The sequence below is a fragment of the Pipistrellus hanaki genome (assembly GCF_964339955.1).
Source record: "Pipistrellus hanaki genome assembly, chromosome: 5".
Lineage (NCBI taxonomy): Eukaryota > Metazoa > Chordata > Mammalia > Chiroptera > Vespertilionidae > Pipistrellus > Pipistrellus hanaki.
The window spans coordinates 65,562,994-65,707,172 of NC_140507.1; the positions used below are offsets into that span (position 1 = coordinate 65,562,994).

General features: G+C 36.9%; 2 protein-coding genes across 14 annotated transcripts; one reads left to right on the forward strand and one right to left on the reverse strand.

The window, feature by feature from the left end:
• Positions 1-11,894: 11,894 nt before the first annotated feature.
• On the reverse strand, positions 11,895-57,078 carry FBXO8 (F-box protein 8). Of its 2 annotated transcripts, none has more exons than XM_084884627.1 (6): positions 56,821-57,078; positions 40,770-41,106; positions 37,629-37,755; positions 21,776-21,894; positions 15,703-15,899; positions 11,895-14,184 (listed from the first exon to the last, which is right to left on the reverse strand). In XM_084884627.1, exons 2-6 carry the CDS (start codon positions 41,096-41,098, stop codon positions 13,997-13,999), a joined length of 960 nt encoding a protein of 319 aa, XP_084740753.1. In that variant the 5' UTR covers positions 41,099-41,106; positions 56,821-57,078; the 3' UTR covers positions 11,895-13,996. The 2 variants fall into 2 exon arrangements, with proteins under 2 accessions (XP_084740753.1, XP_084740754.1); XM_084884628.1 differs by lacking the exon at positions 56,821-57,078 and adding an exon at positions 53,151-53,169.
• A 150-nt stretch (positions 57,079-57,228) lies between these two features.
• CEP44 (centrosomal protein 44) lies at positions 57,229-80,355 on the forward strand. 12 transcript variants are annotated; one of them, XM_084884621.1, is made up of 12 exons: positions 57,229-57,354; positions 58,760-58,831; positions 63,469-63,607; positions 67,609-67,756; positions 70,479-70,625; positions 71,011-71,133; positions 72,225-72,395; positions 73,548-73,754; positions 74,500-74,578; positions 78,366-78,505; positions 78,764-78,801; positions 79,455-80,352. In XM_084884621.1, the coding sequence occupies exons 3-12, from the start codon at positions 63,519-63,521 to the stop codon at positions 79,501-79,503; spliced, it is 1,191 nt and encodes a 396-aa protein (XP_084740747.1). In that variant the 5' UTR covers positions 57,229-57,354; positions 58,760-58,831; positions 63,469-63,518; the 3' UTR covers positions 79,504-80,352. The 12 variants fall into 12 exon arrangements, with proteins under 12 accessions (XP_084740747.1, XP_084740743.1, XP_084740751.1 ...); XM_084884626.1 differs by lacking the exon at positions 57,229-57,354 and adding an exon at positions 57,363-57,655 and having other exon boundaries at positions 63,469-63,575; positions 79,455-80,354; XM_084884615.1 differs by lacking the exon at positions 57,229-57,354 and adding an exon at positions 57,363-57,655.
• The last annotated feature ends 63,824 nt before the right edge of the window (positions 80,356-144,179 follow it).

Sequence of the window (144,179 nt, forward strand, 5' to 3'; positions counted from 1 at the left end):
GAGTAAGATAAATGTTATCTATTATTTTGATGTTATTAATTATTGCCAATGAAATATTCCTACGATCTTTCCAGAGATTTCTGAGACTCACTTCCTTGTCATATTGACCAAACTACAAAATGAGAGTTCTAACTTACAGAATCTATTTCCAAGATGCTGAAAGATCATTTCCTGCCAGGGCCAGAACGCTGCTGTGCAGTGTGGCACAAATATCCCTGGCTTACCAGTATGGTTTTTATCATAGATGCCAATTGGAAAATAATTTAGAGATGCTTTTGATTGGAAACAAATTTTGACCCTTTGCTGCATTTACATTTCCACTGCAAAGTGTTTAAACTTTTATTATTGCATTTATCACATTGTATTATAGTCATGGGTAGGGCGACCATACTTCCTAGTTTATGCCTGTTGTCTTGAAGTACCATCTGGTTTAGCATTTTAGCACTTTCAGAAGTGTCCTGGTGTAGACAATAAACTCTGTAGTCCCCCAAGTTATGGGGCAGGTGCTTGGCTGGAGAGGCTCAGGACCACTGGGGTGGTCCCAAGTCCCCTGTGGGCCTTTGTGAGGAATTGGTGAGTCTGGTTACTCTGAGCTGTCTGGCTGATTTGCATGCAGAGAAGGGCTCTGAGGGGAAATGTAGGCCCTGAAAGCTAAAGGCAGAGTCAGTGGAGGAAAGTCAGGAGGGCCTCAAAGACGATGGCTAGGCCCTGAAAGAGAGGATTCCTCTTCCCATTTCTGGTGAGAAAACATGTGTCTGAACAGGGAGACTTACAGAGAACAGCACCACTTTGGCTCATGTAGAGCTCGTAGTTGTAATAAGTATATTAGGGGATAGCATCCTGGTCAAGGCAATGGGATATATCCCAGAAGATGCTTTGCAACCCTAAACCTCAGTGAGGTTGCAGTTGTGAAGACAACTAAACCAGAGTGCCTTAAGGACTCAGACATATTCAGGTGGGAGGCGAGGGCTGATTCACATGTATCTTAATCAGTGCAAGGTTCAATTTGGTTTGGTATAATTTTAGTTTTGGGCACTTCGATTATGGAGTCAATTACAGTCTACCCATTTGAAAAATATTGGATAAGTAGGATGCCTCAAGTCCTGGCAAGAGGATTCTTTTCTAAACAGAGAGTTATTATGAAAAATTCTTTAAATTGAAACACAGTATATTTTTATATCTAAGGCATGTTATTAAAGGACTTTAAGATTTTTTTGAATATTTGGTTTGAGAACCCTTGCTAATCAATCTGTGAATTCAACAAATACTTACTTAGACTTCTCTATTTGAAGTGCACTGTGCTATTTGAAGTGATCATGACATTGTCAATATACATAGCTATTCCGGCGGTTTATTCTATCATTTTACACTGAAGACTCTACCAAAATGTTAGCTTTTATTGCCAAACTCTGCTCTATACTACATTTTCTAACTGACTGACTAACTAACTGCTGAATATCACGTGATTGTCCTATTTGTACTTTAAATTTAACTGACCAGAGGGGAATTCATTCTCTCCCACTCAAATCCTCTCTCTTGTCACTTTATTCCCACCCCAAGCAAACTTGTCCTTCACTTGTGTTCCCTCTCTCTATAATGGCACCTTCTTCAGACTATTTAGAGTAATTTTTAACTCTTTAATGTCCAACAGCCAGTACTTTGCCAGGACGGATTATCTCCAAAATGGGCCTCACATCTTCCTTCTATCATTTCCACTCCCAACGCTAACGTTCAAGATTTCGATCATTTTTCACTTACATAATCACAGTAGCCTCTTCAGTGATTTCCTTATATTACATTCACTTGCATTTCTACTTTATATTTTAGATTGGCTTTAGAAAGATCTTCCTGAATCACAGGTCAGAAACAATGCCTTTCTCCAGGACAGTCTCCAATTGCCTATAAAAATAAAGTACCAACTCTCCCTGTTGGCAGGTTCTTGCTCTCACCTATATTTTTCAGTCCTTTTTCCCACTAAATGATTGCTATGACCTTACCCTTGAACTCCAGAAGATCAGTCACTATTCTATGACCCTCATCCACCTTTCTGCTTCCATGCCTTTGATCAGGCTATTCTCCCACCAAGTAATACCCCTATTAAAATAACATTCATCCTTTCACAGTCAGCTAGCCAGTATTAGTTGCTCATTCTCTTATTTCTAAAACACTGTTTAAAAAGATCTTTTAACACATTTTCTTCTGCTTTTCATTAAGGTTAGCGATATACAAAATGTACTTGTGGCTCTGCCTCTCTTAAGCTCTAGAGGTGGTCATGTGACCAAGACACATCCCTTCTCCAGACCTTCCCTATGTTGTGGTGATATAGAGAGAGCATTATAGAACTGTATGTGATCATGGTTGCCTTCCTCCCACTGAAGCCCTTGACGACAGGGAGCAGTTTTCTTTATTTTTGTCGTTTTCACAGCACCTAGTTAATTCTTTCCTTGCATAAAATGAGCCTTTTTATTATTTTTTTAAATTATTATTTTTTAATATGGAACACTTCACAAATTTGGGTGTCATCCTTGTGCAGGGCCGTGCTAAAATCTGTATCATTCCAATTTTAGTATATGTGCTGCCCAAGCAAGTACAAAATGAGCCATCTTTCAATGTTTGTTTGCATATTTTAAAAAATATATTTTTATTTAATTTTTAAATTTTTATTTTTTAGAAAGAAAAAGAGGGAGAGGGAGAGGGAGAAAGAGAGGAACACCTGTGAAAGAGAAATATCAATTGGCTGCCTCCTGCATGCTTCCTACTGGGGATCAGAGCCCCCAACATGGGCATGTGTCCTGACCGAGAATTGAATCTGTGATCTCTTGAGGCATAGATTGATGCTCAAACACTGAATCAAACCTGCCAGTCTGAATATTTAAATTAAAACTTCGCCATAATGAAAAATACTGCTCTAAATTCAGGTCATGTTATTTGGTGGCTATCATGACTTGATTATGTAAGAAGTGAGATTTTTTCCTTAAACGGTGAGAAAAGCACTAAATTCATCAAAGTGATTTTAGGAGACCAGGCCATGCTTATAATGTGATGGGCTATATAAAGGCTTTAAATGCATCAATGTAATAATAATTGAAAATATTAGAAACATTCTGAGTCAATGAAAATGGGAGGCAACTGGTGAGGGGCCAAGCAAACATTGTTCAACTTAACAGTATAAAATAAAGAGAAACACGGAAGCAAATACTGGCAAAACTTGCTAAAAAGTGACATTAGCTATCACATTTTAAATATGCAAAGTCATCTCTATTGAGACAGATGCATTTGGTTCTTTCAGTCTGAGACAAAACATAGCATTTGATTCAGCCAACTTCCCCTGCTTTGATTTCAAAATCATTAGTCAACTTTCTGTTGGCTGCTGAAGAGAGAGAATGAATTATTGCTGTAACATTTCCTTTATTTCTGGATTTTAAAAAAAATCAATGCTTTGAAAAATACATTTGCTTTAAGTGTGTATTGGCAAAACCAGGTTTCTGAGACCAATAAGACCCAGAACCAACACAACTTCAACACTTCAGCATTCAATAAATGCTCCCCTAGGACAGCTGTTAGAGGGCCTCGGAGTTCACCTAATCCCGTGGTTGGCAAACTGCGGCTCTTTGGCCCCTTGAATGTGGCTCTTCTACAAAATACCATGGCTTGGGCGAGTCTATTTCGAAGAAGTGGTGTTAGAAGAAGTTTAAGTCTAAAAAATTTGGCTCTCAAAAGAAATTTCAATTGTTATACCATTGATATTTGGCTCTGTTGACTAATGAGTTTGCTGACCACTGACCTAATCCAACAGAAGCTGAGCCTCATTCAAGAATTTTTTCCTCTTGCTTATTAATGACGATGGCCATAATCTTCGTTAGACGGCATTTTGGAAAATACTATGTATTGTTTTCTTTGTTCCCAGGTTAAGGGACAGAAATCTCCAAAGTGAAATAAAATTAACGGTGAATACTTTCATGAACACAATTTCATTATTATTATTTTTTTCTTTTTTGAGTGGGAGATCCGTATTGCAGCACCTAAATTGTAATCATGTTAAAATTCATACACATTGAAAACAGTCTACATAATTTCTCAGAATTTTAGGAATACAATATACTATTTGAAGGCTTCAGGACTGAAAATGACATTGGCTTTGGAAGAAACTCACAGCAGGGCTATGTCCTTGGGGACAGTTGTGCTGGCATATCCACAGCTGCTTAGTTCTCCTCCTTTTGTTCTCCTCTCAGTAAGAGCAGCAGCTCTGGTCAACTTTTCTAGGCCCCTTCACTTCTCTGTGCTCTCTCAGGCTGCTAATCATATCTTTGATTATTTTTAAATGTTAAGTACACGAGTAAGTAAAAAGGAGGTATATTAAATCAGCTCAGAAACTTATAGCTTAATCTGAAAATTGATTATAAAAGTAGGTCATGCTAAATGGTTCAAAATGCCTTTTCCAAAGTGAAAAAATGGTTTCATTTTTTTAAGAAAAGCTTCATCTTAATTCTTTAAGAAAAAACAAAACAAAACAAAAAAATAAAAACAAAAACAAAAAAAAGGAACAGAAAGTAATTTGAGATCCTAAAGTTACTTTGTTTAATTTTAAAAATAAATTAAGGGAGGAGGGACTTGGTAAAGATTTTGTCTTTAGTCCCCTTTGGAAAAACATCAACAACTTAAATATTTCAAAAGTGGTTAACCACTTGTAAAGAGGCGGAACACACTATACTAGGGATGTGTGTCCCCCAAACCTACATATTTCTGACTCAGACTTTTAAGCTGTCAATATCCCAAAGACAATGCCATTGACATGTACCTGGCACTAGTCCTGCCAGCTAATTTTCCCCCTGGAGAGTGGTTTGGGGCGACAGAGTGGCGTCCGGGTTCCCCAGGTTGCTGCACTGACAAACTGCAGTGGTAGTCAAGTCAAGGAGCCTGACAAAATCTCATTAATCATTCTAAATTAAACCCAACCTTCCTGTCCAACCATGCCAAGAAGAAAGCCATTCTTTTCTTTTTAACAAATGAAAATTTCCTCGGCAAAGATTTGGTATCTTTCTCCCGTGGGCCTTTAATTCGATTAGACAAAAATAAAATAAAGCAATCCACTCTTCTGAGCCTGCAAACAAAACATTTGTCCAGATACGATTTAACAGATCAACCAAGTGTCTTTTAAAAAGAAAACAAATTTTGAATAAAAATACATGGAAACGTTTTGAGGGGAAACTCTACTAGTTAAATTAAGGACACCATTTACCTTTGTGAATTTATTTTATTCTACCTAAAACACGTGATCCTTACTAATAGCTGAAAGAAGAAATAAGAAAAAAAATTCATTATCCATAATATTTTGGCACATTTTATTCTAATCTCTTCTTTCTAGTCATAGTTTGTGCTGTTTTACATAGTAATTGTAATACGTGTCTATGTGTATAATTTAATATCCTTTTAAATATTTACCAGATTTTATACTGTTTTCCCATATTCTTTATAAATATCAAGGCTTCATAGTAATACATCATGAGGATGTATTTTGCTGTACTTCATCAGTGCTTAGCATAGTGTCTGGTACATAGTATGTTCTCAAGCACAGAAAAACAGACTCCAGTTAGGACAAGTTATTATTTTAAGTATTAAGGCTTCTGAACAAGTTTACTCTCGTTGAACACCATATTAATAATGTAAAAAATGTAAAATATTCATTTAGAGAAGTAACAAGATCAATGATTTAAATTCTTCAAATTAAAAACAAAAACAAAAACAAACAAACAAAAACAGCCCTGGCTGGTGTGGCTCAGTTGGTTGAGTGTTGTCCCATGCACCGAAAGGTTGCTGGCTCAATTCCCAGTCAGGGCAATGTTCAGGCTGCAGATTCGATCCCTGATTGAGGTGCAACCGATCAATGTTTCTCTCTCCCTCTCCCTTCCTCTCTCCCCAAAACCAATAAAAACTTACAACATTAAAGCAGTCACTTATCCAAATATTAAAGTTAGAATCCTAGAGATGAACTTACATCTAGAATAATACGCAGATTAAATCTGTATTAATATTTAAAAAAATAACGAATGTATTCTGAATTGTGACTTTGTACACCTGAAAGATCTGGGTGTATTTTTTTAAAAATGCAAATAGTAAAGCACTTTTTGATATGCTTCAGTAGAAACTAAATCAAGGCTGAAATAATTCAGTTGCATTTACTGAGAAACTGCCCGTGGCCAAGGAATGCGTTAGGTTCTGGGGGAGACAGAATGACAAGATTTCCACCTGCAAGAATGAGGAAAGTTGCACTGGAGGGAAAAGCATCTGAGAAGACTTGGAAGGACAAATAGGTAAATCTCGTGGAGGGGATGCAAGTTGTCCAGATGGGAAAGCAGATCCAATGAGATCAGAGTGTTAGTTTTAACAGAGAGTAATAGGGAATATCCTGTTGATAAATTTGGAGGACTGAAACTTTTAAAGCATTTTTCCATTTACCTTTCCTTTTCTTAAAAAAAAAAAAATCTGTATCTTAGAAAATATAGGTGTCGGTTATGTCTAGGGTAGATATACTAGCAGTATCCAGTGGTATGGTGTGTTCTGAGCTTGGAAGAGCACAGCCCTTGGTAGGGAAAGAAGGTGTAGACAGGACTGAATTGCAGCAGAGCTCAGACTACACACTGAGTACGGGAATAGTTGGTCAGAGACAATATAAAAGCCGCTAGCACTTCCGTGACTTCCTACCCTCAAAGAACTCAAGTGGAAAAGGTAGATTTCAAAAAAGCTGGAGTGTAGATGGGAAAACACACACACACACACACACACACACACACACACACACACACACACAAAAACACCTAGTTTCTTGGGCTGCATCATGTGCAAAGCTCAACATCCTTCCTGAAACCCCCCTTCCCTAGTTCTTGGGATACTATTCTTCTCTGGTCTGTCTCCAGCTTTATTTTATGTATTTACTAACACCTCTGCTCATGAATCCATACACCAGGAGGTCGCTGCCTCCATCCTGTAGCTGTCTGTCCCCTTCCCCTCTCCCTCATAGCTTGCTGCCCTGCCCCCTCCTGTAGCTCTCCGCTGCCCCACCCTCCTGCAGATCCCTGATCTGGTTGTTATGCCCTGAGGCCTAATGGATAATTAGCATATTCCTCTCTTATTATATAGGATTAATTAATTAATTAATTTATTTATTTATTTTCTTTATTGATTAAGGTATTACATTTGTGTCCTTATCCCCACATTGCCTCCTCTCCACTCATACATACCCTCACCACCCTGGTGTCTGTGTCCATTGGTTAGGCTTATGTGCATGCATACAAGCCCTTTGGTTGATCTCTCCCCCTTATCCTCACCCTCCCCTACCTTCCCTCTGAGGTTTGATGGTCTGATCAATGCTTCTCTGTCTCTGGATCTGATTTTGCTCATCAGTTTATATTGTTCATTATATTCCACAAGTGAGTGAGATCATTTGATATTTATCTTTCTGTGGCTTATTTCACTTAGTATAATGGTCTCCAGTTCCATCCATGGTGTTGCAAATAGTAAAAGTTTTTTTTTTTTACAGCAGTGTAGTATTCCACTGTGTAGATGTACCACAGTTTTTTAATCCACTCATCTGCTGATGGGCACTTAGGCTGTTTCCAAATCTTAGCTATGGTAAATTGTGATGAACATAGGAGTGCATATATCCTTTCTGATTGATGTTTCTAGTTTCTTGGGATATATTCTTAGAAGTGGGATCACTGGGTCAAATGGGAGTTCCATTTTCAGTTTTTTTGAGGAAACTCCATACTGTTCTCCACAGTGGCTGCACCAGTCTGCATTCCCATCTATAGAGCACGAGGGTTCCATTTTCTCGGCATCCTCTCCAGCACTTGTCATTTGTTGTCTTGTTGATGATAGACATTCTGACAGGTGTGAGATGGTACCACATTATCATTTTGATTTGCATCTCTCAGATAATTAGTGATTTTGAGCATGTTTTCATATGTCTCTTGGGCTTCCTTCTGTCTTCTTTAAAGAAGTATTTAGGTTTGTAGCCCCCCCCTTTTTTTTTGATTGGGTAGTTTTTCTCCCTTTTGCTAAGTTGTATGAATTTCCTGTAAATGTTGGAGATTAAACCTTTATCAGTGATAACATTGGCCAATATGTTCTTCCATGCAGTGGGCTCTCTTGTGGTTTTGTTGATGGCTTCTTTTGCTGTGCAGAAGCTTTTTATTTTGATGTAGTCCCATTTGTTTATTTTCTCTTTAGTTTCCATTGCCCAGGAGCAGTGTCAGTGAAGATATTGCTTTGGCATATATCTGAGATTTTGCTGCCTGTGGATTAATTTTTTTTATGGTTTCACGTCTTATGTTTAAGTCCTTTATCCATTTTGAGTTTATTTTTGTGTATGGTGTACGTTGGTGGTCTAGTTTTATTATTTATTTTTTTTTGCATGCATCTGTCCAATTTTCCCAACATCACTTATTGAAGAGACTGTCTTGACTCAATTGTCTGTCTCCAGTTTTAATAAATCCTCTTTTCCTGACTTCTTTTTCTCTATCAAAACTTAAAATGCTGTATTTTCCAAGTATCTCTTTTAACTCAACAGCGGTCACCAACCTTTCAGACCTCACGGACCATCAGTGGTCCATGGACCACCAGTTGGAGACTGTTGCCCTAGAAGAGTTGTTTTTTCCTATGCTTCACTTCATATAACTTTATAGGATACCCTAATCTTACATGTTCAGCCCCAATTATTTTTGAACTCATCTTATTCTCCAATTGCAGTCAAGCAATGTTCTATTGATACTTTCAAATTAAAAAATTGGGATACTTACCTTTTCCATTTCTCCATTGGTTGCTTCCTAGCACTTACTTTGATAATAAGACAGATAATCCTATATAATAAGAGCCTAATATGCAAAGTATCCCCTAGACCAGGAGTTTGCCTGGGAGTTTGCTCACTATGGTGGGCATCAGCTACACCATGCTGACAGTGGGTGGCAGTGGAGGTGCTGCCACCTCATGGGCTCTGATGAGAGCGGACCGCGATGGGATGGTGGAGCAGGTGAGCCGGTGGTGCCAGGTCAAGGCAGGTGCGAGCGGGACCTGATCGCCCCACTGATCACCCTGCAGACAGCGACCAGCAGCAGCACTGCCACCTGGCTCCCAGGTGCTGAGGGAGCAGGTCTGGGCTGATGACTCAGGTGGAGGAGGGGCGGGGCCTGGGGTTCCAGATGCTGCCCAGGGCCCAGAGGTCTGCTGGGACCTGCCATTCCATGCCAGATGTTGTGTTTCGATTGCCAGCCAAGCTTAGGCACCACACCCATGCGGGAATTTCATGCACCAGCCTCTAGTCTTTGATAATAAGACAATCAGATCCTCATGTTAGAAAACTGTCTAAAATCACTAAATCTAACATTTTCGGTGTTATTAAAATTTTGTTTTTCATTTATCCTCTCCAATTCCTCTGCACTTGCCTAGTTTGGTTGGGAGCAATCCTTGACCTCTTAAGAATACCATATTCTGATAATGGAGTTGGAGATGTAGGTTAGAATATAATTATAATAATATATTTACAAAGTGCTACAGTTCACAAAGAAGCAATTAATACCAGTGGTAGTATGATAAAGACAGTCTTTGATAGCTCTGAGGAAGAAAATATACTTGGAGTGTATCTTCGACTATGAGAAGTTTAGATACAGAAGGGAGAGAAGGATATCACAGAAAGAACAGCGTATAAAAGGTGAAGATAGACCAGACACTACAGCGAAGGAGATGAGGCTTTAATGAAAAGCTGAGGCTAGATTATGAAGGGTCTTATATGCCATGCTAAGGGGGCTTTATTTAATTTGGTAGAGAGAAGGGAGGCATTAAAAGCCTTTAAATAATGGTATCAGAAGTTTGTACTTTAGAAAGACAAGTTTGTTGTATCTGAAGGAAGTTCCAGTAGTCCCAACTTTAGGGGATATGCCTCCCCAGCAGGCATCTGGAAACTGGGACACTATCTGTATGTCACAATGACTGAGGGATGCCACTGGCATCTGGTAGGAAAAACCCAAGCATGTCATGGCCTACACGCGTGAAGCAGTCTCCTACAATGAACAGCCTTCCCCAAAAGCCAGTGCAGTGGGTCCTCCACTGTGAAACAATGAATTGATAATTTAGCAAATGTTTAGTAAAAACTTAAGGTTTTTCATAGACAGGACTTTTAAAAAATTCTACTCACCTAATGTTAAAAATAACCAAGAGCAAATCCTTATTAGTATAGGAAGTAGTAAAAATACTGTCCAATTGGAGAGGGTTCCTTTTCAAGTAATGGCCAGATAAAGTTGGTCTTTCTGATCACAAACTCAGTACAAAAAATGTCAACTACCTCAAAGTAATGGAAAGCCAGCTAAAATAGGCTGATGGCCCTAGCCAGTTTGGCTCAGTGGACTGAGCTTGGGCCAGTGGACTGAAGGGTCCCGGATTCAGTTATGGTCAAGGGCACATACCTTGTGCAGGCTTGATCCCGTGCCTGTGGGAGGCAACCAATCAATGTATCTCTCTCACATAGATTACATCGATGTTTCTCTCTGCTTTCTGTCTCTCCTCCTCCTGGTCTTCCCCCCCCCCCAAAAAAAAGGCAATGGAATATTCAGGTGAGGATTAACACAACAAAAATAAATTAATTCTTAATTAAAATAGGCTGATGCAACAGAGAACACTTGGAAGAAAATAGCAGTGAGTGATTTTCCCAATACTTACAGCTCTCAGCTTGAGGGCAGTCCCCATTCTGTACCATAGGAGTCTATAGCTTTTCTGACTTGAAGGACCATAGAACAGAGTTGGGGCATTGGCTGCTGCCAAAAAAATGAAGGAAGAAATAATGGCAAGGAAAAAACCATAGAAAAAGCCTAAAGTCCATGTATAAACTCTGCCCCAAACTCTTGGCTGGTCTCTGAAGCATGCATACACAGGAGAGATTCCAAGTACAGCAGCTAGGTTAAAGAACTAAAATGAGATTTGAGCGGCCACCAACTGCAAGGGAGCAAGAACTTACAACAGAAATTCAGCCAAACTAACTGCCAACATATTTAAAAAGCAGTCTTCGGAGAAACATATCAGAATCCAGGGTTTCTGCATTTTATTCACCATGTCCAGGATAAAAATCTAAATTACTAAACCTATGAAGAAACAGGAAAATATAATCTATTCCTAAAAGAAAAGACAATCAAGGAAGACTGTCACTGAGATGATCTCGATATTGAAATAAACAGAGAAAGATATTAAAGCAGCTATTATAACTATGCTTAAGATTGTAAGAGAAAATGTGCTTGTAATGAATGAAAAGGTAGGAAATAGCACAGAAGTATAAATTATAAAAACCAAATGAAATTTCTGGAACTAAATAATGTAGTAATTGAAAGAATAAAAGCTCACTGAATGGGCTTAAAATAATGATTATCAGAGAGTAAGTAAACTGGAATATAGCTCAAGAGAAACAATCCAATTGGGGGGGGGGGGCAGTCTACAGAACACCACAAATATGTGAGACATCGAAAGGCCTAGCATATGTATAAAGAAGGAAAGAGAAAATTAGGCTAAAAACCTATTTTACAAAAGAAAGCAATGAGAGAAAAATGACATTATGATGCACAGGGGGAAAACAACTTAAGTACTACTGACTTCTTATTGGAAACAAAGGGGGTGGGCAGAACAATCAAACAGTCTTTAAAGTGCCAAAGAGTGTGGGAGAGGGGAAGTGTTGACACAGAAATATATTCAGCAAAAGTATTTTTCAAAAAGAAAAACAAAATAAAGACATTTTTATATACAAAAGAAAATGATGACACTTAACTGCCAGAAGGCCTGAAATATAACAGACATTAAAGTTAGTCAGGTTGAAATGAGCGATACTACTGAAGAGAAAGGAATAAGAGCATTGGAAATGATGGTGTGGGTAAAAATAAGAGTATTTTTTCTTAATTTATTTAAAATATATATGACTGTACAAAGCAAATTATAAACTCCACAATAAAATGATATAACATGCTATTTGTAAGACATGACAACTATAAAATAACAGGGTAATGAGGTAAACATGCCTATATGGTTACAAAGTTTGTGTGTGTAGTGGTACAATAGTAACTGTAAATAGGCTTTGTAGAGTTACATCTTATGATAGGTTTGTTTTACATAGGTGTGTGCATTTGGGAAGACTCATTAATTTGTATATTTAAGATTTATGCATTTTGTTAAATGTCAATTTTACCTAAAAGGAAAAAAAAATCCTAAAAAATTGATTTTTAGTGAATGATACTCAAGTTGAAATCTTCAAAAATGAAATGTACTGATGTCTGAAACTTATTATGACCTGTACCCAAAACATTAATAAGACAGACTGATTGATGGACAGAGACCGATAACTATGTGGTGAAGTGAATGCAGTAAAATCTAAATTGCAGAATCTAGGTAGGAGTACACAGAAAGACAGAAGGAGATAAATAGAGAGGGCAAAGTGCCATGCACTGGAAAATAGAAACAATAATAAATGTTAACACTACTCGTTTAAAAATTTCATATGATAGTTTCGAAGTTAACTAATTAGTTCTGAAGTTAAAGATTAGTATTGTTTTGTCATGGAATTCAAAATTATGTACCTGTGAAACTTAAGGTATTTGCTTCACAATCTTAGAAAATGCTTACTTATTACCAGTTGAAAACTCTCTTTGACTTTCACAAGTTGACTACCTTATGATTCATCTTTGAAAATTCTTAGTCCATCATTCAGTTTTAATATTGACTCAGGGCCAAATCTGGAAGAAAAATCTGATTCCACACCTCTAATTAGGAGTTTCTACTCCTCCAGTTCTTTCCCCATAATCTAGCGGCTTTGTCCATCACACAATGTATTATTCCAAAGCTGATGTTTTTCACTTAGAGGTATTTCTAGGGAACTTTTGACTTACTATACAAATATACTATTCTTTAGCATTCCAATGTTCAGTGTTTTAATTACCAAATAATTGTTAATTAAGATATACTTCATACATTTGCTCTCCATTAAGCAGTATTTCTCTTCTCATTACCCAACCATGTAACATTTGTGAAGGCAGAGCCCATGTCTAGGTTTCATGAGTACCTACCACAGAGCTTAACATGTGGAAGACCCTTGGACATATTTACTCAATGAAAGAATAAAGAATATTTACTATCATTCACAATATCCCTTTCTCAACTGATACTGAAGAGAAATCAACATTAGGACAATAGTAAAGTTTGACTAATTACTTCAAATATAAGTTATAATAATATTTTGTTCTTATATATGCAAATCTTCTTTAAAAAAAAAAACAACAAAAGACGTATTTTGCTATCCTAAATGGTTTAAAGGTTATAGTGACTTGACTAACTCAGAAGTTTCAAAAATTAAAAGTCAAGTGATAAATTTATATTATAAAAATAAGTGCCTATTTTGCATACTAACAAATCAATACTCTTTTCAAAGTTCAAAGGGAAGAGAAGCTGTACTGATTTGTATCAAAGTAAGATTCAATTTTTATAAAGACTAATAATCTCATATCAGAATCAAATAATTTCAGAACTCAGTTTTGAGAGAAAAAGGAAAGGTTTTAGTTAAAATCTTTACAATAAAATAATTATGATTATAAATCTCTAGTTAAATATGTACACATTACATGGTATTTTAAAAAAGAATGGAAGTGAATAAAGTTTTTCAGGCAAATCTAATACACAAATATACCATCTTTTAGAGTATAATGTCAGTTTAACATTCTTCAACAGCTGTGTCAGACAATGGCTCTGCTTGTGCAAAACATGATAAGCAAAATTAAGAAAAATTCTGCAAAATTCTTTAGTTCCTCAAGAAAATGACTAAAAAATAAAATAGAAAAGAAAACAAGATTGTACACTCAAGCTTGATTGTGTACAGAGGTTAGAAAGACTGGCACTAATGTAACCCCCATATCTGCTAAATAAGTCCTTGGGTAGCTTTAGTTTGAAGTTAAAAGTTAAAGTTCCAGCAACTGTGCTTTTATGCAGCCACATGGCCAATAAGGTAGATGTTGTCATAAAGGTGCCCTACAAAATCTTCACTAATATTTTGAGCAGCCCGACGAGTATTTCGAATAAATTCTCGTTTTGACATTTTATTCTTCACATGAGGGCTAGTGAGGTCAATGGAAAGTAGAATCAAAGAGTAGCACAGTACATAGACAGCATCTGGAAGGAAAAAGAAGCATTTCAAAATGTGGTTCCAAAGGCATTATATCATGCAAAAATGTTCATAATTTCAAGAGATCAAGATTCGATTCTAACTATAGCATTACCAAGTCATCCCAGCTTGCCTGGGCCTTTTCCAATTTTAGCATTGAAAATTCTGTGTCCTGGGCAAACAGGTATGGTTGCTTATCCTAACAGAATACCAATTCAGCACTTTCTTCAATTCAAAAGAACTTCAGAATAGTTTAAGATTTAATCGAGAACTCTAAATTTTAAAATTTCATAATTGGATTTATTTTCATCTTGCTTTCAAATTGATATTTCCATTCAACTCACCATAAAATATTTGTACTGTCAGTATATTTATCTTCCCATTAAAAAGAAGTCACATATCTATTGATATTTACATATGCTTTTATAAAACTGTAATTTGAAAGCATCTTTAATGACAAAAAATGTATTAACTTAGTACTAGAAAATAAAATTTAAACAACTTATAAGATTAGTAAAATAATATTATTTGAGATAGGCATTTTAAGGGTCTATAGAATTTACATATTAATCTCAAAAGTAAATATTTAGGGAAGATGGCTAAAGCTGAGCACATGCAACAAAAACTTTTCTTCTTTATATATATCCTTAGGGCAATAGTTGATATTTACTATTAAAATAGTAACAAAGTTCATGATGCTTGCTACTACTACTTGCTACTACTGTGGTGTTTATATTTCAGAATCATGCAGTCTTAACAAAGCTAATTAGCCGAGACTGGTTTGGCTCAGCGGTAGAGCGTAGGTCTGCGGACTGAAAGGTCCCGGGTTCGATTCTAGTCAAGGGCATGTACATTGGTTGCGGGCACATCCCCGGTGGGGGATGTGCAAGAGGCAGCTGGTTGATGTTTCTCTCTCATCGACGTTTCTAGCTCTCTATCTCTCTCCCTTCCTCTCTGCAAAAAAAAAATCAATAAAATATATATTTTTTAAAAAAGCTAATTAAACATTATGTCTTACAAGAGAATGTTCAACAAATTTCATATGACAGGTATTTTGTAATCTCTTCTTAGTAAGGTAAGCACAATAAAACTTTTGATATGAAGAGATAAGTAAAGCTATATCGCATGAAAAAATATCTAAGTGACTCAGGCTATATTATGCACACACAAAAATAATGAACACTAGTTGTATTAAAACATTTTATTAGAAAAATCCTAGGTGTTACCTATGTAATATGTAAATTATTAAAGGACAAATAATTTCTCAAGGTTTTAATTAGACTTGTAAAAAAACCAATGCTTAAATAAGAATAATTTTTTAAAAATGTATATAACTAAGTGTAATTTTCCTCCTAAGACAACATATTAAATAAATGTAAATGATAGCTATGGCAAACTAAAGTAGTCACTGCTATGAGCAGCAAAATAAGTATTTGTAATTTTTCCCTATCGTGAGAAAAATGTCTCATAAACTACAGTTTTTACCTGAAAGAGGGAGTGGGAGAAAGAATTCACTATATTCTTACCAGGACTAAGGCCAAGTTCTCTCATTAAGTCAGGGTTACAAGCACAGAATCTGTGTGAGAACTTTGTTATAAGAGTTTCAAGATATTCCCCACGCTCTTCAGGGGCATGGATATGACGAAAAAATTCTCTCAGTGCATTGGGCAAGAACTGATTTCTAAAATTATGCAGTGTTACAAGGTCATCCAAGACATCTCTCCTAAAAGAAAAAGATAGAGCTTTAGTTACCTTTTCTCTATTAATCATAATTTTTTAAATAAAAATAATTTATTATTGAGTACCAGATCAGCGAATCCTATAAAGTACCTATAATTCTTAAAATTAAAAAACTGTGATTATTTAAGGAATTAAATGATTTAAAAATATATTTATTTACATATAAATATATGTAATTATATTTATATGTAAATAGAATAACAAAACAAGGAAAACCTAGTATTTTTAATTATAAAATGAAAAATAAAATTTTAATATTATAAAGAGCAGTTACTTTTCAAGTGCCTTCTTAGCTAAGTCCAAATAAACAACATAATTCTTTAATTTTTAATTATGAAAATAAAGAGTATTCACCTTCCATATCAATGTATATCTCCGGAGCTAATAACTGTTTATACACACTTTTTTTTTTTTTTTTTTAAATAAATTTTTATTGTTCATATTATTACAAGTGTTCCTTTCCCCCCCCTTCCCACCCCACCCTCTGCCCTTTCCCCACTCCCCATTGTCCTCATCCATAGGTGCACAGTTTATGTTCAGTCTCTTCCCACATTCCCCTCTCCCCTTTTCCCCAAGAATCATCAGTTCACTCCCCTTCCATACCTCTGATTCTATTATATTCAACAGTTAATATTGTTCATCAGATTTTTTTTTTAATTTCCTTGGTTTTTAGATTCACTTGTTGATAGTTACGTATTTGTTGTTCATAATTTTTATCTTTATTTACTTTCTCTTCTGAAAGAACCCCCTTCAGCAATTCATATAATTCTGGTTTGGTGGTGATGAACTCCTTTAGCTTTTTTTTATTAGTGAAGCTCTTTATCTGACCTTCGATTCTGAGTGATAGCTTTGCTGGGTAGAGTATTTTTGGCTGTAGGTTCTTGCTATTCATCACCTTGAATATTTCTTGCCATTCCCGTCTGGCCTGCATGGTTTCTGTTGAGAAATCAGCTGACAATCGTATAGGTGCTCCTTTATAGGTAACCACCTGCTTAGCTCTTGCTGCTTTTAATATTCTCTCTTTGTCCTTTGCTCTTGGAATTTTAATTATGATTTGTCTTGGTGTGGTCCTCTTTGGATTCCTCTTATTTGGAGTTCTGTGTGCTTCCTGGACTTGTAAGTCCAATTCTTTCCCCAGGTGGGGGAAGTTTTCTGTCACTATTTCTTTCAGTATGTTTTCGATATCTTGCTCTCTCTCATCTTCTGGGACCCCCATGATTCTGATGTTGGATCGTTTGAAGTTGTCCCAGAGGTTTCTTACATCATCTTCAATTTTCTGGATTCTCTTGCCTTCTAGCTTCTGCAGAGGAGTGTCTTCTGGCTCTTTATGTTCCAAATCTTTGACTTGATTCTTGCGATCTTCTATTCTGTTTTTAGGACTCTGTAGAATATTTTTTATTTCAGACAATGTATTCTTTATTTCTTGTTGATCCCTTAGCATTTCTTGTTGATCCCTTTTCATATCCTCATAGGTCTCATTTATTTTATCGGCCTTTTCTAGGAGTCTCTTGAAAAACCCTATAAGTGTGGTTTTGAACTCTATATCCAGTCGCTTTTTGTCCTCCATTTCTTTCGTTTGTGATCTATTTGGTTTAGGCATTTTCGCAGGCAGCTTTTCTGATGGGGCGGAGTTTCAGGGTGGAGCCTACAGCCTTGGCTTCCGTGAGCCCCGCCCTATGGGACTCCTGAGACTCAGGGTCCTTCAGTACTTGTTGCAAGCGCCTCTGAGAGAAAGGTGCCCTCGATTTTCGCCTGCTACCAAACAGTGTAAGCTCTCCCGCAATGGGCCCGAAACTGGGGTTCAGTTCAGTTGGAAGTGGAGTTGGAGGTGGCGTTCAGAGCAGTCAGGAGCCTGTCTCCTTCCCGCCAAGGCAGTCCTACGGCACAACCGGCCGGCCCTTCTCTGCGCGCTGTGTGCGCGCCTCTGGGATCTCCTTTCGCTGCTTCCCCGAGTACCGCCTTACAGCCCAGCTCCCTCTGGATGAGCCTGGGTCCCCAGGGTCTGGCCTAGAACGGGGGTTCAGAGCAGTTGGGGGCCCAGCACAGTCCGAGTGTTTATCTCCTTCCCGCTAGGGAACGCCAGCCAGGCACTCGGCCTCCCTCCTCTCCGGCTCTGTACTCTCCGCGCGCGCCGTACCTTGGGCTTTTACAGCTCCTCCGCGCTTCCTTCTGGCTTTCTCCTTGCTTCTCGTTGTAGAATTTCCAGTCAGTTGACTTTCCTGTAGTTCTGGGTAATGTCCATTTTATATTTTAGTTGTATTTTATTGAAATTGTTGCGTGCGGCTGCGTCTAGGTGCCTACCCGAGCAGCCATCTTGGATTCTCCAATCAAGATTATTCTATACACACTTTTTAAAATGTCTACATATACTGTCTATTGCTCTAGAATTTTATTTTGCTTATTTTACATAATATATTGTGAACAGCTTTCTGTCTTAAATTTTTTGTTATTGTTGTTGATTTTAGAAAGGAGAGAGAGAGAGAGAGAGAAAGAGAGAGAGAAACATTAAGTTGTTGCTCCATTTATTTATGTATTCACTGGTTGATTCTTATATGTACCCTGACCAGAATCAAACTCACAACCTTGGTATATTGGGACAATGTTTTAACCAACTTATCTACCTAGCCAGGGCTCTGTCTTTATACATAAATCTAACTCTCCTTTTTAATGGCTTCACAGTATCCCATCTTATGAATGTAACAATTCTAATGATATATATTTAGGGCATTTACAATTATATAAATATATATACACTGAGTGGCCAGATTATTATGATCTCTGAATGCATAATAACCTGGCCACTCAGTGTATATCCTATATAATAAAAGGCTAATATGCAAATTGTCCCCTCAACCAGAAGTTTGACCAGTAGGCAGGCTAGCCAATAGGCCAGGCTGGCAGGACCCCACCCATGCACAAATTCAGGCACTAGGCCTCTAAAACACACACACACACACACACACACACACTGAGTAGCCAGATTATTATGCGTTTAGAGATCATAATAACCTGGCCACTCAGTGTATGTGGTGTGTGTGTGTGTGTGTATGTGTGGGGGGGTGCTTATATAATTACTAGAGGCCATGCATGGTGGGGTCCTTCGGCCTGCCCAGTGATTGAGGCCTACAGGGGGGCCAGCCAGCTGGAGGTAGGGATCCTGGGAGGTTGGTCAGTTGGCCCCCCAATCAGGGCCTATCAGGTAAGCCAGCTGTCCAGGGGAAGGGACCATGGGAGGTTGGTCAGCCAGGGGGAGGAGCCACGGGAGGTTGGCTGGCTTGGGGGTGGGGGTGCGTGGAAGGTTAGCTGTGGTAGCGCACTGATCACCAGGGGCAGCTCCTGCATTGAGTGTCTGCTCCCTGGTGGTCAGTGTGCGTCATAGCTACTGGTTGACCAGTCATTCTGGTTGTTCAGTTGTAATGGTCGCTTAGGTATATATATATCCATATATATTCAATACTATTCTAATAAATAGACAAATTAAAAATGCTTCAATCCTTACTCAATTAAACCATGATTATATGATCACTAGTGGCCTGGTGTACAAATTTCATTCCATGCATGGGGGGTGTCCCTCAGCCCGGCCTGCACACCCTCCAATCTGGGACTCCTTGGGGGATGTCTGACTACCGGTTTAGGCCTGCTCTCTGATTGAGCCTTAACCGGCAGTCGGACATCCCTCTCGTAACCTAGGACTGCTGTCTCCTAACCACTCACCTGCCTGCAGGCCTGCTCACCCCTATCTGCCCCTCCCTGCCAGCTTGATCACCCCCAACTGCCCTCCCCTCCTGGCCCGATCGCCCCTAACCACCTCTGCCTCAGCCCTGCCACCAGGCTTTGTCTGGAAGGAAGTCTGGAAGATCTCCTGGTCTAATTAGCATATTATCTTTTATTAGTATAGATAATTTTTAATATCTACCAGTTACTTATGGCAGGGATAGGCAAATATGGCTACTGCCTGGTTTTATAAATAAAGTTTTATTAGAACACAGCTACACTCATTTGTTTGTGTACTGTGTATATCTACTTTCATGACACAATGGTGGAGTTATAAGTAGCTGTGACAGACATCATATGATCTGTCAAACTTAAAATATTTACAAAAAGATCAGGTTCTTTAGAGAAAAAGCTGCTGATCCGTAGGTACCTAGCATTTAAAGTTGAAGAGAGTTAATGACACTTGTTTAATGTAAGAGATTTCTTTCAATGATCAGTACTTTAATTAAACTATTCAGACAAAGATTATATTTTAATCAACTGCATAATCCCACTTTCTAGCAAAGTTTCTAGAATATGATAAATGCAAATTTCTGTTAAAAATACTGAGAAATAAAAAAATACTCTGAAAATTACAATAAAAAGGTAAATACACTTTGAACCATTCATTAGATTAGTATGAGACTTTTAATTTAAAAAAATGGTAGAGCAGTGATATTACATTTAATGTCAACCCAGCATTGTTTTTTCAAATAGCATGTTCTTTTCTTTTTATTGATTTTTTACAGTGAGGAAGGGAGAAGGTTAGAGAGTTAGAAACATCACTGAGAGAGAATCATCAATCAGCTGCCTCTTGCACACCCCCTACTGGGGATGTGCCCACAACCAAGGTACATGCCCTTGACTGGAATCAAACCTGGGACCCTTCAGTCCGCAGGCTGACCATCTATCCACTGAGCCAAACTGGTCAGGACTCATTTCAGTACTTTTTATGTCCACTGATAACCATAATTTAAAGCAGTGGTTGCCAACCTTTCAGATCTCCCAGACCACCAGTGACTGACGGCCACTGCTCCAAACGTTTCCTTCAACCTGCTGTTGACAACTTTCAGAACCTCAGACCACCAGTGGTCCACGGACCACCGTTTGGCAACTGCTGATTTAGAACACAAATTAATGACTATTAAGTCAGAGCAGCTATTCAGCATTATTTCTGTGTATAACATACTGTTAAATGACACATTTTCAGGATTTTCAAGTTGTCCATGACATTTCTGTGCAGTATTGATCTGAAATACATCTATTTCTTATCACTAGGATTTGTGAGTTTATAATTACAATGTCTATTTGATTTTCATATTGGCAATTTTAGAGTTCAGAACTTTTAGTTACCTAAACACTTAGGTTCTATGGCTAGTTATTAAAAAAATAAAAAAGAACTGCAGCAATTCAAAAATACTTGGTTTTGCCAAAACTGGTTTGGCTCAATGGATAGAACGTCGGCTTGAGGACTAAAGGGTCCTGGGTTGGATTCCGGTCAAGGGCATGTTCCTTGGTTGCGGGCATATCCCCAGTAGGGAGTGTGCAAGAGGCAGCTGATCGATGACTCTCTCTCATCGATGTTTCTAACTCTCTCTCTCCCTTCCTCTCTGTACAAAATCAATAAAATTTATTAAAAAAAACAAACAAAAAACAAAAATACTTGGTTTTGGTTTACTATTACAAAGATGATGGGCTACCATTTTGCATGTATGAGTGGGATTATTTTTTGTTGTTGCTTTCTTTATAGGCAAGTTAAAACTCAAAAAGATATGACTTGTAAATTATAAAAATATTTTCCCTATCTTTACGCTATTATTTTTAAATATTTTTATTGATTTCAGAGAGGAAGGAAGAGGGAGAAAGATAAGAAACATCAATGATGAAAGAGAATCATTGATGGATTGCCTCCTGCACACTTGGGGATCGAGCCTGCAACCTGGGCATGTACCTTGACCAGGGAATTGAATCATGACCTCCTGGTTCATAGGTAAATGCTTAATCATTAAGCCATGTTGGCCAGGCTTGTCGTATATTTTTTAAAGAAAAACAACTCATAAAAAATATTACTGAATTAATTTCTGATGAAAACTAATTTTTTTTTACCTTTCATCAAGATAGATTCTCAGCTTTTTCCAATTTAGTGTTCTTGTACAGAAGATAAACTTTGCTATTTCCTTTGGTGAATCGTCTAGGATACCCTTGGACATAAAGTAGTTCACTCCCTAAGGCAGAAATACAAATCTCATAAATAAAATCAGTCTTTAGTTATAAATTTAACAATTAGGCAATAGCAGAACAATAGCTATAAATTCTTTCTAACATTAATAGACTTTGTATAGCTTTAACATGCAAAATACAAGCTAGAACTTGAACTTAAACTATTACTGTGGCTGACAGTTTACATGCAATGAAAAGTAGGAAATTCAAAGTTAAGACTCCTAAAGAAATCCTAATTAAATTTTCTAGCTCATGTCAATTAAAACTAACTATACAGAAATGCAGCCTAAATTAGAGGAGGGTATTGAAGAGGGGAGGGAAAAACTACTATACAGACTTCAAAATAAGCATTATCACAAACACTTTTGCTGTCTAACAAAAAACACACACAATGATTTCTTAAAACTTAGATACATGTTCTAACACACTTTTCAAGGAAATAGATTCTTGAGAAGATTCTCCAAATAAAAGACTAACAACTTGATTCTGGAAAGAAAATAAATTATTTAACTTAAAGCAAAGTGGGCACAATTCCCGGGCAGTTTTGGGTTGTTCACTTTGGCTTTAAGCATTGCTATATTCTTCAAGAATTTAGCTCCAATACACACTCATGCAAAACATAAAACAAAGCAATTTATGTTTTCATAGGATTTATCTTTGAATTTCCTTTTCTCTGCATGCAAAGTTTTCCAGAGAAGCATTACCCATAATTTTGTATCTACTTTATAGGTTTAAAACAATGACAAAACATCAACATAAAATCAAACGCTAAAACCAATCAATGTTCTCTCATGTATATGGAATTCACATTCAAATAATTGCCTTATGTGGATTTGAATGTGCAATTATTGAAATAAAAGGCAGGTGTGTTTATTTCAACTCACAGTTATTCAGATACTTGCATTACCACGAATGCTTATGTCTGGATAATAGCACATTATGTGTTGTTAATTGACAGAGAAAATGACATAGTATATACACCCAACATATTGTTTTTACACATAAATGCCTTCAGCAATTCTTTCCTTTATAAACACATATTGCTCAGAAATATTAGACAAATTAAGAAATTGAAAATTGTAAGATTTTTATAAAAGACTCTTAAAACCCTCTCATAAAAATATTTGTAACTTGGTACCAGGAAGTAATGCTTTGAAAGGTTATAATTATTAATAAATTATAATTCAAAGATAAGGTTTTTATATAAAACTAATTGTATGAGGCATCAGATAATACCCTAATGAGTATTTTAATAGTATAAAAACAATCCTAAAGCACTGATTTAAAAAATGTATATAAAGAACAGAATGTGATGTCATGAAATTTTATCAACTCAATTGTAAGATGTATTTCAGACTGCAGCCTGGATACAAGGCTAGAGAATGTCACATGATCAAGATGGAAAGCCAATAATTTGAATAATTTGTTTGGAATGAAGCTTTCAGAAATTGTCTGAGGGGGCAGGACTAGAGTAACAATAATGCTTGTTCCATCCTTTCCTCCATTAGTTTGAATAACCGAGAGTTGACTGTATATTAATTGATTCACCCAGCAAAAATTGTCAGCATTTTAAATAAAATTCCTACATTTAAGAGAATAACAATATATCAGAAGTGCTTAATTTTAATCCAAGTGATTCAAAGATAAAATGTCAATTAAATATTATTTAATAGGTTATTTATTCATACCTACTTATAAATCAATAGCCAAGACATATAAAACTAATTCTAATTTACTTAAAAATTTATATAAAATATAAAAAACACTAATGATTCATTAAATAGTACATAAATCTCTAATTACATGATAAATACCATTTTAATATCATTTGATGCTCCTTAGTTATAAATTAACCCTTTGCACTCCGAACCATTCTGGACATTGGCTACCAGCTACTCGACGCTACTTTGCGGCGGACATGTGCGTTGAATTAACTCAATTCCCCGTAATCACTAATAAACTGCAATGTCCCCCCTTAGAGGGGACATCGCGTGATATGCTAGAATTCCGATGTCCCCTGAGAGGGGACAGCGGAGTGCAAAGGGTTAACATTGTTATCTACCTCAAGTTTCCTATCTAATAAAAGAGTAATATGTGAAATTGATTGTACCTCAGTCACGCCCACCAGCCAATCAGGAGCAAGTATGCAAATTAACCCACTAAGATGGCTGCAGCCATGCAAAGAGCAGGAGGGAGGCTTGGGTTTCCCTGGCGATGGAGGAAGCCAAGCTTTCCACCTGCCCTTGCTGGCCCAGGTCTCCACTCAATGCTACAAAGTTTCAATGATAGAAGATAAATAAATCCCAACAAAAATGGAGCTGAAGAGAGTAGGAGACTAGGGTTGCCCCGGAGATGGAGGATACCAAGTTTCTGCAGCTCTGGCCTGCCTTGGCTCTGCTTAAGGCTACAAAGTTTCAATTATAAAAGATAAATAAACCCAACAGCAATGTCTGCCACCATGGAGTGAGCAGAAGGCTTGGCTCCACTCCAGGCTACAAAGTTTCAATTATATAAGATAAATAAACCCCAGATACCAGGGCCTCCACTTGGGTGGCCGGAAGGCATGGCTGGCCTGCAAACTACCGCAGGCCCCTACCAGGCTGCCCCACACCCCAAGAGAATACCCACCCTGATCTGGGACACCCTTCTGGGCAAACAGGCTGGCCCCCACCCATGCACCAGGCCTCTATCCTAGTGGCTGGCAAACTGTGGCTCCTGAGCTGCAGTTTGTCAACCACTCTATCCTATCTAATAAAAGAGTAAAATGCAGATTGACCATCACTCCAACACACAAGATGGCTGCCCCCATGTGGACACAAGATGGCCACCACAAGACAGCCAGCAGGGGAGGGCATTTGGGGGCAATCAAACCTGCAGGGGAGGGCAGTTGCGGTTGACCAGGCTGGCAGGGGAGGGAAGTTGGGGGCGACTGGGCCTGCAGGGAAGGGCAATTAGGGTGGACCCAGGCCTGCAGGGGAGAGCAGTTGGGGGGGGGGGGGGGAGGTGAGTACCAGGCCCTAGGGGAGGGCAGTTAGGGATGACTAGGTCGGACATCCCTCGAGGGGTCCCAGATTGGAGAGGGTGCAGGCTGGGCTGAGGGCTAGCCCCCCTGCCCATGCACGAATTTCATGCACTGGGCCTCTAGTGTATTATAAAAATACACTGTTAGTCATTTCCTTTTTTATGGATTACATGTTTTGAGACTTTAATATCTAACCTAACTTGCCCAGGCTTGAACATGTGCAAAAACAATATCAATAGAAATGCAAAGGACATCTTTTAAAAAAACATGAAAAAGAAACTCATATGCTACAAATCCAGAGGATAAGTGAAAGTTAAAGACAAAAATAACTGATGTTTCTGGCTTAGATGCAGAGAGAAATGACTGACAGAAAAAAATAACTGATAGTAAAAATCCCATAGGTTTTAGAGGGCATTGAGTTGGAACAGTGATGTGGTTGGTATTAGAAATGTTGATAGATACAACTAGAAAGGTACTGTAGGCAGTTGGCAATTTAATAATATATAAAGAAAATAAATAGGGTTGAAGGTACAGACTAAGGATTTTCAATAAGAAGACTCATTAAGAGAACAAGTAATGAAGAGAGCAGGAATAGAATAACGCCACAGAGGGTAAGGGTCTTGGACGTGAAAAGTATATAATGCAATGATATACTCTGTTTCCCTGAAAATAAGACAGTGTCTTATATTAATTTTTTCTCCCAAAGTTACACTAGGTCTTATTTTCAGGGGATGTCTTATCTTTCCATGCGCTAGGTCTTATTTTCGGAGGATGTCTTATTTTCGGGGAAACACGGTAGTATAGTAAGAGGAGCACAGTGTTAAGAAGGACCAAATTTTGGCTCTTCCACTTAATGATTATGTTAACACTTAAAGATTCATATAAAAATGGGCCTTCCTTCCCCTGGCTGCTGGCAACATCTTGGCTCCAGCTGGAGTTGTCTTTCTGCCTTTCCAAGCAGCCCAGAGGCCTGGAGCAGCCTGGAGCGGTGCGGAATGCCTCCGTTGTTGCCATGGTGACAACACAAGGATCCCGCCCTGCCCCCAGCGCTCAGCACCTGTGTATGCAAACTAACCTGCCAGCTTTGTTGGGTTAATTTGCAAACTCACTCCTGATTGGCTGGTGGGCATCACGAAGATACGGTCAATTTGCATCTTACTCTTTTATTAGTGTGGATAAACAGTTTACTCAGGAGCCTTGGTTTCCTAATCAATAAAAATTAAAAGGCTATTGTGAGAATATGGAAGTGCCTCACATAGAACATGGCTAGTTTCTTTTGCCTTTTAGATAGCCCAAGGAGACAAAAATGGGAAAGAGGGCATGGATTTGGTGACTGAGAGAAAATAAAGTAGTGACTTTCAAGATCTCTTTTAAAAAAGTAATGGGGACTTCTGAAGTCCAAGTAGAAAGCTTAGATGCAGAGAGAGTATAGTATTCCACTAAAATTTATTATGCAAATGTAGCACAAAGAATTATATAATAAAATTAGGGTAATGAGCTGTTTTGAAGTCATTTGTTAGGTGGCAAAAAACAAATAATTCAAGAAAACAAACAAGTCACTAAAACTATCATTAAGAAGTAATTTAGAATGAAGAAAAGATGTGTTGGAGCTAGTCACCTATATAATGCATCTCTCCATTTTCTTCTCACCGTGAGAATGACTTCCCACATAGTAATTCATGTTTTAAGATATATCTACTTTTTTTTCTTCTATTACATACATACTCCTTATGTTCTCTCACCTTTTAAAAAAGCCAATTTAAAAAAATCAAATTACTATATCCACAGTTGTGTTTCACAAGCAAATTTACCGTATATATGTTCAGAACTAAAAATATATATTTAGGAACAGAGAGAATTCTAAAACACTAGGCATGCAAAGCCAAATAGGAAAATATTGACTTTTGTGGTAAACTTATAACTATTATTAAAAATAAAAGTATTAATTTAAAAATAGTACTGTTAGAAATTAAAATACTGGCTATCAGCACAAGCACTTGGCAGGAACACTGTGTAACAGTTGGTCAATAAAGGAAACCATTAATAAAACAACACTGTAGCATAGCAGGGAGTACCCTTAATTTATTTTCCTAAAAGACAGCTTAGGATATACAATTAGATTTAGCTAGTTTTGTTCAAATCTGCCATTGTATACAATATGAAAAACCAGTACCTTGGCTATTACATTTTAGGCAATAAACCTGTACTTAGAGCATTACATAATAAAAAAAGCAAAATGGACAGTGTATTTAATTTTCTTTTACAAAAAAACCTGAAGACTTTAAAAATAATAATCCTAAAATCTATAAATTTTATACAAATTTATAAAATAAAAACAGTTCAATCTAGATTTCAAATGTGTTTTTTTTTTCCAATATGACACTAATATATTAACATTTAAGTATACATTTTAACCATGGTGAAATAAAAAAAAAATTGAAATGCAATATTTTCACATCAAATGCAATGATATAAAAATTGGGAAAGACAATATATGTTATGAAAACTTAAAAAAAATAATTAGCACATCAGAGGACAGCCCTCTATAGGTCAAATAGTATTCCCATTGTCTTGTTTGAAAATAACAGCATCGATAATTAAGATGACTTCTAATACCATTTCTTCTTTTTCATAGTGGTTTCAGAATTACTAAGAAAAATGTTAAATCAATTAATTTTTATTCAGTCCAGCAGTTCTCATTTCCCCTATTTAATCATATAGCACATTCTATCGTTAAGGGGGATGGGGGTGGGGGACCACATAGAATTTGCATAGGTAAAATTTACCTAGGGATATGTATTCTGCAAATAAATATCAACATCTTGCTTTAGAGTTGAAGTAAAATAAATGCAGAAGATTACAATATGGGCAAGTTTAAGACTAGGTATCTGTTTTTCGTCCTGTCATTCCAGTTCATTCTACTCACTAACTTGCCTTGTTTTCTCCCTTCTGTAAGTTTCCATGCCATATCCTATGTGTAACACTGACCCTAGCACATACTTTAGAAATGTCACACAATGCTTTTACTCATGGTAATCCAACCTACTCCTACATATAATTATTGCTATTCTCAATTCAGGCACTAGATTCAAAGTTAACAGTAAAAACTATGCCAAAGTTTTTAAAGTGGTCTTATGTAGAAAGATTGGTTTAAAGGAGTAATTTTTCCTCTTACTGAGGTACCCATAATTAGGCTACTCACTGCAAGGCTCTGTGTGACTTCTGACTCAAAGGAAAGGAGGCACTGGAAATTGGAAAATAAATGTAAATACAATTTTGATGTTAGTTTGAAAATCTGAGCTGCAGATTAAGTTTTGTTTCTTCCCTAGGAAGAAGAGAGAGCACACCCTGTCCATACTCCCCCAATTTTAATAGAGAAGTGACAGTGTGGAGAGAAAAGAGAGTGCCAATATCCCGTAGCCAATTCCTGAAATTAGTCAGAACGTCACATTTTATCTGGAGGATAAGGAAGGTCAGACTATTCAGTTTTCAGTACGGAACATGGAATGAAATCAGTTTATTTATGTAATTGTTTGAATTGACAAAATTTCATCTTTCAAGAACAACTTATGACTTTTCAGTATATTAATAAAATGCACAATGCTCAGAAATTGCCTAAAACAGTAACACATACACCCTAAATTATTTGTAGCCAGAAGAAGTTAATAGGAAATCTCATATTAAGGAGGAATAGTTCAAAGAAAATTAAAAGAAAAATGGGAAATCCCCTCTAAGAGAGTCCAGGGAAAATGGAAGAAAGGTGGATCGACCTTTCTAATTCTTTTTCACAGGAGAGAAAACAATGGCATTAGACATAATACAGGAACCTCAGTATCTAAGGTTTTAGATAACAACCAAAAAGTCATTAATTAGTCTTAATAGCTTCAAACAGAAAAAGAGCCACATCTGTGAGTTTTAATAGTCTCCAAAAGAGTCACACCCATGACTGGGATAGAACAATAAGATAAATATGAAATTACTTCCTAATTGATAAATTACTACTAACAATTAAATATAGCAATCATTATATTGACAAAGTTGTTGGTAGTTGAGATAAGCTTCTTGAAAATGTTCCTTTTATCTCTAAGATGTCTGAAAATTAACAAAAGAAAACATTTTTATAAAACTCGAGATATAACTCTATTAGGTGAAGGCATGATTAATAACAAGTCAAACTAATGAGAAAATGACACAATTGAACACCAATGTTAGCTAATTTAAAAACTGCATTTGCAATGTGCATCTGTATTGATTTAAATGACTAACTCTACAATTTTATCATGTTACCCACAGTCTAAGATGTACACTTATATAAATATTTAACAGCTCTTAAACAATTTCAAAATAGCATTAAAAAACAACAAATATTAATAGTAGAAAAGAATGGAAGCAAGTTGGGAACTAAGTGGTAGTTCACTGCCAGCACATGAATGTACTTATTCATGTAATTAAAGTATCTGTTCATCCAAGACACGTTTACTTTGAACATAATTTTGGACCCTCAATTACTGCTTAAAATGTCCTCAAAGAGACTAAACTAAGTAGCACCACTGAAACAAAAAATAACTACGTAATATTTGCAAAAAACTGCTTATCAGATGTCAGGAAATGAAAAGAACGGCAAAGAGTATCACCATCGAAAGCTAGGAGATATTGGTGTGACCAATGCACATACTTCATGAAGGACCAGCATCAGGTGTCAATATTTATCTACTAGATAAAAAAGCTCCCAAAAAGGAAAAAAACAAAACAAAACAAAACCAGAGCCTTGAGCTGTGCCTGACTCTTGGTAGTATAAGTTGTAGTTGGACCTGTAGTATAAATTTAAAGCTACATTCTGGTGAGCACTCAGAAGTACTAAGCTCTTAGTATTATAGCACTAAACATAATTATTTTATTTAATCTTCAGAACGCCATAATGATATAGGAACTATTATTTCTCCATTTTACAGATGGTGAAACTGAAGCACAAAGAGTTTAAATAATTTGCCCTAAGTGAAAGTCATATAACTAGTAAGTGGAGAGATAATAGATATTTGTTGAATGAATATGAATATATATCTGTAAAAGATTCCAGATGACCTTTAAGAAAATCTGTAAATTTAAGGGCTATCTAATTCAACTAAGGGGAAAAAAAGAAAAACAATTAACAACAATAAAAACCTATAAATTATACCAAAAATCTAGTATGCTATGAAATTATAAACTCTCAAAGTTCTGAATCACCAGTCCAAATAATAAAAACCAATATATCATTTTGACAATACAGTTAACTGCTAATGACCAAAATTGGTTCACAAGGATCTAAAACTTTGATTATTAGGAAGGAATCTCTAAACATTATAATAACATATAGGAAAATCATATAATCTTATGAATAAGTGTACACTACAATTGGTGTGCTAAAAAGTCACATTTAATGTAGCGTTTCCCTCAAACCCCCATATTTCAAAAGCTACAATTAAATTGAAGGATGCTGTATAATTGTGACATCCAAGAATTGAGAAAATAATTTTCTTTTAGATTTTTTGTTACAAAATTTATATTCTGGAATGACATCTATTGTGATGTTGGTAGTGGCAATTGCCATATTTAGGAAAAGTCATAGGAGGGACAACTACCTTGGACACTAAAGCTGAGAACAAAAATCTAGAAACTGATGTCAATGAGAATGAGATATTCTGATGTCAAGTTTCATTAAAACAGTGGTCACATGAGATAATAAAGAACATTTCAGAGGTCTCACAGTGGTCAGATAGGATATGAAAGGAAATAAAAGGCAAATAAAATTGTATTTGAAATGTACTCAAAATATTAATACAATATTGCAAATGTCTAGATATATCTAACTTGTTAACAAAATTCAAACAAAGTAAAAAATATTGCTCATTTTAGCACTTCACACTTTAAAATTTGTAATATAGGTCCTGTGGTGTTAAAATATTCTAATTTGATTCTTTCCTTTAGTTCAAAGTCCTGGATTACCCCACACATTCCACACTAAATGAGGTAACGAGTTAGTATCTCCCAACGTATAATGAAGAAGACAAAAGAAAAATTCATCAAGTGTTTCAACTGAAGAATAAACTATGGAGAACTACAGGCTTAAATCTCTTTTTCAATTAGAACACATGTGTCAAACACAAGGCCCGAGGGCCAAATCCAGCCCGCCAGGCCTTGCAATGTGGCCCGCACCGCGCTGCCATCACTGCACTCCGCTGTCAGTTTATGACATTGTCAGTTTATGACTGTTCAGTAAACCATTCGGCCTGCGATTTAGGCTGGATTTTAGATTTTGGCCCCTTCTCTGATTGAGTTCGACACCCCTAAATTAGAATATGGCTATAAAACAGCCTGGGAAATCTGATTCTCATTTAAGCTTCTAAAAAGACGAAGTCTACAAACATTCTTCAGTGAATTGATCCTAAACCACATGTCAGAATGACTCAAGAGTTGAGAGAGGGTGGCCATGATATATCATGGTCAGGGCAGAGCGTAGAATAAAGTTAAATAAAGAATAAAATAAATCTTTATACTAAATAGACATAGGATAAAGTTACTTTCTTACATAAAATCAACATATATAAATTAGATTAAAAGAAGTAGATAGATATACACATAAATACCAATACACATCATGCTGTCCTTGAAATTGTAAATGGTCTGCAGTTTAGTATGACTTGACTAGTTGTAACCAGATTGAAAGTATTAACTTATCTAGATAGAGGATAATATTTAGTCCCTGAGAGGCACAGTTTTTCACTTTGACTCTCATATCCAAGGGAAGGGACATTGCCAATGAACTTGTGCATTTTGGCTCTTCTGGGTAAGCAATTCTTAGGGAGCAGAAGCTATATTTGGTGAAGGACTCTTTTCACTGTCAATTAGCTCCTTTTGCTCTGGTCAAATTCTCATCAGCAAATCTGGGGATAAAATTAATTTGCTAATGAGAAACAGCATGCTTATTTTTATAAAAATGTGTCTGGGATTACATATCAGACTCTTGCAAGTTTAGGCAATAGCAGTAATAGTGATGAGGATGAGGATTAGGCAGTACTCAGATGTGTTTGACTACAAACAACAGGAATCTCAATTCAAAAAAAGTAAAGGAATTTATTGCCTTGCATAAAAAGAAATTGCAAACTAATATGTTTCCAGGATTGTTAGGCTCACTCATAGTATCATGGACCTCCATTCTTTCTTTCTAATGTGCCATTCTCAGCATGTTGTTCACACCTTCATGGCTGCTGTTGTTCCTATCATTACATCCTCATACACCAATGCCCAGAGTGTGCATGTACATATGTGTACACACACATACACTTCTCTTTGTCTCTTTTTAAAACCTAAAAAAAATCTTTCTTTACACCATCTTCTTCAATCTCACAGGTCAGAATGGATTAAATGGATGTCATGAAGCTAAGGGGAATAGAATTAACATAATTAGCTTGGAATAATCTATATTTGACTTCTGAGGCTGGGGCTGGTTTATAGTGAGAGTCGAAATGATGGGATTTCACTGCTGCCTATATAAGGGTACCGTGCTTTCTTTTTAGAAATGACTTTTATTATAGGATATAGTGGTATTAGAAGGAACTCTAAGATATCTCCTGACTTCTGCCTCTTGTTTTCCCCACAGTGTGCCTGCCGGTAACTATTCCCTCTGGTAATTAGGCCTAATCACCTCAACCACAGCATCATTACCTACCCTCACAGCCTTTTTGTTTGTTTGGTTTGGTTTTGGCTTGTTTGCTCAGAGGCAGAAGGACCTAATATGGCCAGAAGGTAGTTTCAGCAACCAATTGGAATTGTACCTCTGTTGCAATATTTCCCCCTTTGGGTATTAAGGCCTCTAAAAAAGCAGAGTCCAGAAATAAGGGAAGCAGAATTACAAATTTTCCAAGTGGCTCTACTAGTAAAAAATAGTGCTGCAGATGCCTGGATGCCTGCCCAAAGGCCATTTCACTCTTCATTGCTTCTAGCAACTCAGTCACAGTTACTAAATCATGTTAAGTTTAGTCAGTCATGTAATCCTTTCTATTCTGTTCTCTGTTGTTCTAGGGGTGTACATTTAATTCAGTTGTGTTCATAAGAAATGAGCATAAGTACAGTGGGGGCTCCTGAAAAAGACCCCCTTTCGCCAATAAGCAGAAGGAATTTGAGAAGTTTTTTGACTGCCTTCTTTGTGCTGAAGGTATTTTCACATGAGAATGAGATACTTTGAGCAGTGGTAGCCATCTTGTTATCAAGAAAGGGCAAAAGTCAACACACTGAGAGTCCGGAAATAACTCTGGGATACCCATCTCTGGGTGTCATTTGAAGTAAATAAATGTATATGGCTTAAGACATTATTAGTTAGATTCTCTAGTACTTCAAGCCCCAGACACCCTAGCTGGAAAAGTGGGTACTGCAGGTAGATCATAAAATGTGACATAGGCTGAGTAGACAAACAAATTGAAGAGCACTGGGGATAAATTATTCCTAAATCTATTTTCATTTATAACATAAGCTAAGAATTTAGGAAGTTTAGTTTGTCTTTCGTTCTTTATGCTATCAGACACTGTGCAAAGTATATCTTTAACTTACTACCAAAGAATACATGCTATCTGTAAATTCTGATACCAAATCAAGATTTTCTAGCAATAAAAACAAAAGTTCTTTTTCATCACTGTTACTATCCTATGAAGTAGTGATAATGAAAAAAATCAGTAAGATTTAATTTCAGAGATATTACTCATAAGAATTGAATATAAATGCTTGTTTTCTTTCCTTTAGTGGAGAACTCCTACAATTTCCTAATTATATTTTAGCTGTTCCAACAACAAACATTATATGTTATCTTAAAAATAATTATCTTATGCATTTCCATCTAAAACATATGCACAGGTCAAATTTAAAATATTTCTCATAACAGGTTCTACCCAAGATCAATTTAACAAAATGCATAAAACTGTATGCATGTGGGTCTTTTTGAATAAACACAGAAAAAAAAAAGTGCTTATATAGTTAAAAATAAAGACTTCTCTTAGCTGACCACAATGAGGATATTATGTTTAAAAACTTTTAAAGAACATACTTAGACAAAAATAAACCTATAATAAAGTTTCAAAAACCATGTTCACTATCATTTTTTCAGACTAAATTTAAAAATAACTAGGTCAAGAAAATGTTCAATTCTAAATGGAGCACGAAGAATATAGCTGACTGGATGATAAGTAAAATTACTTTATTACAATATTTCTAGTGGGATAAAATCAACACACGGAACTGGTACATGCAGGGGAAATACAGCCTAATGTAACAGATGGTTTGTAGCACATTCCTTTACTAGAATGTGGTCACCTGCCACAAAGTACACAAGCTCATGCACAAGATCAAGACTTTACATACAGCTGAGATCACAATGGCATGCATACAACAACAGCGTGCTAGATAAATCGTACCACGGACTGTGCAGATCTTCGCCCCCACCCCAGTTGCTGTGGAGTTTGGTTACCCATATCCGTGACATGAACGATGTCCTTTGGAGAATCTTGTTCCCTGTGGCTGTAAGTATTCTTATTTTGATAATATTTTAATGATGCTTGCTATCAAATGTTAAGTAGAGAACTAGAAATTATGGAAAAGTAGACTATCCTTTTTTTTTTTTTACAATACTGAACAATTATATACATCTTATCTCAAGTACTTACAATAAACACCACTTACATTTAAATATACCATCAAAACTAATTTATTTCTTAGGCTTAAATTAAGCCAAAATAACATATCTGATGACAGTGCTCCAGTGAGGAGATAAGGGGGGGTGGGGGGGAACCCTCCAAAAAGCACTAATTTTTAGCTCTCAAAACACGTGGCAAAAGTCTTCTAAGTATGACTAATGACTCATACAGAGAAATTTTACATAAAAAATCCATTCGGATATCCCTTTCAGTTAGGTGATTTCAATTCTGAAGGCCTGACTTGGAAAAACAAGCAAATTGCCATTAATTATTTATATTGATTAATGAAAGAAAATATGGACTATAGTGATTAAAATACTTCCCCTCATTTCTCTGCACCTAGAAGTACATTTCAATATCCTTCTTTGCCTATTAATATCCTAAGTACATTCAGATAAAGGCAGAATTCTATTTTGCTATTAGGCAACACATGCTAAGTTACTAATGCTCATAAAAGCACAGAATCAGAATTCCGGGACCACAGGTCACTGTGAATGGTTCAGCTCTATGCCTTTTGGCAGCACTATGTGCCCCTTTCAGAACAGGGAGTTCAATGCTTCTGGAATGCTCCAGGATATCTTTAAATCAGGCCAGGGAGTGGGGGGAAGGGGGGGGGGAAGAAAATACAGCCAACTCTCAATAACAAAGGGAGGTAGGATGGATAAGTAATTCGGAAGACCTAAGAATCTTTCTTTAATTAGTATCTTCAATCCCTCTCTTAGCAAACATTTGACTTAAAACTTTAAAAATTTTTGTGAGATAAAAAAAATAAGACTTAATTTTGTCTCTTTTCTCTGCCCCCTCCCACTTCCAAACACTTTGGGGAGGTATAACAAAACTCTATAATCTAACATGTAGCTGCAAAGATAGGGATTATATTTTGACATCTAGTTTTTCCAAGTTAGATATTTAAAAATATCCATCACATTCTAGTATATAAGGGCCTATCTATATTTTCATCTTTGCATAAAAAGAATGGCTTTATAATTTGTTTAAAAAAATTGGTACTCCTTCAGTAAGAAATAACTACCACAATCAGTATCAATAGCTACATTCAACTTTTCTGACTTTTATAAATCTATAACTCAGTACTTACCAAGTTACATTTTCTTATAATGTAACATTTGCAAGTGATATTAATTAAAGATGACAGTTTTATCCAACATCAGCATAAGTCATGACAGGAGTCAGCATGCCTTAAGAAACTGGACATAATAAGACTGGGGCATGTAATAGCCTCCTTTTCCTGATTCTTATGTATATGAGTGAAACACTACATTATTCTGCTTCAGTTCTCCTCCATTAATCACCATTCAATTAACTCAAGAGACTGATGTGAAATATATCTTACTATAAAGTTCATCATATGAACTGTTTTAGTTAGCATCAAGTAATGCCTAATTCTAATAAACAAAAATAATGAAGTCCTGAAACCATGCCATTCTTCAAAAAATATAATGTGGTCAGTTAAATCTCTTATACAGAGTAGGTATTAATAGTAAAGATCAAAAAGGAGACATGCTAACTGTTGCTATATATTTAGATAGAACTTGAATTTGATAAAAAACAAAGTAAAATAAGTGTATTTTATAATAATAACATCAGAAAATAATTGCAACAAAATGACAAGTTATAAAAACTAAATTTATAATAGTTTATCTACTCATTTGCCTTCTAAAAATGATTAATTTATAAAAACCAATACTGGTTTCAAATATGTAATTTGAACTCTAATTTATTATAAATCATCCTACTTTCATACAAAGTACCAGTTTGCCACTTATTAAAAATAAAAACTCTTTACACAGTGGTAAAAAGAGAGGATAAATATTGTAATTTAAATATTTATACCAGACTTTGTTATATTTGTGGGGATAAAACAACTTATAATGTGTAAGTATCGGCAAACCTTTGTAGTGGTGTTATGTTTTATTTTTCATTCATGTACCAAAAAAAAAACAAACAAAGAAAATTATATGTAACAAGCAAAAATTAATTTAACTTTAAAAATATGGTGTCATTTGCATTATATGAATATTATAAAATTAGGATTTCTGTTTAATATTTAAATATTTTGCATGGGAGAAGCATTTCTCTAATTACAACAAAGCAAAAGTTAAGATATTTAAAAAAACATTTGTGTGATTTAAATAGCCTTTAATACCTTTACAACAAATAAGAGGAAAAAGTTGGGTTTTAAAAATTAGGTAAATTAAAATAATTGCCAGTTAAGTTTTTCCACAAAAAATAATACACCTAGAACTAGTAGTTCTGAGTGCTCTATAATTGCTATTAGATTTTTAAGATAAATCTAGTATATATTTAAATATCTATCTAAAAATTTTAACCTTTTCAGGATATATTAAAATGAGAATGAGGAGGGGAGGGCAAATCAGTGAAATAATTTTCTTTCGATCATTCCTATGTATTATGTTAAGAAAAAGTTAATTAACTATTAAGCAGTTATTCTTGCTTCTCCCACTCTCCATTTTTCCTGGGTTTATTGTCTTTAAAAAAATTAAGTTATGAATACAAAATTATTCAATTTTATAACAATCTAAAAGCAGTTTCTATTTCAAATGAAATTAGATTGTTAAAGGCATTATTTAAAAAAAAAAACCTTTTGATGTGTTGAAAACTAGAACAATGTATTTTATGATTATCTTTGATAAAAGTAGCATTGTTATTGAATATAAACAAAGCAAGAAGAAAATGTGGTAAATAAACTTCAATGAACATATTTTATGTGCTCCAATATCTCAATCAGGTCCAGTAGAGGACTGCATGTGTCATGGAAGTTGCCTTATAATGTGAGCAGGCAGAGATTAGGACGTGACATGGTAAGGTAAAAACAGCAGTAAGTCAAATACTGGGTTTTGCAGTGATTGAAAAGGCACGTGCAGTGACTTGTGATTTTACTTGCAAGTTTATTGGAAAAATGCAACAAGAAAGTAATAAAGTTCAACTATTACAAATATTCAAGTTCTTCACTTACCTCATCAGGATTGGCATTAAAGGTGAGGCTGCCTTCATCCAGCTGCATATATAATTTTCTAAAAGAAAATCCTATAGGTGGGTTCTTATTGTATATGGAACAGTGACCCCAAGTGGATTTACACAACCTATAAAAGATAAAATAAAAAAGAAAACATTGCCATATTTAATTTCCCAAGTTAAATGTGTATAAACATGATAAAATAGTAACATGAAATGATATAAAAATAGATTTTATAGCTCTAAAGTTTAAAATTTTTAATTTTATGCTTTTAAAATTTGTTTACTAGAGTATAATAGACAAATGCCTTCAATTTAACAATTCTGGCAGCACATAATAAATGTGGGTAATAAAGATCAATAATATTCCTAAGCACTATCTGAAGCAAATATAAACTAATAATAATGATAGCTAACACTCAAGTGCTTACTAAATACCAAGCACTAATTAAAACATTGTTACAGTATTAACTTGCTTATTAATCTTTACAGGAATCCTATGATGTTGGTGCTATAGGTAAGAAACAGATGCAGTAAAAAAGTTGTCCAAGGTTGCATAGCAAATTTGTGTAGAGAGAGGATTTGAACTCAAGGAGTCTTATTCCAGAGCATGCAATCTTAACCAAGAGCTAAACAGGATTAAGTAAAATATGTGCTGTATTGGGACATAAAACTGAATGGGGCAGGGAGAGATGGGAAGGAGAAATTGCTGGGCAGAGGGACAACATTTTTAAACTATATATATATATATATATATATATATATATATATATATATATATATATTCACAGGCAAATTATACATTAAAATTGTTTGTAATTTCAATACATGCATCAAAAGCTGTGACATAAAGCATCACTATTTTTAAAATACTGCTTCAAAACACTGGCTCTTTACTATCACAGAGATAAATGATTGTTTAAAAATTCATTAAAACCCAAATGCTAACAGCTTATATTTCAAAACACACTATTTCTGCAGATTGAGATAGTTGTGTCCAACTCTGTACAGAGCCAATAGCTAAGGTTTTATCTTATTACATTGCCAGAAATTCTGACTATATACCACAGATCATAAAATATAAACTCATTATTCCAGAGACATGGAGAATATTGAAATTAATACATTTTGATATATTTTTTTTAAGTAACTATCTCAAAATGACCTTATTTTTGTGTGTTCAAAAATACCTACTTGTATACAACATACAGATAATGCATTATAGAATTATATAACTATAACCTATATTGTTTTATTAACCAATGTTGCCCCAATAAATTCAATTAAAAAATCATCAACAACAACAACAAAAATCTACTTGTAGAAAGTGAAACATTAAAGTAGTTTCACTTTCTAATATTCACTATCGATTTAGGGCTCAAACTTCCTTCTTTTCACATACAAACACAATGTACAGAAAAACAAGAAAAAGCTACTATCTCAGCCTATAACACCAAAAATTGTGAAGATAGTGGTATACCTAATCTAATATGAGACTATCTTCTTAATAGTTAATTATATCCTTGCATTATTTTTATAAAATAAATAATTTTAATACAGTTTAAATAAGCTTAGTAACTTGTTTAGGAAATTACCATTATTTTAGTAGCTTCTTTAATCTATTCCCATAGATTTTGTCTTTTATTACTCAACTACAGAACCTCCCAACCTTAGTAAGTATTCAGCACATCCAAAGTTAAAATAAAAACTAAGCCATCCTTTAATTTAAAACAGAAGCAATTTATCACTAAGAAAAAAAATTCAAGCATCATAAAAATAGGCATAATTATGTGGTAAACAAAAAGGAAGAATTTCTTTAAACAATGAGCAATCCAGATTTAAATCACAAAAGAAAACTACTTTCTGGTTGAGTTCATTCAGATGAGCTTAGTTATAAACTTTTTTTTCAAAGATAAGAACATAAGTTTGCTGGGAGTACTAAAATGTAGAAAAGAGATTATAAATAAATAAAATGGTCAAGTTTTAAAGTACTTTCATTTCCTCTTATACCAAATCATTAAAATTAATAAATATAATTTGTTTTAAACATTACTAATTAATGTAAGTTTTACTTACTTCCACAGTACCTTCACTATGATAAAATAATGAGAACAACAAGATGATACTGATGATTTATATCTATTTAGAGGTAAAAAATTATCTATATAATTAGTACTGTAATTCTGTTGCATCTGGAAGCCTGTGTGAGGAATGTCATTGTTGGTAATACATTTTGACTAAAGATGGGCTATTTAGATAATTTATTAATTCTCTCAATTAGGTTTTCATTTAGAAATTCAAGTCTCATAAAGACTTGTTTTTAGATATGTTTTATATCATTATGAAGTCCCTTTTAAAAATAATGAAACAAATTTTGGTAAAGAATGCTAGAAAAACCAATGATTCTCCTATGTTTGATAATATTTTCACAACTCTAGTATATGTACTTTTTTTTTAAGGATTAATGTAGCTTCCCTAGAGTAGATTCTATTCCACCAAACATTCTTAGATTTATAGCTTAAATTTAAACTGGTATAATAGCTGTTAAAATTTCTATAATCTACATTCAGTTCAGCAGGTAGATGATCTCTTTGCTTTCTAATATTTGCCTACTTCATTGATTACATGTGGTTAAAAAAAAATTAAAAGTAGATGAAATATTCATTAAAGTTTATGCTAATAAGCACCTCTGACAAAAAGAAATATATGAATAAACAAACACAGCCATACTCCATCTGTAATCAATGGAAACAATGAGATTTGAAGAATATTTACTGATTTTTAAGTATACTTGTTCTTTATAAGGGAAGCACAAACTACACCAGGGGTGTGAACACTTAATTTTGGATTATACATTTTCACTTAACAACTTGAACTTTTAGAATAAACTGACAATTTTTGACTTAAAATAAATTGATGCATCTTGATTGGTAACCTCTCTTCTATATCTGTAACTCGTTTTCTTTTATACTGCCCTTCTTTTCCTAATATCAAATTTGACTATGAGGATAACTCTATCTTGATTTTCCAGGTTTTAATAAAGAACAACTCCGGTTGAAAGAAACATTTCATAATACAAATATAACTAGCACAAAAAGAACAATTAAGGTGATTATGTTTGGAGATATTGGAGTTGACTTACCCTTGCCACAGAAGTTCATCATTAGCAAGGTCCTGCCAAACACATGAAGCTAAGCAGAGGTCGGTTGCATTCAGGTAGGACAAGATGGTAAAGCTTAGCTCAGGAGGCAACATTTCCAAATTAATGAATCCTTCTTGTTCTTTAGATTTCCTCGCCTTTAAGAGATGATATATATCAATGCCTCCTTGGACTTGTTTACGATGACTGCCATTAGAAATGCTGCTGGCAGCCATCCTCCTGCTCTGCTCTCTGCTGAGGTAGCCTTGTTCACTGTAGCCTTCCTGCTGTAGCTGCTGGTTTCTGGCCACTCTCCACAGCCCCTGACCCATCTGCAAGCCTGGGAGAAAGCCAAAATGTAAAAAGGTTACATTAAAAAGGGAACCTGCGTTTCCCAATGGTACAACAACTCTTGACATGAAGCATTCGTTTATCGGAATTAACATTCCTCATGAAAGCATATTAAGAAGTAATATATTACCAAGAATAGCTGGTACATCGTCCGTTGAAAACAAGGGCAGAGAAAGTTTCAGACATGTTTGGTTTGATTATCACCTTTATCCCAGTTTGCTAACTACTTTTAAAGTCCACAGGTGACATAATAATTTTTCACATGGTGAGATTTAATAGTTACTGGTATCCTAAAGACTCTTACAAATTATAATTATGTGGACTTATGGGCCAGTATTAAATAGAGCTCTGATCAGAGCGCAGGACTTGAGTTAAAAGGCCTCTAGACCCTGCTTTTTATCACAACTCAGGCTAAGCTAAGCTAGCCCCTTTTAACCAAACTCCCAGATGCATAACAGCTGTGAAACAGGCTTTTAGTTTAATTCTTGCCAGTCTACATTTATGTTGTAGACTGTAATAAAATGTAACATAGGCCCTGAAGTCTAATTCAGAAACCTTATAAATTAGACACCTAGAACTCCACGATAAATAGCTCAATAATGACTATTTGGTTTTGCTGTTGCTTTAAGTAAAAATAATAATGTAGACCAATTTTCCAGTTCTTCTCCCTATAGGCCTATGGATTCCTCAGAGATAACTGGGAAAAGGCAGACAAGAGTGTGCTCGTCTTCTCCACTCCACCCACTGACCTCCAACCAGAGCAGTTCCACATTTATCTGTTGCAAGTATTGGACTTCATCATATATAAACATTTAGAAAATTAATGACCCGAACTTTAAATTTGATCTTAGCTTTAAAATAAGTAACTTTTCCTAGGCAAATAAATTCATTAAGAAAAATGAAGTCAGAAAGAGCTCTTAACTAATATAAGTAATTATTTTCATGATCTCTTTTCCTAACAAAATACTCCTTTTTTTTAAATATATATTTTATTGATTTTTTTACAGAGAGGAAGGGAGAGAGATAGAGAGCCAGAAACATCGATGAGAGAGAAACATCGACCAGCTGCCTCCTGCACATCCCCCACCGGGGATGTGCCCACAACCAACGTATATGCCCCTGACCGGAATCGAACCTGGGACCTTTCAGTCCGCAGACCAACGCTCTACCACTGAGCCAAACCGGCTTCGGCATAACAAAATACTCTTGTTTTACAAACCCAAGTTGATTACTAACATGGATGCAAGTTTGAAAATTGATTTAAAAAAACAAACATTTTATTAATTTTTTTAAAGAGAGAAAGGGAGAGGGATAGAAAGCTAGAAACATCCATAAGAGAGAAAAATTGGATCAGCTGCTTCCTGCACACCCCCTACTGAGGATGTGCCACAATCAAGGTACATGCCCTTGACCCCAATCGACCCTGGTACCCTTCAATCCACAGGCAGATACTCCATCTACTGAGCCAAACCAGTTAGGGCAAAATTTGATTTTTGTATAAAATCATTAAACTAAATTTCATAGCATAACCAGACCTTAAAATATGGGTTTGTTTTAATTAGCTGTTTACAATAAGGACTAAGAAAAGTAACAGAAACAAAACCAAGAAACAAAATCCATGGGTGGCCAGAACTTCTGAAAATTATCAGGAACAATTTGAAAATTAAGTACGATTTCAAAAGATGTCAAATATATTATCTTTTTCAATATCTATAAAGACATGATCCACATGTACATTTACTGAATTATTGGCTATTATTTGGATAATAGCCATTATAACAGATCACCTAATGATGAAAACAAACAAAAAAAAAAGAGTCCAGCATAATTTTTCATTCTTCCTCCTTACAGTGAACTGCTTAGACTTACAGGAGCTAAGTTATTAAGAGATGGGGGCAGACAGAGAAGAAACATATTAATGATTTTAAAATGTGGGGAAATTTGTTTTTGCACAGAAACCACAAAAAATAATCTTTCCTCCTACAACACAAAGCACAGGAATTGTAGTAGTTCCTCTGTTCAAGATTAAGCTCTAGTAATTACATTGTTATTTTTATTGTAGAATCTTAAGATAAAAAAGACTAGCCACTGACTTGGAGAAAATCTTTGCAAAACACTTATCTGATAAGGGACTGGTATCCAAAATATATAAAGAACTCTTAAAAGTCAACAATAAAAAACACACAATTAACCCATTTAAAAATGAGCAAAATATTTCGAGGCACCTTATCAAAAAAAGATATACAGATAGCAAATACGCATATGAAAAGAGGCTCAACATCACATGTTATTAGGCAATCACAAAACAAAACAACAATGAGATAATTATTACTACACATCTACAAGAATGAAATCCAAAATACTGACAACACCAAATGCTGGCAAGAATGTGGGAATGCAAAATGGTACAGTCACTGTAGAAGATAATATGGTTGTTTCTTAGAAAACTAAACATGCTTTTACCATATAATCCAGCATTCATGCTCCTTGGTATTTAACCAAATAAGCTGAAAGCTTATATCCATACAAAAACTTGCACATGGATATTTATAGCAGTTCTAGTCATAATTACCAGAACTTGTAAGGCATCAAGATGTCCTTCAGTAGGTGAATGGATAAACTATGGTACATCCAATGGAATATTTAGTACAAAAAAAGAAATGAGCTATCAAGCCATAAAATGACATGTATGAAACTTAAATGCATATAACCAAGTGAAAGAAACAAATCTGAAGAGTCATATGTAATATGACTTTAATTATGACATCCTGGAAAAGATAAAACAAAAATAAAGTAACACAGAAAAATACAGAATATCAACATAAATTTGTAAGGAATTTCAAGTGTGCCCAATGGATAATTTAATTTTGATACATATTGAACATTTTGAGAACATTATAAAGAAAGGCATTATTTTCATCAAGGCTATACCTGCGTTAACCTCAGCAAAAAAAATGTCTAGAAATCAAACTGATTGCTAAAGCTCATGTAGCCTGTAATAAAATGTAAATTTTAGATACTTAAACTTATTTGTCTTTTTAGGTTAGCACAACTAAAGGTAAAAAAATAAACATGGTAACTATGGTATTTGGATTCTCCAGGTTTAAGGCATTTAGTATCAATTTCTGTGTATTTCCCCTACAGCATCTTTCCAGTGGCATATGGTTGAGCAGCTGTTGTTACTCTCAGGGATGTTGCTAGGAAACACAGACTCAGGGAGATTTCCCTAGGCTCTGGACTTTAATGGGAATCGCTAAAATTGAGCGCTGAATGTGATTCAGAAAGCATCCGGCAGGTAGAAAGAGGTAAAACCAACAGCTGGTTCTTAAATCGAAAGTAAAAAAAAAAAAAAAAAAAAAAAAAAACTTGATGGGGAGAGGGGAAGTTTTAGGCTCATGTACACATAATTCAGACAAAGAAAATGGCATTTTTCTATTCTCCTACTGTTAAATAATACTGCAAATTGCCCTTTTGGGACTCCATTTTTCTTTTAAAGCAGTTGTTGATACTGGGCAAGAACACAGTACAATAAACCATTTGAGAAAGATTAATATCACAAGTTTATCCGACAGAGAAAGGAAAGGGTGTTTATAGTGTTCCACCCCACTCCCAATCTTCCTCAGGGTGACAGGGATGTGCAATGTGAATGGAAATGTCAGAAAAGTCATAAAACTCTCAAAAAGACATGGTATCCATTGCAGACGTTGTGAAGCAAGTCATGGAGGGAGGGGGGTGTGGACTCTAAAGTCCAACAGAGGAGTTTAAGCCCTCCCTCCACTGGTTATTACTTATAGGACTTTGGGAAATTTACTTGATTATTCTAAACCTTAGTTTCTTCGTATATAATGTGGAAAATAACACTTATAGCCTAAAAGGCTGTTGTAGTAGATGAGACAAGGCATATAAAGTTTCATTCCACAGCTAATAACCACTAAGATGGTACCACTTCGTTTTGACAAAATAATATTTTCACAAAGCAAAAATGATTAGTACTTTGGTAAAAAATATTTAATGATGCTTAATTGTCCCATGTTCTGTACACCAAATAAACTCATTTGTTCATGTTGACACTTGCATAGCATGGTAAGGTTTATTTACATAATTTTTCATCCCCTATCTGATATTTTAGACATGGTTATTTGTTCCCTTTATAAAAGCAATTTTTTTTACATCAATGACTACATTAAAAAAAAACAACAACAACCAAAACCTAAAAAACAAAATCCTTCTTATGATTCACAAAATGTTTTTAAACTTCAGCCTGCCTTATGGTGGTGTCAATAGAAATGGCATGAAACAGGTGCTATGTTATCATGAGTAAGATTCAACATTTGGCTCTAAAAGAGAGAGAAAATATGATAGTTTCATGCTGAGTTCTTGCATGATTTCAAACTCCTAAAATCTGTCATTTGTGTCAATTACTTGATCAAAAAAATTAAGCTGCATAGCTGAATCACTGAGGAGGCAAAGAGTTTCAAACTAAATAAAGTTAAACACAAAAAGAAGTTTTTGTATTTGAAATAAATTGGTATACAGATGGATTTTGTGATGAAATCACTGCTGATTATTTGTTCATTCAAAACAGAGATATTTATTTTTTTAAAACAATACTCTTATAAGAACACTAGAGGCCCAGTGCATGAAGTTTCATGTACTGGGGGATAGGGGTCCCTCAGCCTGGCCTGCACTATCTCACAGTCTGGGACCCCTTGGGGAATGACTGATTGCTGGCTTAGGCCTGCTCCCAGACCCCCTCACTCCTTACCACCCGCCTGTAGTGGAGGCGAGGCAGGCTCCCCCCACTGCGGCTGTGCTCACCAGCTGTGAGCCCAGCCTGTGGGAGCACATTGACCACCAGGGGGCAGCTCCTGCTTTGAGCGTCTGCCCACTGGGGTCAGTGTGTATCACAACTACCAGTGGTTCAGCTGTTGAGTCAGTTTGCATATTAGGGTTTTATTATATAGGATAGTCTATTCCATTGGTCGGCAAACTCATTAAACAGATCCAAATATCAATAGTATAATGATTGAAATTTCTTTTGAGAGACAATTTTTTTTAACTTAAACTTCTTTTAACACCACTTCTTCAAAATAGACTCACCTAGGCCGTGGTATTTTGTGTAAAAGCCACACTCAAGGGGCCAAAGAGCCACATGTGGCTCACTAGCCGACCACTGGTCTATTCCATGTTAAAATAAAAAACCAGTCAATGCTTATAGTTCTGTAAAATCACTGCAAACATGGAATTGCAAATAATGAACCACTGCTCCTAATAAGAAATGCAGGGTTAGGTTCCTGTGAGCCTTTGGACATGACGTTTTTTTGCCAGCTGATCAATACACAATTTTGTTTTGTGTCTTTCTACTGATTCACTACCACAGAACTTACCAATCATGAAAGAAGCTTATTTAACCGATATTTTCTCTGTAAAGCATAATCACAGCCTCTTAAACTTAGGAACACTAGACAGCTCTTCAGCATTACAATTGGGGGGCCATTTTAAATCACAAAATCATCAACAAACGGCACAAATGGGAAAACTGTGGCACTATATTAACCACAAAAAAGATTTGTTTACAACATGAGAACTAAAGAAGGCAGAGCATTTGTTGCCTTATTCAAACTTAGCTGGAAATGTGTGTCTCCATGGATGCAAATTTTTGCAGCTCTGCAAATGTCCAAGAATGACTGGAAAAGTGTCAAGAAAATTGATTTGGGGATAAAAATATTTATTGAGTAGACAAATTCACTAATACAAAATCTACAAAGAATGAGAACTGTAAATTAATACTACTCTAGATGGCCCATGCATTTTTCTTCCAGATGTGAATATATTTTGTTAAAGTTTATCATCTTCAGATCTATGAAATTTTAAGGATCTTCAAAATGAAATAAAAAATATTTCTAAATGTGGAAATAGTATTTCATTATTATCTGATAGAAATAAGCAAAAAAATTTCATAATGACTTAGGTTACAGAAGAGAAATTATGTTAACAAAAATCCTCTAGAAGATATCAAAGTTTGAAGTTTTTCTTTTCAGAGGACAAAATAAGCTCTGTGGTGAGGAAAAAAATTCAAGGTAATTAGGACACATATATTTTCTTATTTTTCAGACTTGACAATAAAATATAGCCTTATAAACTAAGATTTAGATATTCTTTAGTAAGTTTAAATTCTTCATTGAGCATGGTTAACCCAAATATAATAAACCTGGAACTCCCTTTTAAACTGGATGAAGTATCAAATAAAGCAATGGCTGCCGAAACCAGTTTGGCTCCGTGGTAGAGCGTCGGCCTGCGGACTGAAAGGTCCTGGGTTTGATTCCGGTCAAGGGCATGTACCTTGGTTGCGGGTGCATCCCCGATGGGGAGTGTGCAAGAGGCAGCTGGTCGATGTTTCTCTCTCATCGATGTTTCTAGCTCTCTATCTCTCTCCCTTCCTCTCTGTAAAAAATCAATAAAGTATATATATATATAAAAAAAAACCACACAAATAAAGGCAAATAAATATTATTCAGGAGTTTATATTTTCCTGGAATTATGCAAACATGGCTATCAATTTAACTAATCTTGACTGTTTTAATACAGTGGTCAAACAATGCTCCCTCTGTCTCAAAGCTATTTTATATTGCTTGGTTTAAAGGTCAAATATTCGTGCTCAATTCTGTACTACTCACAAATGCACTCCATGAGTGGACAGGAGATCCAAAAACCTGGCACTGAAGGCTATTGAACAGGGATTGGTAACCAAATTAAGTGACCTTGAATACTCAGTGGTTCTATGGATAAATGTATCATTATCAGTTAAATGACAGAAGAGTATTTTATTTTCATTTAGTTAAATTTTATATTTTGGTACTATCATATCTTAAACTTCAAATTTAACTTTCAGTTCCTAAAATCCTATGTGCCATGGCCCAGTAGCTAGAATGACACAAATGGATATTAACATGATTTTAGGACTAATTCCAGAATTTTTCCAAAAATAAAGTCTTTGGAAAATATTTACCAAGAAGAGTGCATACCGCTTCTTAAAGATGCATTATGGAGCAAACAGCCTCTATCACCTTTAAAGGATCTGTGGTACCTGTCAACATTTTAGGCATGTTACATGTAGGGTTATTATACTTCATTGATAATTTTCCTTCTAAAACAGCTCTTTTGTTATTACATAACTTAATCTTAATATTCTAAGCTCTAAAATCATTTCAATTCATTCATAGTTTTAGAAATAGGTTTTAAACCAGAATTGAGATAAATAAATGGTAGGATACAATCTCATACATGATTTATGACATAAGGCAGAGATTTTCAACTGGTGTGCCACAAGAATTTTTAAAACATGCAACACCTGACTATTCAGTCAGGGGTGCTGACCTCTTTTCCCTTGGATTGCCAAATGTAAAAAATGACAACAGCCAATAAACAATAGTTGTGTGGTGTGAATGAATGAAAATCATACCTTTTTCTTCTTTTTTTATCAGATCGGCAAAAATGTATTTTTTGGTATGCTGCAGAATTTTAGTAGTTTATGTGTGCCATGAGATGAAAACAGTTGAAAGTGGCTGGCATAAGATATCAATTGGTCATCAGATAAAAGAAAAAATATTCTCACTTTTGAAAAAAGTCTTTTATGGTCAAATTTTGTCTTGATAGAAATATAAGACTGATTCCCTAGCTGGTTTGGCTCAGTGGATACAGCATAAGTCTATGGACTAAAGGATCCTGGGTTTGATTCTGGTCAAGGGCACATGCCCGAGTTGTGGGCTCAATCCCAGTAGGGGACCTGCAGGAGGCAGCTGATCAATGATTCTCTCTCATAATTGATGTTTCTATCTCTCTCTCTGCCTCTGCCTTTCTCTATGAAATCAATAAAAATACATGTATTTAAAAATATATTAAGATTAAGCACAGCCCTAACCAGTTTGGCTCAGTGGATAGAGCGTCGGCCTGCAGATTGAAGGGTCCCAGGTTAGATTCCGTTCAAGAGCATGTACCTTGATTTCAGGCACATCCCCAGTAGGGGTGTGCAGGAGGCAGCTGATCAATGCGTCTCTCTCATTGATATTTCTCACTTTTCCTCTCCCTTTCTCTCTGTAAAAAAATCAATAAAATATATTTTTTAAAAAGATTGAGCACATATAATTATCACCTTTCCCTTCAATTAAAATGAGAGAAAAGGAATAAAAATTGTAAAAACTAAACCTATGAGAGAAAGGAAAACAGGACGTTAAGTGGACATGAAATTTCAACAGATTTCTGTAACATGAGAGTGGAAGGGGAGTGCTTACTAATGGACCCATGAAGAGGAAAGAAGAGAAAAGTCTGGAAGAGCAGAGAGAGAAGTACATTACAGAACCCTCAAGAGGCTTTTAGGGGTCCAAAACACAGTATAAAGATTGGAGTAATTCGGAGCAAAATTGGGAAAAAAACAGGATTAACATCTCTGGGTCGCTGTTTCCTTCCTCACACAATAATGAGGGGGGGAAATCCCCCTTTACAATTATTTTTGTGAAAATTAAATGTGTGCACATGGAACAATAGACCACAATTTAGCCACCAACACACATACATCGTGTGTCTAGAATGCTTATGCATCTATTTCAACCCCTTTCCTTACCTAGGTAAAGTGAAGAGGCAGGTGGTTTCACTAAAGAAATTGAATGACTTTGGAGGAAAGACTCCCCTCCTCTCCTACTCGCATTTACAAGTGGCCCAACATAACGGCTAACAGACCAGAGCACGGGCAACCCATGCAGATGCATCATTCTATGGATCAGCTTCTTATTGTCTTATTCAAGTGCAGCGGAGATACTCACACAACAATCACCGGGTTCATTTTTCCTGATTTCACCCAGTGACTCTTCAATAAGTTAAATTTAATCTTAATCTAATAGTCATAGTTATAAAATCATATACTTTACATGTGACATATTTTGAGAGTTTGAGTAGAGTAAGAATCCACTGAAATTCTGCTATATAGAATATGATAGGAAGGAACATCTTTCTCCCAACTTGCCCCTTTCCAATCCACTTGGGATCCCCCCCCACTTCACCCTCTAAGGGTTACCAAGAAACTCTTTCTTAAGTAAGGATTATGAATGTCCAAAGCTTTTATTCCTAACCACCAAACCACATTCTCAGAGTGTTAGAGCCCACAGATGGCAAAGGCAATCCACCATCTGTTTCTCCATCACTGGCTCGCATCTTTTACCTCTGTCACTGCTTGTTAGCTCCATTCTCTTTCCCAGCTGTGCTTCTCTCTCAGACTACTGTTCTTGTGGAAAGCACATAGGCTTTGATGTGAAAACAAGTCTGGCTCCAACTCCAACATAGAATCGATGAGCCTGTAGTCTGTGGTCCTCATTTGCCTCATCAGTAAAATAATGGATAATTCTTACCCAATGGATACTTAGAGAACCTACCCACAGTAGATAGTTTACAATAAGAGATAGTTTTTGTAGCCACCCCTCATGCCCTTTTAAATGATAACACTTATTTTGTTTTGTTTTTCCATTTCAGAGTATACTCTATTATTTTGCACTTAATTACCCGAGTAGTCATATCCTGGTTCTAAATTTCATTAATTTAGGATTTGTGAAATTTGGAGAGATTCCATTTACCTTTGATAGGAGAAGAAAATCACAGCTAGTGAATATATAAAGTAGAAGTTAAATTTGCTTAGATTGATATATAAACACAAAGTTTAGCATATAAGGCCAGTGATAACAAAGATACCGTTTTGGTGTTAAGTACTAACATAATATTTAATCGTTATTGATGTGTTAATGTCTGATAGAGAAATAGGTAGAAATTTTCTTGATACTGTTACTATGAAGGGTGAATTTTAAATTGGAGCTCCAATTATGCCATATAGTGTGTGACTGTAAATTCTTCAAACAAGATTTCTGAGCTTCTATTTCTCATAAAAGAGGGGAATTCACTCCTATCTATTTTATAAGGTTGCTAATGAGCCTTAACCAACATAACATATATAAAAGCCTCTTTTAATTGGTAAAGCTGTATGAGGTCCTACTGCATTTTCTTTTTTTCTAATGCAAACATCTGAGAAACAGCTATACTTATTTTTTTTTCTCCTTTTACACAATTTTGGATGTAGTTTTTTCTTTGTTTAAAAAAGTTTTAGTCTAAATGAATTTGTTGCAAACAGCATAAAGGAACTTCTACCTAGAAGGCAGTATACATTAGATTAATTACCAACAACTACATATCAGTTAGTTTTTAAGAACAATAATACTTTTCTACGACTTATAGCAGATGGCTGTATTTCTAAAAGGGATGGTGTTTTGGACTGACTGCATTTGTAATGTCTTGCCTTTTTTTAAAAAGGCAGAGTAGCCGAAACCGGTTTGGCTCAATGGATAGAGCATCGGCTTGGGGACTGAAAGGTCCCGGGTTCGATTCCGGTCAAGGGCATGTACCTTGGTTGCGGGCATATCCCCAGTAGGGGGTGTGCAAGAGGCAGCTGATCGATGACTCTCTCATCGATGTTTCTAACTTTCTATCTCTCTCCCTTCCTCTCTGTAAAAAAATAATAATAATAAATAAAAATTAAAATAAATAAAACAGGCAGAGTATTTCTACAAAAGAATAAGATAGAAATTATTTATTAATAGTGGTTGGAATATATAATAGAAAGCCTATTTTTAAAATATTAAGCAGCTTTAGTCAAAACATGTCCTTGTGACAGTTAGAGATCAAATAAAGCACTTTTCTATAAGAAAAGGCTAACTGAACTAAGGCTTTTAGTAATTCCATAACACTAAGCATTCCAATGGCACATGCTGTGGAGACAACTATAAGTAATAAAGAATGGTTTATACCCTATGCAGGTAGAGAATACACAATGGCAGATGGGAAAAATATAAAGGAGGCTGGAGGTCTTAAAAAAGCATTCTGCTTTAAATACTTTTGTTTGAAGCAAAACCATTCCGTAAGTCTCTTCCTGAGCAAACAATGTTAAATTACTGGTTTGCAATTGACATGAAAAATCTCATTTAAATACTCATTATAAATGGTTAGTTTTCTTTTGCTATTTCTTAAGTGTCTATATGGTGGAATTCATAAATAAGAAATTTCCTACCTCAGAGATAGAGATCTAAAGGATGTACCAAAAGAGTAATCTCTCCAATGTAATGTATATTAAGATTTAAAGATGAGGAATGTTCACTTATTTGTATCTTTTTGACAATTTTCATATTTTTCTAGCAGAAAGAAGTGACAACTATATTTTTGTTTTTAAAAATCTGTAAGTGATATTATGATGTTACTCAATGTCATAGGAACATAGGAGATTCTGTGAGAAAATATTTTCTATGAGACATTGAGAATCAATTTGGCAGTCCAGTATTTACTACTCCACTTCCAAAAGAACAGACCACCAAAGTAGTTTAGAAAAGAGTGAGTAGAGAATTAAAAAAAAAAAAAAAAAAAAAAAAAGGAAAGGAAAGAAAAAAACCTGATAACCAATCACACCTCTAAAATTGAAAGGCAACAACTGTAAAGAAATGAAGGAAGGGTCTGTCCACAAGGAGGTCTTTCTAAGGAGAAAAGGGAAATAGCTAAGTACTGAGAGGTCACAGGGTACATTAAACACATAAAAAAAAACCCCACTCATTAAATTTAAAGATCTGGTCCTGCAAGAGCAGTTTTTGTTCCTAAAAGGCATACCAGTTGTACTTGTTTTAATTCACAAAGATTTACAATATTACTTTGTTTTCTGGAGGTTTTTTCCTGTTCTTTAATTTGATTCTGTAATGAGTGTTACCAAATGGCATCTAAACAAATGTAAAAATTAAGACGTGTCATTTAAATGTAACCAAAAAGCTGAGAACTGTGTGCCTATTTAATTTCTTCGGCTTCTTTTTCAAAAAATGTTCCATTGTCTGTTTTAACTTTTAAATAAATTTATCATATTCCTCACCAGCATTATTTTTAATTACAATGGCTCTTACTTAAACTACACTATTTACTCAACCCAATTATAATCAGCAGCTGCATATCCCAACTCACCTCCTCAGGACATACCACACTCCATGCCCACCAACCACACTGGCCACTCCTATGAGTTGTGGAATTAAAAACAAAACAAAGACTGTAACTCTTACTGAATTACTTTTATACAAACCAAACAATGTGTTAAAGTAAAATAAATATCAAAAGAAGCCCCAAGTAGGGGAAAAATCAGAAATGAGCTGAGAAACATCTAATAATAAAGATTCCGACACAAAACATGGTTCTGATTCAGGCTCCTTCTTTAACTAGTTGTGGGTACTGAGCAAGTCACTTAAGTTTCAAAGTCTCAGTTTCCTCACCTGTAATACAAGGGTTTTGAACTTGATGATCCCTAAGGTCTCTTTTAGCTATAAAATTCTATGATTCTATAAAAATAAAATGAGAAAACATTCTTTTAGAAGGTAAAATGAAGAGGTGATGGAGACAGATGTATGTATGTGTGAGTGTATTTAGCATCTGCCCTGCCCATCTCTCTTTTCCACGTTCATGACTTCTACAAATTACTATTCAGCATGAGCAGATAAGGGTTTGTTCTCCAAGCATGACTCACTTGCTAAAATCTCACTCCTTCTTTCAATCAGTTTATGAAATCCTGTACAACCTATTCTTGAAGAATATGCAAATTGCTGATTACAGAGCTAAACTCCCTAAATCTTCTGCATAAATTTGAAACCACAAATATCTTTTCTCATCTCTATATCACAAAAGTATTTGCGCCAAATATGATGTAATCTTACTCAAGTCAGGACATTTTAGTTTTAGTGTAGAATCTATGTCAATAATTTGTCAGAATTACAAAATGATGAGAAAAAAATAAAGAAATGGGGAACATAATTTTTTAGAAGTAGATGTATGATATTAAAGTTATTTTAAGTAAAATACTTCAATGAAAAAGTATCATGGGTTAGATGTATATATTTCACAGACTCTCAATATTAATTATTTTCATGCATTATCACAGGCCAAGCAAGGCATTAGTCTGTTTCCAAATTTGAATCAAGGTATAGAAAAAAACAGTTGGCTAATCAAAGAACTATAAAATCATAAATCTGAATGACTAATTTCAATGTACTATGATTAAAAAAGGTCATCTCTTGGTAATTCAATGTTTCAGTTTCCACAAAACAACAAACACACAAAGCATTCCCTATTAAACTGATCATACATAATAAATTACAATTCATGTTTTAGCTTATCTAGAAGTTATTACCTTAAGATATTTTATGGGTGAAAGTACATCAACTGTGTTACTTTTGTAAGCATCTGTTTAAAATTTTGCAGCCATCTAAGGGCCCCAAATTACTAAACTGAAGTATGTTAACCTGATAGGGAGCCCCAATTTAAAAGCCAAATTTACAATCTGAGAATTGACACAATCAGGATGGTATTAAGCCCCTGAGGGATAAGAGATAAACCTGAGTAATACTTTACTCGCAGATAAGGATTTACAACATCTTTCAAACTTGGAAGAAGCATAGACATTTTTACAGTGGATCACAGCCAAAACAGTGTCACAAGAAAACCTGAAGTCTATACCTTTCATTTCTGATAAACTTATATGGTTCACTGACAAAAGCTGTGCTGGTAATGTACATCCAGGTAATGCCGGAAAAGGTGGTACCTGCCACCTCATAGTGCTTAAAAGCAGACATACAAGATACAGGTAGTTCCACTCTAGGACATACCTCCCCCCATCCCTTTTTGTTCTCATACCACCATAAAGACTGCCACTGATCTGCGATCTTTCCAAGCCAGAAGGCTTTCCTCTACCCTTTCCTAACTTCCTTCGTCCTCAAAAGCTAACGTTGCTCATGTTTGGTTTGATACAATTTCAACCATATAAAAAGGCAATGAGTAAGGAATACATAATCACCAGCTGTGATATGCTCTGCACACAGAGACCTTAAAAAACACACGCATTCCTCAGACACACATCATTCCTCAGGCAGTTTCCCAAGCAAAATAATAAGCCTCTCTTCAAATAATTATTAGAGAAAGATGGAGGGGGGGGGGGGGAGAGAGACAAAAACAAACAAAACCTTTTTCAAGAAAGATAAGGCTTGTATAAGTTTGTTTATTTCTTTAGAGTCTGACCTCATTTCTACTCAGTTATTCCTATCTATTAACTCCTAAAATTTATCAGGCAGGGTATCTGTTAGGCAGCCTCTAAGATGGCCCCCAAAGATCCTGGCATCCTGGGACTTAAGCCCCTGTGTAATCCTCTCCAGGTAGATTTGGGGTTGGATTATTTACTCACTTCCAACAAACAACATGGCAGTAGTGATGGGAAAAAACTTCTGAGATTAGGTTATAAAAGACTGTAGAGAGTCTTTGGGACTCTATTAGATTGAAGCCAGCTGCTATACCATGAGGCAGCCCAATGTGGCGGAAAACTAGGCCTGCCAATAACAAGGTGAGTGCACTAGGAAGTGGATCCTTCTACCCCTCGATGGACTCTTCAGGTGACAGCTCAGCCCCCATTTCCAGCCTGACCACAACTGCATGGAAGACCATGAGTCAGAGGTGCTCTGCTAAGCTTTTCATGAATTTCTGACCCACAGAAACTGATATAAGTCCTTGTTATTTTAAGCAGCTAAATTTGGGAGCAATTTGTTACTCAGCAATGAATAACTAATAAAGTATCTAATTAGACAAATGGTCAAGTTAACGATAAAAATGGGAAGTTTCTCACTCAACCTGAAAAAAACAGGAAAAAATGTATTCTTCATTCTGCTCGATTTTGCAAACCATTTTCTTACATGGGGGCAGAAGGGGGGCTTCTACCTCAGAAATAAGGTCACCAAACACCAAACATGAAAAGAGGGAGAAGAAAAACTGAAATGGAAAACATAAATTAGCTCCACCTTGCAGTAGTAAACATCATGATATACCGATTTAGACAGAAACACCGGGAATCCTTTAAAATCTAAATTCCACTTGTTAAAACAAGCACACTCCATTGCTAAATCACCAACAAATCACCTGAACAAAACATAAACAGAGCCTAAAAATAAAACAATGAAAACCTTAAATGGCTGAGGATTAGGAAGCATTTATGTTATTTCATCCAATTAATAATATTTAATCGAGCATCCACATACAAGAAACCAAAGCCCAGTTACAGAGAAACAAAAAAAGGACACACAAAGAATCTTTAAAATCTATAACCAAAGTTCGATAACTGAAGCAACTGGCAATCTATCGTGACTATAACTGGGTTTGCATACATATTACTGAAAAGTATGTAAAAGAACCTAAAACTGTGCACCAAAATAAATAAATAAATAGATACAAAAATAACAACGGAAACAAAACCTACTTTGCTTGAAAAGCAACACTTGGGTTAGAAGAGGATAATCATTGCCCCTTCTCATTTATTTCAGAATGGGTCACTACGTAGGGTCCCAAGCGGACCTCAATGGCCTAGAAAACCCAAGGAACACACCTATTCTCCCGCCTGCTGACACCGCCTTATTCCTCCCTTTAATAAGCCGTCACCGCTGTCACTCAAGAAGCTTTGCGCCGTCATTGGTCCCAAAGTCTTGCTGGTTGGCAAGTTTCTACTAACTAGCGAGCACCAGTTATCTTCATTTCCGAGGAGAAGAGTGGGGGTGTATGGGGGGGGAGAAGAAGCAAGAGCTCTGAAATACTAGGCGGATGCTTGTACCTGAGCGACCTGCGATCCCCACCGCCGCCGCGACGAATCGGCCTCTCGACGGGGGCTTCTAGCCAAAAAAAGAAAAGAGCTCAGCCGGGAACTGGTGCCCAGGCCATGGAGAAGCCGGCTCCGATGTCACTGGCTCACGCCGGTAAGGGTGAAGGCGGCGAGAACGCCAGAAACAGCAGCACCGGCTTCCTCCAAACGGAGCGCCCCTCAAGCTGCAGCAGCGAGGGCTGCCGACAGCCTGAGGTTTGACGTTTCCTATTGTTGCCGGAAGTGACGTGTGCGGCCTGAGGCGGAAAGCAAAAGCATCTTTGTCTCCGCTGTGTACGATTCGTTACAGGGTCCCCGTTTCTCACTTCGCCTCCGGAGCTACTCTGGGCATCCAAAACGGGGGCCAATTTCTCCTCTGCAGCTTAAGATCGGACTGGCTATGGAGAAGGCTCTCAGCAGCGTCAGCGTTCTCGGGGGGACTGGACGAACCCTGTGTGGAATCTGCAGCGAGGAATCGCCGAGCGCGGGAAGCCTGCAGCTCGGAAGGTCCGCTGCGCAGCGTGGCGGGCTTTGACCCGCTGTTGCAGATACAAACGGTCGGCGCGAGAAGCGCACCCCGGGCGCGGGGCTGCGGCTGCCGGGATTTGTTGCTGGAGGCTGGTCTCCAGGGCTATCTCCGGTTGCATAGGACGCTCACCCCCGCCCCCCCTTTCTTTTCGGAGTCCGCTTCTTTGCTCCGTGGCTGCTGGGTAAGCACCAAGGAGCTGGCGAGGCTGCATCTTAGACTGGGCTGAGGTCGCCTCTCTGGATGCCTTTACCGAAGCCCCGGGTGGGAGCGAATGGCCAGGTCTGTCCTTTCGTCTTTTCATACTTTTATAAACCTAGTGGAGGGGAAGAACCGTGGCAGCACACCCTCTGAGATGAGGTTGTGATTTACGGTAGGGAAGTGATAGACGGATCCCTCCCCTTGGAGCCTCCTTGGGAATACTGGCTAGAAGGGAGAGATGAAAGTAGTGGGTGAGTTCCTTCCTTGCAATTCCCTTGTGTTTCAACATTTTATCATTTTCCCAGGAGACTATTGATTTTCCCCTCACTATGAAAAAAAAAATCAATCTTGACGTTTTGATTCCGGAATTAGGTCTGTATTAATCTGTTTTTCCAAAGTTGTCCAAACCTTTCAACAGGACAGTCCTACTGAGCTCTGTCTATACTTGTCCCTTACTTCCTTTGTTCCACCTTCCACCCCCATTTTCTCAACGTTTTCTTTCCCAGCCCTTTCTTCCCTATCTCTTAGAATAGCATAATAGCATTCCCCTAAATCTTTTGTGAAAAGTTTTATAAACTTAGCTTTTCCTCATTCTACTCCTCTATTTTGGATGCACGGTTTTTAGATAATATCTAGCAATATGAGCAATGTCATAAACCTAAGTCATCAAGCACAATCGCTATAGTCAGTGTACTGTAGTTACTTCATTTTGATTAAAAAAAAAAAAGTCACTGAGTTTAATGGCATTCCATTGGGAGGCATCCTTGCATGACCTCCAACAGCCATGATCTCTCGCTACACTGAAAATTGGGTTCAGTTGGGCAGATCTGACTTTCGGAGAGAGCTCTCTGGAGGAAGCTAAGGAAGCAATATTGAGATCATCTTAATGGTTGAATCTGTGCTACAAGCTGAGTAATATCTTCTTTTACTTTTCTCTGATACGGGTAATAAAGTGTAAATGTTATTTTTTTTTAAGTTATGTTGTTTTTCATCTCTGAAAGTATTATGTTAAAATGTGCATAAGTTAGAGATCAACTTCTTTTAATATCTTAATTTTTAATTTTGAGGTAAAGGCTTTCATGAAAATATAGAGCAGTAACTATAATTGTTTCTATAATTTCACATTTAGTATCCCTTTATTTATATATATATATATTTTTTATCACTTATCTCCTTCACCTACAGATTCAAGCTGTACTAGTATCTTACTCTTCTTCAAAATATTTATTCCGCTGTGTTCCAGGGACATACTTTATGGTAAAAAAAATTCCATTACCAGAGGTAGAAATAATGAGACATTGATATATGTTCCAGAGCTACAGAGAAAACAAAGATGGGATAGATATCATGAAGTGTTAAATGAAATTACATGTACTAGAAAGATGGAATATACAGGATTAAAGGAAGTCTGTGGGAGAAATACAGTTTATATTGAAGTTATAGAATGTCTGAGGGGAAAAGGTGCTCCAAGAAGAATTGTGTTAAAATAGATATGTCTGGAACTTAACCTCAGACCTTCTATAATGGCCAATGACAATTACAGCCAGCTTAGTTCCCGCCTCATCTTTTCCTGGGAAGTAAAGGCTGGTCATGTTCTGGAGAAGTCAGCTCTCTTCTTCCATTTATCTGTTGATCCCCAATCATCTTAAATAATGTTAAAAAAAAGATTTGCCTTATTGGCCAGTGTTTTGTATAATGTGATTTGAGGATTACTTTCTTTCTTTTCTAGTTATGTCCCCTTTGAAAGGTCCTGAAATTCCTCCTGCCTAAAAATGTAAATGCTTATTTGAAGTAATTGATTGGCTGAAAAATAGTGATAAAATACATGCAGGAGTGTATAAAAATATAGTCAATAACCTGTTCTTTGCCATATTGATAAAGGAGAGGAGACTTGGATCAGGAAGGTACTGTGCTCCTAAAATAGAGAAAAGGTTCAGAATGGAATGCCTAGCAGCTTTAAACTAGAAAGTTTACTAAATTTAGGATTGTGCACATTGTTAGCCTTATTGCCTCTGGTTAGAGAGAAGGTACGTAGAGAGATGATTTGTATCCTGGACAACTGCTGGAGATTGACTGGGGGAAAGATCATGCTAACTCTACTTCACCTGATTTATGAATTGTTCTGTTTTGTTTTTAATGTCAATGGCTTCACTTTAAAGAAGCTTCATTCCCAGAGGATTCATTGCTCAAGGTGTTGTTATGTATTATTTTCCTTCTACGAAGTGTCCATGGACAGTTACAAGTAGACATTTTTAAGTGTGTTATTGTGCTTTGCCTTAGTGGTTGACCAGACTTATAGGTTAGGTAAACTATATCTCTTTCGTCTCTTTTTAGCAAAGGTTCTTAACTATTTTTTATAAAAATATATTTATCTTATGACCTTCTTAGGGAATAACCTTTTCTTTGGAGAATCTAACAAAAACCCTACCACATGAGCCATTTAAAAATATAATCCCATGGTATTATTTTCTTTGGGATTTTAAAAGAGTGAACCATTTTATTTAAAATGTCAAATACTTTTCATGTGTTTTGCTGCACACAAATATATAAATATTCTGTTATGTATATTTTTTGGAGTATGTCACCTTTACTAGTAGTAGCCTATATTGCCAAGTAACACTAATACACTCTTTCACAGAATTCTATAGATTTCAGATTTTTAAATTTACTTTGTAATTAATTTCCTAATAATTAACTGTGTTGAGTGTCTTTTCACATGTTTAGCTTTCCGTCAAATTTCTGTTCAGGCCTCGTTCCCATTTTTCTATTGAGTTATCTTTCTTTTCTTATTATTTTGTAGGAATTTCTTTACATACTCTAGATATGAATCTTTCTGTTAGTTACATATATGACAGCATCATCTCCCACTCAGTGGCTTATCTTTCTACTCTCTTAAAGGTGTTCTTTTGATGAACAGAAGTTACTCATTTTAATGTGTTTCATTTTATTAATCATAAGATAAATTCTTCTATACTCGAAGTTCATAAAGATTATTCTCTTATGTGATCTCCAGAAAATCTGGTTGTCTTATATTTTATATTTAGATCTTCAACAAACCTGAAATTAATTTGTGAAGGATGTGAGGTACCCTTTACATCAGGGGTTCAAGTTTTATTTATTCCATCTGGATATTCAGTTGACAAAGTTACATTTATGGATAAAGACCATTCTTTGTCCAGGGCTACTCAGCATCAAGTTTGTCATAAATTTAGTGTCAGTGGTCTGTTTCTGGACTGTATTCTGTTTCATTGTTCTATTTGTACATCTTTTCACTTATTCCAAATTTAACTTTAGACTTAATCTTGATATCTAATCATTAATTTTTATCTTGATAGTTGTCCTTTATCTTTTGCATTTCTATATATATTTTAGACTCAGCATGTGAATTTCTACCTATGAAAAACTGCAGGGATTTTTTGGGGGGAGGGGGAGGAAATGCATTGAATCTATGGATCAATATTCGGTATATTGAGTTTTCCAATCCTTGATCAAGGTGTATATCTCTTCTGTTTAGGGCTACTTTAATATATCTCACTAGAGATTCATGAGTTTTTCATTTGATGTCTTTCTTACATATATTCTCCAGATTTATTCACATGTTTGTGATTATTTATTGAGGCTATCATGAGTTATTTATAGATATATAATTTTTAAACACCTTTTAATTATTTGGAAAATACAATTGGCCTAGCATCCTTGTTAAATTCACTTATTTCTTTTTTTTTCATATACAGTTATGTTGTCTGTGAATAGTGACATTTTTATTTCTTCCTTTTTAGTCTTTATGCCTTTTACTTCTTTCTCTTGTATGTTTGTACTGTCTACCACCTCTAGTACAATGTTGAATAGAAATGAAGAGGCTAGATAAGCTTGCCTCATTCCCAATCTCAGGAAGAAGTTTTTAGTATTTCACTATTATGATGTATGATATTTACAAGAGATTTCTGAAGATGATCTTTATCAAATGCAGTCAGTTCTCTTCTATTTCTAGTGTCATAAGAATTATATAATAAGTTGGTATTGAATTTTAGCAAATGCCTCTTTTGCATGTCTTAAAATTATGATTTTTCCTTTATTTGTTAATGTATTGAATTATACTGATTGATTTGTTTTGTTTTATACCTTGGATAATGTCATGCTAATTTATTAATTTTATTGTTCAAACTGTGTTAAATTTGACCATTGGGAGCTATTTCATCTGGCTTTTATGCCCTTTTGAGGTACCCCTATCAATGTTGGATTTGTTTGTTTTGTGTGTAGCTTTTACTTTCTGGAACTACATAATGCTTCAGGTTCCTTTTGCATATTTCCTGCCCCAGTTCTACATTTGGTCTTTTCTCCAGGGAGTCCTGGTTCCTTTTATTGGAGAATAGCATTACACACCAAGATCTGGATGCCATGTGTGCTCTTTGCTACTGGGGTGTCGTTGCTTTTAGTCACTTTCAGCCGGCAGAGAGCAGAAATCAATGTGTATACACTAAGCTGTATATATCTACATATCTATAAATAATTCAATATGCAACTATCTGTAACTGTATTAAGCTAAACATAAATTCATACTGATGTCTCTAACTAATCCATTAGGCATGGCTTATTCTTGTCTCCTCCCCTTGCTTATCTGTAAATTCTCACTCCAGCATTGAAAGAACGTAGCTGCTACTATTGTCATTGACTTAACTTAATTGTTCAATTCAAGTATTAGAATTTATTTATTGTTTCATATATATATGAAACAATCTAGAGCAGCGTTTTTCAACCGCTGTTCCGCGGCACACTAGTGTGCCGCGAGATGTTGCCTGGTGTGCCGTAGGTGCAGATAAGACAAGAATTTTATAATTTTTCACTATTTTGTTTACTTAATATTTCATAATAAAGTAATTATAAAATACTTTCTTTGTGTTTATTTGATTCCTATTCAAGAGAATTACTTTATATATAGTCAATATAGGCACAGAGTTAAATTTTTTAACATTTTCTAATGGTGGTGTGCCTCGTGATTTTTTTCATGAAACAAGTGGGCCTTTGCCCAAAAAAAGGTTGAAAAACACTGATCTAGAGGACAGTTAAAGCCAGGGGAACAGAGAACTAATTGCCCAGTTGAACAAGTTATGTGTCAGAGACAGGAAGGGAAGTAAAAAGCTAGGATTTAGCAGCTCTTTATATAAACTTTCATATAATCATCCTTATTTCAACCCCCCCTTGGCCTTACCATTTGCAGAACTGTAAGGGGCCTCTCATTTCTGAACCTATGTTGCTGCTGTTGGTTTTCTCCTAAATAGACAGGTGGGATTGGCCAGTCTGTGCTGCTAGGTTGGCTGATACTCATCCATCTGCTTTCCATCTTCCAAAATTTTGTTGATATCTCTTCTGTCATGGAATCCCTATATTTCTATTTGTCCTGGTGAGGATATATGGTTTTTAATCACTTGTTTTTTAACCAAATCATCTTATTGGCAACTGGGTGAGGTCAGAGCTCTAGGAATTAGGACTAAGTCTGTGCTAATTCTTTCTCCATTTTTGACTGATTTTTTTTTAAATATGTATCCTTCATAATTATCCAAAATAGTCCTTGATGGATACTATTTCAGATTGATATGTCTTCTCAAATGGTACTTCGTTGTTCAAAATAAAGTATCTGGGAGAGTATCATATATGAGACACATTTCAAGAACATGAATATAAAGCAAACTTTTTTTATAAGGAAAAATATTGGGGGGAAAACACACCTTATATTCAGGAATATCAGGTAAATACCAGGCAATACTAGACCAGTAGGGAAGTATTGTTAGGGGAGAAGTAGCTAAGCAAAGGTAAGTATGGAGATGTGAACAAAATAAGATAGAGAAGCTTCAAAAATACACAGCCTTAATTGTTCTATAAATTTTTACTTTTAGGTGAAATATTAGATTATTTCAAAAGCTGGAGCTGAATGTAATGTTAAATAATGGCAACAGGCGACTTGAAGAGAAGCTTACGGAACCTAGAACAAGTGCTTCGCTCGGTAAATTATCCTCAAGAAGTGGATTGTGTAGGGTAAGCTAGGATATAAAGCGTATTTGTAGTCTTTTTGGTAATGATTTGATATAATATTTGACATGGGGGAGAAGTAAGGACACCGATTTTATCTGGGCACTTTAAAAGTTTTTCTTGAAATGATTAAAATATTTTAGAAAGCGGGGAATTACAGGAGTTTATTTCTAAGTATGAATTTTAAGAAGTCCAACTTGAGATTTACGTCACCTTTTAGAAGTATAATAGTAGCAAAGCTTTAGCAGGCTTAGCTCAGTAGATAGAGCATCAGCCTGTGGACTGAAGGGTCGCAGGTTTGATTCTGGTCAAGGGCATATGCCTGGGTTGTGGGCTTGATCCCCAGTGCAGGGCATGCAGGAGGCAGTTGATCAATGATTCTCTCTCATCATTGATGTTTCTATCAATCTCTCCCTCTCCTTTCCTCTCTGAAATCAATAAAAATATATTTTGAACCCTAGCCTGTTTGGCTCGGTGAGCTCAATCCCTAGTCGGGGGCATGCGGGAGGCAACCAGTCAATGGTTCTCTCTCATCATTGATGTTTCTATCTCTTTCTCCCTCTTCCTTCTTCTATGAAATCAATAAAAGTATATTTATTTTTTAGGTAGCAGCAAAATAGACATCCATCTATGGCTCCTCTCTGAAATCAATAAAAAGATATTTAAAATATATATGTATATTAAAAAAAAAAGTAGTGGCAAAATATATTACTTCCATATATGGTATGGTCTCTGAACAACTTTTAAACTCGTAGAAATGTAATGAATTCATTAGTTATATGACTTACCACCCGCTCACATCCAAGTTGGATAATATTTATTTATGATTTGGAAGATTCTACTTGATAGATTTCTTATGACCACTTATACCTTGCCTGAAGATTATTAAGCTAACTAATATAACAGACCCTACATTGGACATTTTGTGTTAATTTCCACTTTTCCAATATGACTGACTTGCTTTTGTAGGTTGTAGCAAAGCAACATACATTTCTTCTGCTAGAGGCCTAATGCAGAAAGATTTGTGCAAGAATGGGCCTTCCTTCCCCTGGCTGCTGGCACTGCCTTTGCTCCCGCCGGAGCCACCTTTCCTCCTTCCCACGCTGCCCAGAGGCCTAGAGGGGCTGGGGCAGCTCCGAATGCCCCCTGCCCCTCGGTGCCTTCCTATGCAAATTAACCCACCAGCTTTGTTGGGTTAATTTTGCATACTCACTCCTGATTGGCTGGTGGGTTTTGCAAAGGTACGGTCAATTTGCATCTTATTCTTTTATTAGTGTAGATATTCATGCCAATCTAATATGGTATTCCTGTCACCTTCTATCCTCTACTACATTTTTTCTTACCTGGGATATTCATTGATATTTCCCCCTCTGGGAAGTAAGTTGATATCTAGTACATAGTTTTTATTGTTTTTTTTTGTAAAATATTTTTTGTTGAAGTTTAGAGAGAAACATCAATGTGAAAGTGAAACATTGAGAATGTGCTTCCTGCACACTCCTTACTGGGAAATGAGCCTGCAATGTGAGCATGTGCCCTGTCTATTAATTAAAAAGGCAGCCTTTGGGTGCATGGGACAATACCCTACCTACTGAGCTACACCAGCCAGGGCTAGTACTTAATTTTGTTCAGTCAGTGTAGTTTCCTGTATATAGAATGGTGCCTGGCACATATTAGAAGCTATTTAAATATTTATTCAATGAGTGTCAAACGTAACTCCAGATTAGGTACATTGTCAAGTAGTAGAGTGAGTCTTGGCTAAACCAACTACTAAGTAGAATTCTGGAATAATGGGCTTTACATATAAAAATAGAAGTTCTGTATGTATACTAGGGAGAGTTAACACTAAGAGATGGCTGCAAATGAAAGGATAGTAAGGAGAGCAAGGAGAAAGTTGAACTCTAATGACTGTTGTCACAGGTATTATATATGAGAAACGGAACGTATTCCATAGTATGCTTCCACAGCATACACCAATAGGTTGGTTATTCAAAAGAGGGAAATCTCTACTGTCTTGTCTTGCCAGGACTTAATCAGTATGAATAGCCAAGTTTTCTTCTTACCACCTTAATCATCAACATTTTTAAAATTTTATTTTAATATATTTTTATTAATTTCAGAGAGGAAGGGAAAGAAACATCAATGATGAGAGGGAATTACTGATTGGCTGCCTCCTGCACAACCCCTACTGGGGATAAAGCTCCCAACCCAGGCATGTGCCCTTGACAGGAATTGATCCTGGGGTCCTTTAGTCCATAGGCCCACACTCCATCCATTCAGCCGAACCAGCTAGGGCTAACATCAATATTTTAAAAGACATTTTGTATAGGAATAATTTAAAAAGATACCGATTATATCCCTTTCTTCTGCGTACACTGCTTATACGTTTGATTTTCTTATTGACCAAGAATGTCATTAAAAACAATCATTTTTAGATTATTTCATGATATAGTAACATCTGCAGGGTCTATTGAGATAGTTAATACTATTTGCTGCTGTTTCAGATTACTACCTCACATACACAGCCAGCCACAGATATACATATTTCGGTTCTTTCCACTTTTTCCCATTTTAAAATTTTTTTCTTGTGATTTGCTGTTTTTTGTTTTGATGTGCCAGTTTATAATACCTGTTCTTACTGTTTCTAATCAAAGTTCTTAATCCATAGATAACCAAGATTTTTGAGGTTGTTTTATATGAGATGATAAATGCAGACCTGGCTGTCTTCTACTCATAACATGCATAAAATGGGACAGATTTTTGCTGTTCAAAAGCATTTTTTGTGTGTGTCTTTTTTAAACTGTTGTATAAATAAAAAAGGTTGCCAGAGCAATTTTCTCATGGGTAAAATATTATATCCATAAACATAAAAGAGAAACAATTTATATTTATCCTAAAAAACAAATTGTAATGCTATGATCATTACTTGCTCTCTGCCTTATTAAAAATATTGGAGTGGGAATAGGGAGATTTATGTACATCTTGAATTTTGTGGAAAACAAATGTTTTACATAAGTGCATTATTACTTCAATTGAACATATATAACTGGGTAATTGAACTGGCCTCTCCTGTGCTTTGTTGTGGGAGAATCTGTGAAACTACTTCACATGGAGAAAATGAGATTCATATGTGTAGACAATTAGACAAGAGTACAAGACAGGCATGAGGTATCAGATACTGAATAGCCAGGGAATCATTCTGGGAAAGAGAAATATGGATCAGAACATTGAGGATGGCTTCATGAAAAGCTTGGTATCTGACAAATGAGGTATGGAGAATGAATAACAGGCAGAGAAAAGTGGGATACCTTTCTGGAGGAATTAGCATAAACAGATAAAGTACGGATTTCAAATGGGCCTAATACAAGAGAAGATACTGATCAGACTAGTTATAGTTTCCTCATCTATAACTTAGAATTCATAATGTTTTACCTTTGCAGTTTGTGATAAGAAGCATAAGAGGTAAGGTAACAAGTGCTTACAAGAGCATATAGTGTACCTCTGTAAGGTGGTACATTTGTTTACACTGGGACCGGCCTCTTTTGCGCTGCACAGAGCATGGGACCCACAGGCCTCACAGCGCTGAGCAGCCACGAGGCCCTGCATCCGCTGTACACACAGCCATCTTGTGACAACGTTGCACGAGGGAGTGATGCAACCTAGGCTTTTAACATATAGGATTGCTTTAGAAGTCATCGGTGGTTTTTTTTCCAGATTAATGTTTTTATAATTTTTTAATATATATGCAGCATATATGTGTACCAAATGTACTAGATTTTCTATTGGTATTAAAAAGCTATTGTAATTATTTGAGCAAATGAGTAATATAATTTCATAGTAATTGACTAGACTAATTTAGTGTTAAGGATAGAATATAAAAAGTCTTATGCATCACTTTATTATGGCTATAGTGTTGTTATAAATTATTGACAATAATTCTTGTATTGCCCCAATTTTCTAACTTTGTGGACTTATACTCATTAAAAACCTTTTTTTTTCCCCCCCAACAGTTTGGTTAAGGGAGATTTAGCAGCGTCTTTACCCATCATCAGCTATTCTCTTACCTCATATTCTCCTTATGTAGCAGAACTTCTGATGGAATCCAATGTAGAACTCATAGCAAAGAATGACTTGCGCTTTATAGATACTGTCTATAAGGTATGTTTAAGTTTATGAAATAACTAGAGGTCCAGTGCACGAAATTCGTGTTGGGGTATGGGGTATCCCTCAACCCAGCCTGCACCCTCTCCAATCTGGGACCTCTTGGGGGATGTCCAACTGCTGGTTTAGGCCCAATCCCAGAGGACATCCCTCTCACTATCCGGGACTGCTGGCTTCTAACTGCTTGCCTGCCTGATTGCTCCTAACTGCTTCTGCTTGCCAATCTGATCACCCCTAACCATTCCCCTGCCAACCTGATTGATGTCTAACTGCTTCCCTGCCGACCTGATCACCCTCAATTGCCCTCCCTTGCTGGCCTGATTGCCCACAACTGCCCCCCCACCCCTCTTGCTGGCTTGATCACCCACAACTGCCCCCCTGCCAACCTGATCGCCTCCAATTGCCCTCTCCTGCCGACCTGATCACTCACAACTGTCCTCCCCTGCCACGACCCGCCTCCTCTGCTCGAAGTGGCAGACACTGGGACCGGCCTCCTTTGCGCTGCACAGAGCCATGGGACCCACAGGCCTCACAGTGCTGAGCAGCCACCAGGCCCTGCATCCGCTGTACACACAGCCATCTTGTGACAACGTTGCACGAGGGAGTGATGCAACCTAGGCTTTTAACGTATAGGATTGTTTTAGAAGTCATCGGTGGTTGTTTTTTTTTCAGATTAATGTTTTTATAATTTCATAATTTATATGCAGTATGTATAGTTGACAGTGTTTTCATATGCATTTACCTCATTTAAATGAAATCCCTATTGCAATCAATATGTAATTGAAGTTTGCTTTATGTTTCATACTCTATTAAATATGACAACTGGAAACTATTTGTCATTGGTATCATTTGCCATTTTTTACAACAAAATTTGGTATGCTGGCAGAAGCTAGAAAGAAGTGTGGCTTTATTGAGTAAAGTTTGTGGTATATAGAATTATAAGTTAATCTAGCTATAATTTGTAGAGCTTGATTGAGTTTTCATGTTCCTTGTATACTAGGACCATGTCTTATATCTACCCTAGTATTTACACGTGTATTATGTATTATGCACTTAATCTCATACTTTGTTCTTTAAACACCCTACTTATAATCATTAGTTTTTGCTTAAGTACAATACTCTAGTTTTTTTAAACTTTTTTAGAAAAGATAAAACCCATTTATCAAATCAAATTTTTCTTTTTTAAGTAGTAAGTTGCACATGATGAAATAGGAGCTTTCATGTGTAGATTCTCTGTTTAATCTTTCCTTTCTTTGTCTTTCACCCAGAAAACTTCTTTGGAAGCCTAAGAGGCACTTCCAAGTAATATTAGGGTTTAAGAGTAGGTTTTGGAAATTACTGGTCTGGCCTATTGCTCTCATTTTACAAATGAGAAATTGAAACTCAGAGGCCTACTGACTTGTCTAAAAAATCATATACTGGAAGAAGTATAAACACATAAATCTATGGTTTCTGACTTATCTGGTAAGGAGTATTTCTAGTAACTATTAGGATCATCCTATACAATAAAGAGGTAATGTGCAAATTGACCCTCACGCCATCACAAGATGGCTGAACCCACAGCAGAGGCAGGGTTCCTGTAACACAAGATGGCTTGTGCCCAAAGTGGAGGCGGGGTTCCTGTAATGAGCCGTAATGAGCCTTAACAAGCCATCTGCAGGGACCTGAGGCTTCATGGTGCTGGGCCAGGGCGGGGACCTCAGGCCACAACCCCTGCCTGGTGGGGCTTGATGGGGGCCTCAGGCCGCGCCCTCTACCTGGCAGGGCTTGATGGTGGACCTCAAAGTGCACACACACCCCCCCCCCCCCACACACACACACACACACACACCCCGCCCCAGTGCCTGGCCAGGGGACCTCAGGCTGTTCCCCCGCCCAGTGGGGCTAGACAGGGGACCTTAGGCCATGCCCCTGATCCAGTGGGGCTTGACCTCAGGTGCACCCCCCCCACCCTGGTGCTGGGCTGGGGGACCTCAGGCCACGCCCCCAGCCCCATTTGCCTGACCAGGAACTTGAGGTTGTGCCAGGGAACATGAGGCTGTGCGCCTCACCCTGAGGGCTTGACCTGGGACCTGTGGCTGCACCCCACCACCCAGTGAGGTTTGACGGGCGACCTGAGGCTGCACGCTCTGCCCAGCACTGGGCTGGGGGATCTGAGGCTGTGTCACCTTCCTGGTGCCAGGCTAGGGAACTTGAGGTTGTGACCCCTGCCTAGCAGGGCTTGATAGGGCTGGGGCCGACTGGGTCTGGATCTCGCCCATTGGGGTTGGGGCCGGCCAGTTCTAGGTCTTGTGCAATTTCAAGGCGTGTGTGGGTGGGTGGGACTTGACTCTGGGTCCCATGGCACACCCCAGACTCTGACAGGAGGAAGATTTTCATATACATTTTACTAAATTTTTCATCTCTGACACTTCTATTTTAGAGTAAGGGCAAATAGCAATATTAAAATATTTCCTCTAATTAATTCCCTTTTAATATGCACGAATTTCGTGCACCAGGCAGGCCACTAGTTGGGTATATTTTTCCATCTCTCTGGACAGCCATCTATTTTTGGTACATCCTTAGATACCTGTTTCTACCTACATATCTCTGCTGCCTGGTCATAAATCTCTTTCTACCTTTTAAATAAAAGGCCACCCTAACCAGGTGACCATTTATTATTTTAGATTTTTTAAAGAGATTGTTCCCAATATTTTGTTGATCTATTCTCTCTTCATAGCTTCTTCGTGATCAATTTAATTATAAACCAATCTTGACGAAAAAGCAGTTTCTCCAATGTGGATTTGCAGAATGGAAAATTCAAATTATCTGTGATATTTTGAATTGTGTGATAAAAAAGCACAAGGAGTTGAGTTGTCTTGATAAGGTAATTTTTTTTACATATTTTAACTTATGCTCAGTGGCAAGTATTTTAATGTATAAAATCAATACCCTAGATAGCAAATTAATACATAGCATAATTACTGCATTATTCACAGATTTGTGTAACCATATAATACCTGGTGTTTGCTTTAAATACTAGTCACTTGTATTTGCACATTTGCAACTTGGAGGTACTGATCCTAAACTAACAGTTTAAACAGTACATTTTCATCACTTCTTAGTTTTCAAAATATATGGAATTTAGACTCATTATTTGACAATCATATTTTACATATAAAATTTAAATGATAATAGAATTTAAGAATACTAGAACATGTTTTTACACAAAACTTTTTACATCTTAATACTTTTTTTTCCCTTTTTTTTAGACTCCATCACTACAAAGAAAGAAAGTCAATTGTGCTAAGTTAGAACCTAGTTCAAGCAGCGAGAGGTCATCTGCAGAACCTGTTGGCATTGATATTACTGGCAGGTTCACAACTTCAGGGAAGGTCAGAAAATACAGCTACCTACCTACCTAATCCAATGTACAAGGCTCCCTTTTTTTTTTTTTTTTTTTTTTTTTTCTAGCTAGCACCTGGTTAAAACATTCCAGTTAGATATTAGACCATAAGGGTTTTATAGCAATGCATATCATGTGATCTGGGAAATATTCCAAAAGTTAAGAGAGTAGAAGTGTAGAATGGAACAAACTTTATATTTCTAATTTCTATTTCTGACTTGTTTCCTAGATAGAATAGCAATAATTTAAGAAGGTTATATTATGTGCTCATTTATAGTTACTCCTAATTATGTCTTTAGTCTTCCTACAACAACATGGGAACCTAAATAGAGCATGCCATTAGTTATAAGTTATGTGCTTTCATTTCCCTGCACTCATATTTCTCTATCAGGAATGTGAAGTATCCAATGATTGTTAGTTCCTAAATCTATACTCTGGTTTTGGGTTAGTGTTTTGAATATCTTCTCTTTGTTGATATCTTTCCTGCCCTTATCTGCTCAGCACCTGTGGCTGAATAAGTCTTACTCTCAGGACTTTCCCTTTGTCACTATTTAGCTTGAATCATTAGCTGAACGTCTGATATTTTGTGGTTTGTCTAATTTAAAAAAATTGTGACAAGTCTTATTCACAGAGTCAATTCTTGATTATTTGCATGATTTATGTGGTAACCTGTTTTATGATGAAATTGTTTTTAAAGTAATTTTCAAATACAACTCATTCTCAGTTTCAGCAATTTATCAACTCTTTGCTCATCTTGTTTCATCTTTATTATAACCAGTTTTCCCAACATCTTTCTCCAAAACCTGAAACAGTTTGAAACAAATGCTGACATCGTTGAAGAAATATTTCAATATTCTAATATATAAGAAGGCTTTAAAATATCATAACCACAATTTTATCACCACTCATAAAATATTAATAGCTTAATTAATGTTTTATGTCCACATTATATGTGGCAATTTATATTATAAATCTTAAAGGGAAGATAAGATATTCTTTTGCAAAGTGACTGTGTGTGTGTGTAAAATAATTGTGTGAGGGAAACATGGAAGCTGCTCTGACATAGCTTTTTCTGAGCAGAAGAAAGCTGTGGTGATCCGTCACCTCTACAATGAAGATGGTGTGAGCATTTCTGACAGTACGTCAAGTGCAATGACAGATGTGAATGAAGCATTTGCTGTGAGTGACTTAAAGGATACTGAAATACAGACTCCTGAAGTAAAGGTCCCTGAAATCGAGTCTGAGCAACAAGTAAGAATTTGGGATGTTTTTAGCAGATGCCAATATTTCTTATTCCAATGTACATGATTACTTCAGCATCTAAACTTTGGAATATCTCTGGACTTTTGAATTATTAATCATGGCACATTATCCTTGTTGCCATTACTTAAGAATCAGTAAGCCTTACTGAATATAACTTGACATTATTTACTGCATGTTTTTATGTGTTATGGGTAATGCAGAGATGATAAAGACATGGTATGTCTCTTCAAGGAATTTAGTTTAATGAGATATAGAGATATATTGCTTTGTACAATGAAGATTCTCTATCACCTGTTCCCTATATTGATGAATGGAAAAAACTGATGCACTGCTGCCTTTTCATTTTCTGTTTTTTTTGCCCTTCGTGTCTTTTTCTCTTTTCTCTAAGAGTACCTTTTCTATTACAGTATTGCCACAGATCCTAGTATAGTGTCTAATCTCTACTGCTTCTGCTAAAACTCTTTTTTCTGTCTTCTGTGTCTTGTGATGTGTCTACGTCTGTATACAGTTGGCATTTATAAAACTACCAGATGGCCATTAGGCTTATTTCCCATTTATAGCAAACTAAATACTTTCAATGCACTGCCATTTCTTGGTCATTTCCTCTTAGCTTTGTGCTGGGTGCTGTGTTGTTACAAGAAGCTTGTTAGTGACAGTAATATTATACTACCCACTGTTGTTCAAAAGAGCCTTATGAAAAGTAACTTATTTAATCCTCACAAGAACCATATGAAGTAGGAATTTTTTTAAATAAGTAAATTGAAGCATCAAGATCATACATGTTAGACTGTCCAAGTAGTCTGCCTCCAAAGGTAGCAGTCTTAACTCTCAAGCTCTGTTGCCTATTGTAACTATTGAAATAACACAATGGGTCCAGACAGCCTGACTCAGTGTTTGAGCATCAGCCTATGAACCAGGAGGTCAAGGTTTGAGTCTCAGTCAGGACACATGCCTGGACTCGATCTCCAGTAGGAGGCAGCCAGTCATTGATTCTCTCGTATCATCTTATCATTGATGTTTCTCTCTCCCTCTCCTCCCTTTCTGAAATCAACACACTCACACACGTATCACAATGGAAATGGGAATATGTTGAATTTTCAAGGAATTTCAATTAGTGTAATATTATTTTTAATATTTTAGGATATAAAAGTTAATACTGAGCTTATTGAACTAAAGACTCTACTTGCTGAATGTCAAGAAAAGCTTAAGAAACTGACTCAGATGGAGAGCAAATTAGATTCTTTGGAAGAAAAAATGAAAGGAAAAGTGATGGTAGATGAAAAAACCTGGACCAATCTAATAAGTCGTGTCACTCTTCTTGAAACAGAATTGCTTTTGTCCAAAAAGGTATTTTCTTTCCTTAGTATTTATAGGATATCTCATATACAGTGAAATTTTTATTTATTATTGTGTTTATTCCTTTGGAAATGCTAAATAAGAGGATATTTGGGTAATGGGAAAATGTTTGGTGGGAATGAAGTTTTATTTAGACATGCCTGTTTTATTGCTATTGGCATGGCTATTGTTTTTCTCTACATCAAATAAGATAATTTGACAAACCTACCATTTGAGCTTTTAGAGATATCAGCACTTGAAATATTTAAAATCAGGTAAAATAATGTTTACTTTGGTTTTTAAAAAGCTTGAAATTATTTCATATCCTGTCATAGTACAAATGGCCTATTTTACAGGGTGGAGAAAAAGCTGGCAGGAGAGGAACAATTAAAATTAGAACTTCCTTTTCTTACTCATTTACTTCAATCAAATTGTAAATTTTATAGAGACAGTCACCAAATTTGCCATTGCCACATCTAATCTGAGAAATTGTTTCTTAGTTTACTCAGGATCTTAATTTCTAGTCCTAGTGTATCCTTCCTAAAAAGTAAATTCAAGAAGGTTACTATCTGATTCCAACATTAAAAATATTTCTTATTCTTAGGAATATTTATATGTTGTTTTATAAATAAAATACTTAAACATTTAAACATTTATTTATCATGTCATCTTTATATTTTATGCTTAGCAGTAATAATGTAAAATAAGAACATTTTTCTTTTCATTTCATTCTAAATACTAAACTATATTTTTCCAGAATGATGATTATATTAACTATGATGAAACAAATGAAGACTATGCTTCTGGTAGTAGTAGCAGGAATATTCTGAAACTTGGTAAGTTCTTATGGTAGTAGTATTGGCAGTATAGCATTGTATTGGATTATCCTACCTAATAAAAGAGTAATATGCAAATTAACCATCACTCCTCTACACCCACAAGCCATGCCCACCAGCAAAATGCAAATAAACCCAACCAAGATGGCTGCAGCCACAGAGAGCAGGAGGGAGTCTTGGATTTCCCAGGCAATGGAGGAAGCCAAGCTTTCTGCACACCCAGGCCTGCCCAGGCCTTCACTCCAGGCTACAAAGTTTCAATTATAGAAGATACATATACCCCAACAGAAGTGGCTGCTGCCAGGAGCAAGCAGAAGGCTTTGCTCCACTCCAGGCTACAAAGTTTGAATTGTAAGATAAATAAACCCCAGATACCAGGGTCTTTGCTTGGATTGCTAGGGGGTGTGGCTGGCTTGCAAACCACTACAGGCCCCTCTCCCAGGCTGCCTCACGCCCCAAGGGAACCCCCACCCTGATCCAGGACATCCTTCAGGGCAAACCAGCTGGCCCCCACCCATGCACCAGGCCTCTATCCTATCTAAGAAAAGAGTAATATGCAGATTGACCATCACTCCCACACACAAAATGGCTGCCCCCATGTGGTCAAAGATCCTGCCCCCATGTGGACACAAGATGGCTACTACAAGATGACCATCAGGGGAGGGCAGTTGGGAGGGACCAGGCATTCAGGGAAGGGTAGATGGGGGAAAGGGGGGACCCTGGCCTGCACTGGAGAGCAGTTGGGGGTGGGGAGACAGGCCTGCAAGGGAGGGCATATAAGGGGTCACCAGACCTGCAGAGGAGGGAAGTTGGGGGTGACCAGGCCTGCAGGGAAGGGTAGTTAGGGATGACCAGGCCTGCAGGAGATGGCAGTTAGGGGCAAACAGGCTGGTAGGGTAGCAGTTAGGCATCAATCAGGCTGGCAGGGGAGTGGTTAGGGGGTAATCAGGCTTGCAGGCAGAAGCAGTTAGGGGCAATCAGGAAGGCAGGCAGGCAAGCAGTTGGGAGCCAGCAGTCCTGGATTGTGAGAGGGATGTCCTGACTGCCCATTTAGGCCCGATCCCAGTGGTAGTTGGAGATCCCTCAAGGGGTCCCAGATTGGAGAGGGTGTAGGCTAGGCTGAAGGACACCCCCTGTGCACAAATTTTGTGTACCAGGCCTCTAGTAGTATATGTAGAATGTGCATATGTGTTTCAAACCTTAAAGATCTCTTGATCAACAGTTTAGAAAAATAATTTTCATAGGTATCTGGTAATTTTAATATTCCCAAGCCTTATATTTTAAAAACTGCAAATCTCTTAGGAACAAAGAAAATATAAACTTACAGACTTCTGAAGCCAAGGATTGCTAAAGAAGCCAGCTTACATATCTTTTGTGACATAGTGGTTGAATAAATCCTAGTGTATAGAATTGCAAACTTTTAGAGTTTTTTTAACCCCTTTAATTGCTAAGTGCTATGTATAATAATAAAAGCATAATAGGCAAATTGACTGAATGACTAAACAGAATGACCATCAGGACGACCTTCCAGACAACAACACTATGACAACCACTGGTGCCAGGCCACCCAAGGAGGATGCGATTGGTCAGAGGCCTGGCTATCAACCCATGATCACCCTGCAGAGGGAGGCCCAGGCCATCAGCTGGCAGGGTGATGGGTCAGTTGGGGGGCTCCATGATAGCCCCAAAGAGGGAGGCCCAGACTACCCCATGATGGCAGGGCCTCTCTCTGAGGGGGTTATCTATTGCAGAGCCCAGGCTGGGTGGGCAGGGCCTACCTCTTTGGGGCAATCAATCGAGGGGCTCCTGGACTTTGAGAGGGCACAGGCTGGGCTGAGGGACCCTCCACCCCCACCTGAATGCATGAATTTCATGCATCAAGCCTCTAGTAGAATAATAAAAATGTATCTCCAAGTTTCAATTTACACTTAAGTAGCAGCTATGCATATGTGATAACATGAGAATAAAACGCATTTGTCAGTAACCTGTAAACAGTATACAGCCTGCTAAAAGTGGGATGTAGCTAGTCTTCAAAGTTGTGCCATGTGACCTTGACCTTTGAGCTCAAATAACTAGATCAAGAATAGATACCTGATCAAAAGCAATACCAATACAAAAGGTGTTGAGCCAAATCATTTTGTCTCCCTTGGAAATTTGGAATTAGAACACCAGGGATAATATCTATATCATAAAAGGCCTGTGGTTGTAACAGCATCACAACCACAACCGGTCACCAGGAAGTGCACAAAACACCTGTCCCAAGCTGGTATTTGCAGCTGGCATGACGAGGTGGGGCCTGCGGCTCGGCTCCCACAGGGCAGATCTAGGTCTTGCGTGATTTCACACGCTGGGCCTCTAACATTAAATAATGTTGATCTTGTGCTGGGCATTTTGTCCAAATTCATGCTAATGAGTAAGCAGAGGAGTGGAGCAAATTGGCATGAGAAGTAGTCAGAAGATGCTGTCTCTGTAAGAGACGAAAGTAAAAGACTTTTTAGTTATTTCAGTCCTCTGTGTAGGCTTTTAATAAAAGTATTTGATTTTTTTTTTTCGGGCCTTGTTTTTGTAGCAAAATGGTCCTTAAGCCATTTGACAGGTACATGTCTTATCTGTGGTGATCTGTAATTTATTCAGTGGTAGGAGGATTTTCAGTTGCAATAAGTTAGTAGCTTGTATTTAAAAATAAATTAACTTGCCTATTATTCAACTGATTGTTATGACAAAGGTAATATTGCCTTTTGTAGTTATTATTGGCCAGTTTTTAACATCTAGGTCTTTATATGTAGGTCATTATCTTAGAAGAATATTAAAAACTCATCTGCATACCAGTAACCATTATATATTAAAACTAGAGGTCTGGTGCATGAAATTCATGCACAGGTAGGGTCTCTAGGCCTGGCCTGCGATCAAGGCTGATCAGGTTCCCTGCCTCCTTCCCTCACCACTTGTGCATTGCCACCACGCGGTTCTGCCCACCTTCCTGCCTTCAGACTTCCTTCCGTTTCAGGCCTAGACCTGCATCTAACTGCTGGCATCTCTGTTTTTATGTTCCCCTGTGTCCTCCTGTCCCTCTGTGTCCTCTAGTCAGAAAATAGCACATCTCCTTCCCTTGCTCCCTCAATGCCCCTCTGCTGCTGGTTCCTGCCATGTTCTGAACTGCCCCCTGGTGGTCAGTGCACATTATAGCAAGCAATTGAACTGAAGGGACACTTTGCATATTAGCCATATATATATATTTATTTATTTACAGGCCCAGTGCATGAAATTCGTGTATGTGGGTAGAGGGTTGTCCCTCAGCCCAGCCTGCACCCTCTCCAATCTGGGACTGCTCAAGATATGTCTGACTGCCCATTTAGGCCCGATCCCAAATAAACCGGCAGTTGGACATCCCTCTTAAAATCCAAGACTGCTGGCTCCCAACTGCTTGCCACCAGATTGCCCTTAACCACTTCTGGCTGCAGCCTAATCACCCCTAACCACTCCCCTGCCAGTCTGATCGACGCCTAACCCCTACAGGCCTGTCCCCCCCTCCCCCCATTGCACTCCCATACAGACATTGTCTCCTCCCCCCTCCCCCCCCAACTGCCCTCTCCTGCAGGCCTGGTTGCCCTCAACTGCCCTCCCCTGCCGCCATATTGTGGTGGCCATCTTGTGTCTTGGATTGATGGTCAATTTGCATATTACATAGGGTAAATGTTTCTTTTTCTTTCATGATTAAATACAATTTTTAGATATTTGACTCCACTTTTAAAGGAAAAGATAACCTGAAAAACTGATTTCTCCACAGATAGCAAAAGCAAAGAGAAGCAAAGCAAAAGCAAAGAGAAATTAGCTATTCCTCTGTCTTCCTCTTATAGAACAGTATCTAGAGACACAACTCCCAGAACCTCAACTCTTAATTACTGTGGTCTGAAAGAAATTTCAGAGGTAAGAAAAACTGGCAACTGCTTAGATGATTTCCTTCCGAGGGTCAGGAGAACAAGCAAACATTAAATTTAGTTGTAGATGCCACTGGCAAGAAAAATAGTGAGACCATGCAAATCTTAATCTCTCATAAAAATTCTTTGTGATAAGTAAACAGTACTTAATGTAATGTTTTAGTCTGTGTTTTATATGTTCATATTCCATCTTTGATGATGGTTTATTTTGAGAAATAACCTAAATTTGTTGATTTTTAAATTAAAGGAAACAACAATTCAGAAAATGGAAAAGATGAAAAAAATGTAAGTAACAGAAAGGGGCAACAGAAATTCATTTATCTGTAGGGAATTGTATTGGATTACAGTATATGTAGAATGTGCATGTGTGTTTCAAACCTTAAAGGTCTCTGATCAGGTGTGGAATTTCCTTCTGGACTCAAGTGGATAATAAATCCTCCTACAGTTATGTGTTTGTGAGATGAGTCACTGTTTTGGTTTCCAACAAGTGATATAAAACATTGTTAATGGAATTAATTGTAGATTAAAGAGTGCAGGAATATTTTTGGTGGATAGTTAATCAAGAGGATTATCTCTTTTTGATAACTGATGTATGAAAAATATTAAATGATAAGTGAGGATGGTGATTCGGGTATCTAAAGTACAGTTGAAAGGAAATACGAAATTGTATTTAAGTAATTAGGTAGCCTACTATTTAAAAAACTAATATTTCTTGAAATTTGAGAAGTACTGAAATAACTTATGCTCTTTTAGAAATAGTTGACTCCAATTGTTATTCCTCTCTTCTATAGTATACTTAACTTACTAACAGTGACTATATTTGTAAAAAAGAGAAATGTTGAAATTTATTTTAGCTTAAACACATAATTTTAGCAACTTAAAACCTATGCCTCATTATGATATTTATTTACTTAATGTATTATATTATTGTTTTTCAGGTTTGAAGAAACTGCAGAGTTACTGAAAAGTTCAAATCATTCACTATGAATTTTTCCACATGAACTTTTCCAGGACTTTTGCTACTGTATATGTTGTATATTTTAAGAATTCCCTATAAACTTTAATATACTGCAGTAATTTTGTTAAGAATTTTAATTCCTTTTGGTATATGAGCTTTTTCATGCAATATTGAATAAATATTTAAATATTTTTGTGCTATGATTATATGCTTTTACTCTGTTTTATTTCCTAGGAAAACTTAGGTGCCGGTACACTTCTTTTACAGAGTGAACTCATTACAGCACAGTATTTTTGTGTTGACATTTGTTGGCAGTGTGCTAAGTAATATGTTTTTAAAAGTACAGGCTTCAGGACCATAGCTTACATCCTGTTGGAAACACTCCAACTGGAACTTGCATATTGTACCCAAGAGGCTGTCTTACATACCATTTTGCCATCTGTACTGATGAATATGTTGTAATGAAAAGTTAAAAATGCTCATTGAAAATGAAATAAAACAAAACTGCAACAATTTCATGCTCGGTGAAAAAGCAGCAACACATTTTCAGTTACCATTGAGAAAGTAAGGGCATGATTCTCTTTCGGATTTAGAAGCAAGTCGGAAAATTAACTGTGAAAAATGTGTTGAGGATTTTAGTGCTCTATTCTGTAACACATTTTAAGACCAGCAGCACAGACACAGATGGTGGCCATCCAGTATTACAAGATACACAGTGGGGTATTTTTGTTTTTATTTAAGTGATGGGAAGTAATATATTTTTCTGGAGAGAGAAAAAGTTTTAGATAAAGTTAAGAGAAAAAATAAATTTAGGTTACTAAATAAAATATTGTTTTTTTTAACTTTATAAATAAAAATGCAAAAATCATCCTGGGTATTTTTCAAGAAAATTGATTCTCTTTGAGAGGAAAAGAGAGTACTTTTTTTATTGCTATTTAGTTCATCTGATTGTATATTATTTACCCTTCTGTTAATATTATGTGTGTAATTTGAAATTTGTCACATATTTAACATTAACATAAAGTTAAAATTCGAAGTAGAAATAACTTTTAAGAAATCATTTTTAATATTCTAATATATGCATAGTCATTATACTTTAAAATTAGGAAATTTTGAAGTTAGCATAAAACTTTGTAATTAGAAGAGTTTCAGTAAGTATTTCTAGGGCAAATCCAGTTAGCTTTATATTTTGAATTACAGGAAAATTATAAAAATCAAGTTTAGCCTGGCCAGTGTTGCTCAGTGGTTGAGTGTCGACCTGTGAACCAGGTCATGGTTCAGTTCCCAGTCAGGACACATCTGGGCATTGTGGGCTCCATTCCCAATGTGGGGTGTGCAGGAGGCAGCAGATCAATGATTCTCTCTCATCATTGATGTTTTTATCTTTCCCTGTCCCTTCTTCTCTGAAGGTAATAAAATATATATATATATATGTATATATATTTTAAAAATCAAGAGTTTAAAAGAAAAATTATCAATTAACTTCTAAAATATTAGTACCGGCATGGAATTATAGCACCACCTTGTGGTTCATATGCCACATAAAGTATCTTTTCTTAAAACAAGTAATTTCACATAAAGTAATTTTTTTATTGATTGATTTGAGAGAGAGAGAGAGAGAGAAATGGGGAGAGAAACATTGATTTGCTGTTCCACTTGTTTTTACATTCATTGGTTGATTCTGGTATGTGCCCTGACTAAAGATTCAAGGCACAACCTTGATGTATGGGGAGGATACCCTAACCAACTGAGCTATCCTGCCAGGGTGATTTGTCAAAAAACATAGGATCATATTTTTCCTTTTGAAAATCCCATTCCAAAACTCAGCTCAGTATCTTAAAAATAAATATTTTTAAAGTTTTCTTATGCAAAGACAGAAGAAAAAAAAAAGTAAGTCTTTGTTTCTTTCTCCCCTCTTCTTTTTTTCTTTTTTTACCATTTAAAATTTTTTTCCAATTATAGTTGACATTCTTTTTTCCTTATATAATGTACATTTCCATACAGATTATTTGAAACTTTTTTCTCTAACCCTCACCCTAGGATATGTTTTTATTGATTTTAGAGAGAGAGAGGGAGGGAAAGAGAAACATCGATATGAGAGAAACAGTGATTAGTTGCCGCCCATAACCCACCATGGCCTGGGATTAAACCTACAACCTAGGCATGTGCTCTGACAGGGAGCTGAATCCACCACCTTTTGGTTTCTAGTATGATGCTCCAGCTAAACCACCCATTAGGTCTTAAAATGTGTTCAATCTCCCAACTTATATATAGTGTGCAAATGATAAATATCAGTTGTAAACATAGTAAAAGATGTCTTATATTATCAGGTGGAAATTTGAAATCCAAATTTTGTTACACTTTTATCTAACAATTTAAATAGGAACTAATAAAATCAGCTTATATTAACACCATACATTTACACTTACGAAGAATCTCACTCTCCTGCTCCGACACCATAATCTTTGGGGGAAAAAGAAAGCCGGTTTGACACAGTTGAAGTTATTGAAGAGATAGCCAAACTATTTTTTAATCTAACTTTTAGAAATTATAGAAAAAGTTGTTTTGTTCCAGGCAGTTTGGGAAGTAGCTTGTAACTCTAAATCAGCCCCCTTTGATTAACTTGAAGATCTTGAGGAAATGAGGGAGGGGAATTCTGGGTGCATCATCTGGAAATACATAATTAAAACTTTAGTTAACTGGAATTTTCACTAATCCATCCCCTTAATTCTCTCATAAGTAGGATGAAAGGTATTTACTATACTAACCACAAAGGCATCAGCAGCTTGAGCTTCCCTGTCCTATCCTCTGAGTTGATGTGGATAGAAATCATACAGGAACACCATAGTGAATGCATACTGTAAGATACACTAGTCAGAACATTAAAAAGAGCTAACATTGGCTGTACGAAAATTCTAGGCAAAGCTAAGGACTTTCTATTTTTATAAGGGTTAATTTGAGCCAAACTGACGACATGCCAGGGAGCAAGATCTCAAATGTTCCCGCTAAGGACTAGTAAGTGGGAAAAAGTAGTTCTATATTTTTTGTTTGTTTTACTCTAGTATGTAATGTTTTAACATGTAATATAGTCCCTAAAGAATAAAAATTAAAGACTTTGGAACTGCGTTTTATGCCATTCATTACTCACAACTTTATATAATTGACAAGCACTTGGGGAAGCATTAAAAAGTAAAAGAACCTTGTCAACTTTACAAACGACAACACTTTTTGAGTTCAAACAACATTATAGATTTAATTTTTACTTTTTAACAATCCCCAGGTTTGTGCTCTTTCTTTCAAGGTGAAGGATGTAGAGGAGAGATGAGGTGGGGGTAGTGTGAAACTTTAAAGTTGAACTACAAAATCAAAACTTTAATTGTTGTGTTACTTGAACTTAAGTGTTCCAAGTGAAAATGGCAGGTTTCTTATACTAAAAGTGTGAAGAGAGCTGGGAAGCCGGTACTGACAGCATTTGCAACACTAAGAATATGCAACTTTAAGTCCAAGTTGATTTTATGGTGATTTTTATTTATATCTAATATTTGTAGGAATGGAGAGGCTATATAATGTAAACATCTTATTTTTCTCTCTGAAATTCACTAACTCATTAATAGAAAAATTTAACTGGATTAAAAAAATTGTAATGCAAAATGTTCAACTCAACATTTTTAAAATTAAGAAGAGAGTGCTTTCCCTGGCTGGGTAGCTGGATTGGAGCGTTGTCCTGATGCCCTGAGGTTGCCAGTTCAATGCCTGGTCCAGGCACATATAAGAGTCACGGGTCAAGGGTCAAGTAATAAATGCAAGAGTGGGTGGGGCAACAAATGGATGTTGCTTTCTTTCTCTCAAATCAATAAAATTAAAAAGAACAGACTGCTTATTTATTATTAAGTATCCCAAATATTTAAATTATTTGGAAGTTACATTATAGATGGGAGTTAAGAAAAAGAAGAGCTCACAATATTAATTACCCAGGAAAGTTGAACAATGGGAATTAAAGCAGTGGGAAAACAGAATATTTTGGAGTAAATCCTAACTAGTAGATCCAATTCTTCAGTTCACTTAAGTTGATATGCACTTGGAGTACAATCAACTTATTAAATCATTGGGTGTAGTTTTTCAATGTGATTGGTGTTGAAAACCTGAAAGATACTTGTGGAATACCTACTAGAATGATTCTAGATCTGTTTCTGAAATGCCTTTTGATTGTCCCTGTGAATCCAACAATGTTCCCTTATTAATTCCCACCTCTTTTCACTTTTGTAATTTATCAATAGAATTTACCCTGAATAGATTTTTTTCTTTCTGGGACCTGGGATTTATATTATTATTATTTTTTTAAATATATTTTATTGATTTTGTACAGAGAGAAAAGGAGAGAGATAGAGTTAGAAACATCGATGAGAGTCATCGATCAGTTGCCTCTTACAAACCCCCTACTGGGGATATGCCCGCAACCAAGGTACATGCCCTTGACCAGAATCGAACCCGGGACCTTTAAGTCCCCAAGCCGACGCTCTATCCATTGAGTCAAACCGGTTTCAGCAGGACTTATATTATTATTCAAGTCAAAAGCATGTTACATTGTTCCTTTTGCTCACTGAATGAAAGACTACAGAATTGTCTTTTCATCTTGGTTGTTTTCTCTGAAAAGTGAGGAAGCATAACAATTGTTAGTATGAAATAATCTATATAGCTGTGATTGACATAGACATTTAATTGCTGTCCATTCTTGCACTTCCCTTTGTGAAATTTACCCACGTTTCCTAATGGACAATAGTGCCTTCCGGTTCTGAGCCATGTAGTTTTCAATGAACTGGATTCAGGTGTGGACTCACTCATTCTATCTATTCCCAGACACTGATTGAGAGATGATCCGGCAACTGTACCGAGCATGGTCTTCTGAGAAAGAGAAACTTCTTTTCTTTTCCACACTAGCTCACCAGAAGAGACTCTCTCTTACTCTGTACAGTGCAGTGTGAGGATGTGAACCTGGAAGTGATATAGTTATTTGTGCCTGAGTGAAAAGCTGCTGCATGGAACTCAAAGAAGAAGTCAATATCTCAAGAGGCAAGACAGTGTTTGAAATGCCAGTGGAAGCTTCTTCCAAAAACATGATTACCTATAGACTTCATTTGCATGGGTCAGTATACTGCTGTTATTACTAGAGTTATTAGGGGTATAATGATGCATCCAGAAAGTTGTACGTACTTTTTAGGGGGAAATATCAAACATTTAAATTCTTTTATCATGGCAAATAATTATTTAATGTGATTTTTTAACCATCATACTTGGATAGAGGTAAAATATATTGTTATTATACAACTCAAACTAATTAAATTCTACATAGAAGGTATATTAACTTTCTAGGCACAAACTGTCATTTAATAATATAAAATTTAAAAGCTTTTAAAATCTGTTACATAAAGTTACATAGAAAAAATTACTACACACCATTAGCATCTAAGGCTAGGATATAAAAAATAATGACAATTATACTTTCCCATTTTATTAGGAAGAGGAGTCAGGATGAGTAGGAAAATACACAGACAAGCACTTTGCTCAAACACAAAAAAATTACACATTTTTTAGCAAGAGTTAGGAATAAGAATTTTTGAAAAGTTGTTAGCTATCCCCCTCAGTGCAGTTTTAGTTGGTTTCAAGTTGTAAAAGCCAAAGAAGATATGCTTTTGAATTGTTTTGATATATCGTCGAAGTCATAAATGTTATAAAGTAGTCAATGTTAAAATATATTTGGTAGTTTAACAATAACATTTTGCTTCCAGGATAATGTTCTCACTCTTTATAGCTTTAAGAATGTATTTTACTCATGGGAACTAAACATTTTATGCTATGTGAAACTGAAGGGAAATCGTTCAAAAGGTAGTTTAAGACTCTTTCGTGGGGGGAGGTAGACGGTGGGATTTAGAAAATGGATAAAACTGTTTGGATTATGTTGTTCTCTGACTTAGTAAAAAAAAATGCTAATGAGTATAAGTTAACCTCAGGTTATCAACATTCTTGCTCAAGATAGATTTATGGCAAAAATAGACTACTGAACTGTCTTGTTAAAACTTTAAACATGAGTTTGGATGAGTTACAAATAACATCCTCTACCCTTAGGTCAAAAGGAGTATGTAAACTCACATATTTTAGATAAGAATACTTATTATAGTTTCAGCTTTTATACTTCCTATTAAAAGAACTATGTAAGTATATACAATCTTGTTTTATTCTGAACATATAACACATGTTCATTTTATTTTCATTTTGAAGTTTTTTAGAAGTAAGAGCAAATTACACCCAGATATAACTTTTGTTAATATTTTGGTATATCTAATTTTTTACTTTTTTAATGTGTGTATTTATGTGGATTGTGTGGGTTATTTAAAAATGAAGATTCTAGCCCTACCAGATTTGGCTCAGTGGATAGAATGTCAGTCTGCAGACTGAAGGGTCCCAGGTTCAATTCTGGTCAAGGGCACATGCCCTGATTGCAGGTTCGATCCCCAGTGTAGGGTGTGCAGGAGGCAATCAATGATTCTCTCATCATTGATGTGTCTATCTCTCTCCCCCTCTCCCTTCCTCTCTGAAATCAATAAAAATATATTTTAAAAAATAAAAATAGAGATTCTATTATAAGTATAACTTTTTACTTTTTTATGGAATTCATGAGCATTTTCCATGTCATTAAATAGTTTTTAAATGCAAAATCTGGATTTCAATAGCTACAAACTATTCTCATTTAGAAGTTTAATAAACAATTAACCTTCAGTGTGTCAGGCACACATACTGCATATTCTTTTAAATAATTTCTCTATTTTGTATTTAAAAAGTTCCAAAACATAAAAAGTGCCATGATAAATGTTTTTACATGTAAATCTTTGATAATGTTATTCCTATTTCCTTAGGATATGTGTCTAGGGTGTGCAGTGACTAAGGTAGTTGATATCTATTTGTGACTTTATATCCTTAAAACTTACACTCTTCTACAGAAGCCTTTGTTTAAATAGACACTCTCTGCAATTGATTATTTTTATTTTTAAAATCTCTGCTTGTTAGTATATAAATTATTTCATCATTATATTTATTCCTAATTTTTTTAAATTAAAGTAAAATCATAGCAGAGGTTTCTGATCCCCATAGATCTTTACCAGAGCCTCACTCCCCAGAGGGGAAAAAAACCCCTGATTATTTTAATTGTTCCTTAGTCTTAACTATCTAGTTCTAAATAATGTGATTGCAGTTTTTGTTTGTTTTGTCCACTTTAGGAATTATTTTTGGACTATCTGTTAGAGGAAGAAATAGCATGCTAATTTCTGTCTACTCATCCTACCCCTCTTGAGTCATAGGTGGGTGCTCAACCACTGAGACATGCCTGCTGGGCCCTACCAAGATGTTTATACAATTTGAGTCTGCCATGTGTGTTTTCTTTCTAGAATCTTCCCACATAGAGGACTCCATCTTCTTGTTCCAACCTGGGCTGGCTGCTCTCTAGGTCTACTCCGTACCATTTATCATGAAATTTTCCTGGGCTTCTCTCCTGTGTTTAATATTTATTTTTGGGTGTCTTGTCTTCCTTGTCTTGCTCTATTCTGATGTTTTAATGGCACTTATTCACTTAGTTCAGAGGCTCTTCAGCATTCTGTCCAGCAAGCTAGTTGCCTCCTCTGCTCCAGCTCTTTCAATGGATATATCCTAATCTGTGGCTTTTTCCTTCCTGCTGATTAGGCATTACTGATTGATCTGATTTCCATATTTGAGAAATTTGTTAAAACCTGGATGGGAGCCCCTGATTCTTTTCATGTGGGTTTAAAGCTTTCATATGCCTTTATTGTCATGATAACTGGGAGCTGTGTAGGTGAGAAAATACATGCTTTCTTGAAATAGAAAGCCTGCTTCATTACTTAAATATTTTTATTGACTTCCCCCTCCCCAACTGTATGAGTCTCTTTTTATTCTTTTAGTAATCTCTTCCTGTTAACTACTTCCGTTTGTAGGTGATGAAATGCCTAAGGAATCAAGTTCAAATGTTGGCCCTGCTGTCAGCATGGTATTTCCCTTTACTTCAACTCAGAATTAAGACTTTTGATTCTTTTTTCTTTTTTTTTATAGTTCAGTCCCAGAAGTAGTTCTCACTGTAAAAGTTATCTAAAAACAGTTTTATATTTATCACAGTGGTCTAGGAGACATTCTCTCAAATGAGATTAAATGTATTTTATTTTTAGACAACTTACATGACATGTTCTTCTTAAAAACAATGTGCTTCAAATAAAGTAAGTCAAAATAAATAAAGAGAGCTCAAGATACAAGATCAGTCTTGTTTGTCCTAATCCTGGGGTGCAGATGAAAAGCAGCAGGCATTGAGGATGTCAGGTGATAAAACCAAAATGCCAAATTTGTTAACATTTTCCCATTTCTAACCATCCTTAAAGAGAATCACATACAGGTCATACCATCCTTGTGGTAATCCAACAGGGCAAGCATGCCATGTGGACTCATGTTTCCATCCATAAAGAACTGGTAGTTTTTGAAATCAGAAAGGATGTGCTTGATTTGTTCTGAAGCCCCTGTCTTAAAGTATCAATATTTTACTTTTTCTGGCCACTGTTCTTCAAGTTTCCCTTTCATCAATTCCATGTAATCTTTGATATACTGTACTTCCCATAGGCTTCTTTTGTGAAGCTGTTTTCCTACAAATGATGATTCATGACAATATCAATAGCAATGATCACTGTGCTTTTAGTACCTGCGCCTTCAGGGCCTTTGATACCATTGTAATTAGCTAGTTATTGATAACAAAAAAGGAGCAAAGGAAAGGTCAGACATTGTAAACATACCATTTGTGTAGCTTCACCAGGAAGCTGCGATTTCATACTCCCCAGGGAACTGCCAGCCCATTTCCTGCAGGTCACGAGGGCAAGGGGTCCAACCAAAGGGAGATGGGTGCATGAGCAGTAAATTCAGGGGGATGCAGAGAGGGTGCCTGTCAGTCACACCTGGGAACAGAGATCATTGGCCAGAATGGGCGTAGCCACTGCAAGCCCATTAAAATTTGGGAATATATAATCCCTTAAACTAAGGAATTTTATCTTTTGGCTTTTGACTCCCTCTTGGCACATTGGTTCCTTTGGTTTTGCACCAACCCAAGTTCCCTCCATAGCTGAATAGCCCGTGGCCATGAGGAGCCCACACTTAATGGACTGCAGCTGGGAACACAAACTGAACTATCCTGATGTGGGATTGGAGACTACTCCAATATGGAACACAAACTCTGGACACCGACTGTAACTTTAGCCCTATTAAAAAGCCCCAGCTACTTCTTCCATGGGGAAATGGGACCTTGGAAAAGAAGGGATTTAATTCCATGCAAATAAAAACCACCCATTCTCCCATGGGAGTCTCAGAAAATTATTTTTCTTGGGATATTGCCAGAATTCCACTTCCACTAGCAACAGGGGGATGAGGACCTCATTTCATTGATAGCTCCTTTAGGACAGGCATGGATAGCTCCTTTAGGACAGACCAATGAGCAAGTCATGAATGTTACTCTTCTCTACCTCCAGACACAGACATGGCTGATGAGGTCTTGGTAAATGATCATGATAGCAGGTGGAGGAGATGATCCCACGCTGGCTTAGCAGGACCTGGGAGCTCAGAGTGAGTGGTGTTCTGGGATGCAGAGGGGGTAGGCATGAAAGATTTTTATTGACTTAAAAAAAAATAAAAGAAAACAGTCAAAATCATTAGAGGAAAATTCAAGTGTTATAGAAGTACCAATGTTGCCCATACTTGCCTTCCTCCCACTGTCCATTAAGTCCAAACACAGGGGAAGTGTTGCATAACCAGCATCGTGAAAGGGACAAACATTGGCAAAGAGAGGAGGAATTATGACAAAGTTCAACAGTGAAATCAGGGAAAGAGGTAGGCAGGGCAAATAAGATAGTTTTCTTATAAGCTGGGTCAATAAGGAGAAAATAAAGCCCCTTGTTTCTAGGATCCCTATTCCTGTGTTGATTATAGACTCTCTGCCAAACCATGTCATTCATTTCAGTGGAGTAGGAGAAAGCAGTGGCAATGGAAAAAAATGGAAAATAATGAGATAGTATTTGCTTAGTCTTTGAACATGTGACACTGGGAACACTCTAGATTCATTCTATTAATTGCATCAACCACATCTTATGAACACATTTCCACAGGCCATCTGTAATAGGCATTGGCTTCCTTCACTGCATTTATTGACTCCTCAGATTGCTAACATATCATTTTTTTTTCACATCATTTTCATAAAATAAAATTCACTTTAATTTTTATGAGCATCTTTTAAACGGAAACTATCTCCCCAAATGGTCTGGATCTCCAAGAGGCAGAGATTTTATGTGCTTCACATGTGAGCTGACACCAGAGATCTCAGGCGACGTATGCACTCATCAGGAACACTTACTGTTCTGGTTCAGATGTTTGCTCAAATGTATGGGGCCTAAAGAAAACATGTAAGTCCAGTTGAGCATATCCACACATTGTGGCTCACGCAATGCATTTTTGGAGTAATAAACACAATTTCGTTCCTAATTGGAGGAAAATGATGCTTAGAATGGAACCTGTTGCCTTCCTGAAATTGAAGTCTAAAACACATGGAGACATCCCTCACTAACAAATGCATTTACTAATAGAAACCGTTCACTAGGACGTTGAATCCTTCTTATGAGGGTGGAGTTCTTTGGAATTTACCGAAAATTGAAAATTGATTACGTTGGCACAGAGGACATTTCTATTTACAAGAAACATTTCTTTAGCAAGAGGAGACTTTTAAAAGCTAGGAAAAAAATAATCACTTTTGGGGGGATTTGGGGAAAACATAATCTTTTTTCATTTTTAATAGGCATAAAAAGGATTGTTGTATTGATATTGACAGAGATTGGATGCTTAATTGGTTATTTTAACTTAAAATAATGAATTTCTCTAATATGGGTTTAGAATTTTTCTTTATATACAGTTCAATTTTGTGGTCTGGCTAATGCCCAATAGCCATTTATCTAGTATGCATACCTTTCCACAGCTGGATTTTCAAATATGATTATAAAGTTCATTTGACAGAACTATCTTGAAAATAAATATGTCAGCAGGCTTTGCTTTATTTTATGCATTTATTCTGAATGTAACATAACTCGATACAAATATAGTCGACACTCTAAGACATTTTGCCAGAGCTACTCAAGTGTAGCTTCATTTGAGATTGCAGAAGGTGATTTAGAAACACCTGGGTTGAATATTTATATCCATGCCCTAAATCCTAAAAGCCTTGCGGTTTTATAGTTCTTTTGGGGAAAGACAGGAACTACATTAACACTTATTAGCGTAACAGTGAATACACTGCTGAGAAAAACTTTGTAAAAAATTTGAAAATTATGCAAAAAAAATAAAGGGACTATTAAAAAAAAACTAGCATTAGGTCAGCCTTTATAGGTTTAGGAATATATTTTTTAGACTATTTTTAGAAATATATATATAGTATTTTGGATTGCAGGAACATGAAGAGAAGATGTACTGGAATAAAATTTGAAATACCATATTAAAATGAGCATCACCATCTGAAGTAGCATTTAATTGGAAGGTAATTGAGACCCAGCTAATGTCAAAAACAATAATCAACAAGGTTTTTTGCTCAAGCTTGCTTTATGTGGTCCTCTTAGAACCTCTGTCTCCTAAATATTCCACACTCTCCTCCTCCCCTACTTCTCTCCCATTTATTTGGTCCAACTTGGCATCACGCCAGACAAAAACTTACTTAATTTGATAAATATGAATTGATCAATGGCTAGGGAGAAGAACAATAAACTTTCTACCTCTCTTTATCAGCAACGTATTTACATATAACACCCAGCATCTGGAGAAGCACCTCCACCTTTCTTGTCACGAGCAGTCCTTTTTGGCCAGTGTAGCAGGGATGTAGCAGTGTAGATGTTGATATCAGCATTTTTTCAAAGCGGGAAGTTTTACAAGCCATGAGATAGTACATTAGCCACATGAAGTGCCAGGCATTTGAAACACTTCCTCCCTTCCGTAATCTTTAAAATAACAGCAACAATAATAATCATCGATAACATGTCTGAGTACTAACTCTAACTGGGCACAGAGTAGAAGACATATATTATCTCATTTAAGTCTAACAATCCCATTAGGTAGATATTCTGTTATCCCATGTTACTGATGAGATTCCTATATCAATGATCTATTGTGATTTACAAACAGGTGCCTCTGAAATTAGTAGCTTAAAATACCAACCCTGAACTGAACTCCTGCAGATAGTGATGTGGAGGAGGGGCCTCACTTGGCTAGTCGTTAGTCTTGACCAGGTTTGGGTGACATGGCTGAGCTCTACCAACTTGCGATGAGCTGGTCAGTTGGAGCTTTACTGTTCTGTAAAGGCCATAGCTGAGACCACAGGGCCCCTGCACAAAGTGTCTCATCCTCCAGCCCACTACCCCAGGCTTGTTCGTCTCGAGTTCCAAAAGCTCCAGAGTGGAACCCACAAGACCTCTTGAGGCCCAGGCTTGGAACTAGCACAACCATCTCATTTCCAGTGCATTCTGTTGGTCAAGAAGGTCACAAGGTCTGTCAGTTTTCTAAGGATAGGGATATTGCTTCTTGTTTGTTTGTTTTCAAGTCTCCTTCCTGGGTTTATTCTTTGTTTAAAAATTTATTAATTTAAGGTGTTACATATATGTCCTTATTCCTCCCCTCCCTCAATCCCCCTACTCATGCCCTCACCCCCCTGTTGTCTGTGTCCATTGGTTAGGCTTATATGCATGCATACAAGTCCTTTGGTTGAGAGATCAATCAAAGGGAAATTGCTTCTTGGAAAGACTTTCATTGTGACTATTTTGCATTCTACTGTGTTTTGTTTTTTTGAATCGGAAAGCGATATTCTGATTTGCCAGATATCAGACAGTTAATAAATAGACTCTCATAAATTGCTGGTAGGAATTGTACAGCCACCTTGGGAAACAGTTTGGCGTTTTTTGAGTTGTTTGTCTTCTCATTATTAAATTTTAAGAGTTCTTTATATATTCTGGATACAAGTTTTTCATCTGACATATGTGTTGTGCAGATTTTCGCACAGTTCTTGGCTTGCATTTCCATTTTCTTGATGGTGTTTTTTTAAACAAACGTTTTTCATTTAAATGAAGTCCAATTTACCAAATATTTTCTTTCATGTCTTGTGCCTTTGGTGTTCTGTTTAAGACAGAATGAGCAAATGAGACGTGGTTGAGAAGAGTCAAAGGGTAGCTCCAGCAGTCTAGCAGCCTGAAGTGGTGCAAATATTTTATTTAAAAACAAATTTTGCATTCCACTTGATAAAATACACTTACTTGTCTTAACATAAGAAACAACGCTTTACACATGAGCAAGTTTATCTGATGCTGCCGGGTAAGAGCCCACATTTATTCCATGGCACGGGACATAAGAATTCTAGGTTGAGAATCATAGAACTGAATGGCCTCTTCCCTCAGAAACTAATATTATTATTCACAGTGAGTTTCAATATAAATAAAAGCAATAAGGCTACAATTAAAGGGGAGATTGCTATTGAAGTGTGTGTGTGCATATATATATATATATATATATATATATATATATATGTGTGTGTGTGTGTGTGTGTGTGTGTGTGTGTGTATTATTGTTTGTTTTTCAATGTGTGTGTGTGTATACATACACACACACACACACACACACACACACACACACATAGATATAAAATGAAGTCTGCTGTAATCTTTCCTTACCATTGACTATATTAACTTTTAATGTAGATTCAACTATTCAACTGCTTAAATATGTCTAGGCTACTAATAAACCTTTCCAGAATGAATAGCAGATGAACAACTGAATATAAATGAAAACAGATGCCTCAAAGAAGAGGATCCAGAATTGTCATCAACTCTTCACGATCACTACATGTTTTCTCTAACAAGCTCATATGCCCACAGCACATTGCCAAAGTTTATTGCCTTCTTCCAAAATTTCTGTATGAAATTATGATTATGATCTCATAGAGTTCAGGATTACTGACTAAAAAGCACGCCTCCCCAGGATGTTTTTTTTCAAAGGAGCTGGTACCCCCAGGAGTGCTGGGGGAGGGAGGCACACATGCACTTGAGGACATTACTAGCCTAACCCCTGCTGTATGAGCTCAAAATCTCCCAAAGTTTGACTCCTTTCAAGTCTGAGAATCTGGAGTCTCTCCATGATCCAGAGACACAAGGCAAGCAGAAAAGGATACTCACTGACCCTGTCTTTGGTCTCTGCATTCTTGTGCCTTTAAGATATATATTTTTTAAATTGGCCTATTGAAATATCAATATTACTATGGATGCATGTACATACTTACACAATAAAGGTATTCATGATATATGAGGAAATATGGATTCTCATACAACATAAAAGAATATAAAGCAATGCTTTCTGCTCAGAAGTATTTGCTTTCAATTTAATATCTGTTTAAATGTATGTATAAAGTATGTTTAAGAAGTGATAATATGGTGATGGTAGCACAACAATGTGAATGAACTTAATGCCATTGAACTGTACACTTAAAATGGTATGTTTTGTGTTATTTGTATTTTACCACAATTAAAAAAATTAAATAAATAAATGATAGTAGGTTAGATGGTAAATGTGGCAGTGAGGACTGAGTTTTTATCCTTATTGGGAAAACCCTAGAAGACAAAATTCATTTTATACCTTGCTTCTACACACACACACGAGATTGATTTAACTACTTAAATAATCTCGTGGGTTTACAGCCCTGATTCCATCTACTCCTTTTCTGACAAAAACGATTGATTTTCAAAGACAACTTAAGAGTGGGAAGATATGCCGAAACCGGTTTGGCTCAATGGATAGAGTGTCGGCTTGGGGACTGAAAGGTCCCAGGTTCGATTCTGGTCAAGGGCATGTACCTTGGTTGCGGGCACATCCCCAGTAGGGAGCGTGCAAGGGGCAGCTGATCGATGACTCTCTCTCATCGATGTTTCTGGCTCTCTATCTCCCTTCCTCTCTGTAAAAAATCAATAAAGTATATTAAAAAAAAAAAAGAATGGGAAGATATGTTCAGATACATATGCATAGAGCTTCCAGAACACATACAGGTGGTAAATTGTGAGTGGTGATAGTGAAAGAGGCATAGAGCTGTGAGAAACATCAGTTAATTATTATTATTATTATTTGCATAGAAGCAAATAATGTGTTAAAATATATGCTTATTACAACAACTGCTAAAATTACAGGTCATTTTAATAGAAAAATGTCAATCTCAAAGTCTAATTTCAGGCAACAGCTCACCAAATAGAATCACAATTATCTGTGTTTTTTTCATATTCTTATTTTTCTGATTTATTGTGGCAGTTACATGAAACATTTTCTAGTGTTCTATGTAATGTGTCAAACATGTGACTGGGATAAAGGCAAGTTGGTAGGGTTTAGTACCAAAAGCATTTAAAAATGCCGAGTGCTCATTTGTTGCTTTACAATGATATCTGACTCCATGGCATTTATGCCAGTGGTTCTAGAGTCACTAATTTTGCAAAATAGTTATTCAAGTGTATGTATTATGTAGGAATGATTGCATAAAATATGAAAGCACACGATTTCTTTGAAAAATCACCAATGAATTTAAAAGTAGTAGTTTTTAAATTATGTCTCTTTGAAAATGTTCATAATTCTGAAGGAATATGCAGCATTAACATAAATAGCTAGATTTTTTAAAGGATTAAAATGTTTTGTTTTGTTTTTTTGTTTAAAATATAATAGGAGGAACCAAGATAGCAGAGTAGGTAAATGCCTATACTCACCGCCTACCACAACCACATCAAAATTACAGCTAAGATACTGAACAACCATCATTCAGAACCACTTGAAAGCTAGCTGAAAAGTCCTACAACTAGAGAAGTAAAGAAGAAAGCACATCAAGATTGGTAGGAGGGGTGGAGGCACAGAACGAGCTAGACTGGCATCCACATTTGTCACTTCTTAAATCAGAAAGGAGATTGTCTCTGTGGAGGCTGTCTGTGAGAAACAAGGGATCCCAGCCCACACCAGACCCCAGCCCTGGGTTTGAGCTTGGAAGAGAAGTCACCATAACTACAGGCTATAAAAACCAGTGGGGATTGTAGCTAAGAGATAAGGAGGCTGCTGGAGATCCAGCTGTTCCTTTTTAAAGGGCCTGCACACAAAAACACTCAGACTCAATACCTCTGAGCTCCAGGCAGCTCTGGGGAACCAGACATATAAAGGGAGGGACTGGATTATCTGGCATTGGGGCAGGAACCTAGGGATGGCTTTCTCCCAGATATGGGTGCTTATAAGGGCCATTGTTCCTGTGCCAGGGCCTCTCCTGTCACAGGGCTGACTGCCAGCCATAGCTGAGTCCCAATCAACCTGGAGCACACTATTAGCTCCACCCTGGGGATTCCCTGAAACCCTTTCCCCTTCCAATTTTCAGCCCCTCCCAAGCTGTTTGTAGCAGGTTCTCCATATGAATGGCCTGTCCTGATTCAGGCTTCAGACATTGCTAAAATTTCTCAAACAAGCTGCAGCTGGTGACAGCATGCCCCAAACCCATCAATAAAAGGCCCAAGACCAGGCACTGCCTTGCTCCATAATGGGGCCTCCCTTCCTGGGCAGCAGCTCTCCCATTGTAATTGCACCTGGTCCTTACAGCCAATTGTCCTGGAGGTCAACTCCTCCTAGAGATGCCAACAGCAATCAAGGCTAAACTTCAAGACTGTATGCACAGCCCACAAATGGGTGCACCTAGCGTGCCCAGCTCAGGGGATTAGGGAGGTTGAGTCACTGGGCCCTACAGGACACCTACTATACAAGGCCACTCTACCAATTCCAGGAGACATAGTAGCTCTATCTAATATATAAAAATAAACACAGGGAAGCAGCCAAAATGTGAATACAAAGAAACATGTCACAAATGTTTGGAAGCAAGCAAATTACTGGATAGAGAGTTCAAAACCATGATTCTAAGGTTATTCAAGGATCCTCATGAGAGCCTCAAGGTACTTAATGAGACTTTCAAGGACCTTAGTGAGAATTTCAATGGCATAAAAAAGAACCAGTCAGAAATTAAGCATAAACTAACTGAAATAAAGTACAATTTATAGGAATTCAACAGTAGGGTAGAGGATTCTAAGAATCAAGTCAATGATTTGGAATATGAGGAGGGAGAATAACACCCAATCAGAAGAGGGGGAAAAAATGTCAAAAAGTGTGAAGTTTAAGCAGCCTCTGGGACAACTTCAAGCATACCAACATTCACATTATGGGGGTGCCAGAAAGAGATGAGAAAGAGAGCAAGAAATCAAAAACCTATTTGAAGGAATAATGACAGAAATCTTCCATGACCTGGAGAAAGAAATAAACTTACAAGTTCAAGAAACACAGAGGATCCCAAACAAGAGGAATCCAAAGAGGCCCACACCAAGACACATCATAATTAAAATACCAAGGGTTAAAGACAAAGAGAAAATCTTACAAGCAGCAAGAGAAAAACCATTAGTTACCTACAAGGGGGCACCCATATGACTGTCAGCTAATTTCTCAACAAAAATTTTGCAGACCAGAAGAGAGTGGCAAAAAATATTCAAAGTGATGAATAGTTAGGGCCTACAACCAAGATTATTTTACCCATCAAAGCTCTCATTTAGAATTGAGGTTCAGATAAAGAGCTTCACAAACAAGAAAAAGCTAAAACAGTTCATCACCACTAAACCAGTATTATATGAAATGTTGGAGAGTATTATAGAAGGAGAAGGGGAAGGGGAAGGGGAAGGGGAAAGAGAAGGAGACGGAGACGGAGAAGGAGAAGGGGAAGGGGAAGGGGAAGGGGAAGGGGAAGGGGAAGGGGAAGAGGAAGAAGAAGAAGAAGAAGAAGAAGAAGAAGAAGAGGAAGAGGAAGAGGAAGAGGAAGAGGAAGAGGAAGAGGAAGAGGAAGAGGAAGAAGAAGAAGAAGAAATAAAAAAATATGAACAATAAAATGGCAACAAATACCTATCTACCAACATCGAATCTAAAAATAAAAACAAATGAACAAAATATCTAATGAACAATATAAACTGGTAATAAAACAGAATCAGAGGCACCGTTACATGGAACATATTGGTGAATCTCAGAGGGAAAGGAGAATGGGGGTGGGAAGAGATTAACCAAAGATCTTACTTATGGACACTGACACTAGGGTGGTGAAGACATGGGGTGGGGCTGGAACCTGGAGGAGGAGGGCAATGGGGGGAAAAAGAGGGGACATCTGTAATACTTTCAACAATAAAATTATATATATATATATATATATATATATATATATATATATATATATATATTATATATATATATATATATAATAAATCAAATACTTCAAATAAATCTCAAAGATGACCTCTTTTATTACAAGTTCTCTTCTAGGCTTTTAAAAATGCATTTTGACAAAACTGTAACCATACACTATATAGTTTATATCCTGTATTTTGAACTTAAAACCAACATACATTTTTTCTGTAATATTACCAAAATTTCATGCATGTAATTTAAAAATCCAAGTGACTGTGTCATTATAACTTTAGTTAATGCCATAATATTGCACATTTAAGTTTGCTGTTATAAAAATGCCTCTCAGGGATACCTCACTACATGAAATGTTTACACACTTCAGTTTGTTTGGATTTAGAATATCAGCCAGGGTTCAACCAGAGAAGCAGAACTAGTAGGAGATATATAGTAAGAGATTCCCTGCAGGGACTGACTCACCTTATTCAGGAGGCCAGCCGGGCACGTGTGGAATCTGCTGGGAAGGCTGCCAGGAAGAGCAGCCCAGACTGTTCCAGAACAGGCTGAAGCTGCTCTTCCACCAGAGGCATTTCTTCCTCTGGGAGGGCTCAGCTGCATCTCAGGCCTGGTTGAAGAAAGCCCACTCAGAGTACCTAAGAAAATCTCTTTTCCCTATAGTCTCTTGATTACAGACCTTAATCACATCTAAAAATACCTTCCCAGTTAACACTTAAATAAGTGCTTGTGAGTAACTGGGAACTGTAGCTTAGCCAGGTTGACACATCAAAAAACCATTAGTGAGGAAGGTCCATTGGAAAAAATAAAAAAAGGAGACATATATTCTACTATTTGTAATACTTTAAACAATTAAAAAAATACCATCAGGGTTACATGTTCAGAAGTAGTGTTATTGAGTCAAAGGAAAAAAAAAATTGCTGAAATCTGATACATATTTTCAAATTCCTTTTCTAAAGGGTCATTGCAATCTTCTATGCTTTCCCACTTTATCGCTGCCTTTATTTGGGGTGGATACCAAACTGCCTACCCTTCTAGACTATGGATCAATAATAGCTGAGAGTGCCCCTAAAATAAGAAAGTGCTAGTGTCTCAAGATAAGCACATTTCCTGGCTGTGAGGATTTAAGGACCCTCTTTCCCAGGACACTTGGTCTGCTTTCTCCATGTAAACATCTAGTCCCCTGAGCGCTGTATGAGCCTCATGGAGTGACTGCCCTATTGTATTTATAGGAGGGATATAAATTTCTATTTATTATTTACGCTTTATTGAAAGGTATTAGGCATTTTGGGAGGAGACAGAAGCCCTTTGTTAAGCTCCTTGCTGTTCAGTAGAGTGGTCCTTATTATTTGACATTTAGAAATCTTATCCTTAGGCAGAGGTTCCTGGATGGACTTGCTGATAAGATTTTTTTTTTTTTTCAGTTGCATTCCTACTATGTACTATCTTTTAAAACTTGGACAGATAAGTTAATCTCCCTAAGCCTCTGTTTTCTTACTTATAAAAAAAGGAGATAATACTGTCTCTCTTGTTGGTTATATGATAAGTAAATGAGCCAATGCATATGAAAACTATGGTATCCATGCTGACACATGGTGTATTTATATGCCTGTGTGGGTCTGAGTATTCCCCCTCCACACAGAACGGAAACTGGAACTGGCTGAAAATGGTTCTTTTATTTCTTCAAAGCCTCAAACCTTTGGAGGATTTAGGTTTTGAAGGAGGTGTGGGGTGGGGGGAGGGAGGAGGGGTGTAAGTAGAAGACAGAGATAGAGTGCCTTGGAAAAACATAAAGGAACAAATGCTCCTCCAGAGCACACAGAGGGTCCCCAAAGTCCAGGGAGAGGAGGAACTGGCGGATCCTGGGAGCAGGGGTATTTGCATGCTTAGGGCAGTGCCTGAAAAGCTGGGACTCCCAAGGGGATAGTCATTGCTGAGCCTCGGCACAGGAAGTGTCACCATAGATTCCCAAAGAGGTGTGAGCTCCCCAAAGACCCACCAAATCTGAAGGAGCCATACTTAGGGTCAAAGGATAACTCTGGTAATTGCCAGAGTGATTACAGATGCCAGAAGCCCTGTCATTTCATGTGACCCCGAATCAAAGCATAACTCTGTTGGTCAGGGGCAGACTTTCACAGCATGGACAAGTTTCACAGTCGTCCAGTGGGATAGAGCTTAAAAATTGAAGTTAGTTTGATTAAAAAAATAAAATAAAATAAAATAATAAAATAAAGCAGTCAAGTGCACTTAACTTATAAACCAAGAATCACATCCCACACATTCAAAAAGTGTCCGTATTATTAATATGGAGGAGAGTAGGAAAAGGAGCATTCTCTGGCTGGAATCTTTTAATACTTTCTGCCATCTGATGGGCCTTCCTTTGTCAGTTAGTTATATCCAATTTCAAGAATTTTGGATATTTCCTTTCTCCTGCCATCCCTCCAAACATGCTAAAAATCCTTCTTGTCCTCAAACACTATATGCCACTCCTTTGTCAAAAACATTTGTTTAAAGACTTCATCCCGTGAGTACTAGCACTGTACCTGGCAGACTCACACCATGGTTTTCATCTGGGAGCTAGTCTGCATCTACTCAGCCCTCATCCTGCATGACAGTGAGATGCTGGTGATGGAGGATAAGAGCAATGCCCTCATTAAAGCAGCCTGTGTAAATGGTGAGCCTTTCTGGCCAGGCCTGTTGCAAAGGCTCTAGCCAATGTCAACATCTGGAGCCTCATCTGTAATGTAGGAGCTGGTAGACCTGCATCAGGAGGAAGTCTTGCCTTCCTCCTTCCCCCACCTCCCCTTTCATCCCTGCTGCTGCCCCAGCTGAGAAGAAAGTAGAAGTAAAAGAAGGAGAATCTGAGGAGTCTGATGATGACATAGGCTTTTTGACCAAAACCTCTTTTGTAACACATTCAGTAAAAAGCTGAGCTCTGAAATGAAAGATTTGTGTTAAGACTTTATTATTTTTTGAGCAGTTTTGGGTTTACAAAAAAAATTAAGAGGGAGGTACAGAGAGTTCCCATTGCCCCCTGCCCTCACACAAGCATAGCCTCACCAGAATAGTATTATTTTTTAAACCAAGGATGGATCTACATTGGCTAATCACAATTGCCCAGAGTTCATAGTATACCTGAGGGTTTACTCCTGGTGTTGATCATACTATGGTTTGGACAAATGTATAGTGACATATATCTATCATTATAATTCACACAGAGTATTATTTGCAGTGCCCTAAAAATAATTTATTTTTTTAATTCAACAGTGTACAAGGATGTTTTAAAAACTATCTATAAAACAATATTGCTGGAAATAGAAGCCATACTATCCTCCTTCTTGAGACCTGCTCCAATATTTTATTTTCTACTTAGTTAACACCCTGTGCTCTTACTCTCCTGGGCTAAGACTCTTATTTCTCACTTTTTTCCCCCTCTCAAATCCAAGAAGATGCCAAATTCTTCTGCTTATACCTAAGAAATATTTTTTAGCCGAAACTGGTTTGGCTCAGTGGATAGAGCGTTGGCCTGCGAACTGAAAGGTCCCGGTTCTTCTGGTCAAGGGCATGTACCAGTAGGGGGTGTGCAAGAGGCAGCTGATCGATGATTCTCTCTCATCGATGTTTCTAACTCTCTATCCCTCTCTCTTCCCCTCTGTAAAAAAATAAATAAAATATATTAAAAAATATTTTTTAGCCATTCCTCTTCCTTTCACGTTCTACTAGGATAGGAAGCTCTCATTTCTATCACAATTAGAATATTTATAAACCCTAATTGATTTTCCTGTTGTTACCCGGTGTCTATATTCTAGTGACATCTCACACTATAAGCCAAAGCCAATGATATGCACACCTCTCCCATAAAATTCTCTGTTGTTTCTCATTCAGATCTCTTAGTACTTCAGAATGAAATCAGAACACCTTTAATCAGGGTATCTCACAGGGTGATCCCTGCATCAGCAGAGTTAGCACTCCTGGGAACTTAGTGGTAAAGCAAAGTCTTGGACCCCACCCTAGACCTACTGAAAGTGTACTCCTTGGTCCAGTTATCTGATTTCAACAAGCCCTCCTCAGGTGATTTAATTACCGTAGAGAGCCATGGAACACTGGGGAAGATTGGCCAAGACGATGCAGGGGGATATTCTCACACTGAGCATGCCAAAGACTAGGAAGGTGAATGGAGAGGGCACACACATGCTGAAAGTTAGCAGGGTGATTGGATAGAGGAAGAAAGCCTTCCCTTCCCTAAATCTATAAGAACTATGGGCTTGTGCTGGAAGGTGAAATGGTCGTTGGGATGGAAGTCCACCATTCGCCCAGGTTGGCACCTGAATAAACCTCTTTCCTTTTGCACCAGAACCTATCTGACAAGTTTGGGCTTTCATCCCTGCAAGGAGCCGAATGCACTTGTTTAGTTTAAATTGTGATCCATATGAAAGCTGGAGAACCACTTCCTCACTGGCTAGGAGAACCTTTTGGTTCTGGCTGTGTCTCCAGCATTCCTCATGAATCTGATGGTCCTTTTTCAGTGAGCTTGAAAAAGGTCACTGCAAATAAATGCCTGGACTGGGAGGAGCCTGGAACCGAGGTACGTGCCCTTGACCAAAATCAAACCCAGGACCCTTAGGTCCACAAGCTGACGCTCTGTGCACTGAGCCAAACCAGCTAGGGCCCATTGTATTTTAGTTTATCTCTCTGTATATTTTCCTCTGAAGACAATGAATTGCCTAAGTATATAAACCATGTTTTGTTAATCTATGTCCCCTTAGTGGCCTAGTTTGCTATTTTCTCTCTGTGTGTGTTTCTTCTTCTTTCTTTTTCTTCTTTTTTTTTTGCTCTCTCTTCACACAGGATTTAAAACAGTTGAAAAATATTTTTGAAATAAAATATTTCTACTCAGCACCATAAAGGTAATAAAAAAGCTTGGCATCCATGACAACTTTGTCAAAGCTTTAGCACATAGTAGAGTAATCAGTTTCTTATTGCTCTTTCATCCACATGTGTCTATAAAATAACAATAATTCTTTGAGAGAGAGGCCTATTCCTCTCAAGTTCTGACCATATGTTTTTCTGCTCATACTTTATCTATGTGTCCCAGCAGTCCCCTTTATACAACTTCCTATGCGACCCCAAGATTCTGACAACAAGGATACATTTCCCAGATGATTTCTATCTACTGTTCAAAAATTCCATTGCTTATAGGAGCAGATATTTCAATTCTCTCTTCCTCTCTCTCTCTCTCTCTCTCTCTCTCTCTCTCTCTCTCTCTCTCTCTCTCATTATTTATGTTCTCAGATGAAGAAAGACTGTGTGGGTGAAGGGAAGGAACTGAGCAAAGGAGACTCCATTGTCACCACCTCAGGGTTTAGACTCTGTTTTATGGCCTATTTTACTAAACTATAACCTTCTCCCCTTTCTTGGATTTGAATTATTAAGATGAACATTAAAAAGAAAAAATAAGGAGAAGAAGCAACTTTACTCCAGAGAGTTTCTCGTAATCTTATTTGTAAAAAATGCCCTCGTCATCTGAGTGGCCGAGGTGTTGTTAGGTGACCTGCAAAGTGATGGAGAAAGTGTGGTTTCTCCTCTCAAGAATCTTAATATGTTAATAACCTCAATCTCTGCATGAGGCAGACTTATTAGCAAGTGTTCACTGATAAGAAGCCTGGATTTCATTTACTCCATGTGAAAGTACATATATACATTTACCCAAAAAGGGAGCTGCTGTTTGCTATTTGTAGTTGAGTTGGGGGTAGCTTTGTTGTTGCTGATGATTCACTACAGGTGTCTTCTCATCCCTGTAGTTTAGGGTTAAACTGTTGAGTAAATAATTGCACCAAAGCACTAAATTTAATTCAATAGCTGAGAGGCTTAACACATTTTCAACTGGTAATTGTACTTTCACAGAGAGAATCATGTGCTTTTTTTTCTCTGTCAAGGAAATGAAATAAGGAATAAAGTCAAAATTGATCATTTTAATTACCAATAAAGCAGGTTGAAACCTTTTATATCTAACAAAAAAATCAACTAATAATTTTTAGATGGCCTTTTTATTTCATCACCGAGTATTTGATATCCCTTGATTACTTCCACAGATTTATTTTATATGTAAAAACCACATCTGCAAAACCAGAAGCAGAGTGACATCTTAAGTGTTATTTTCATTGTCATTGAAAGTGACAGATTTTTGACAAAACTCAGTGTTTGCTCGGAACCATATTATAGCCGCTTACTTTTCAATAGTGTGTAATTCCAACTTGACACAACAGTTAACGTGGACATTTAGTTCATGAGCTAAATCTCCAAAAACCCATAACTGTTCAACTTACTTCATGTAGGAAAAACTCAGGGTCAACCTGTAGCAGTTTCTTATGGAAAAGAACCAGAACTGTTACAATACTTTGAACTCTAGATGAGTGAAAGACATAAAATTGATGTGTTTCTGATGTTCTGTTTCAAGATAATAACAATGGATCTATTCTTAAAGAAGTACTTAAAACGAAAGCATTGTGAGCCACGGCATCTCCGAAGAGGATACATTTGGAGACCAGTTGCTTGAGGTGCTGATGTGTTGCCCATATGTCTCAATTTGCTGTAATGGGCCACTGAGGTCATATAATACAACACTTTTCTCTCTGCAGGCTTTGAAGAATCCTCTTCCCTTCTGTGTCAAAGGCAGCCAGAACCTCATCCTGCAACACTTGAACTCCGTAGCCTCTCCCAATGGCCAGAAGTTATTAACCAGATATCATAAATTTGTCTTCTCTGAGCTATCCAAATGTTTGCCTATTATCTCGCTGGTTATTCTAAAGCAGGAGAATTATCAGCGTCTTTCTGTACTTCAAAATAGAGGTGGGGGCTTTGGCCAGGTAGCTCATTTGGTTGGAGTGTCCTCCCAGGGTGCTAGGATTGCAGGTTTGATCCCTGGTAGGGCATGTGCAGAAATCAACCAATAAATGCATAAAGAAGAGGAACAACAAATTGATCTTTTTCTTCCCACCCCTCCTTCTCTCCCCTCTCTTACTCTCATCCTCTACCTCTTAAATACATACATGCATGCATGCATGCATGAATACATAAATAAATAGAGGTAGAATTTGGCTCACAATAAAATTGACTGTGTGGGAAGGAAAGAGTATAACAGTTTGTCTCCTGCTGGAGACACCCTGGAAAGGAGAAAAAGAGTTAAAGTCCAACGATAGGCAAAAATCAACAACAGAATCTTGCTCTCATTTGTTTCTGCTATTGTCCTCTCAGAAGGGTGCATCCCCTGAACACTCCTGGGAGTGCTGGCTGAGCCTTTCAGGAAGGCAGTGATACCTGGAGGGTTCGTCTGCCTCCGGTGCTGTAAGAAGGCGGGAGTGAATGTCCTACTCAACAGCCTTTCCGTTTTCATCGCTTGCTCTGCAACCTTTGTAACTAAGCCAAAAAAAACAGGAGGAGAATAAGAGAGCTCCTTGTGATCTTGTTTGCAAGACATGCCAGGATGCATCTGAAAGGCCCAGGTGTTGTTAGGTGGCCTGCGGAATGATGGAGAAAGTACATTCCTCCTCTCAAGGGCTTACCAACTGCAATTCTCCCATGAGGGAGACTTATTGGCAAGTGTTAACTGATAAGAAGCTTGGAGTTAAAATTAAAGAACCTGGCTGCACTGAAAACTGATATATTAGTTAAAGTGGGGGGGAAATAAGGTCCAGCTATTAGGTCTTCAACATTTGACTTATGTTTTAGGAAAGAAGCACTTCAGAGAAGTACCTGTTTCTCTCCTGCATAACTGGTCAAAGATTTTGGGTTGATTCTGACTGACTGCTGACTAATTCTTATCCCTGTTTCAGGGCTGATAAGGTTGATATGGCTTAAATGAATGAAAAATATTTGTATTTTTAGCATTCACACCAGTTGTCGCTTTAACTTGTTCATTTATTCTTTTTCTTTTCTTTTTTTAATTTCTTCACTTATGCATTCAACACATCTTTATTAGTCATCAGCTATGTGCTGGGTACCCTGGCTGGCACCAGGGATATTCTTTCTAGAAAACCGGAGTATTATTTTCATAAACATAATAATGGACTAGGCAACTCACTTTATTTCTGTGGGCTATATCTTAAGAAATTATTATAAAAATAACAATTGAACCAACACAGATAATTTTTGTGGCTATGAAAGCATATAACAGAATATTAGAGAGAAGCTATTACTAAATAATGAGAGTCACATTTTTGGGGGATAAGTTGATAATATTTAATGTGTTAACATAAAGAAACATCTAAACTTGTAGAGAACTTTTATGGCTTTATCTGAGCCAAACTGACAACATAAGTCAGGGAGCTAGATCTCAACTGCTCCAGAGAATAACAGTCTTGCCACTGCTTTTATGCATTTGAAATTAAGCAGGGAATCCAAGGAAGATTACATGGCGGTGAGGGGAAGGAATTAGGTTACAGGATAGTTAACAAGATTATGGTCTCCCTTGAGGGTGGTTACTTCAAAGGTGAGTTGACGTAGATACACAGTAACAATGAACAAAGTTTGCTTACAGCAAATATAAACCTTTTTATATTTTTACTAAAAAATTATATGTCAGGGAATGACTACTCACCATGAACTGCCTAGTTAGGAATTCATAATAAGATCATCCTGTAACCTTACTTTCCTTGGAATTCCCTTTTCCATCAACAATGAATGTAAGATTGTCATATAGACATCTTCATTTGGAGACAGATGCTAATAACCATGATTTAATCATCTCATTCAAATTTTTCAACCAACTACTTGGGTTGAATATTAGAATAAGATAAAGGAGAATTGAGGAACTGTTTTCAGTAATTTCAATTAAAATAGGGTTGAGACTTATTAATTATTCCACAATTAAAAAAACACATAATTATGTTAGGAGATTATAGTCTTGTAGAGGAATATGTCTAAACCAATAAATATACGGTAATATATAAACTCTGAAATAGAAAGTTTTAAGATTATATGGGGACATGAAGGCATGATAAAAGCCAAAGGATGTTCTATTTAACTGGTGATGTAACATTTTTACCATTCTTTTCACACTTTCTCTTTCTTCTTTTCCTTTACCCCAACCAAAAGAGAAAGAGAGAGAGAGAAATTGTGAATGCTTTCTTGGTGTTTTTACAAACTGGTGTAACTCATGTGCCATATGAGAGTTCATCTGACCCTTGGTGATCTACAAAGACCTGGATTGAACCCCATATTTCCATTTGCTGCAGAAGTCCAAAGGCATTCCATGACTGTTGGCTAATTTCTGCACAGTTTACTATCTCATGACTTTTTCTGCTTCTTGGGTTCTTATTCCACACATGCGATTAGGTGCTACTTCATGTTGATCTGGATATAAAACAGCTCCTTTAACATGTTCCTCAAAACTTAAACTGAAGCAGTTACAGTATATGTGATTTAACTGATGATTGGAGAGGTGAGGAGGCAAAAACATCACTTAATATAGTGTCCTGTTCCCTAGGTTCATTTTTACCACTCACCTCCAGAAATTTCTCTCTTGTTTTTTTCCTCTGCAGCACCTGCTTTTCTGTTTTGCTGGCTTGTCTCTCCTCTTCTGCTCCCTCTCCTCCCCGTTTTACTCCACTCTTCTCCACCCAGTCCTTCTCAGTAGCAAAACAACACATTCCTCTTCTTACCTCATGCATAGCATCTTTCCCTTCTCTCAGTCACTAGCTGATACACTCCCAGCACTTATTAACATGTTTTCTGAACAGAAATAGCTCACAAAGAAGAACTCTGGACCAAATGTTGGGATAATATTTTCTAACTCTATTACATTATGTCTGTGTTTGAATGAGATAAATCTTGTGTCGTCATGTTGGAAATCATTAGAATGGAACAAATAACTCCTCACAATTTATATCATGTAATCTTTAGCAAGTGTAAGGGAGGAAAAACTTTATCCCAGTGACAGTAAACCTGTAAAACAAACAAAAGGCAGATTTTAAAAAAAAAGGCATACAATTTTTATTGACATCAATGTTTTTACATCCATGGGGAGCCTCATAGAGAAGAAGTGAAAACCCCAAAGAAGCGGTCAGACTCAGGGGCTTATATACCTTTTTAAAAATATATTTTTATTGATTTCAGAGAAGAAGGGAGAGGGAGAGAGAGAAAGAAACATCAATGATGAGAGAGAATAATTAATTGGTTGCCTCTGCATGCCCCCTACTGGGGATTGAGCCCACAACCTGGGCTTGTGCCTTGATGAGGAATCAAACCGCGACCTCCTGGATCATAGGTTGACACTCAGCCACTGAGGCACACCAGCTGGGCGAGTTCAAAATGTTTTAAAGTAGGCTCCATTAGTGAGGAAGGGAGAGAGAGAGAAATTGAAACATCAATGATGAGAGAGAATCATTGATCAGCTGCCTCCTGCATGCCCCCCTACTGGGGATCAAGCCCTCATGTGTTCTTGCCAGAATAGAACCAGAAGAAGAAAGAGAAGGGAAGAAAACCAAGTTTAAGATAACAACTATAAATAATCACTGTTGGTGGTATCTGATGCTGGAGGCTTGGAGATTGTGGAGTATTTTTGTTTTATTTTTGTTCTAAAATAGCCATAAAACAGAGTCCAAACCCTGAAGTGGTGACAATGGAGTTTCCTTTGCTGGTTCCTTCCCTTCACCCACACAGTCTTCCTTCATCTGAGAATATAAATTAGATTTGAGAGAGTGATAGAGAGAGAGAGAGAATTGAAATATTGGGTCGGCAGCTAAGTAATTGCGGATTTTTTAAAGAAAATCAAAGACAATTTTTTCATGGAACTAAATAACTTTATTCTTTAATGTATTGCCCATTTTGATCAATGACCTTTTGCCATCTTTCAGGCAGCATCATAATCCCACGTTCAAAAAACTTCTGTTTTTTATTAGCAAAAAACTGAATCAGGTACGATTTGACATCATCATCATTATTGAAATTTTTACCATTCAAGGAGTTTTGTAAAGATCGAAACAAAAAGTAATCAGATGGTGCAAGGTCAGGACTATATGGTGGATGTGGCAAAACATCCCAACCAAGCTCCATTAATTTTTGCCGAGTGACCAAAGATGTGTGTGGCCTTGCATTGTCATGATGGAATACAACACCTTTTCGATTTGTCAATTCGGGCCACTTTTCTTCAACTGCATTGTTTAATTTCGTTAGTTGTTCAATGTAGACATCAGAATTGATCGTTCGGTTGGGTGGTAAGAGTTCAAAGTAGACAATTCCTTTGTAATCCCACCAAACTGATAACAAAACCTTCTTTTGATGAATATCAGCTTTTGATGTTGTTTGAGTTGGTTCACCTGGCCTGCTCCACGATCTTTTCCGCTTGATATTGTTGTAAACAACCCATTTTTCATCGCCAGTTATCAGTCGTTTTAAAAATGGATCATTTTCATTACGTTTCTTTAGCAAATCGCAGCTGCTAATGCGTTGCGTTAACTGTGATTCTTTCAGTTCGTGAGGAACCCATGTATCGAGTTTTTGAACATAGCCAAGTTGTTTTAAGTGATTTTCAATGCATGTATGTGATACATGAAGCTTCTCTGCAATCTCACGTGTTGTACTGTGACAGTCCGAATTGATTATTGCTTTGATTAGGGCGTCATCAACTTCAACTGGACGACCAGAGCGTCTTTCATCTTTGAGTGAAAAATTACCAGAACGAAATTTGGCAAACCAATTTTGACACTGCCGTTCTTTTAAGGCTTCGTCACCATAAACAGCACATAACTTTTTATGAGCTTGTGATGCGTTTTTCCCTTGCGGAAATAAAAAAGCAAAATATGACGAAAATGTTCCTTTTGATTTTCCATTTTTTAACGAACGCCAAACAAAAACTACAAAACAGATCAAAAAACTTTTTTTTACTGATTAACAGCTGAATAGCCAACTATCAAATACAAAATGTGTTTTACATTTGTACTACGTCTGCAAACCTAAAAATTCAACTGAAGCCATATATGTGTGAAATCCGCAATTACTTAGTTGCCGACCCAATATCTGCTCCTATAAGCAATACAATTTTTGAACAGTAGATAGAAATCATCTGGGAAATATAGCTTTGTTGTCAGAATCTTGGGGTCACATAGGAAGTTGTATAAAGGTGACTGGTGGGACACATAGATAAAGTATGAGCAGAAAAACACATGTAAAAACTTGAGAGGAATAAGTCTTCCTCTCAAATAATTACTGTTATTTTATGGACACATGTGGTCGAAAGAGCAATAAGAAACTGATCACTATGTGCTAAAACCTTGACAGAGTTATTTCTTACATCCAATGAAATTCTTCAATTTAAATCCCTCAGTTTAAACTAATAATATCCCAGATCTTCTTTGTTCACCTGTACTAACTCAGCCTTGACTTTTCCCTAAACTAAGTACGTCTCTGTGAATCTATTACTCTCACCTACAGTCTTCAGAATAGAAAGGTTAACTTACTCTACCAGTGATCATGGTTACACTATATTCTGTAGGAGGTACCTCATAAAACTGTGTTTTGTACCATTCTTCTCACACAGGTATTTTTGAAGTTATCATCTACACATCTACATTTATGTTCTTGGCAGCTTTATCTATGAAGTCAAGTGTTGTCTTTTTTTTTGAGCATACATTGATGAGATGACAATTTTTTTCAAATCGCTATCACCTGCTAGCTTGACCTGGGATAGTTTGCTTGCAGTCCGAAGGCTTCACTCTCTCCTTAGGAATAGAGACAAATCCATAAAAGCCTGTATACATTGAGTGTGAATAATCTGAGAGCCAAGGTCTGATTACTAAAATGTAAGGCCACCTAGAAATTTCTATGGACATTCTTCTCTCAATATATTTACAGTGAGATGCTCACTATGATTTTTATTTTTAAAAACTCTAAGAAGTATTTCTTTGAGTAATTCAGAGAAGGGACCAGCCTCAACAGAGGGAGTGTGAGCAGCATAGTTTCCCTGGAAATCCAAGTTTCCTCTGGAATTTGCTTCAAGGCCAGGACAAATATGCTAAAAGAAAACCTATGTCATTTCTCCTTGGTCTTGCTTTCAAGCTTCTTTGGTAGAAGGAATTGTACAGTGGCTGGGATGTTGAAAGCGCTCAATTGGTGCTAGTCATGATCAGTGTGGTACTTTTGTCTTTCATGCCTACGGCTGAAGGTCAGTTGCTGTCCTCCATAGGAGAGACTATAGCTTCTTAACTAGTTTTTCTGTCTCCAGGTTAGCCCCATTCATAAGTTAGCCTATATACCAGTGTTATGTTAATTTTCCAAAACTATACCTTTAATTATGCCATTTTCTTATTAAAAGCCAACAATGATTTTCCATTTTCAAAAGGATAAATAAAATGTAAAATCCTTGCCTGGCCAGCATGGTTCAGGGGTTTAGTGCCAACTTATGAACCAAGATTCCTGGTCCAAGCACATGCGTGGGTTATTAGCAGTGTTCATACATGCTTTCTCCTTTACTTGAACCATCTTGCTTATTCCTCTTTGTTGAACTACCCAAATTATACCCATTCTCAATACTGCCTTCAAGTACTATATTCTCCTGAATCTTCTTGACATTACCAACCCCCCTTGCTCTTTCTCTTCTTAAGATATCTAATACTCTATTTCCCATTGACTTGACACCATTTATTACTATATTTTATCACAGAGATATGTGATAGTATTCTTTGCCTACAGAAAAGAGTTATGAATTATAGCTAAGTTCTTCAGGCACTGTAATCACTTTCAGGAAGGTTGAACTATTTATTCTAGCAGATCAAGAATATAGATTTCTATATTGTTTGCCTAACATTTCAGTGCTGACTGTGAGTTGTAAGATTGTAGAACAAACTTTACTTTGTTCTTCAGGTTGCTATTTGCTTGAGTTGATCTGTTCAATTAACTTTGATATAATTCTCATCCTGTGTTTGTTTGTTTGTTTTCTGCATACATAAAATCATTTCATGTGTTACTTGAGAGAATGACAATTCAAAGATTATCCAGAGCTTTCTAGAAAACAAAACAAACCCAAAAATTGTAGTATATATCTAATTTTCTGGTGCCTATAAGTTTTTGTCCTTTGTTTTTAAGTTGTGAGAGTTAGCTTAAATACTGTACATGAGAATACTCTGTTCACTGTAAAGCTTTGCATTAACTTTTTTGTGAGCTTTTCTTCAAAATACCAAGAATGAACAATACCCCTTCATTTCTACAAAGTAACAGCAATCTTGGGCCCAGTTCCTACATCCTTCCTCCCTTCAAATTGGTTATGATCACATTTCCTAATGTTTGACTATATTTAGGTGTAAAGGAAAAAAAGAGAAACACTCAGGCATTTTATATCATCCCCAGAAAGTTTCAGAAGGGGTCAGAGTTTGCACTGTGCAGTGAGGAAATTCCCTTTTCTGCTCCCATGTCAGGAATGTTTCAGCTTCAGCGAGCCATTCAGGTCTTGTCTATGTTATTAGGACTCTCTCTTTTGAAAAAGCAGGGATGTGCTCAAATAAATAAATAAATAAATAAATAAATAAATAATTCTAAGATTTATTGTTATCAAAATATTATATAGCAAAGTAATCCATAGAAAAATGAGTACACTATTGTTATTATTTTTTTAATTAATAGAATAGAATGGAGAGTGATATCATAAAGTCAAGAGGAGACTAGGATTTTCAAATTGAATCTATTTACTAATTGCACAAATATGAACAGGATTAAAAAATATATATCTTAAGCTTGCTAAGCCACTTATGGTTTTGCTCCAGTGACTACTTCCTTGTGCAGCCTTTGGCTTTGCTTTTAATGGGTTCACTTGGCTTCTCTGAGTCACCTTGCTTCTCTGCACAAGGGAGATATTTGCTGTGGGTGAAATGGGCTGAATCAGTAAGGTGCCATTACTTATCCGCTGAAAACTGGTGAGTTGTCAAGAGGAGCAGTGGTGTGGGGGCCAGTGATTTGGCTCACCCTGGGATATTAAGAGAGACTTCGGGAATTGAGTAGACAAGCAATCTGTTCTACTTTTCTTTCAAAATAATGATATTTTAAACAAATGATATTATAAATTTGATCATTGTTTTCCAAAGAGACAAGCAACCATAGAGCCTTAATGCACCACATGGAATTTTCTTTGTCAACATCAGTGCTTCTGTATGATAATTAAATTGATCAAACTCTGCTGTTCTGTAGCAAAAGATTTCATTAATCCGTGATTTTTTTTCTCTTAGAATATCAGACAAAACTTAATTTTCATGTGTTGCTTAATATTGTCCCTCTCTTTAAAAACTGGGTCAATAGAACTGTTGGTGTTGAAAGCCTCTGCGAGCAATAGCTTCCCTTCTTTTCTGTTTTGAATGTCCTAATTTAGCTTGTAGACGCGAAGACCCAATCTGGTTTAAGGCCTGCCTTAATTGCTTTTTAACCCTAGTAGCTAACACAATACTTTATATATATACTTTAGGGCCCCTAAAACATTTGCTATAGTTGATAATGGTAAATTGTGATTAATAGTATTTTAAATTTCAGAAAAGTATTATTTATTAAAGGAGTATTTACTATGTAACTGAGCATTGTTCCTAAGACTTTAGCTCATTTGCCCCTCACAATAATCTTATTTTACAGTAAGAATGACATTCTGGGGAACTTGCTCAAGATTTAGAATAAATGTATTTTATCTTAAAAGACAGATTTTGGGGGAAAGAAGATAGGTTTGACTCAGCCTGTCACTGGAATTATCAGACTTTTTAAATCAGATTTTATTAACGATAGCCGACATCTATTATATTCTTAATATGTCAAACAGTGTTCTCAGTGTTTTAAATTTATCACCTCACAGTGAAATAAAGTAATAAGTGGATCACTACTTCTATTTTGGAGATAAAAAATGCAGAAATTGAAATGTTTAGTAGCTAGTGCCCCAAGTTCCTATAGCCAATAAAGGGCCTATCCAGAACTTAATCCAAGGAGATCACCCTAGCTGGTTTGCTCAGTGGATAAAGCGTCGGCCTGTGGACTAAAGGGCCGCAGGTTTGATTTCAGTCGAGGGCACTTACCTTGATTTGCAAGCCAGAGGCAACCAATTGATGTGTCTCTCTCACATAGATCAGTGTTTCCCAACCTTCTCTCATGATGAGAATCACCTGGTGGAGTTGTTAAAACACAGATTCCTGAATCCCAACTAAGAAGTGCTAAACTAGAATTTTTGGGAACATATAGGTAAAATTGTATACTTAACTAGTGCTCTAAGACAGATTTTATATACAGAGCACTAAGTTAGGTATGCAATTTTACCTATATGTTCTCAAAAATTCTAGTTTAGCACTTCTTAGTTGGGATTCAGGAATCTGTGTTTTAACAACTCCACCAGGTGATTCTCATCATGAGAGAAGGTTGGGAAACACTGACATAGATATTTTCCCCTCTCTGTCTCTTTCCCTCCTTTCCACGTTCTCTAAAAATCAATGGAATAGTATCCTTGGATTAACAAAACAAACAAAAAAAGAGATATTTAGTTGAAAAATAACTACATGGAAGTAATTTTAAAGACCCTGTTGATTTGTTATACTGCTCTAGTATACACAAAGAACTCTCAAGACTCAATAATATTAAAAAAATTTAAAAAATGGAAAAAATAAATAAACAACTATTTTCCCACAGAGAAGATGTGGGTAGCAAATAATTGCATGGAAAAGGGCAGCACTATTAGCCATTAGGGAAAGGCATACTAAAATAGTGAGATGTCACTTGTCAGAATGGCTAACATAAAAACCAGTGATAAGACCAAATGCTGGTAAGAATGTTGAGAAACTGAATTTCTCATACATTCCTGGTGGGAAACTAAAATGGCACACAACCACGCTGAAAACAGTTTGGCAGTTTCTTCGTGGGAATATATATTTTTTAACCTCATGTGAATCTCTACTTCATAATAAAAAGTGAACGTAGTCAACGTCAAACACAGAAAGATGGGAATAGGCTGTTATTGCTTTCATTGTTTTGTTGCTATGCTAAAAATTACATTATTGATAAGGTACCTATAATAGACATGTATAATTTATTTTTTAAAGTTTTTATCTCTAGTTGTTTCTGATGAAAATATCTAAAACTTTCCGGCAATTTAAGAGGGAAAAAAAAAAAAAAAAAATCCTTTGAAAATGCGAGTGAGAGACTCCTGCTCAGAGCAACCACTGGATGGCAGCAGAGGCTTGGGTTTTTGTTCACTTGGCATTCTGGGGTAAAGCTGAGAAAAGAAAGAGACAAATTTGGTACTGGTCTTAGCAAATAAAAACCTGTAATGATAGACACTGGTGATTAGCAAGGTTTAAGTTGCAAAGGCAATCACAAAAAAAAAAAAAAAAAAAAAAAAAATTGGTGTTGGTGTTAATCAAATAAAACATACTTAATGGCACATACTGTGAAAGACCAGCATAGAGTAACACTTTGTAAAATAAACCTGGGTTAACTGGAATGAAAAGGAACAATTTTAGAGAAAAACAAATTGGCATTTAGAATTTTCTGGTTCAACATCTTATTGACTTTCAGAAATTTCAAGCAACTCCTTTATTTCTGCCTCCTTCTACTGATAATTACACAACATTCAGCTGTTCCTCACTTTTCGTCTGGGGGAAAAAAGCTTCCTTTTAGATTTATAGATTACAGCAAACCACTGTATGAAGCAGAGGAATGACATTCTGCTGTTTTTCTGATGCCGAATTTCAAAATACTCGGTATCTTTTCATCTTGAGAAAGCTGAGGGAAAATTTCTATATCACTTGCTGGATTTTCTGTAAAATGTACTTGCTAGGGGTAAATTGAAACACTTATTTTATTATGAAGTTTCAGGAGATCCTATGCTTTTCTTCACAGAGGTTAATTCTTGAGGTTAACTCATTCATGCATCTCATTCTAACTATACATTGTCGTCAAGAATATTTCTGAGGTATTTTTTGCATATTACCGGTACTGTTCTTTTGTGTCATCCTAGTGTCAGACGGAATAAAACAATGACTATTAGGTCTGGAACTCTTTTATGTAGGAGAGACACATTCCAGATCTCAGCTGAATATTCAAAATAGTGTTAAAGCAAATTTCCATATGAGTCAGGCATCATAACTTACAAAGAATTGGTCCAGTTTTTTGTCTGACTGCTACAATGTCATCTAAACCTAATGAATGCTAGTTTAAGAAGGAGGAGTGAATTATTTCTAATGAGACATCCACAGTGAGATTGCAATGGTAATAAAATTTAGATGCGCCTCAATTTACTGGCAATCAAAAAAGCTTAGGCTGTCAAAAAGAACAAAAAGCACCTTTTTGAGCAAAAGAGTTGCATCCCAGGAATTGCAGATTCAGGTTGCCACCCAAATTACACTGGAGAGAACAAAGGGTTTATACAGACAAAACCATAAGTGTAATTTTATGCAAATAAAGTTTAACTGGCTAGGTTAATAAGGATTGGTTACTTCCAACATGCAAATGAGGAAGGCAAATGCTACAAGAAAGAGGTCAAGTCCTTACCTGACCCCGCAGCAGTGGCTGTTCCAGGATGTTTATGGCTCAACCTTGAACTGAGTTTAGCAAAAGGTTTAGCCACTTAATGGGTACTGGCTGTGCTCAGGCCCCACTTGCCTAATAGCTTCCTGACTCTATTTTATTTATATTTATTTATTTATTTATTTATTCATTTATTTATTTATTTATTATTTTACCAGGACTACAGTCTTTATTAGAGGAGAAGGACACTTCCTGGTTGCCTCCCAAAGGAAGAGAACACATGTGCAGGGGTAAACACCCCTTTTGAGGGGAGGAAAGGGAAGGGAGGGGGCTTAGGGTACTCAGCACCCACTGATTGGTGGTTTCATATAAGGCACTTAGGGATTTAGGAATCAAGGACTGATTCTATTTTAAGTGACTCTCTTAGCAATACTTTTTCCATTTTATTTTTCTTTCATTATCATTAGGATGAGGTCCAATAAACCCATCATAAGTTGAAAATATTAGAAGTCAGAGATGCGTTAAGTATACTTAGCCTATTGAACCTCATAACTTAGCCTACCCCTCCTCAAATGCGCTCATAGCCTACAGCTGCACAAAATCCTAACACAATGAAAACACTGTTAAGTCATGACTTCATGGATGACTGTTTATCAATTTGATCAAACATAATCTTGGATTTTGAAGTTGAAAAGTTTGCTGAAGAAAAAGAAAACTCTCTGGGGCTACCAAGCCTAATGAAGAGAGAGCAATAATTAAGTAATTCTTAGAAAGCCATGAGAATATATACATTTTGTCAAGTCTCCCCTTAGTTTAATTTTTCTCAAAAACTTGACTTATGTTGAGGCACTTAATAATCTTGAATAAAATGTATTTTTCATTCCTCCCCACTTTACTGCCTCTACAACCTACCCTTCCAATCCCTGTTATTTTTTTTTTTTTTATGATTTTGTTCTTGGCTTGTGATTTCTCCACTTGAAAAATCTATTTTTAATTCAAGTAAATCTTTTGGAAGGTATATTTAATACAGATAACTACAGACGGGCACTGAGAGGACTTTGCTAGAGGCTCAGAATCTAGGTGCTACTTTTTATGAAGATGCATAGATACTAAACCTTTCAGGGCTGAATTTCATCATATTTAAATAAAGCTTTGACATTACCCAGATGATTAGAAGTTGAGTTTTGTTTCTTAGAGTTGGTCTCCTGAATCTCCTAGCAACAATTCTTAAGTGACTTCTTTTTTAATACTTTTAGGAAAAGCACCAGGGGAATAGATTAATGTTTTACTATGGGAGTTAATTTGATTCATGTGCTCAGCATCTGTAGCCCAAAGCAGCACATTCCTGAAAAATTGCCTGAATCTTTGCACGAACTAAATTGTCTACTGCATCATAAAGAAGAGGCCCTTTGGAACTAGCCTCGCTGCAAATTTCAGTACTTTATGCTCTAGACTAGAGTAAGAATAGATGTCAGAGCATTCTCCTTTAAGTAGCAGTGACTTGATTGCCACGACTGGCAGATTACATGGAAACTGTCTTTAAATGCTCAGATTGGGTCTTAAACAGCAACGCATTCAACCTCATCTTGGCCCTCTCAAGAAAGTGGCAAGAGGTGATTGTGATTACTCCATTTTTATCAGTGACAACATTAAAGCAGAGAGTTGGAATATGGTGGAGCACATTGCTCCCACACCCTTTTATTTTTATTTTATTTATTTATTTTATTGATTTTATAGAGAGGAAGGGAGAGGGATAGAGAGCTAGAAACATTAATCAGCTTCCCCCTGCACACTCCCTACTGAGTATGTGCCTGCAACCAAGATACATGCCCTTGACCAGAATCGAACCTGGGACCCTTGAGTCCGCAGGCCAATGTTCTATCCACTGAGACAAACAGGTCAGGGTGCTCCCACACCATTTTAAAAGCATTGGCCTTCACATACCAAAGAACTATTACTTCTTTATTTTGTTTTGTTTTAAGTATGCTTTTTTTTTTTTTTTTTAAATTGATTTCAGGGAGGAAGGGAGAGGGAGAGAGAGAGAGAGAAAAAAAAATCAATGATGAGAGAGAATCATTGATGGGCTGCTTCCTGCACGCCCCCTATTGGGGATCGAGCCCACAACCCGGGCATGTGTCCTTGACCAGAATCGAACCTTCAGTCCACAGGTGATACTCTGTCAACTAAGTGAAACCAGCCTGGGGCAAAGCACTAGTTACCAAATTCTCCACTGAATAGAAATCAGGAAAGGGAGCACCCCCCCCCCCAAAAAAAATAACTGTAATAACTTGTACATGATTGACATAGTGCTAGGCACTATACGGAGGTCTTGCCATCAAATCTTCAAATCCTACGATGAAAATTTCTTTTACACATGTTACAGAACAGAACGAGTTTTTCCACTCAGCACTGGCAGAGCCAAACACTTAACAAAACTTGCAATAGAGAGAGGTTGGCTGTTTTATTTATTTTTATTTGTTGTTTAAGTGAGTTAACTAGTGAAGCAGTGAGACAGGGTGGCCTAGTCCACAGACAGCAGCCTGAAAGATTGGCTATTTTATTATGAGACCAGGAAGCTAATGCTCTAAGGCCCAAACTCCCTGACTCAGGGTTCAGAGTGGGTTTTTAAGGGTCTGGAGGGAACAGGGCTGTGGAAGTGCTGGCGGAACAGGTTTAATGGGAGGGTCTTGGAGCTTAGCCATAGATGGTAAGGGGTTTCAACACAGGATCTCACTTCCAAAAAAGCTCCAGTGTTCAACTTCTGCTTTTGTCTCAGACCTTCAGCTCCATGGAGGGGGAGGGGGATGAGACTTTGGCTCTGGGTGCAGCTGGAGGTCAAAGGTCTCTCCTCTGTGCAAGCTTGGCTGCATGACTTGCAGTTTTGGTCTGTCGTTTCTGAAAAGCAACTAAGTATCTTGTTGAACTAGATAGGATCATTTTGAGCTGGTTCTGCAGTTACACACAGAAGGAAACTAAAATGCAGAAAGGTGAAATGAGTTCATACAGCTGGGAGCAGGTAGGAGCCAAGGTTAAGCCCTGATTTGTCTGCCTCAAGACCTACTCCCTGTTGGAACCCTTGTACACTGTTGGTGGAATATAATTGGTACAGCTGTCACAGGGAACAACAGTACAAAGGTTCCTCAAAAAACCAAAAAATGAAACTACCATATGATTCAGCAATCCCTGTTCTGGGTATTTTTTGAAAGGAAATTAAATCAGTACCTCAAAGAGATATATATCAGCACTCCGATGTTATTGCAGCATTAATCAAAATACCAAGATGTAAAACAACCCGAGTGTTTGTTGATGGATGAAGGAATAAAGACATTGCTACACACATAAATAACCTTAACAAAGAAAGAGATCTTGCCATTGGAACAACATGGATAGAGGAACCTGAAGAATATTATGCTAAGTAAAATAAGCCAGGCACACACAGAGAAAAGAAGTTCATGATCTCACTTATATGTGGAGTCACACTTACAGAAGCAGAGAGTAGGATGGCGGTTGCCAGGGGTGTGGAGGTGAGAGAAATGGGGAGGTTTTGGTTAAAGGGCAAATGGAGGGTGAATAAATCTTAGAGTTAGGCGGATCTACTAGCTGAGGGACCTTGTGCAAACTACATAGCTTTTCTAAGTCTCAATTTCCTCATCGTCACATTATTAAATTTATGAAATAATATTGACTAGGTTGTGGAGAGGATTAAATAAGAAAAGCTCCCTGATGTACTTAGTGTAGTATTTGTCACAAAGTAAAAATTACTGTCTTGTACATAGTGCATTGGTTTTGAGGTATTTGTTGCTAGTTTACTCATTTGTAGGTAGCATCTCGGACTTCACTATTGAGTGTGGCTAGGGGACCAGCAGCACTGGTTTCACCAAGGAGCTAGTTAGTAAAGTGGAGGAACAATCAGTTTCCCTTCACTGTCCTAGGTTCAATGACTGGTGCCCTGAATCAAACTGATAATGACACATTAATAGGAAAATCAAAACAGTTTTAAAATATATATATTGACTTCAGAGAGGAAAGGAGAGGGAGAGAGATAGTAACATCAATTATGAGAAAGAATCATTTTTGGCTGACTCCCGCATGTCCCCCCACTGGGATCATGCTGGCAACCTGGGCATGTGTCCTGACCGGGAATTGAACCGTGGCCTACTGGTTCATAGGTCAATGCTCAACCACTGAGCCACACCAGCCAGAAGAGCATTTTGGTTTTTAGAAGTACTTTCCCAGGTTGATGTGGAGTGTGCTATAAGGTTTGTAGTATTTCCTCTCTAGGCTGTAGTTCTCCAACCAGAGTGCCAATTCCTCAATGGCAGGGTTGGGAGAGCATATCTTTTATCCTTAGAACACTATGGAGAACCTGCCAGACAGTTGGTGTCTATACAATGTTGGTTGAATCAATAGGCATTTAAAGTATTATTTTTTTTTCTTTTGGTAATTTTCCTGGAATTCCCAGCTTGGTCAACCCTTCCCTATCCCCTTCGAGACATTCCTAGTTAGTACAAACCCTATGAGTATGAGGGTGGCTAATGGAACACAACGTTACTGTGGTGGGTGAATTCTGCCATAAATAGGCAGAGGTTGATGACTTCCAGAAACCTCACCACTAAGTTCATCATCTTCTGGTTAAATACTTTGGAAATAAGTTTTGAAAATAAGGCCACGGGTTCAATATCCTTCTGTTTGCATCATCATGAAAAAGCACATAAAGTACCTCATGTGAAAAAGTTCTGTAACTTTAAATGATTGTAACTTTAAATGATTTTGTCTGATGAGTAGAATAGTTTTTTGTATTTTTTAAAAATATATCTAGGGAAATTCAATAGCTTATGAAATTGTTTAGCAAATGCCTATTGGACAATCAGGAAAATAAAATAATTTCTTGTCAGCATTCAAGCCATTTTCTGGAAGTTGCAGATATGTATTTTAAAAATATGGTAACGTTGTTTTAAAAATATGTTTCAATGTTTTGGAATCTTAGGAATACAATGTACTAAGCATATGAGTTTCTTTTTTAATTGATTTTAGAGACAGAGGAAGGAAGAGCGAGAAAGAAACATCAATTTGTTGTTCCACTTACTTATAAATTCATTGGTTGATTCTTGTATGTGCTCTGACTGGGGATCAAATCTACAACCTTGGTATATCAGGAAATATTCTAATCAACTTAGCTACCCAGCCAAGACCAGTGAGTTTTGATTATTATCATCATTATTATTGATACTGACACTTTTAATATGTTCTACTCCTCACCCCTTTCAATTCCCACCATTATCCACTCCTTCTTGATCTAATCCAATCTTCCTTGGCTGGATCCTAGCCTGGCCTAAGGACTCATGCTGTTCTTACTTCCCTAAATCCAGCAAAAGTTATAGTGTTGAAATCTGCTGTCAGAAACCGAGCCCTAAATCTCCTTCATCTCATTCTTGACCCACTAGAAATCTAGTAGCTTAATGAGAACAGCACAATGAACTCCACATTCACTTCTGCACACACTTTGCCTTGGTTGAAGTTAATGACAGGCATGTTTGCAGCACTGGGGAGAGATTAGTTCAAAAGTGTATGAGACAACAGTGGGGTGGGGACATGTATAGGGACGGGTTTGGGATGGGAATGGGGGGATGAGGAAAAATATGTGATACCTTAATCAATAAAGAAATAAAAAAAAGTGTATGAGAGAGTAATGAGGGAAGAATGAAGCGAGTATGAAAAGAAAGTATATAGAAGGCTGGTGAAATATGAAATGAATGACAGCAGAGTGGCTGGGTGAGGAGGTAGGAGAAAGGCTTTGTCTGGATTAAGGAGTCAATGATAGAGGAAAATGTATGGGAGAGTGAAAGTATAGTGAAGTAACCATGGAGACAGACTCTTTACTCCTAATACTATTTCACCTTTTCTTTCCTTACACATTTTTTTTCATTTTAATAATATCACCTCAGAAAGTTGCCTTGTTTTAACTTGCAAGAATTCCAGAAATCTGTTTTTCTTCACCACATTTTCTTATGTCTCTAGAATGTGCTGCAGCTAGAGGTAGGCACATTTCAGTAAGATATCTTACAAAATTGAAGAAACCCAGTGGGCTATGTTTCCTATCTGCTGTTAGCATCTGTGGTTGTGCTCTGTGACGGAGATTGTCTTGTGGATAACAGAGGATAAAAGCATCCAAACAACGTGATTGTTCTCAGTGCCGGCATTAGTCCACAAGAGCTGCCATACAAAATACCACAGACTGGGTGACTTAAACAACAGAAATGTGTTGTCTCATGGTTCTGGAGGCTCGAAGGTCAAGATCAGGGTGTCAGCAAGGTTGGTTCTTTCTGAGGGCCACGAGAATCTGTCTCATGCCTCTCTCCCAGCTTTAGCGGTTTGCTGGCATTGTTGGCATTCCTTGGCTTATAAAAGCATCACCCAAATCTCTGCCTTTATCTTTGCATGCAATCCCTCCTGCATGTTATTCAGTCTCCAGACAGCCCCCTTTTATAAAGATACCACACCAGGACTATTGGATAACGGGCTCAATCCTTCCCTACTACGACCTCACCTTACCTAATTACATCTGCAAGGGTTCTGTTTTCAAATAGGACACATTCCGAGGCACTTGGAGTAATGACTTCAATATGTGAATTTGGTGGATTACACAAGTTAATGCATAACAGAGCCAGTTTAAGAAAATTTAACTTAATTTACTGTTATTGGAGATTTATCATATGGGTTGGGTGTTATTTCTTGGGTAGGTTCTTTCAGTAACTAAAACCCATGAACTTAAAGACCTCTAATTTAAAAGTACACTGTCCAGGCTAGCCAAATAGAACATCTCTTATATATCTCACATGGTGAAGCCTACCTGTATGAAGGGAGAGTTGAGCACCGAGATAAGCTGGTCATGGGTAAGGAAGGGTGTAGCTGAACATAGCGGTCTAGCTTGTCCCTCCCAGTGATCCATCTCCCAATCACAAAGCCCCAAGATACTGGAGGAATCCCAATGATATGTTTTTAAGAAGCTATTTCTATACTGACTGTAATGAGTTCTCTTCAAGTCCATCTTCACCACTCATATTGGTTTAAAGGAAGCCCTTCATGAGATTTATCTCTAATCTCTAGATATGGGGTCTAGTAATGAAAAACTTATCCATACCTTTTCAATATTACTTAGTCTTTAAGGAGCAAGGGAGGATGAGAAGAGGTAATCTCACTTCTGGTTTGCTTCTAGAATATATTTACAAACCCTGTGAAAACATTGAGTCCTAACCAAATTTATTGCACACATACCGCCCTCCCTCTGCCCCTCACATGATAGTTTGTTTCATTTTTCTCTCTCTCCTCTCCTCCTTCCCTCCCTGTGCCGTGGGAATGTCCTAGAGGCAGCTGCTCATGAAATCTTAAAGTCCCTAAGCACTTGTTGTTGTTTTTTTTTTGTGTGTGTGTTGTTTTTCTGGCATACATAAAATTTACTCCAATTGTTTATCACCTTGGAAAACAGAAAAAGGCTCCTATTCCCAATACCTCAGAAGAGATAGAATATATATTATAGAATAGGATACAAAAGATGAAAAGGTAGAATATATAAAATGGTCTAGGAATATAAAAGAATTCCACAAGGTCACTAGAAAAATCCAAATATCAAACTATCTTTTTTTCAATAGCCTCTTAACACAGAACAAATAAAACATTATAAAGAGATATTTAACCTAATTGCATATAATAATACACTTCCATTCGCCTATAAATCTAACAGGCTTCAAACGGAGAGAAGATATCATTAAATGTTTTAAGGGGAAAAAAACTACCTATTAATTTTATGTACTATTGTTGAAAGACAACTCTTGGAATTATCTCACGTGAGCATTCACTTCTTTTTATTGTTATTATTTTTATTGGGGATGATTAATAAAACCATACCAGCTTCAAGTATACAATTCAATGAAGTATTACCTGTATACTGCATCGTGCACTCCCCACCTAAAGTCCAGTCTCTTTCCCCACTTATCCCCCCTTTGCCCACTTCCACCTTCCTCCCAAATCCCTTTCCCTCTTGCTATCACCATACTGTTTTCTGTGTCTATGTATATATTCTGAAATTAGTGGAGATTCACTATTAACAAAGGTTCAATAAACACAATATATTTACAACATCAATAAGATCTCTGCCATATTGAGTTTTCTGGCATATTATGCATGGATTAATTTCTATAAAGCTTTCTTCTGTTACTTACATTTCTATTTGTTTTCCATGGGAGTCTGTACATGTAATGGTGTGAGACAATCCAAGTCTTCCTCAGACGGTTTACATTCAAGAGGTTTTATCCAGAGTCCTTTCATGTGTTGGAAAGGAACTGGGATACCTAAATAAATTAGTTATGGTTTCTCTCCAATGGACACTGTTTTAAACATTTCTGTGACAAATGAAGGCTTTTCCACATTCCTTACATTTATGCAGTTTCTCTCCAGTATGAATTCCTTCAGTGTTTGTAAGGAACTGGGATCTCAGTAGGCTTTACCGCATTGTTTATATTCAAACAGTTTTTCTTCAGTGATATTTCTTTCATGTTTTTGAAGATCTCTGGGACACGGAAATACTTTGCTACAATGTTTACATACATACGGTTTCTCTCTACAGTATGAATTATTTTGTGGGGTTTAAAAAAATGATTTTAGAGAGAGGGGAAGAGAGAAGGGAAATGAGAGAGAGAGAGAGATGAAAGAGAAACATTAATTAGTTGCCTCCTGCACACCTCCTACTGGGGATCAAGCCCAAACACTGGGCATGTGAGCGCCCTGACTGGGAATTGAACCAGCAACCTTTTGGTGCACAGGGTGATGCCCAACCAACTTTTTTTTTGTGTGTGTGTTTTTTTTAGGAAATGTGTTCTCTGTAGGCTTCACCACATCCTTTACATTCAGAGGGTTTCTCTCTCATATGAGTCCTCCTGGGTCTTTATAAGATACTGTAATATCTGTAGGCAATTCCACATTCTTCACAGTCCCAGGGTTTCTGCCCAGTGGGATTTCTTTCATATGTTCAAACACTTCAGTAACATGAAGTCTTCTCCACGTTCCTTATCTGAATAGGGCTTTCTGTCCAGTGCACGTTCTTTCAGGTGTTTGGAAATCTAGATGAGAACTCTAAGTTTTACCTCAAAAGCATTCAGAGGGTTTCTTGCCTGCGTGAGTTCTTTCATGTGTTTGAAGAGTGTGTCTCTATATGATGTCTATAGACTTTTCCCATACTGTTTACATCGATAGAGCTTCTTTCCAGTGTGGATTCTTTCATGAATTTGAAGTGAAGTTGAAGAACTAAAGGTTTTCCCAGGTTCCTTACATTTTTTAGGTTTTCTCTCTAGTGTGATTTCTTCCTGTTCTTCAAAACCCTGGAGATAACTGAGAGCTCTCCCACATACATTGTAGATATATGGCTTCTCCCCATAATTCTGATGCTCCTATGGCTTATATCCAGTTTGACATACGAGGTGCATACTATGAGATGAATAATGAATAAAGACTTTTCCACACACACTGTGTTCCACGGTTTTACTCCAGGAAGAGTTTTCTTGTTCAGAGAGACTTAGAGGCTGATGTTTCCTTTACATTGCCTACCCTCTCCCCACCACACGTTCTCTGACTTCATTTCTAGATTTCCCGGGTCTCCTGGAGTCCTTCCTATGCAGATCACTAGGAGAGAGAAGCTGTGACACAGCCACCAGGGCCAGGAAGAGCAAGCAACTCACCATCCTCCTGCGCCTTCTCAGTGCATCTTCTGCCCGGGGCCACATCCTCACGGGCTGTGAGAGGGATCTTTGCCACCCATCACAGATCAATGGAAAAAAGCTTCTCTGGCCCCAGCCTTGCCTCGCTCAGTCCCAGAGCACTTTAAAGCTATTGGTTTATCCCAATTGCCCCCCAAACGAGCCTCAGACCTGCATAAACACAGAACTTACTGGGGACAGAAACCAGGGAAAGCACCATGGACATGTACACTGAACACTGTCTCAGATCTCTGTTGTTCTTGCTTTGGAGGGATCATGTCTACATAGGGAGCTGGGCTGAGCCTTCCACAGAGAGGCCCTGCAGTCTCAAAGGATAACAATTAATTTGTTGTGTATTCTGTTAAGCTCATATCTCTTACTTGTTTTGACAATAAAATTCCTTATTACTTTCAAAAACAAATAAATAAATATATTAAAAAAATAAAGCTAATGGTTTATACTTGAAAATTGAGATCATATTTTTAACTCTGTACTACTAGGACATGCAGGGACTCAGAAAGAAATGTGAGTATGACTAAAACAGGATGATAAAGAAAAAGACATAAAGCCAATTCAAGCAAAAAACAGTGAGAGGTTCACAAAAGTAGATTCCTATAAAATAAAGATTAAAAAAAAGAATTCCCAGTGTATTTACAAATCTGGAAGTTTTATACAGTCCTAAATGTCTAGATGACTGTGCTACTAATAAACTAATGCTAAAAAAAAAAAAAAAAAAAAGGCGGACTTAATTTTTTACAAATGCTAGGGTATTTTGACATCAAGCCACTATTTAAAAATATAATAACCTCTTTTCTTTTTAGTTAGGAATCATCTATTTGAAGAAATTAAAAAAAATCCTAATAATAAATATTTTTACCACATGCCTTAGGCCATGTACTCCTAAGCAGGTGAAAAATCCATCAAAATAACTCTACAGAAAGACATATATCACCAATCTTTCTCAAAACCAAGTCTCGATCCTTATTTCAGGTATTCCCAATTGTCCAATCCCACTGTTAACAACAGAAGCAATTTATGAAGTTTTTTGGCTGTTCCTATCCTGGATGGTTGGTAATTCGCTCTAATAAGATTGAATACTTTCATAAATTAGTGCTGCTTAATTTGACTAATTCCTCCTAGTCCTCCCTTAGCTGGCTCTATCTTGTAAATCTTACTTTTTAAAAAGTTTGACATTTTCTTGCAATTTTGCTTTTAGTTACTAGTTATTTTTAAAAATTTATTTGATGGAGAAAGAGAAGTGAGAGGTCACATTTTTGAAGTGTTTGTTTTCTATCTTTAACACCTACACTGTGATTTCTGCTTGAATCGCCAATCGTATTTAATTTGAGTGTATTTAAATCCAGTGGGCTGAAACTGGTTTGGCTCAGTGGATAGAGCGTCAGACTGCGGACTAAAGGGTCCCAGGTTCGATTCTGGTCAAGGGCATGTACCATGGTTGCGGGCACATCCCCAGTAGGGGGTGTGCAAGAGGCAGCTGATCCATGTCTCTCTCTCATCGATGTTTCTAGCTTTCTATCCCTCTCTCTTCCTCTCTGTAAAAACTAAAAAAAACAAACTAAAAAAAAAAAAAAAAAAAAAAAAAAATCCAGTGGATTTTATTAAATAAGTGAAATAGGATTGTTATGAAATAATTGGAAGATTTAGATACACAAAGGGTTTTTAAAAAAGGCATTTGTAACTACAATAGCACAGGGGTAATCATTATTCACTATTATCTTCACCTTGGTTCCATTTTTATATTATGTATTTTTTTTTTCTTTTTAAAAAATATATATTTTATTGATTTTTTTTTACAGAGGAAGAGAGAGGGATAGAGAGTTAGAAACATCGATGAGAGAGAATCGGATCAGCTGCCTCTTGCACACCCCCTACTGAGGATGTGCCCGCAGCCAAGGTACATGTCCTTGACAGGAATCGAACCTGGGACCTTTCAGTCTGCAGGCTGACGCTCTCTTCACTGAGCCAAACCGGTTACGGCTGTATTATTTATTTTTAAGCCTAAAGGGGAAATCATGCTATATATATTGCTATGAGATCTACTTCTTTCACTTAACAATATACCATGAATATGTTTCTGTATCAGTACATATTATTTTCAAACATTACATGGATGCTTAACATTCCAGTATATGAATGTGCCACTGTACTTCATCAAGGCCTTACGTTCAAAGCCCTGAATATTCCAATTATTTTCTTTATTTTTCCTCCCAAATGTTGCAAAGAAGCACAGTTTCACAAACAGGGTTGCGTATACCGGGAGCCACTTCCTTTTACTGGGAAACTTGTACTACATTCAGGTGCCTTAACAGAATTGGCCATTTTTCTAATAATGGAAATGAGTAAAATATATAAGCTACTTTCCTATCTGCAGCATAGAAAAATATAATGCTGCAGAGAGACATCCAGAGAGTCATGTTGCATCCTCAAACTCCCAGTGGTGCTAATTAGGATTTCATAGCCTGTTTCTCCACACAGTTCAGTTCAGGAGGTATGGCTAGACCGCTAATGACCAAATGACGCATGGAAACACAATATGCTTGAGCCAGTTAGAAAAATAAGTTTCCACTTGTATAACTTTATTAGAAAAAGAGATTATTATTTATAGGACATTTCGTAAGAAAGATAGCTTAAATTCCTGTATATTAGCAGTGAATTGTGCTTAATTTTTTGGACTAGATCCCGAGTTGAAGAAGCAGGATGCATCTAGAGATCAGCTTGTTTCTAACAGTAAAATACAAGGTAGGTGAGCTAATGGCTGAAATTGTGGAGATGGGCCACATGAAGATGAGGGCTGCATAGTCCCTACTTCTTCATGCCCTTGTCTATGTGAAGGAGAGGGGGAGGGAGAGAGGAATTTCTGAGTTCTAGTGTGCATTTCCAACCTAACCAGAGTTTGCAAATTTATCTTAAAGTGGTTTTTCAAAGGTATACTCCAATCAGCCCTGGATAAGAGTTCTATTTCTCCACGTTCTTGGTAACACTTGGCATTGTCAAGTTTATAACATTTGCCATTCTGATGATGTGAAATGATATAGTGGTTGTAGTTTGAACTTCTGAATTCTAGGTTGAATATATCTTTAAAAAAAAAAGACTGTATATTATTATTTTTAGAGCAGTGTTACATTTTATTCTGCATTTCTAGATATGTGTAGCATTATTTCTTTCTTTCCAAGATAGGTTAAGTACAACACCGTCAGAGACAAAGTCAACTTTGACTTTCAATTCCATGAAGTCCATCAGGGGCCATCCTTTCCAAAGGGTTGAAAGTTCTTTGTGGGGTAGAAGAAGAGCATGAAGCGCTAAGTGCTTCAGAGGAATAGGGCTGCCAGAAAGGAGAGAACCCAGAGAGGAGGATGAGCAATGCTGAAGGTCAACTTCCACTTCACAGTTCTACCTAAGCCTGACCTTACCCAGAGTTTTAGTAAAGTCACATATATTCCTCCAAAGGATTTACTGTTGCCTTCGTAAGAAGCAAACACAATGTTGACTTAGAAAATAATGGGATATACATATATTTTTTAAAAAAATATATTTTATTGATTTTTTACAGAGAGGAAGGGAGAGGAATAGAGAGTTAGAAACACCGACCAGCTGCCTCCTGCACACCCCCTACTGGGGATGTGCCCACAACAAAGGCACATGCCCTTAACTGGAATTGAACCTGGGACCCTTGAGTCCACAGGCCAATGCTCTATCCACTGAGCCAAACCTGTTTTGACAATGGGATATATTTTTCTTTTGAAGTTCAGAGCTTTCTATGCAAGTGTTCTCCAGAGAGAGTGAGCATCTATAGCTGCTGAAAAACTATGTATTTCTTTATAGCAAGGAAAAGTTCTTTTATGACACTTCAGAAGTAGAGGCCTCCCTCAGGCTCCTGCTGGGGAGCAGCATGGTAGCTGCTGTGAGAACAAAATTACAATAGACTTCTTGCTCAGAAAAGTCTAGGAAGACAGGTCCCCTGGAGCAAGGGCTTGATCCTTTATGCATTTCAGATTAAGGCCTGATTTCAAAGGGAATCATATTAGAACTGTGACAAATGTTTGCCTACTTTGAAATGAGTTAGATCTGCCAAACCTATCCATCCTTTACTTCCATAACTATTCAATTTTAGATAACAGCAACTGACTGGTGATATTTATTTGTTATCTTAACACCTGCTCTGTGTGTTGTCCTCCTAGGGAGTTATTTTGGTGCTTAGGATGGATATAGGAAGTGTGTGCTAAGCCTTCGGTTTGGAACTGGCCGTAGGTTCCCTGGGATCCTTCCCAGCTGAGTCTTCCTCTTTGTGACACTGGCTTTGGGAATTTATGAGATTCATAGAGAGCAGCAGACACCAAGGAAAAGAATCCATAGAGCGCTGAGGAAATGCTGAGGGTATAGGGGCTGGGACAGATGAAACCAGAGAATGGTAGGAGAAATGGAGATGCTTGGGGCAGTCAGTGACCTCAAATCTTACAGGTTTGAGTGTCTTCTATGAACAGCATGAAGAGTGGAGTGATGTCGTATCCATGTTTGTATCTGCAGTGAGTAGGTGCCTGACAGAACAGGCGGTCAATCAAATCTGAAATATTGTCAACAATAAAAATGAAACAGAAAAGAAAAAAAAAAACCCACAAACCACAGCCCACACTTTACACAGTCTAAGAATAAACAGAAATAGAAAGACATTTTCTTTTCATTATCCCACTTGTGAAGGCGCTGGTGAAATAAAACCTAACATAAAATAATGATATATATTCTAAGAGTCTAATTTTTTGGTCTTGCTGTTTTAAGTTCTACGTCTTGTTCTTTTTGTTAACAATATATTTACCAAGATTAATGTATGGTCAGACGGCTTATTTCGAAACTTGTAAGTGATAATATGTCAACTTTAGGGTCACTATGTCCCCATTTATATTCTTCTCTAGTCTTCCACACAGTATATATGGTCATAATTTACTACAGTAGTGACTTTAAGTGGGTGATTTTTTGAGAGGAGGGGTTGACTGGAGGCATAAAATGCACCCTTAGCATGAGTCTTCAAAACGCCCTCTCTGAAAAAGCCATCTACATGTATTTAAATGTCATGGTACATCACCAAACTTCAAACTTATACTAGAATTTAACCATCAAATTTCAGAAGTCCAGGACCATAGAGTTACTATCTGATTCTTACTATATATTCTCCCCAGAAAATAAATATGTGAACATCATCCATGTGGCTATGCATGCTCAAACCACAGAAGGGCTTAGAATTAAATAAAGAATTGTTAAAGCACCAATTAGTGATATTTGGGTTATAATAGAAAATAATTATCAAATATTCTACAAAATGTCTATTTAACCAGGAGTTGGCAAACTATGGCCTATTGGCAGATATGACTGCTGCTTGTTTTTGAATAGCCTGGCAGTTGAGTTGTTTTTATATATTTAAATGGATAAAATAATTCTGAAGAATAATAATATTCTATAACACATGAAAATTACTTAAAATCCAAGTTTTGGATCCATAAATAAAGTGTAATTGAAACACAGCCATACTCATTCATTGACTCATTCAGTGTTAGGGCTACTTTTATTCTATACCAGCAAAAGTAAGTGGCTTCAGTAGAGTCAATATGGCCCAGAAAGCCTAGAATATTTATTTTCTGATTTTGTACAGAAAAAAATAAAAAAGATACTCTCTGTTTTATGCCACTGTCAGAGAGAATTCTTTGCAGGGATCACCAAGGGTTAGAGCCAGGTATGGCTACTTCATGTTCTTTCATGTGTGAAATGCTTATAAATGGTCTCCCTTCTGCTCTTGAGTATCTATAATGTTCTGGGGTATTTTAGATAAGAAGTCACAGGGAGACCCCCAAATGTCCTCTAGTTTCTGTACATCAGCACCTGTGCACAGATGGCCTGAAAAATTAAGAAACCCATTTCCTGAATGGCCCCATGTGAATTTTGCTGTATCAGGCTACCAGCTCTATGGACTTCCCATGTGGCCTACATTTCTTTTGTTTTTTATATTCTTCAAATACCCAGGTCATATTTGGGGGTGTTCAGAAGCCAGGTAGCTATAGGTGGGTTTTGTTTTGTTTTTGTTTTTAATATATCTTTATTGATTTCAGAGATGAGGGAAAGAGAGGGAGAGATAGAAACATCAACTATGAGAGAGAGTCATTGATCAGCCGTCTCCTGCATGCCCCCTACTGGGGATCAAACCCACAAACTGGGCAGGTGCCCTTGACTGGAATCAAACTTGGAATTCTTTAGTTCCCAGGCCAATGCTCTATCCACCCAGCCAAACCAGCTAGGGCTATAAGTGGCTTTTTAAAATTATTTTTTGGCTAGCTTATTCCCATGATTGAGGCTGGAAATGGCATGCCTTCAAGATTATTCAAAGGGATTTTACCGGATTACTAGGACATTGAAAGTCAAGTAAAACTGTGCTGGCACCATGAAGCCTTCTGTTCCTCTGGAGTTGCATCTGGGGACTGGAATTCTATCCTCTAGGCCCAGTGCTCTCTGTGGAACTCAGGACAATTGCTTCTGTTCCACAGCCGCAAAACCATGATTAATATTTCATGATTAACATTCTGTTGGTCAAGAGTAAATGGGACAGAGCTCAGTCCCATTTCTGCCTGCAACTAATTTTGCAGGCTTAAGTTCCTCATTTAAATTTTATGGGCCTCAGGTTTTTAAATTACAAACCAGTGTAGTTTGACTAGATGACCTTGATGGCCACCTGTAATTGCAAAGCATGGTACGCTTACTTGAACTTATCGGGGACTGAATATTCTTCCCCTATTGAATTGAATCCAAGTACTTTGATTTTTACACAAGGGATGTATTTGCTGCCTATCTGACATCTGGTGGAATTTGCTTTACTTTTAATGTAATTAACTATTGAAGTGAATAGATGTAATTAAATTATTGTGGTAAAGTATTGCCCACATAAAAAAAAAATTATTGCCTACTACATTAAAAAAAGTCATCAGTACTAGATGCCAGTTAATAATTATAGAAAAACACAAAGGCAGTATAAATAAAATGTTATATCAGATCACTAGCTCTACATAGTAAAGTACAAACATTCTGAGGTGGAGGAGTAGTGGAGGGAGGGTGCAGGAGGGGGAAGTCTCTAGGCATTTAATTAAAAACCAAACCCAAACCAATCTTCCTCCATCAAGATAAACAAAAACAATTTCCAAAACCATGTCACCATGCTTCAGGGTCAAATTAGTTTTCTGGTATTTGTTAACTACTAAAGGCACAACATTTGTCAGTTCAACCATCTTCAGGCTTTATCAGTAATGAAAAAGGGAGATGGGTGAAGAGGCAGAAGTAGCCAGTAGAGAAAAACAAGGCTCTAAGAAGGGAAAGAAAAGAAGAAAAATGTCTCTAAATTTCAAGTTGATAATACCATCCCAAGGCCAGGTGTACACGTTTATTTTATTTTTTAGAAAAGAATGTTTGACCTCATGAAACACCTAGTGAACGTGTTTTGTTCCTCCTGACCTAACCTAAGAACAGAAAATTGAATTCAAGATTGACAACGAATAGCCACTATCAGGAAGTTCTATTTGGTGTTTACTGTGACAGGACATTGTTCATCTTAAAGGTATTTTTGATGGCCTGTTGTCTTTTTTCCAGTAGTTCACTGGCACACAGCCCGCTGTTTGAAGTTAATCTCTGTCTTTCGACAGCTTGAAGATTGGATCAGAAAAAGTAGCAGAAGAGTTTAGTTTTGAAAGGAAATATGTTTTAAACCAAATCACCAGGAGGAGGATTTTTTTTTTTTGTTATGTATAACCAAATTCTAGAAAATATATTTTTAAAAAAATAATTTATTGACTTTTTACAGAGAGGAAGGGAGCAGGATAGAGAGCTAGAAACATCGATGAGAGAAAAACATCGACCAGCTGCCTCCTGCACACCCCCCACTGGGGGATGTGCCCATAACCAATGTACATGTCCTTGACCAGATTGAACCTGGGACCTCTCTCTCTCTCTCTCTCTCTCTTTCTCTCTCTCTCTCTCTCTCTCTCTCTCTCTCTCTCTCTCTATATATATATATATATATATATATATATATATATATATATATATAATATTAAATATATATAATATATATATATATATATATATATATATATATTTACTCTAGACAAATGGTACTTTGTTGTGTCACATTTGTGAGACACTCCTCCCCTAACTCCACAACCAAATGGGCTGCTCCCCTTTTTAAAAAAATATTATTTTCAGTTAAACCTCAGCTGAGGATATTTTCCATTGATTTTTAGTGGAAGGGAAGGGGAGAGACACACAGAGAGAAACATTACTTGGTTCAAGCCTGCAACTGAGGTACGTGCCCTTGACCAGAGTTGAACCCATGGCCCTTCAGTCCATGGGCTGATGCTCTATACTCTGAGCCAAACTGGCTAGGGCAATATTCTGCTCTTGAATGATATAAAAATAATTGCATTTCTTTGTATCCTGCTTTTTTCATTATTTAACCAGCCTCATTTTGCCAACTTAAACATCTTATATGTAGTTCTGCAGAGCTTAAAAAAATAATAAAGCAAATTTGCTTGCCAAAGAAATTTAAGAGAGCTCATTTTTGTCTAGAGTGAAAAGGCAGTTGGGAAAAGTTTTATGACAAAAAAATAATCACTTGAATTGTTCCTTCAGATATGAGGGCTTTATTCATTCACTTTTTCTCCTTCCGTTAACATATACTTATTTGTTACTTATTGAAAATACCGCAGACCGCCAAAACAGGTTTGGCTCAGTGGATAGAGTGTCAGCCTGCGGACTGAGAGGTCCGGGTTCAATTCTGGTCAAGGGCATGTATCTTGGCTGCGGGCACATCCTCAGTAGGGGTGTGCAGGAGGTAGCTGATTGATGTTTCTCTCTCGTTGATGTTTCTAACTCTCTATCCCTCTCTCTTCCTCTCTGTAAAAAATCAATAAAATATATTAAAAAAAAAAAAAAAGAAAATACCGCAGACCACATAGTTGGGTACAGGTTTGAAGACCGGCCAGAATGACTGCGTAGTCTTGGTTTAGGTTGCCTTTCCTTCAAAATGCTGCTTTATTAGCAAACAAACAGGGTAAGAGTCGGCAAGAGATCAAGAATGGCAGTGAATAGTTGGAGCTCCCTTATTTCTCTCTTGTTTCTCCACAGGAGCTCCTGACTTTCAGCTCACAGGGAATGAGGAATCCATCATGTCAGATGAGCACGTTTGCAATGTTATGAATTGTAAGGAGCCACAACAGCATTTCCGGCTCTTCCCCATTATGCCATGAAGAAATCAGTGCTGAGCCACAGTGACATTGTTTACTGTCTAATTTCCCTCTGTTTTGGGTCCACACAGTGTGTTTTAAGGCAGAAGGCCTGGTTATTATCCAATACAAAACTAATGCTTAGGACTGCATAAGGGGCACAAGGCAGATAAGATTTCTGTCTTTATGGAGTTTACATAGAGAGTGGTAAGGAGTGTCAAGAAAAGGTTGACCTGTACAATTATGTGGAGGTATAGCTTGTTCACGAAATAAAAATAAGTGTCCAATGAGTATCTCTGGAATAGAGTATAAATGTACGAGGGATGGTAAGGGGATAGGAGAAATAAAATAAAGAACATTTTATCCAAAGAAAGATGTTTGGACATTATACTAACAATAATGAGTTAAGTCTATTTAAAAAAAAAAAAAAGGAAGATGACGTTTTTGAGATTAAAGTAGCTGTAGTGTGTGGTGGAGTTGGGGAATCAGAGATTGAAAGAGAAAATATGAGTGTGAATTTTATGTGTCAATTTCACCAGACCATGAGGGGCCCAGACACTTGGTCAAATATTATGTGTCTGTGAGGGTGTTTCTGGATGAGATTAGCACTTGAATTGGCAGACTGACTATAGCAGATGCCCTTTCTAATGTGGGTGGGAATCCAATCAGCTCAAGGCCCAAAGAGATAAAAAAAGCTGACCCTCCCATGAGTAAGAGGAAATTTCCTGCAGTCTGACCGCCCTTTGCTGGGACATCAATTTTTCCTGCTTTCCTATTCCAACTGAAACATTGGCTCTTCCTCAGTCTTGAGCCTGCCAGCCTTCTGACTAGAACTACATATGCTATTGGTTTTGTTTCTTTGGAGAACTCTGACTAATACAACTAGTTAAGAGATTTTTTTTTTTTTTTGGTAGTATCCCAGGTATAAGATGGTAAGGACAGGGACTAAGATGGTGACTCCAAAAAGGCAAAGGAAAGGAATAAATGAGAAAAAAAAATTTAAGGAAAAGTAACCAGAACTTTAGTGAGTCAATAATTGACTGGGTTGAGGATGACAGAGCTATTGAGGATTTCTGGGTACCCGTTTTAGTCTAGTTTTCCTAAAAAGTAGAGGCCTGAAGCAAACTTTACTTGATAAGACTTTATGTGGGTGTGAATTCTCAGGGAAGGGAACATAGAAAGATAGACAAGGAGAGAAATAAAATGCCAAGTGGCCACAGCTTTACAACAAACACAGATGATTGCTCTGCCAGTCATCCGGAACTTTTCTGGAAAGACTGTATGGAATCACTTGGACTTCACTATCTGATGGAAGAAAGGGAGAATGAAGTTTACTTTATTTGCCAGACATTTTCTCTCTTCCATCTTCTCTTGATAGCATAGGACATTAATTTCCCATCATCTGGGCAATGTTTGGGGAAGGCAGATCCTAGGACAGCCAAGATAGTGTCTAGGGCTCTGAGTGAGCCAGCCAGCTGGTGTTACAAAATTTACTCTTTGCCTGCTCACCTGCCTCAGGACTTGGCTGGGGGAGCCAGTGCTAGAAGTTAAACTTCGTATAGTCATGTATCTTCTCATGCTTGAGCAGCAACAGAAGAGCTCAGATAAGAGGTTAGAGGTGTGCAATAAGAGGCACTGGACAAGGTGTGTCAAGAGTGCCTCTCAAGAAACCTGGGAACTAGATGCAATGGGCTGAGCACATGGTGCTCTAAGAACTCACCTCTGCTATTAAGGAAGTCATATTTAGTCAGTCTCTTTCCAGGGAAGATCAGTCTCCTCTAGTTATAAGCGCTCATCCTAGAGGGACATCAGAAAACTAAGGGCTTGAAAAACTGGAGAAGAGTAAAACGGGGTCTGGAATAATTAATTCCTGAGAGAATAATGATGCTATTGACCAGGATAAGAAAAATCCAAGGAGAAACAGACATTTTCCAGAAAAGGAAAATGAATTATTTGGCTTTACACAGTTGACTGTAATCCTCAAGTGATAACTTGCAGTAGGCATCAAAGAATCATAAGTCAATGACAAATTAATGTTTGGTGAGACGTTAGCGACCGCTGTGCTAAAGTTTACTTGAGAGATAGTGGAAGAGAAGATTTAAATAAGTTTAAGAATTTGCACAAACGTTAGTTATAGCAGTGCCTCTTGTTGCCCAGTTATAGCAGAAGGACGAGAAAATAAATTCCTTTTTGCTCAGGCTATTCTGACTCCACCACATGGAAGGCACTAAGAATCTTGAATTCTCACCCCTGATTCTCTGGTGACAGTGGGTTCTACCTTTTAACCTCTCAAATAGGAATGTTGGACAAAGTAATCCCCAATATCTCTTCCTCTGATGTCCTTAAAAGAGCAACATGCTTAATAAAGTAAAATTGTAAGCTTTGTAAATTTAAGGCTCCTAAGATCAATGCCTCCTCTCTGTGGTTCCAAACATATGCTGGTGGCAGGTGTTCATCTTGAAGGGACATCATAAAACTGTGGACTAGTGACTATGGAAAAATACAAAGCTGGGTCTGAAACACACAGTTTCAGAGAGAATGGTGGCACCATTGACCAGAACAAGAAAATCCCAAGGAGAAACTGACATAAAACAGGAAAAGTGACAGGTATGAACTCAGGTATGAAGTTCAACCCTTTGGAATTTGGGTATTTAGGAGGATGGGTTTCCATCTATATGAATGTTAAATATGCTAGTCTGTATGTAAATGTTAAGTTAGGTTTCTACCTGTTAAACATGTTTCACTGGAATTTTAAGTCTTTGTTGGATGTTCAGGGCGGCACGTAGAGGCTTATGACTAATAGAGTCACCGGAAAGGTCTTAGTAACAGATTGTATCCCTGGGAGCTGATATGAGAATTCTTCTAAGGGAGGAATCCAGCTTTTCTCTATGTGAAAATGCCTGGCTGGATAAGTCCTTGAGAATTCATGGCTTTTAGTGAAGGCTTTGGACTGGGGCTATAAAATTGGGAGTTTGAGTCAAAATTGTTTATTTCTTTAGGAGTCAGGGTGACCTTAGCTTGGATCTGGGCTATGCAGGAGTTACCAGTAGAGCTGAAGGCAGAAAGGATATTTATTGTTAACATGGGTTGTTCGTTATAAGATTGTATGCATCCAATTAAGCATTGTTGACATATTCAAATCTGACATGGAATTATTTCTAAAGGACAAGAACCCTTTGATAAATATTTCCTGAGTATCTGTAATAATGAAAACATAGAAGGACTCACTAAGATCACAACAAGCTTTTAAATCAACAGTTAATCTTAGGAACTACCTGTAAAATTATATTCACTATAAGAAAGCCCCGTTTCATTTATCATTCTACCAAATAAATAATTTGAAATAGAGATTGAGGCAATTTATAACCAGAGATAAGGACAAAGCTACACTCCAGGGTATGAGTGACATTTGATAAAGCTCTCCTGTATTTCTGTAGCTGTATCATTCTTTGCTTATAAAGCCTCAGCTAAGAAAGTTTAATTTATCAAAACAGAGTTAAGCTTTCCAAGATGTTTTTATAAACAACACAAAGACCACATTGTCTAAGATGAGCTCCTGCCCAGCCATAGCTAAGAGTTAACACCATAATTTTCTTTTTTTAATATATATATATATATATATATTGGGTCGGCAGCTAAGTAATTGCGGGTTTCACACATATATGGCTTCAGTTGAATTTTTAGGTTTGCAGACGTAGTACAAATGTAAAACACATTTTGTTATTTGATAGTTGGCTATTCAGCTGTTAATCAGTAAAAAAAGTTTTTTGATCTGTTTTGTAGTTTTCGTTTGGCGTTCGTTGAAAAATGGAAAATCAAAAGGAACATTTTCGTCATATTTTGCTTTTTTATTTCTGCAAAGGGAAAAACGCATTGCAAGCTCATAAAAAGTTATGTGCTGTTTATGGTGACGAAGCTTTAAAAGAACGGCAGTGTCAAAATTGGTTTGCCAAATTTCGTTCTGGTGATTTTTCACTCAAAGATGAAAAACGCTCTGGTCGTCCAGTTGAAGTTGATGACGCCCTAATCAAAGCAATAATCAATTCGGACTGTCACAGTACAACACGTGAGATTGCAGAGAAGCTTCATGTATCACATACATGCATTGAAAATCACTTAAAACAACTTGGCTATGTTCAAAAACTCGATACATGGGTTCCTCACGAACTGAAAGAATCACAGTTAACGCAACGCATTAGCAGCTGCGATTTGCTAAAGAAACATAATGAAAATGATCCATTTTTAAAACGACTGATAACTGGCGATGAAAAATGGGTTGTTTACAACAATATCAAGCGGAAAAGATCGTGGAGCAGGCCAGGTGAACCAACTCAAACAACATCAAAAGCTGATATTCATCAAAAGAAGGTTTTGTTATCAGTTTGGTGGGATTACAAAGGAATTGTCTACTTTGAACTCTTACCACCCAACCGAACGATCAATTCTGATGTCTACATTGAACAACTAACAAAATTAAACAATGCAGTTGAAGAAAAGCGGCCCGAATTGACAAATCGAAAAGGTGTTGTATTCCATCATGACAATGCAAGGCCACACACATCTTTGGTCACTCGGCAAAAATTAATGGAGCTTGGTTGGGATGTTTTGCCACATCCACCATATAGTCCTGACCTTGCACCATCTGATTACTTTTTGTTTCGATCTTTACAAAACTCCTTGAATGGTAAAAATTTCAATAATGATGATGATGTCAAATCGTACCTGATTCAGTTTTTTGCTAATAAAAACCAGAAGTTTTTTGAACGTGGGATTATGATGCTGCCTGAAAGATGGCAAAAGGTCATTGATCAAAATGGGCAATACATTACAGAATAAAGTTATTTAGTTCCATGAAAAAATTGTCTTTGATTTTCTTTTAAAAATCCGCAATTACTTAGTTGCCGACCCAATATATATATATATATATATATATATATATATATATATATATATATATATATATATATATATATATATATATATTATTGATTTTTTACAGAGAGGAAGAGAGAGGGATAGAGAGTTAGAAACATCGATGAGAGAGTCACCAATCAGCTGCCTCTTGCACACCCCCTACTGGAGATGTGCCCGCAACCAAGGTACATGCCCTTGACCGGAATCGAACCTGGGACCTTTCAGTCCGCAGGCCGACGCTCTATCCACTGAGCCAAACTGGTCTCAGCAACACCATAAATTTCTAAGCCATATTTCTAATGAAGCTAGAATCTGATAATTTCTACTAACTGGTGACTGTTAGTAGAATAGTCATTATGGTGCTGAGTAATTTAAGTTCTCTCAACCCCTAAAAGAAAGTGTCCAATTCTCGCTCATCTGCTGTATCAGTTAGAATGACACACTAGCAGTCTAATGTGTTTGCTGCCTCCCTGTGAATTAGAAGAAAAGAAGAGAGGAGAGAAGAGAAAAGAAAAGAAGGGGATAAATGTCTGATTGAAGAGGAGACTGCAAAACCCAAACCAACTGCCACCTCGAATACTGGTATTCAGAAGAGAAACCTTCCCTATACAGACCATATAGGTGGTAAAGAGACATCACCTACCATTAAGTCAGGAAAGAAGGAATTATTTTATAACTTTGCCCTTGTCTGGAAATTGGATTGTGGTGACACTGATGAGCAGGGGAACAGTGTAGATGTTGGAAGAAGAATAGTTCATTCATTTATCTAAAGAGGATCTCAGGGGAGCAATGGGAAGAATTATTATCTAAGGGAACTTGAATTTCCAAGAAGGTAGAAGGAGTATGTCTAGAATGCTTTCATTTGAAATAGGCTCTGATATTGGGAATGTATTTCCTGACGAAATACCATCTTTAAATAATCTGGTCCATTAGTCATCTGCTGTTACACCCCAGCAACAAACAACTCCGGGCCACCACACTGGTGAAAGAGTTATGCAATCCCGTGTTTGCCCTAAGTGCCTATTAAAGACAAAGACAGTTAATCTTCCAAATCACCGAGTGGAGTGTTTTCAGCCATACTAAAATTCTGGATCATGGAGTTACTTTAGTCACACCACATAGCCAGAAAGAAAATGTGAATCAGGAAAATAATTTTTTAGGAAGTCAATGACCTCAACATTGTGCAAGTTAATTAGAAACTGGCTATTTATATATTACATAATTAAAATGGTTACACTGATGGGTCAAGCAATAGGCCATATTGTTTTCCCATTGATTAAAAAAATTAATTTAAAAATGTAGTATAGTTTCTCTTTTGTACAGAACTAGTTTTTCTTTCTTTTCTTCTGTTTCATTGATGGTATTTCAAAATGTGGTTGTAGCAGACTAATTGTGCAATGCCGGATGTGAAAGCGGTAGGTATCTAGCCTCCCAGGGATCTTGTATTTTAGTTCCTTGTCTTTCATTCATCTTTCTAAATGGAAAAAAGACACAGTGCATGGTACAAATAAAAACTATTTGTTTCTCCCTTTCCTATCATCTTCTTAGCTCCTTGTTCTTCTTTTATTTCCAGGGAGTTACTTTGATGATCACATACTTTCTCAGGTCTCTTTTCCTTCCAACTCTTAAATGAATGTTTGTGACAGGGATCTCATAAAACAGTTGTTTGCTTATTGCCATGTGTGCTTTCTGGGACCATCAGCTGTCATGCTCAGCCTCTGGGCTGCTGTGACTTTGAGGTTTAGCTGGCCAACTGGAGATGGCTAGTCCTTCTATGGGGCTCTTCCAGCAGCACCAGAAGTGCCAACGTTTTGATCCTACGTGAGATAAAATGGAAAATAAGCAGAAATAAAGTGTAGCTTTGTTTCTGGCTTTATGAAGGAATTTTGGATTCCAGGAGCAAGGAAACTTGGAATGGAACTAACTGCTCTAAGATTGACCTTGTGAGGTCTTTGAAGATTTCCCAAGAGTTATACATTTCTTTTTATTTTAAACTATAAATCAAGACCCTCACCTTCTTTTAACTGGGGCTTTTTCTATTCTATAATGAAAGATAAAATATTAGGTAAGTATTTATTACCATTGTTACTGGACTAATGCAACAGTCTTTTACCTGGTGATCTGATTTCCACTGTTGCTTCTCTTTGTCTTTCATGCAGCAGAAAAAATTATTTAAAAAAAATTTAATTGAATCATGTCTGATTATATTGTCCAGGAGTCCCATGATTCTGTGTTTCAGAGTACTCAATTTTACTTGATAGAATTGTTCTTAGACCCTGGCTGAGTAGCTCAGTTGGTTAAAGTGTCATCTTGATAGCTCAAGGTTGTGGGTTTGATCCCTGGTCAGGGCATATACAATAATCAACCAGTAAATAAATGAAACAACAAATTGATGTTTCTTTCTCTGTCTCTATCTCTCCCTCTCTTCTTCTCTCTCTAAAATCAACTAATTAAAAAAAAATTAAGAACTGTTCTCAATCAAGTGCTATTTTTTATTTAATCAATTTGCTTATTTGCATAATATTTGTTTCTTCTATTAAACTATTAACTGTATAAGGACAGAGACTGTATAAGTGTCCACCCATTATTTTTATTCATATAGCATGAACAAGATAAAAAAAAAGTTTCCTGATCACATAGACCTTATACAGTTTAGTAGGGGGGGAAAAATCAAACAAGTAATAACTTATAGTGTGATATGCAACTTTAGAGAAAATACTATTCTGTCATGGGAATGTATGGCAGGAATTTCTAGAGAGTGTGAGATATTCGGGGGAGGGTCAGAAAAAAAATTTCTGGTGTGACATATAAGCTGAAACTTCTTTCTTTTTTTTATTTTGTTAATCCTCACCCAAGGATATTTTTTTATTTATTTTTAGAGAGAGTGGAAGGCATAGTGAGAGACAGAGAGAAACATTGACGTGAGAGAGACACATTAATTGGTTGCCTCCTGCAGCCACTCCAATCAGGACCAGGGAACCTGCAATCAAGGTATGTGACCTTGGCCAGAATTGAACCTGAGACCCTTCGGGCTGCGGGCTGACACTCTATCCACTGAGCCAAAGGGGCTAGGACTAAGCTGAAACTAAAAAGATGAACAAAATCTAACTAGGCAAAGAAAATAGCTAAGAATGTTTCTGGAAGAGAGGAGATGTGCTAAAAGAATTACACAAATTGTGCTTGATGTGTGAAATAAAAGCAGCATAAGAGGAGGCTGGACACATAGGAAGGCTTTTATGAGGCCCCTGAACCCTTAAGAGACCAGGAAGCCATTGAAGTATTATAAACAAGGACTAAGAGGATCATAAGAACACATTTCACTGTGAAGAATGATCTGGCAGAAAGGACAGAAGTAAGCAAGTTAGAAGACAGTTTGAGCAACCCAACTGAGTAACTGGGGTGACTCAGAGTTGGACAGTGGTGAGGCCATTGAGAAAAGAGAAATATCTGAAAAATTATTAGGAGATACGAGAAAGACAGAGTGATAGCTGGAAAGGTATGTGAAGTTAGCAACAAAATTTTTTTAATATAGGAGATGCTCAAATCTGCTACCTACTCTACTGAACAATCAGTAGAAAGTGAGTAGTTGAAGATACTAAAACAACTGAAGAAAATATTTAAACTTTATATTCTAGATATATATATGTAATTTTCTAATATATGGGTAAAATAAAATACTGGGGAAAATTACTTAGTATTACAAAAGTATTCTGTTTTCATGCAGTTTCCATTGGTAATAAAATATTCTGGAAGATTTAAGTAAGGCATGAAATCTGTTTTGACTTATAATTTCCTTAATGATATAAACTTCATTTGGATTTTATTATTTACAAGATGTTGGAAATCTGACTTTTTGGAGTGTATCCATCATAGCAAAAGTCTTCATCTTTCTGAGTAACACTATTGATCATTATGTTCAAGATCCACAAGGTGAAAAACTCTGCA

Excerpts from the sequence above, each read along its gene's own strand:
- FBXO8 (XM_084884627.1), bottom strand. The coding sequence starts at position 41,098 with ATGGGTCAGGGGCTGTGGAGAGTGGCCAGAAACCAGCAGCTACAGCAG. Across the intron at positions 37,756-40,769 it reads GATGAACTTCTGTGGCAAGG|GTTGTGTAAATCCACTTGGG; the intron begins GTAAGTCAACTC and ends TATCTTTTATAG. Across the intron at positions 21,895-37,628 it reads TTAATGCCAATCCTGATGAG|GGAGTGAACTACTTTATGTC; the intron begins GTAAGTGAAGAA and ends TTTCTGCCTTAG.
- CEP44 (XM_084884625.1), top strand. The coding sequence starts at position 63,519 with ATGGCAACAGGCGACTTGAAGAGAAGCTTACGGAACCTAGAACAAGTG. Across the intron at positions 70,626-71,010 it reads AGTTGAGTTGTCTTGATAAG|ACTCCATCACTACAAAGAAA; the intron begins GTAATTTTTTTT and ends CCTTTTTTTTAG. Across the intron at positions 72,396-73,547 it reads AAATCGAGTCTGAGCAACAA|GATATAAAAGTTAATACTGA; the intron begins GTAAGAATTTGG and ends TTAATATTTTAG.